This window comes from Plectrocnemia conspersa, unplaced genomic scaffold (genome assembly GCF_051122295.1).
Source record: "Plectrocnemia conspersa isolate PC_06_02 unplaced genomic scaffold, ASM5112229v1 ptg000012l, whole genome shotgun sequence".
Classification (NCBI taxonomy): Eukaryota; Metazoa; Arthropoda; class Insecta; order Trichoptera; family Polycentropodidae; genus Plectrocnemia; species Plectrocnemia conspersa.
The window spans coordinates 17,528,616-17,672,794 of record NW_028277176.1 but is presented as its reverse complement, the minus strand read 5'-3'; the positions used below and the strand labels follow the sequence as shown (position 1 = coordinate 17,672,794).

Below are 144,179 nucleotides of genomic sequence, written 5' to 3'. Positions count from 1 at the left end.
TTTTTTTTCTTGTCTTATATGTCCTGGAAGTGCTCATTACTCTTGCTTGCATAAAGCATACACCGTATTCTGTTGGAACGTAACTTAAAGTAATAACGATTAATTTATTTTTAACAAGATTTTCCTTGGGCGCAGACAGAACTACTATGTGCATATACGTTCAGGGAATTTGAACTAGGACGCCGCAACAAGACAGAGAATTTGTATTAATATTATATAAAGGAAACTAAAATTAGACTTACCATGAGGCTGTATGTGCTCGTTTGTTGTTTGTTAATGAAAATTTCGTATTTATATTTTAGAAAATGTTAAGTATGTGCCTATAATTTTTTAAGATTTTTATTGAATGAAAGCATTTTTAGTATGTCTTAAAATCGAAAATATAACATGAGCAATTTATAAAAATAAATTATTTAACAAATTTTGCTGCGCAGCCAAATATAACTTGAGACTTTTAGAAATAAAATTTTAACTTGATAAAATATACAAAACATAATTATCACAGAATTATATATAATCGGTATTAAATTAGAATACTTTAAATTATGTATTTTAAGAGATTGCATTAAATAATAATAATTTGTATTAAAATTCAACGCGATCTCTTCTGATAATGTTTTCTTAAAGAAAGATTGCAAATATTGCAATGCAGAATTAAAAAATTTCTAAATAAAAAAAGTCGAATTGCCACACAAATCAGTTTATTTCGCTCATTCTGGAGTACCACAAGGATCCAATTTAGGTCCTCCGCTCTTTTTATTTTTTATACTTTGATAACTTGGAATATTTATTATATTCTGATAAGCTTAAAGTGTTACAATTCTGATTCTATCACTTTTTATAGAAACGCCTGTGAAGTTGATTGATCGATAATCAACTACTTTTTAGCATTGCCAAGTGTCACGTTGTCACATTTTCTAGATTCTCTTACCAAGCAGAATTTACTTATAGTTCAAGCGAAGGTGTTTTAAGCGAAAATACTTCCGTTGATTACTTGAGAGTGACGTTCGATAATCGATCGAGATGTTGTAGGCACATCGCCAAAATGTTGGATAAAGCATCAAGGATGCTTGGTTTCGTTATGCGGAGCGCGTGTCACTTTAATAATGTATTGGTCATTCGCGTTCTGTACAATACGCTAGTTCGTAGAGTCCTCGAATATGGGTGCATTATCTAGAATTGAAATAAAGTGAAGTATTTGTTGCGAAGTAGTTATTGTTGGAGAAAATTCAATGAAAATTTCTGAGATATCTATACAAAAGATGGATTCTAGTGATTTTTTTGCTAGGAATATTTGGATAAATTCATTGCATTATTGGCGTAGCGTCTACTCAATAAAGCACTTTTTAAAGTTTCTAAAGGACGGTCACAACTTATCAATACTTTGCGATTTCTGGTTACGAGTATTCGTGTGCCCTATAAAGTCGCGATCGCGTTCCTTATTCTTGCCTGTTGCAGCTAGAACGAGCTTTCCAAACACAATAATGTTTTTGGCAATAGCTATGAGGCGCAAAAAAGTAACGTGTGCTTATCTATTTTAGGTGTATATCGCCATAACTGTTTTTAATGTTTAATTGTTGAATTTATGTATGTATAATGGCCATCATGACGCATTATAAAAACTGTAATAAAAAATAAAGTAATACGATACATAAATGAAATACCTATATTTTTAAGCAAATAAGATACATTTGTAACGATATTTTGATATGTATACCATAAATGCTTAATTAGAACACGACCGTTTACCTTTTTTAAGCTTTTGTATAAATGTATATCCCCTTAATACATGGCACATGTGCATAATTCTAAATAAAATGATCTTATTAAAATTCCTTTCGCATATAATAACATTTCACCGTACCGTTGACCCTTGACTCTTGTGATGTTTCATTAAAACCTTTTTTCGAATTCAAACATATTTTTTTTGTCTCATTTCCTTTTTGGCGTCCGCATTAAGAGATTTACTAGTTTGCATAAAAGCTTGACATTTTACGGAGCCTATTATATCCTTTGGGGATGTATTTGAGTTTATTTTACAACCTCTGTTTTAGTCATTTTCAATGCGAACACGTACGTATATTTTTTTATAAAAAAAACTCTCGCAACATGTTGAGTTTTACGCTCAGAGTAGACACGTTCGTGATCGGAATGTAAGGCCGCTTAATAATCCTGACGCTTGCAAAAAAGGCGCTCTTAGCGAATTTTTAATATAAATTTTAATAATTTTAATTACTTGATTTTAACTTAAGAACGTACAAATCTATTTCTAACCTTCTTAGTAAACAAAATAAATTCTAATATAAGATAATAATTAAACGATTCAAGTAACTTTTTTCTATTAAGCAGACACATATTCGAAATAAAACAATGGTCAAAGTTATACAAAGATAATATTCCTTCTTAAGAAGACGTTGGACATAATCTATAATGAATTTTAAAGCTATTTAATATCGATAATATTTTGGAATTATAAATTCCAATGTACCGTCATTATTTAACTGAGTAAAAATCGATATTTTATATTTAACAACTTAATAATAAGGTAATTTTAAAATATAAGTCTAGCACTCTATCAATACGCTTATGGATTTACAGCTAGATACAAATACAAGCTAACTATATTATAATTAAATAATAAAATAATTAGTGATTCAATTATTTTTATAAATAAAAAAATAATAAAATAAAACATTTAGGAGTTAAAACAGATAATCGATTAAATATTAAATATTACTGTAAATAAAATTGAAACAAGTTTGAGAAAAAATAAATTTACACTTTGAGAGAATTATAGAGAAATAATTGTAAATGTTTTGAAAAAAAATATATATATATATTGTTTAATATTATTTATTATTTAACCATATGTGATAACCTGAAAAATAGAACTAAACTAGAATGAAAGTTGTAATTAGTGACAAAAATAGTAATAGTAACTAAATTTAAACGAACTCTTCTACGATTGAAATTAAAAATTAATAGATTATTTATCGATTTATTTTATTAAAAAAATATATCTAAAGAAGTATGTATATCTATGTCTATGTATGTAATACCATATAAATAAAAATAAAAATCAATAGTAAATATAAAGGGTGGTATCGAAACACAACAGTGTAAATAAGACGCAAATAATATAATTTTATCATTGTTTGTGTTAATGTTTATGTTACGTTTTAACCTATTTTTTAAATAAAGCAATACTTAAGGGTAGTTTGTGGTAAAAATATATATTTTACATGAATAATAAACATAGAAATGTTTCTGTTAATTTATACCATTTTTATATACCCTCCAGTAAACGCGTACGATACTAGTGTTATATAATTGTATTAGTGAGGTTAATGTGGAAAATAAAATAAAATGTATCCTTCAGTCGTGCGAATTGAATCCGGACATAGAGAATTCCCATAACGATGATTAGAAATGTGTTCCTGCCCAATTAAATCGCTCTGCGGGAAATGTTTTAGCAATTTTCACATCCCAAAAGGATTCTTTGACTATGCAATTCAATTAATTTCGTGCTTTTACCGTCGCTTTCTCTCGCCAAAGAAGCTAGAACAAAAGCTTCGAAACTATTGATAGAATTTAATAATTAATTTAGACATACCTTTGAAGCGATTTTTATATTTAAAATATAATATAGACTTTTCATAAAACTTTTATATTGTCTGTGAATATAAAACGAAAGAGCTTCTTCAATAAAGTGTTATAAACAATGAAACAGTGGAGGATGACGGAAATGCGAGCTAGATGAAAGTAAAAGTATATCATCGAAGTAGATAGAAACAGCAACACGATAAACATAAAACTTTCCTTTTGTTGTTTTTTTTTCTTTACACACAATGTACATTAAAGCGTATTCCTCTTTATTAATTATCTTAAACGAAGTGTATAACAAAGAAAACAAAATAATACTGTTAAACTTTGTACATGTTATTTTCTTGAATATGACGTCATGTTATAAAAATGAGTTTATTTTATCTCTAAGACTAATTATACGCAACAATTTGTAAAAAGTGTGAAAACACCCGTCTCGAATGACGTCAAAGCTTTTGACGTCGAAAGTCGTAACTCTTGTTCTGTAATAGAATTTTAACATAACCTTGAAACTTAACGCTGAAACAGGTTTATATTTAACTTTTTGGCGTCGATGACTGACCAAGCTTTTCAACTTGAACTTGTTTTATGATACTTTTAAATGCTTCCGTATCTCGGTAATGGATGGCATAAATTTTTTTATATATATATTTTATGTGAACGAACCTAATCCAGATTAACGTTTCTGAATTCGGTGCGAGTGAAACGTCAAACGGAATTGTATGTTATTATTATTTATTATCGTAAGATCAATGGATTTATATAATCAAAAATGTCAATAAACGTTAATGCTTAATTTAAATATTATCCAAATACTTTTTGTTATATGTACAATATAAGCTTCTATTTTTAAATATAAATATGTCAACTGACTTTGAATGCTTATATTTTGTTATGTTATATTAAATGCATATTTAAAACGCTATGTAGTGTGACACTTATTGCGCATATTTTATGTATTCTAAATTATTTGTAAGCTCGGTATTGAGGGTTGTGTATTTAGAAGCTATTTTACTCGATTGGTAACAATTACAATTTTCATGTCGTCCGAATATCACCCAAAAAAAAATTAGTGATCCAAACAACAATGGACCCAAGTGGAATCCTTACGGTACTCCAGTAAGAGGTACCATATTTTCAAAAAATGAGTTTTCATATTTGACGAACTGATTAAGTAATTGACACCTTCAGAAAATCCAAAATTGATTAAATTTTTTACAAGTAAATCGTGATCGACTTTATTAAACGCTTTTTCAGAATCTATTTATATAACGTACATTGTACGCCAGAGTCTAATGACTTTAAAACAACATTATAAAAAACCATAAGTGTTATTTAATTTTTGCAATATCTTATCATAATATTTCAAGTAAAATTTGTATCAAGTTTTTGTGATCGATCAGTCCTCAAAACGTCCTTCGTGTTTACCATATAAATGTTTTAAAGTAATCATAATTTAATTCCAAAATAAAATGCTTTATAAATATTGTCTGGACTTTGTATCTTTACTTTACGTATATTTACCACGGAACTAAAAAATATTTTTTCATAATTTATCTGAATCTGACTTTAATTATGACTAGGCACAATAAATTCGCTCCAAATCCAACGCAAAATTCTATTTAATCTCCCAATTAATCAACTAGCACATGCGTGCGATATTAACATTTAGATAAAATTAGCGAAACCTTGACTTCGAATATCGCTAATTCAGATTAAGAGCAGAAGCAGTCGCCAACGTTTCACACCCAAACTACAAACGCAATTAATCATAATTTTTTTTATTCCTAGAAACATTAGTAAAATGATCATTTGCAAATTCACACCCTCGCGATTGAGTCTTTCTCCAAAGACGCAATAAAATTGTTACGTTGCGACTTGGACTGTTTCTGATCACGTCTCGCATCTGCTGCTATGACAATGGCCCGATACCGTTTGATGGGGCACGTGTTTATGCGTTTCAGCACGTATACGTTACACGTGTTGAACCGTGCACAAATCGCGCGCGTGGACCACGCAGGAGCGAGCACGCAGGCGCAAAGCTATAAACTACGATTTAACAATAGGTGCTACGATGTTCTGCAACCAGATAGAAAGGTATTTTAGGCGTTTCCGTTATGAAACATTCCCCTAGGAAATAAATATAAAGATACGGTATTTTAGTTATTGTTAAATTTGTGAAAGATCCACCCAGCTGCGCAGTTAATTTTAAACTTATGAAAAGGAAATAACAACGCGTTTTGACAAAAAACTTAATAACAATGTGAATACTCCATACCACAATTGCGTAATTTTTTTAGCAAAAAAGTTTTAGAATAAAGTGTTACGAAATATTGTGAATGCTTGCGGTATATTCACAATAGAGACATACATCGGGATCTAGGTGTAGAAGACGTTGTTTTGCTGCTAAACATGAAGCGAGGCTCCAACAGCACGTCAGCATCGGGGCACCAAACTTCTCAATGTGGACAACTTGAAAAGACAACTGATAAGAACGGCAAGATATACAAAGATAAAGGTGATTTACTATTTAAATATATTGCTAGCAAGACAAAACAGCTATTAAATCATTTGGATAACATTTTAGTCGGCAGTAAAAAAATATCAGGCTCAATATGTGGTTAAAAAAAAATTTAAATATAATACATCTTTATTCAGTTTAATATTTATGCGTATTCAAAGTTATTAGTCATGAAACAATTTTAATACTAGATCAGCAGGTTTAAAATATTGATCAGCTTCAAAATTATATCCATAATCGATAATATGTTTGTGTTTGTATACTAAAATTATAACATAAACAAATATAATGGTATAATGGTTATTTATTATTATTAGGTTTGGGTTTGAACAGCTTGAATTTATAAGTGATTTTTATTGCATTTAAACTACTAGTTCTAACGTGTATTTTTAAGATACTGTAATTTTTTTGCGCGTTTTCCTAGTTTGTGATTTAATTTAACTACATTACAATATTACGGCGCATGTATTATATTTACTTAAAAACGACACAGTAACTCGCATGTAACCGCTACATTGGTACATGCGTGTATACAACAATACAAACAAATGTTAGTTAAAACTGTATGTAACATTTCAAAGTGTTAATGTTTTTCTGCGAATTTAATCGCAACTGATACTATTATATGAATTATTACAATACTTATTTTATTGGCTTATTTTGAAACTTGTTTTAACAGAATTTTATATTGTACATTAAACGCATTTAGTTACCTAAAGCGATGATTTAACCACCGGCTTATCGTCATCGCTTTTTTTCACATAAACGTAAGCGAGTAACGTGTTATTTTTTTCGCACGTGATTAATTAACTCATTTACGCATTTTATTTTTATTTACGACCGACAATATTTTTGGCTCGAAATTATGTAGTCAAAATCGCAAGAAATGTGCGAAACCATTAATCTTCATATTATAAAAACCAGACGAGTCAGCTGTTCGCGCTCGGCGCTCTCGTCCTTTTGATCTTTGACAAATAGTTTCTTCACGGACGCCGGTTCCATTTTTGCGAGAAAAAAATATCTTCTATACACACTAATTGATTCACTGAAGGGCGTTTTTGTGTTCAATTCAGTTGCTTTTCAGGATCGACGGGAAAACTGCGAGAAAAGGGAATAAAAGCTAATAGTATACACTGCCTTTATACATTAATATTAATAATCTTTTGGGTCTCATATATATATTCTAATTTATTATAATTTTATTTTTTCTTAAACAACTTATGGCATATATACATATATAAGTTAACATATTTTGAATAATCTATAAAAAAAAGTCAGACGGTAGGTTATCTAACTTACTTATATTTTTGGTTATTTTATTCTTGTCCTATATAAATATACATATACGTTTATGTACATATTTATAAAGTGGTGTTTTCTATGTGAAAGTGTGGGATCGTTCGAGTGACAAAATCGCCGAAGAAAAGGCAAGTGCGCGTGCATCATCAACGAAGTGGAACACGATAAGAATATTTTAAAGGAAACTGTTATACAAATACCATTTTCGGGTATACAGACTAGAAGATAAGCCAATAGGATGTTTGTGTTTGTATGCGTGTGTATACATGACCAAAAAAACATACTAGGTATATATTTTTGTCACTATATCCAAGAAATAAAATAAACACACTCCATTGATTCCAAATGCACAACAAAATATCCATAATCGAAAATAATAGAGGCGAGACACCGGCAAAAACACAGATTCTGTCAAATAAATCACTCAAACACCCTTTTCAATACTTTATATATATTTACATAATTTATAAGGATATTTTACATTTATTTATAATAAAAAATGTTATTATTTTATATGCGTTTAACAATCGCCGGATAAATAATAAAAAAAAATTGAATACTAGAAATAGAGATATTTTTAGAATAGATAGGTATATGAAAACGAATATGGCCTGGGGAATATTGTACGGAGATGTGAATCTGTTTAATAATATTCTTAGGACAATCCGCAAAAATAAAAATTTAGCCAGTTTCCCCAATGGAACAAAGAACACCTTCCTGCATTAAGATATAAATTATAATATTTATGTAAATATATATAATATTTTACATTTATGTTTTGATTATATTTGTTTAGTATATAAACAATTGGCAATATTATAAATTATAATAATAATTAAAAATCAGTACTTATATATGTAAGCAAAAACGATTCTATCAAAGCAAAAGTGTTGAAACAATTTATCAAAGCTAAATAATAATCTAAATGATACATCTGAAAGTAACGTATTTATATAATGCTGTAAGAAAAAAATGTACATGTGTCATATTGATTCAACGTCAACTTATATAACCTTCCACAGATACCGATGTCTATCCTCTCCCACAGTAACATATTATTTTTCAAGTTATTTTAATAAGATCGTCGTTAATCCGAAACGTCAGACGCGAAAATCTGTTACCGCCATCGAAAAATAAACACCGCAACACAACGTTGCCTCAGCTATGCGAATATCCCGAGAATTTTCGTCCCGTTTGCTTTAATAGTCGCGCGTTATGCGCAAATCCCATCCCTGCTGAGAGTAACCAAGGACATTTGTCATGACACCCGAAACAACAAACGGCCTCGACCAAATGACTCGTTATTCCTCAGCCACAAGATCCGCTAATTGGTTAAGTCGGAATTAGTTACATCACCTGTAATTAGGATTGCCAACCGAACCGAATTGACAAGAATTATTCAGCAATGCGAGTGCCTGTCCAGAACCCCATATGATTCATAATTGAAAAAGTCTTACTATAAATAATTGTTTTGATAAAACATATTTTTCTCCAAATTTTTGATTATCTAAAACAAAAAGTACAAAAGAAAACTATAATATGTGGTTAATAAGTTCATTAAAATTAAGAAATAATAATTTAGTTCCTTGATCTCAATTCTTTTCACATGCAAAATTTTTATCATTTTATTTACGTACATTTTCTCCGCAAAAAAATAATTATTTTTGTGAAATTAAAAGTATTTTTTATAAATGTATATTTAGCAATATTTTTTTAATTAAACGTACTGCTAAAAGTTTAAAGTCAAATGTGGGCATTCATCTTGCAAAAGATGCTAAACTCTGATTTTTCACGCTTGTAAAAATAAGTCATGGTGTACTCATCCCCTGTCTTAGAGATCAAATCACGACCCTCAACACATGAGAAAATAGTATGTATGTATCCTTAGCTACCTGATCCGTTAATAGCTTTCGTCCGAATTAATATCGCCACCTGTAATCCATGATTATCGTCAATTTCGGCGACATGCTGGCGGTCGAAGGCGAAAATTAAGAAGAAATCTCATTAACCCATTTCCTGGGACCGCAGACCCATCCCCCTCAATAAAACCGCCGACACTTCTCTTCCATAGTCTCCTGGAAATAATCTCGGACGATCAGAGTGCGAATGACAATGCGGGTAATTTATTCTCATAATAAATTTTAATTAAAAAGAAAAAATCGTCTCGAATAGCCCTAAAGTGTCATCAATTAACGAAAACTAATTGGCCCAGGGTATATTTTTTGATAAATACCATTCAGCATAATTGCACAAAAATATTTTTAAAAATCTGTAATTGCTAATAATTAAATATATTTTAATATCGTACATACTAACTTAAGACGCAAAATTTATAATATAAAAAACGTGTATATTATTTATATACATAATTACATATATAAGTGCTTCCAATGCTTCCAAAATTTAGCCTAGCGCTTTTTTATATATATATATGTATTGTTCATAAAAATAACGTCTAGTGTCGATTTTCAGATCGGAGAATACCTCACCAGTAATTTTTTGCTATACAGTCTTGGCGATAGTTATGAGGCACCCCTTAAAATTGTGTGTAACTATTTACTAGTGCATAGTCTGACCGAAATATTTTAGCAGGTAATTTTAGCATTAAGTTTTTAAGCGTTGTATATAAAAAGCGGTTTTTATTTGATTATTCCTTTTTTTAACATAGACAGATTTAAATGAACCACTTCGACATGTACTTAAAAATATAGATTAAACAAAATCTAAGTTATGTTACTGACCTAGTATATTATTGTCATAGTGTTAATTTTTACAATATAAAGTAAATGCATATAACTCGTACAGCTTGTTTATTTATTGTTATCTTCTCTGATATTTCTCGAAAAAATTGTAAATTTTATTATTTAGTGCTATTTTTCTTTATTTTTGACACTAAAGCGATTTCGAATACTTGGTTGCCTATTTTAATCCAAAATAAATTAAATTTTAACAAAATTCATACAAATATAAATTCATTAAAACAAAGCAATTTGAAAATGAATGCACTCGATGTTCCCTTAGCAACAAACACACGAAAAAAATACAAAATCTAATCAAAGACGACGTAGCTGAAAAGTCTGTGGCAGCGGAGATTACGCCCAAGTCAAGATTACGCCCTAGATGCTGATCAGTGGTTGAAAAGTCAACAAATGAGATGCGATTAAGAAAAGGCGCAATACGCAACACTTCACATCTTAAAAAGCTAAGTATTTTTTTATTAATATCTAATTTATCTTAGTTTAAAACCGGTAACCAGATATTTGAAAGTGTTTTCGCGTTGTCTCTATTATTTAGTGCCATTTTTATTTTTATTTAGATTTTAATTGCTTCTAAAAAATGCAATTGGGTTTTAATTATGCCTAAAAATTTGATTGTATCAAAGTGTAAAGTTAAGTTTGCTACAGTTGATTTTTCAGCATAGAATTTTATCGCGTTTATCAATTATTTTTTTGTGAAACCCTACGGTTTGTCTGACCGACATTTTCCAAAGGAAATTTTGTATTCTTCTAAATTAGATTTTAACAAAATTCACATAAATATAAATACATTTAAATACACCAATTCAAAAATGAATGCACTTGTTGTTTTCTTAGTAGCGAACAAATATTAAAATTAACAAATTAAAATATCTTTGTAATTTATAATATGATTACCTTGCGACTCTTCATTTTTTTGCACAAGTGCTTTCAATCTGAATATGGCGATCATATTCATGTGCTGAATCAATTAAACTCTTTCTTCTTTTCGTCGCAACAATCCTAGTCCTTCCTTGCAAAAATCGATTGGCCCACGAGGTCCTTCCAAAGGTATATTAGGGTTGAATCGCGGATATTGAAATACTGCTTTAAAAATTATATATAAAAAAATAGTGAATAACAATATTCATTTGATTCATAATTTTGAAATATTCTCTGTATTAAGAGCTAATTATTTTTTATATTATTATCTCTCAGGTATATATTTGATTTTTGTAATTTAAAATACGATTTCCCTGCGGCTATTCATTTTTTTGCACGAGCGCTTTCAATCGCAATATAGCAGTCATTTTTCGTCGCTACAAATATTTCAATTTTTTAAGAGAATGTTTGTTGACATTTATTACGTTGTGCAACAATTAATATCGTCATGTACAGTTTGTATATGTTAGTTACACGTGAAGTTTTCTGTGATTACGTTCGTATGCTTCAGGGGTCTTTACAGCGGGTTGAACTCTGGTATATGAACGTCGAGCTAAACCAGAAAATTCGAAGAGAGAAGCGGCGGCTTCTGCGATCTTCCATGCTCTGCTTTCTCTTGATTGAAGTTTGTACGAACTTAGTAAGTCTAAGTTTTGATACCTTCAACTCTGAAGTGGATGTTAAGAGGGAGTATCAGAGGAAGTTGTTGCCCGCGTTCCTGCATTTACGCATATGGTAAATTCCAAAGTAGATTTTGTTTTCCGCCCATTTCGTTGGAACGGCGAATTTCAAAAGGGTTGCAAGTTGCAATCTTTCCATTTTTAATCGTGTTATCCCTTCTTAATACGTTTGCAATGGATACTTTTAATTTTCCTACATAATAACGGGTACTTTAACTCCTGAAAAAAGGTTTTCTCACGGTGGTGTTCCATTTTAACAAAGAATCATATTTTTGTCTTAGACGTTTAAAATCCGCTTTTGTATAATATAACACATGCATACTGGCTTTTTCTGAATAGCATAATCTATGAATTTTCACGCCTGTATATTTTACTAAAAGTTTTTTTAATGTTTTTAACCTTTTGATTTATTCCTTCTTTTTCTTAATTACTGACATAAAACTTGTATACAACAATTATTAATCAATTTTAACGTTCTTTGCCCATAAAACAATTTATAAATAATAATATGGATTAAATCACTTTATATACAAAAAAAATAATATAAAAAATAGTTATCCATAAATATTATTTAACAAGTAGTAAAAATATTGTATGACACTATTATTTATTTTTAAAAATATTTTTTTTTATTTTTTCACTACGAATAGTATATTTGTAATATATTCGCAAGTATAAAATATCCATACAAAATCTGAATTTTTGAAAAATGTATAACACAAATATTTGTATTTTGCAAAATAGATTTTTAAATTTTGTGTTTTTTAATATCAATTTAAAATAATTTGTCAATATTTTCTGACTTAAATACATATTACGTCACAAAAATAATTGATTTGAATATGAAAAATATGTTTAAACTATTTAAAATATTTTAGTAATATTGAAGATAACAATAATTTATTAAAAGATTCACATACTTTGATTCCGTTTATTCAATAGTTGTTTTTAGCCGAAAAAACAACTAAAAAAATTAAAGATATAATATTATTTGCTTTTTTTAGATTGCTTTTCGTCAGAAAATTAAATATTTTTACAAGAAATCTAATTCCTAGTCATTTATAAAAAAATCTTAATAACTAATTATTTTACACTTAACTAAATATTTAAAGTAAATGAATCACTTTGACTTATTTTATAAAAATATTTCATACATCATCGTAGTATATAATACGAAGTTAAAAAATTGACGAATATAATTATTATATATACATTACTAAAGCAATAAATATCATTGCATAAATCAAGATCTGATTATTATATTACAATACAAATATCATAACTTTTGAAACAGACCGTAATTTAAAATCAATTGTCACTATGAACAATTCAAGTGATTCGCTCAAATTATTCGACGAATCCTTTGTTAGTTTCGCCCTCTGTACTTTTTTCAACGTCGTTCGTGATTTTCTGCTCAGCTGGTCCCCACTCATCCGTGTGCGTGATGAGGGCTTTTCCTCTCTGTTTGGACGTTAAAAAATAAAAATATAACAAAATTTCTTTAAAAAAAAATACTCGAAATAAAACTAAAAAGCGATTACCGTTTTGTGCCTGAAGAGTACCCACGCAAATCCCAATGGCAGTGGCGCCAAAGTTGATAATCCAATCATCCAGCCAATTGCGTCAGCCCACGGTGGAAATATATAGTCTTCATAAGCTGCCACTTTCCAATCGGCCAAAGTGAAAACGAAGACGCCCTACATTGAAAAATATTTTAATAAATTTTTATTAATTCTTTGATAAGTAATTCGAAATAACGAACTTACCAAGCAGGCTAAAGGTGTGAGTACTAGCCAATTAAGCCACCAGTAACCTCTCAAGATTTTGCTTAGTTTCATTCCCATTTCTGAAAGATCGTTTAACGCATTTGTTGCTCCATAACAATAAGAAACTGTAATACACTGTAATATAGAAATATAATTGATTAACATTAATTTGGATGACAAAAATTATGCTAATAAAACAGTTAAAAATTAAAGTAAATTCATATTAAATTATATTAGATAATCCTAAAATACATAACACGCGTTGTTATTTTTTTCATTTAAGTTTAAAGAGTTAGTCACGAGTTAATAATTCTACATAACGACAATGCGCGTTCCCATGTGGCATAATTGCCTCTCGATAAAAACAATAAATTTTACTGGAAGGTTTTATTTCATCCACCTTATTTTCCAGCCCTTGCAACATTGCAACATTTCCTAGACGGAAAAAAACAAAATGTAAATGATGTGAAAATGGGGCTATCGAAATATTTTGAATTAAAGCCCTCAATATTTTATGCTAATTGAATCAGAAAATAACAGAAAGGTGGAAAAAGGTTATATCTTTAAATGTAAAAATCAATAAAATAGGTATATAAAATACTTTTGATTCATTACAAAAACAATAATCATTTCAGTATAACCTAATACTAATTTTTTGTTTCCTTAAAAAAATGTTATACATTTCGGGATTACCTAATACTAGTAAATTTCGATAGTCATTTTCATCATCTGTAACTACTAAATATCACACGTAATCATAATGCTTGTATTTTAAATCAACTTATTAATATATATATGAATACTATTTTTGTGGAAAAAGTACGAATATATATGTAGAATATAATAATTCTCGAATGCGTTATTTTCAATTTGTAAACATACATATTGTATAAATATGCAAAAATTAATGGACGTGTCTGATATAAACCAATTCGTAATCAAAATGTGAATTTAGAATGACTAAATAAAAATACTCGCAATAATGAAAAATACACATTAGTGTTATTCATCTTAAAATAATATTTAAATGTACCGATCCAAATAAAATTTCAGTTAACAATCAGTAAAATAAATGTTAGCATTACATTATAAACTGAAATGTACTATTTTTATGTATTTTTTTAAAACATTCCGTAACAATTTAACACCGGTACAAATCATTTATGATTTACGGTAAATTTGATATATAAACACTATTATGTGTATACATATAAGAACAAAACTAATACAAAAATTAATTTTACATATCATCTATCTAAAAAATATTATTTTCGACTAATTATTCACGCGACAACAATTGAACACTTGAAAGGAAGCGTAACGAAAAACTCATAAAGAATCAGTCGTGTCGAGATGTAGATTCTTCTTTTATTGTTCCCTCGACAAACCTTTTCATTTCCGAGTTTATTGCATTCCGCTTGTTCAAAAGTACGTCCGAAACAAATTGCGTTTAATACAGCAGTAGTACCAAGGTACTTTCAATTTCGCGATCAACCTCGCCGACTTCATTAAAACGCCCCTCGAACGAGACGATGATAAAATACGTACAAATATATAATAATAAAATATGACGATGAATACCTCGGAAACGCCGATCAACAGTATGGCCCATGAAGCAGTATTCCAATCCATTAGCGTAAACAGATAAACGCCACCACTGAAGCACATTGGCAATCCTAAGAGGAACGATCCGAAGCATGTGCCAGCGGTTACCTAAGTTTCATAAAAACATATTATTAATATTTTTTAAATTAAAATCTATTAAAAACATAATAATCAAAACCATGTTTTGGTTTGTATGCAATGTAATTTTTTCAACGAAAAAATTCTCATGAAAAAAATTACCCTTCAAACTTTAATATTGGACATATGCTGTCAAGAGCAGATTCACGAATATAGAAGAGGCAATTGAATGACAGCCTGTCCCATTCGGAATATTGTCTCGTCCAAACATATTACTTTTCTTGCCAAAGTCGAGCGTGACACAACAATATCCCAAACGATGAAGGAAAGGCAAAGGAGTGGAGGCCTATTGGGAACTTTGTTTGCTGGTCACAGTCAATAGACACTTCTACTCGTTATACAAGGTGATTCGTTATATAAGTAAATAAATTAATTAATTTTATTGTCTTCAATATTTAAAATAAAACAATAAAACTTGAGCAAAATATATCATTAATCAAATCAATAATAATTTAAGAAACTACTTGGATAGATATCGTATTTAATCCTACAATTAACTAGTTTTATATAATTTATTATAGTCAATTTTCAAGTAAACTTCAAATTATAAAGCTTTATTATACTGAAAATATTTATAAAATTAATATACAAAGTTAAGAATATATTTTTAAATCAATTAATTTTGCGATTAATTTAATATATCTCTACATTCATTTTTCAACATATTCAATATGGATATGATAAGTTTATGAATAAATTTCTCTCTCTTTAATAACGTAAAAATTTTAAGCCCGCTCTCTTATTTGGCACCTTACGCGCAAATAAGTTTATCGATTTGTAAACGCTTATCAAAACTTTTTTTTTCTTTTTTATAAATTACTTTAATGACAACAAATGGCTTTCTTCTACTTAAAATTTTATCATAAATGCTTATTCTTTTTGTATGTATGTTTATGTTTTTTTTTTGCATAAACAAAAAAGCAATACATTTTACCAACAGTTCAATAAAAAAAAAAATAATCAGCAGAGTTTTTCAAATATATACTGCCAGAAACCTGATAATAAAAATTAGGTTATCAACCAAGAAAAATAATCGCTTTTATTTTTAGTTTCCGAATAGTTCTAAGATATAATATAATATTCGCATATTTTTAGTAATATGCATTGCAGTTGTACCAACTAAATTATTATAAGCCTGATTAAACGTTTTTATCTTGTTTAACCTGACGGTTAATCGCACTATATCCGTTTTATCCAACTTTGCTTGAGAGCAACTTAAAGCTTATAATAATAATAATAATACGACGAAAATATATATTTTAAGCAGCTTATTTTATAGTTTAACAATTTAAATATTATTCACATGATTCAACGCGAAAGTATTCTCTAAAATATAGCATTTATTTTTTTACCTGCTTTGCATATTGGTGTGGTAAAGTTTTTTTTAAATATATGAGCAGTAAAATTCTGCTTGTTGTTAAAAAAATCTATAAAAAAATGTACAGGACGTATCTTTATTTGTACACTAGTTTCTAGTTCCTGTTTTCTAGCAGCTGTATCAATGACTAGACGCTACGTTTTTGACGTAGCGTCTACTCACAGTGTCAACAAGCCGTCACTCGCTGCTCGGCGACTCTCAACTGAGAGATTGCCCAAGAGAATCGTGATCGCGTCCCTAATTCTAGTCCATTGGTGCTTGAGAACACTTTTCTTACGCGAATCATACAGCTTCTCAATGATCTAGCCAAATACTTATTTTCAGCAATAGTTATAAAAATCTAAACAAAATTATGTGCACCATATTTTTTTTTAATATTTAATAGTATTATTATTGTTCGTATAATAATGTATAATAGCTATCGTTACACCTTGAGTCAAATCACAATTGTCAAATTTGTAATAAAAATAAATACATAAAACAATCCATTTACAAAATATTTGCGGAAATATTTTGTTTTCTCAAAAACCTATTATTTAATAATGTAAAATACACCACTCGTGACATTGCAACATAAAATTAAACGTGAAAGACGTATGTATCTCTATCATATTACGCGATTTTCTCCGTGTTTTTTTTTATTTGCGAATTAAAATCGCTTAAATGCAAAAGGTAAACCATAAGAGATCAGTGGAATTCTGAAATAAACACATTCTCATATTTTAATGCAAAATAAAAGCATAAAATAATCACACTCGCATGTGCTCAGTGTCTTCTTAATAAATCAAATTTAATAGAGCTAACCGTGAGGGTTATTTTATTATGTGGTTATCTATAGGAATTCAGCAAATTTAATAACTCAACTGAATATACAGATGCTTCTTTATCCTCTATTAACTCTTCCGTTAAAATGAAAATGCTATGCCTGCCAATATATTTTAAAAATAAAAATAAAATGATTTAATTAACCTATTTATTGATCGATTTTTAAGCTTCTGAATCTCTAAATAATATGAAAAAATATGTATGTACTTTATAATTATGCTGTAAAAATATATATAAAAATAGAACGATCTGTTCCAAATATATATTTTTAAGTAGATACTACTTAAAAATATGTTTTTGAATACTATTTACTTAAAATAGATATTTGTAACAGATCGTTCTGTTTTTTTAAGGATTCATTAATTTTGTATATGAACAGTGAACGCGTATTACCAGTGACGTTATATTTTCACTGCCTTTACAGGAAAATCATTTCATGCTGCGTTTAAATATCTATGAAACTCAATTTGACGGGTATAAAAAAAATTACCCACATGATATATATTATATATCCAACGTGACCTAATCAAAGCTCTAAAACTAACTATAGTATAACTTTCATTGGGTTAATTAATTTTGGTTGAGTTTAGGTTTCCTTTAATTTATTTTAAATATTTTAGTATTTTTTTAAGCGATGTAACGTTTTTTTATCTTAATAATAATGTAGTTCTTAGACGACCAAATCAAAGATAGGACTGATTATATTGTAGTAGTTGAAAAAATCATTTTCAATTTTATGCTATTTAAATACTTCCAACCACTATTAAAAGTCTACAAGTAAATGTATATATTTTTAAGCATCTGGCACGGACCCACTCTTTCTTATTCAACGGTTTAAAAAACGCAGCGGTTATAAAACGTTTAAAAATAGTCGTACAAATTTAATTCTTAAAAAGTAAAAGTTTTATGAAAATTGCCATAATGAGAACTATCGATCTGTCGTTTTTCTCGAGGAGAAATACTAAATCTGACGTCACAATTATGTGAATCTCTGATCATATGGAAATACGCAAACCAAATTATCCGCTTGTATACAAATACAGTTCTACTGATACTGATCAGTGAAATTATAAATCAATTATTTTATATATTTTTTCCTGACTAAATTACTGAAATTATATTTATAGAAGTAAAAATATAAGTTGCCCAGTAATACACTGTAACATATATTTATTTCACTGTAACATATATTGATATTTTCATTAAAAGTCGTACCATAATTAACTATTAAAACAGTTTCCTAGCAAAAATTTTCAAAAATTTTTAATTTTGTATTTTTTTAATATATACTTCACCTTTTATCTTATTACCTTTTCTCTAACAAACAATCAAAAATATTTACCTTCCATTTTTGCTTGCGAAGGCTCGGATAATGATCGATAATGGCAGTGTTCACAGCTTCTATGCCTGCAAATTGACTTCCCATACCCAAGACGAACAACATGAAGAAGAATAATATAGCCCACAATTGGGGAACGGGCATCTGCAATATGGCTTCGGGATAAGCGACGAAAGCCAAACCGGGTCCATCTTTGGCCACCTCTGCAAATAAAACACATTTTTAACATAAAACAGATGCCCACTTTTCAATTTGTGTTTATACAACGATACATTTTCAATTACAAAAATAAACTCACCGTTCACTGAAACGCCCATTTTTTGCGCTTGGAAACCTAGCACGGAGAAGATCGCAAAGCCCGCGTATATGGAAGTGAAAAAATTTGCAAACGACACAATTGTAGCGTCGAAATGGCAGTTGTTTGTGAATTTGTTATACGAAGCCAACGTTATGAGGGAACCGCATCCGACTCCAAAGGAATAAAAAATCTGTAAAAAATTATTTCATTTTTGTTTAACTCGAGTTTATTACGTTTTTGACACGCTGTATGAAAGAAGACTTATAATGCTTAAAAATTTTATTGGAACGTCATAAAAGTAAATCTCTTACATATTTACAGCTATAAAGAGATCAAATTAATCATTTAGTAATAATATACTAGTGTATATTTTACAAGCGTTCTAATAGTAAATATAATTATGATTCAGATCTCATTGAAAAATAATTGATTGATCAACAGAATAATTTTCTTGAATTTAGATTACTTCTAAATATTTTTTTCTGTTTCACAAAAACATTAATACAAATAATCTCTACTAAAGTGATAATTTTGCATTTATTTTGCCTATTTTTATTCTTCATTTTTTACTATTTTTTGTTGATTAAAGTTTAGTTTGGGTCTTAATGTGTATTTGCTTTAAATTTTAATCACGAGAAACGTTAGTTATAAACCGTTAATTAATGTACTACTACAACAATAAGCAAATATATATTATATAAAAAGCAAGGATTATTCTCAGCATATATTTTTACATATAAATCGGGTTATATTATATATGTAGACAATTTTTCTGTATAGTATTCTATATTTTTCTGAATTTATAAAATTGCATTTCAGCTCGATCTTTTAATAATTTTAAAATATTCAAATTGAATCGCGTTAAGTAGTGATCTTTTAGATTTTTACCTGAGATGCTGCGTCTCCCCACACGTTCGCCTCAAGCAAAGATTCCCAATTTGGAGTTATGTAAAAAAGGATTCCATCCAAGGCACCGGGCAAAGTCACACCACGTACGACGAGGGCCGTGAGCATCACGTAAGGAAATAGAGCAGTAAAGTACACGACCTTTCCAGCGCTTTGCACGCCCTAAAAAGTTTCAAAAAATTTCCTTAACTGTCAAGCTCGACTTTGAGTACAACAACAAACAACACGAAAATAATAAAACAAATTATGAAAGTATGTACATTTCCGTTAATTTTCCGAAAAACGGAGTATGGTGGAGCAGAGGCAAAACAAAAGTGTTCGTTGAGTGAAGATAAAGAGGAAACTTTTTAAATAAATCTTCGAGTGGCCCTTGGCTTTTCAAAAGTCTCTTTCCGCCACTGAAGAGCCTGCTTTGCCTCACTGAAGCTGCGATTGTCTGTTAGTGTTCATTTTCGAAATATGATTGACTCTTGGAAACATTGAATAAATTTTTAAAATGCACATATATGTATATATGTATTTATGTACCTTAATAACACAGAAGAATGCTATAAGCCACGCCAGAGCCAAGCATCCTACCAAATGCCATTGAATTTCACCGAAATTATCCCAAGTCGCTCCATTTCTTCCCAAAACTTGTTCACTGAAACACAAACACGTGTAAATAATATGTATTTATACTTATTTTATATTCATAAATATTTCTCCCATTTCTATTTTTCTTAAATAAAACGTTGTTTGAACAAAATCAAACAGCAAGTTTTGTGATTTCTTCTTCAAAGCTCACCGCAATTATACACTATAACGAATCATCATCAGGGTATAATAAACCCAAAATTACTATTATATATAACCTAATATTTCGTAACATTTTTTATATCTAGAATATGTATATTACTATTCAAAAAAATAAATTCATAAGTGAAAAATCTGAACAAAAAAAATTCATAACAATGTGAAAAATCTAAAAAATATTTTATTTCTATTTTTATAGTAGAAAATATTATTTAATTTTCAACTATAAATAATTCTTATGTACTGACAGCTGTATATTTATATTTAATTAAAAAGGAGAAATAGAAAAGTTAGAGGAGGGGAAATTACTGCTTTTTCGTAATACAATAAAACCCGAGCAGTGTGAACTTACTTAAAAAAACTATCGTTAATTTAAATATGTATATAATTTAAAAGTATTTGCTTTTTCATACAGTACTTAATGTTTACTATAAAATTTTGTTGTTTATTAACTAAAATATTTTTTTCAAGTAAAATAAAATAAATAAATAATATTGACTTTTGGAATTTTTTTTTTTAAAAACCAACTTATATTTTATTCAACTAAAATATTTTTGAACATATTATTTATATAGCTATTAACATACCGGTTAAAAATCATCAAAGAGTTCATAAATTAGAGTTGTCCAATCCGCGGCCCGTGTATTAATTAATAAACAAATTTCATTATTTTTAGCATGGCTTCTACATTATCTCCTAATAAAATATGAAAAAAATACTTTTTTTGTAGGAGTTTTCTTGCAATGCAATACAACTTAATTTTTAAAGGCATTATATTTCATTTTTTCAAAATGTATTAAACTGCAAGGAAAATGCCGTATTAAAATAATATAGGTCTGGAAAAAATCTTATGTCATAACAACAACTATTTCGTAAAAAAACTTCTCTAGTAAAAGCAAGCTATATGCTAGCAAATCTAATTTCTAAATAAAGCAAATGCTGACGATAAATTTATTAAAGTTTGAGTATTTTTTAAAAGCGTAGAAGAAAAAAATCTGTCCAAAAAACACACAGATACTTCTTAGTCTTATTACATAAGCTTGAATTAATGCATTGATGTTACATACATGGATACTTCTTTCGAGTATTTTTATGTATATGAATGTACATCAAAAAAAATATAAATTCATTAATCGCTTAATGTTACTAAGCAATGAGTTTGGGCAAATTTTCGCAGTATTTTCAGACCAAACTGCAAATTATAGTTCGGAAAACACAGCAAAATATATTATTGTATATATTTCATAAATAAATACAAAACCTTGTTAATTAAATAAACTTTTAATCAAATAAACGAAACAGAATGCTTCCAACTATTAAACATAACAACATCCTTCAAACGTCTAAACTAATATATTATTTTAATTTTATAATTAAAATGTTTTGTTTGTGAATATAATCAACAAACAGAATTTTCATGTATACCACTAATATTTGGTATAATACATATTATAAACGGTGTTGATTTAAAAATTGTTATTACGTAAAATAATCTAGTGATATTACTTGCAAGGTGACATTAACATAAAGGTAATTAACCAAAAAAATATGTTTATATAACACTCAATATACACTTTAATGTATATCTCCATGTTTCCGCCTTAAAATAATACTTACCAATTTATTAATCCGTGTAAAAGAACCAGACATACAGACAAAAAATTAATTTATCTTGATCTAGTATTATCATACTTTTCTATAAATAGCCTATCAATTTTATATTCCAAAAATTGCTTAAATAGCATATCAAATCATTTCAGCAATCACATCGCAAGATTTAAAATTAAACGATGTCCCTTATCCCCGTCTGTATGCTATGGTACGTCACCTTAGGGACGTTTTTTCATTAATTTGCCAGACGAGGTTATAAACACCGGTACGGTGAATAGTGGTGCATAAAATATGAACTATCGAACGGCCGAATGAAAGAAAGCGTGCGCAACTTTGCTAATTTACATTTTTATAACCGAATCCCGGCGTTTTTCCCCTTTCCGCCTTTTTCCAGTTCCTACTCCATTTTCCTTTTTGCGCAGGCTTTCACATCTTTGACGCCACGTCGGACTAATTTTTTAAATCGCATAATTCAATTTCTCATCTCACGTTTACTGCGACGATAAAAAAATCAACTTGAAAATTAAATTAATTACAGAAGTCTCAAATGTTCGCAGATTATATTTTATCAATTTGACTGCTTTTTATCTTTAAAATGTCAGATTAACCAGTACCAGCATGTAGTAATGTACAAAGAATGCTTAAATACTTATTCTTAGAAAACTAAATTATATCTAATAAATAATATATATTTTAATATATGACTGTCTAAGTGTTTACTTTGAATATCTACGTATATCAGATTTCTGTATATATTAAATTACTCTATAGGACTTAAAACATGGATATCTTTTTACCTCTCTCTGATACAACTGATATATTGTTTCATATATAGAACCCTAAAAATATAGTTAACACTTTTTCCTTTACATATACTCTCTGTCTGGATTTTAAAACGAATATTCTAATATTAAAAAAAGTACATAATTGTTTATTTAAACAAACTTTTCAATATTTTTTTAATATTTGTTTTTGCCATCAACGTCTATATTTATGTACTCTTTCAACAATCCGTTCCTAAAATAATCGCATTCAAACAAACAAACTTTTATCCTTATTTACTTAAAAATAAAATCAATACGTATAAATATGTATTTATAGTACAATTATAATATTTAGAGAAGTCAGATTTGAATAGTGCTTTACAAAAATCTATATATATATTTATTTGATATAATATACAATTTTTTAAAGCAATTAAGTATTTATTTACAGAAAATACTATTTAGCTCAGCTCTGAGATGATTAGATTTATTGTTACGCAATATATTTTTAATTTTTTCAGTAAAATAAATATTTAAAAATGGTAAAAGCTTAAATAAAATCAATACATAATAAACTGTGCAAATTTCATAACACCAGATTTTTTTGCTGTTTTAGTAGATTTCGTACTCTATAGTTTAGATTAGTAATTAATTATTTATATAAAATGATTTTATCTCATGTTTTGCTATTGAAAATGCCTTTAATATCAAATATATAGAAGAACATCGATGTATGTATATCAGTAAATTTAAACATTACTTCTTAAATAAAATAACAACAATATATTTGCTATATAGGTGTATAAAAAAAGCAAATACATATCTAAATATCCAAATACTCTAGACAAGTTTTTCCTAGTAAAAAATATGTATTTCAGTTTTAATCTAATACAATCGATCGAGTTTTATTTCTCATTTTGAGTAGTATGTTAATATAAACATGAATCTATTGAAAAATAACTTATTTTAAATATTACATATATAGAAATTTTAATATATTTTATTAAATTTGCATTGTTATAAAATCTTAAGAATTTGCTTAGGAGTGATTTATTAAAATTTTAGTTAAAATATTTTTTTTAAATAAACTTCATCCAGTTTGAATAGCTCTGTTTCACAATGGTAGAAGTCGTATCATGGGAACGGTAAGAGCAAGTGAATTACTAGAGAGCGGTTGGTTGCATTAATTCCAGCAGGAAACAAAAGTCACGCTCCAGCTGGAGGTAATATATAAAATGCACTATTGAACCCATCTCATCAGATTCGTTATGCACATTCAACCCCTAGGTGAATCCCCCTTTCGAATGCGGATGCGAGTTTAATTGCGTCGAAGTGCACTGAAAATTGTGCTTCAGAATTGTCGCGTTTCCTACTATTGAACGTGAGACGGGGTGGCTAGACACTTTTGTGTGTATTTACTTGAGCGAAAAAAAACATATGTTAAAAATTCTAACGCTGTAAAGTAGAGGGCCATTAAAAATTAAAAGATGGTAAATAAAAAAACTCAAAAAAAAATATATGGATATTTATGCAGATATATTATTTTCGTGTAACACAGAAACATTAAAAAAGAATTTATTAAAGTCATGTGTGCAATATTTTAAAATTTAACTAAACTTAGATAAATAGATACCATTCATACTGACATTAATGGATTTGATTGTTTTCTTGAAGTTACAAATTTCTATCTCGATTTTTGTATATGCTGTTTATATAAAATAAGGTCAATTGAAGTTTGTTTGCTTCTAAGCCATATAAGCAAGACAGTACATTTAAATGTATTGTTTTAGAAAACAAAATGCATTCACCCTTAAATTTATTATTTGAGTATGTTTTAATTTATTGATTTAAATTAAATTAGAAAGGGCGGTGTTTACTACCCAGAAATTAGCGATCGCGTTTCTTGTTCTAGCCGGTGCTTGAGAACGCTCCTTTTGCACGAGCCATCAAGCTTCTCAACGATCTTGCCAAACACAAGAATGTTTTCTGCGATAGCTATGAGGAGCTAAAAAAATATTTGAATTTTGCTCGTCTAATTTAGGTTTATGATTCCTTGTTTAATAGTTATCATGACGCGTTATGGAAACCAAAGATTTAATTTGATATGAAAAATAAAAATAAATATTAGAAAGGTAGGAACATTATAATATTTTTTACTCAAAATTAGAGTCAAAGATTTTAAATATCAATAATATAGTTTACAGACTAGTTTATTTGTATAATGTTAATAAACCCGTATATATGTGACTATTATCGTACAATTATAGCATATTATTTCAAAAATCAAATAATTCATGCAATATTAAAGTTTGCAAACATTTACTTATCCATACCATGATAAATGTCAATGCTCTGAAATATTATGGCACGCTCTGGCAAGCGCTTCTTCTCCGTTCCATACACATAACGATTAATCAACTTCTCCGTCCATTAGCTTGGCTATATTTCACCGTTTTTAAGTATCCTATAAATACTCGTACTTAATATACATATATACTAGCATATAAGTATTCATATGGGAAGCTTTCTAAATCGATATACTCCACAATAATATCCTTAAAATATAATCGTACTTACTTGTAATATTCTTCAGAAGCCAAAACTCTACTAATTATTTTATTTATCGGCACTAATTCACTAATTGATGCATTACAATGAGTGAAATTGAAATAAGTAAAGTCCCTGCTTTCGCATATAGATTCAATAGTGGTACAAGTTTTGTTGAAGTATAATTGGTCGTTAGGAAGTCCAGTGTTGTTCTTGATGCATTCTTCTTCGTACATCCCACTGTAACAATCTAAAAAACATATTTTTTATTATTAAAAATATTTAAGCTATTTGCAAATTCATCGTTTTACTTTTAAAAGTGCTTCAGCCCACGTCGACGACACAGGCGGGCGGAGCAAAGATAATTTAACCAAAGTTGATTGAAATATTGAAAAGTTATTAATCACATTAAATAAGTCCCTATCCAATATTTCAAGTTGATGCTCGGTCTACGCGTATCAAATTATGGGGGCAGACTTTAAATATAATAAGACTCAAATGTACTCAAATATGAATTTGCAATATAAGTAATAATTATTAGAAGACGTGATTAACTACACATTACATTATTTGATTTAACTTATTGATTAATACATTTGTATGTTATCTTAAAGCGATAATTTACCCTTTATACTTTTATATCTATATAGATAAACAATCTCTGTTAAATCAATGATATCCTACGATGTACAAATTAACAATTTTTCATTGATTCGAATGACGTCACTAAAATTTACGATATTTATTAAAATTACTTTGATACTATTGTCTTTTTTGATATGTATAATACATATATTAAAACGTTATAATAAATACAAAAGCGAAGGTAATCAATTAATTGATTACAAAATTAAATAATAATATATCGTACAATAAAAAACCCCTTTTTAAAATTATATTAAATAAGAATATATAAATTAAATAAATAGTAACGTTTATATTTGAAAAAAATACTTGATAATTGGAATTTTACTTAATTTAAGAACGAAGAATATTTTGAATACATCAAATAGTTTTACTCACAAATAAATTCCTTTATTATTTTATTGATTAAGTGTTAAGGGTTTGTAACTAGTAAATGCTGTCCTAATACATAATTGTGTTAAGCATTAAAGAAAATATATATATTGCAATCAAAATAAGCAGTATAATAATTAAAACAATCACAATACCTATGATTTTGGCAAAAAAATGCTTAAGCCAATAGATGTACTCGTTTCTTAGAATAGCGAAATAGTTATACGCCTTTAGAAAGCGACATTCGCTTGATGGGCATTTACCAAGGTTGTCTACTGTATCGGGAATTATGTGGATCCGGTGATTTATTATATCCGTGACCGTTTCGCAACAAAAAATATTTTCTCAATGACGGAGAATATTTACAGTAAAAACAAAACTCGTGTTATTTATGTGATTTTCTGGTCGTAACGAGGGCTTTTGTGTGTGATCCCATCTTTTAAATTATTTTTTCCGTGCTGATAATTTTGGTCACAGTAAATTTGTAAAGTTTGAGAAAAAGACCCTTTCAAATGATCGCCACAATACACATTTAAAAACAGTAGGGTTCCCATGTTCTTAAGGTTTTAATAACCAACTTGATTTTACGTTTTAGTCAACAACAATTCGTAATAATTCGTGTAAATATTTTTACTATTTAATAGAGATATAAAGAAAGCCACTTTAAATTGATAATTTATACTTTTTATAATAACCGAAACGTATTCTAAATAATATATTACAATGAACATTTGTATATGTAATCATTTATCGGCATCGCTAAATGTCACTTAATGCCATATTCAAAGCCTATAACACAACTTTATTTTGATTGTTGAGTAAGTAGTTTCATTCTTCATCGCACTGATTTAGTAACTGATTTCGTGTTTTGTACCAAGAAAATTTAGTATATAAAAAATGCAGTAGGCTTTAGGATGTTAGGATTTGTAATTCGTGCTGTACTTTTACCAAATAATGCATATTTAATATTTCTTTTCTACAAAAATATCTGGAAGGCATATTATGATCCGAATCTCTAGAGTTACAACGTCTTTATTCTTTAAAAATCAGTTATTCATGCTGCTAGCAGTAATTTAACTTTGGCAGATGATTTGTGACCAGCAATTTCGTTTTTAAGCGTTGTTTCATTTATCGTTTCGTATTTTGTTTCACATATATCTGATTTTCTAACCTAGTATCGTATATTGTTGATCTGTTCCTAATCAATCTCTCAATCTTGTGATCGTACTGTGGTCTGTTTATATTTTATTTTATTGGTAAAATCTACCTTACTTTCAAAGTATTTAACTTTAGAGTGTTCCACGCAGATCTAAGTGTTTGTAACGCCTCAGTAAGCAACACACAAAAATGTTAAATTTAAAGCTATAGATACGATATATATAAGTCCTTGTGGAGGTTTTCATTGAAGAAATTTTGAATTTCAAAATACTTCACTACAGTTTGATTACCTTATCCAATATATGTCTATTAAGTTCCATCCCACGTTTATACGATGTGCGTGAGACAAACATTTTCGCCGTTTGCCGAATTTGTATCACAATATATCACGTCGACAAATTTGTTGTATACGCCACGGCACGCTAAACTAATATGAAACTAATACATAATACATGTTGATTACTGACGTTAGCATAGATTGGCAGGTATTCGCACGCGCGACGGTATTTGCAGGTGGGTGTGCGAGGGTCGCCCTGTCAACGCCATACCTCCGGGAATCACATCTCGAGTCTTATCGCATGACAAATGACAAGACCCTCGTCAGTCATCCCGGAGTTTGCTGGAGAATCTTTCGACCGTGAATCTCTTTTTATTAAACTGACGGAGAATCTGGAGGTATGTCGCAGATAGGAACACGTACATGTTCTGAACGTATTGATGAATAATAATAATAATAATTATGCTTTTGAACGATATTTGTCATAAAAATAAATTACTCGGTTTACGTGTGAGATTACACACTGATTTCACCTGTGACGTTTGTTTATTTCAGCAAAGTCTGACTTTGTTGTTGAAAAAATAGAAATTGGATCAAACTTATTTATACCATCCCACGAAAATTCTTTTATACATAAAGAGAATTGTGTTTTATACAAAAATTTACGTAAAAGAGCTTTAAAGAGGAAAAAGCTGCTAGAGTGCTATCTCAAAAGAAGGTTAGCGTTTTTTCAATCCGATGCCCGCATTGGAAGTCCACATAATAGTACATAATTTTCTTGGATTAGTTGAACTGTTAAATAAATGTGGTCTGATATTAGTGCAATATGTTACAGAAATTAGTTTGTTTGTTCAAAAGGCGATCATTGAAAAAGTGAAGAAGGTTAAATGTTTTGCTATTATTGCTGATGCGACTCTCATAAGCAATTTTTCAAAAAAAAAGTATGTGTGTTTATATCATGAGATAGTATCAATATTATTATTTTAATGTCACAATACTCTATTCTGGTTCTATACACATACAACGTTTATAATTTTAACATTGTATTTGAGAGCGAAATTTGCGTAAACACAAAATAGAACCTATTATTTTGCATAACGGTACACAATGTGGGATTAAGTTTTGGTTCGCCCACGCGCTCGCACTTTAAAATGGGCGAAATTAATTTTCACCTCTAAATTTCGCTTCAAAGAAGACGAACACAAGACTGATTACACTCTTGATTCATTCTGAATTTCTTGTGTAAGCATTGATAATCCTTGGCGTGAGTGTAAACAATTAAATTAATGGCATTCTGATGCTGCACGTCTCCTACGCGGAAGGTTTTTGAGAAAGCTTTCGCTCCTCATTTCCACTCGGCCCGGCTTACGTGCGATAACAAATTAATTTAAAAACATTTTAAATTATAATATTGCAGAGCGGCGTTTTCCACAGAGTTAATAATATCGTAGCAGTGAAATGTTTTCTTTGGTGATAAACGATAAGATTCGAAATTGAGATGTTCCCGCTGTGTAACATTTTATGCGAATATCATAAATATGTAAATTAAAAATATCATTATGACTTAACCAAACCAAAATTAAAATATATATTTATATTTCAATCATATAACCAATGAGTCAAAATTATCTTTATGAACAATCAAAGAAGCGCTAGAGCTAATTTTAAAGTTTTGGATGGATATGAATAGAAAAAAAAAACGTTAGCATCTTTACGTTTTATAGTTTCAAATATATTTTGAATTTTTTCATAAACGCAAATTGATCAGAATACGTGTCTCTAATAACAAACTTTACTGTTTTAAGATAACATTTCATCAAACTGGGGTTTAAGCTATTTTTAAAATTTATTGCAAATAATAATCTGTTAAAATTGGGATTGTATGTACTTCATTTTAAAAAAAATGTTGTTTTACATAGGTGCTGCCAAATACAAATATATATTCTCAAGCATGTGATCTTAATTGACCATATTTGTTACCTGAAAGACATGTTTAGAGAATTCTGTTAGTTTAAATATGCTAATTACTCTGCAGAAAAATCACTTTTCGGTTTCTCAAGTATACAGTCGAATGGATTTAAAAAAAAATTTAACTCTTTAATTATGCTAAATATTCGCTACTTCGCAATGTGTAATTGCATTTAGCAGAGGCATTGAGAGTTGAAAAAGTTTGCAAATTACTGAACGAAGCCAAAGAAAATATATCAAAATAATCTACTTTACCATTAATTGGCTATTGATGTTACTCACAATGTGCTCAATACATCTAGCGACTGCTCTCACCGAAAGCCCAATGATTAAAATAAGACTTCAACAGTCATACACGACTTTATTAATTTACCATTAATAAATAGCTTTATTTTATTAATTAATAAATGTACTACTTGTAAACTGACATCAGTTACAGACTTTTTCTTTATTTTATTTTCGTGATAAAATCCATTTCAAACTTTTAAACTTTTTTGATAGTTGCATTTCTACAAGTTGTAAATATCGTGTCACGAACTTATTCTGGTAATGACGAGGTATATACACTTTTTGCATCATTCTTTGTGTTCAATTTATATTCAATTTTTTTCATTGAAGAATTTCTTGATTACTTCATATTTTGCTTTAAAAAATGCTACAAAATACTATTTAATTTAATATTTATGATCTATTGTGAAACAATGTACATAGTAAATTCTATAAGGCTAAAAATTATTAGAAATATGATTAATATTAAAAGATTTTTTATACTAAAAATAAAAATTGTGCTTTGTTCTTATTCAACAGTTTTTAGTAGTTAAAAAGATATCGACATTGTGTAACTTTAAGTCGAACTTTAAGTTTTCTCAAGAAAAACTTTCTTCGTTGTCAAAAGTTATTAATCAAAGATGCACATAGATAAGTTTCATACTACTAATGAAATATCATTCTCGACTTCAACTAAAAGTTTGCTCACATGATTCTTAATAAATACTTCCTACACCTAAATGGGGATCAAAAGTTAAAAAATTATTAAATATTCAGTTTTCATAAAATTACTTCATCACGTGTACCAGAATAATTCAGTGATAATTTACTTTAGGTTGAATTTAATAAATTATTCAGTAATTTTAAATGTAATAATAGCAAATAACATTTTTATCATTATCGGTTATAAAGCACTAAAAAAATATGCTTTATTATGTTAATCTGTAAAGTTTAATTCTGCTTTAATACATTTACTTAATAGTAAATAAATTCGTAAATATTTTTTTATTTAAAAGGTGTTTTAAGTTTTGTCAATGTATTATCAATCTACAGTACTATAAAAATATATTTATATTATTTAATAATTGAATAGGACTTTATAATATATAAAGTATACAAACAGAGAGGGTTTAACCCTAGCAGCCTAACGACCTTTCTGATATATAAATAGACACTAATTTATTTAAATTTTATGTAATACTTATAACTTATGTTGCTATAGATACATTTTATACAACATTTACAAATTTCACATATTTTTTAATTTAATTATATTTGATTGAAAATAATTATACATCCTACGTTAAGCTAACAAAACTCTCATTTGGGGAAGATGTAAAATGTATTATGATACGCGTACATAAGACAGTAAATTTTAATGAAAAATGATAAACATCCGGTTACTTCTAAATTGATATTATGTCTATATTTATGGCAATAATTATATTTATGTGACTAGCAATGCTTTGAAATCTATGATTTAGTTTTATTTTAATTTAATAAAATACGGTAAATTAAATACTTAATTGGAGTAATCCTGAATTCTATATCAAATATTATTTAAAGCGATACATTCCATATTTTTTAAACTTATAGAATACGAAAATCCCATTAAAGCCTAAGAAGGGTTTGATTCGATCCAAATGGAAAATGGTTTTTGTAGGGCAACACATCTCGGCGTTAATTTATGACAAGAATTAGTCTTGGCTGTTGTCACGGTTTGACATTTGTGCGACAATAATGGTGCAGAGGCTGGCTATTAATTCATCACCATGCCGACGATAAAGCCGCTCCATATGGCCGTGTGACACAACTTGCTTGGAATTGCTTATAAATTTAGTCATTTATTAATTTGCGGCTGCAGAAGCGTTTCGGTACCGCCAAATAGGCCAACGAGACTTAACTTTGGCCATATAATATTACATATTATAACAACGCAAATTTACAATCGAAGTATAATTTATATGTTTAGATAGAAACTAGTTCAATTAAATAGGAAAATAATATTGAATTACTTACTCAAACTGTTGAAGTCATGATCGCAATATCCCCAACCGAGTTTCGGATTAAAGGACATGAAGGTGTAATACAGCGTCCATGCCACTATAATCATGTAATATACTATGATCAGCGTTATTACAACTAATGTGCAATATCCCAAGCCGTAAAATGCAGGTGATATTCTATAAAACACATCCACGGGGCCAAGCGATGTATATTGTCCTACGTATAGCTCTAAGAAGAATAAGGGTAGACCTATTACCAGCATCATTAAGAAGTACGGTATTAAAAACGCTCCTGAAATTAACAAAAAAAATAACAATAGAGTTCAAATTATTTTTCCTACTAAAATAATAGCAAGTTTTGGTATATTTAATATATTTTAGTGTGTATGTTGATTAATTCCAAAAGTTTTATTTTCTTTTGTGCATAAGTTATTGACTTTATTAAAATTGTAATGAATTAGGGATTTTATTATCTGTCACACATTATTAGAATATTTAAATACATAATTGTATCAACACAAAAAAAAATATGAAAAATAAAATAATTATATGGAAATTAAAATCAAAAATAAATTCTAGGATAAAATGATTTAGCTTTTAAGATATTTTATATAATTAATTTCACCTCCTCCATTTCTGTAGCACAAATATGGAAATCTCCATACATTTCCCAGTCCGACAGCATATCCCAAGCATGCTAGTACAAATTCCAAGGGGCTTCCCCATCCCCCTCTGTTGGGATCGGTCTTGTTTGAAGAATTTGACACTGTGTCGCACTTTGACGTACCGCCACTCTCCTGCTGCTGCTGCTAAATAACAATAATAACAGCATTAACACGCATACTTATTTATTAAATAAAACTAAATTATATTCAGATCATAATAAATATTCCAAACTTTATCATAAATATGGTTATGACAGCAACAAAGCGGAGTATTCCCTTTTCGTAAAATTTCCTCCCTTTAATTGTGCCAATTATTTACTTGTCTTTGTACAACTTTATAAAATATAAATTAATATCTCGTTAAGCAGCTGGAAGTTGAGAAAACTTCCTTAAATTTTCTGACTGCTAAATTTGTTGTATCGCATAATTGAAAGAGAGAGCGAATTTATCCTGCACGCGCGTATTTATGCGTGTGCGAATATCTCAACCAAATTTGCCTGCCTTTTACTTAATACTTTTAATTTGATTAAAATTTAACTTACATATCGTATATAACATAATTAATTAATAAGCATGATTTAACATATCACGTATAAACTTGTTTAATTAATCAACAGTCAGGCACATAATATTTTATTACGTTTAAAATTATTTTTAAATTACCAGTTAATTGATCTTTAATAGTCATATCTTAAAACTGTGAAATTCTATGCTAATGTAAGTTCCTAGTATTATTGATAATGACTAAATAGTGAAAATTATTGTAGTAATATAAATATGGCAGTACAACTAAAAAGCGTTCTGTTAAAACTTATCAAGAAATAAAAATGCAGGTTGATTACTATTATGCATCGATATCAATATTAAATTTTGAAACAATAAGAGTTCATTGACAAATTCAGGTAATATAAATATTGCTGAATAATAAAATAAGTAAAGATTTGGTCGAATTCACGTGCGTAAATTATTTTATTTTAAGTAAAATATAATATCACGTTTTACGACATGCAGAGGCAAACAAGATTATAGGATTAAACAGACCCAGAATTATATCTATATTATTATTATTTGAAAGCCAATTTGTAGTTAATAACAAGCTACGGTCTATGTGACAGTTCAAGGACTTCCTCGTATTATTCAAAACAATGAATTACCATACATAAAGCTTAGTTTTAGGTTAGCGATAGTAATTAAACAAAAAGTATTTTGAAGTAGTAGTAATGTTTTTTAACAAACTTTATTTGAAATATTTAATTACCAAAATTGTGTAAAAAAGATAGTCGTTTTTAGAAAAGCGGTTAAATAAATTTTGCCTCCTCTTGAAAATTATAAGAAAAATAAATATAATGAATGTTTGTTTTTCAATCATGACGAACGTAAAAAAATAAATAACATTATAATTAACTCCTAGTTCGAGTGGATTTATTGAGTACAAATAAACTGCCATAATTAATAATAACAAATTAAATCTTTGTAGAATTAATTAAATTATTATTATTATTATTTTGCGAGCTTATTTTGTAATACTGTAAAAAATTTTGAAGTTTAAATAAGAAATATTTGTTATTAATTAATATATCTGATAATAAATCAACGTCAGCTGTTTGGTTAACTCTTAGAAAATTATTAATTTTAAATATTTTTTTAACTTACATGTCAGTTAGAACTTAATATGTCGAGTTTATATGAACAATTTCCAAAAATTTTGAAACTTGAAACTCTTTGCTGCAGCTGATTGTTGACACTAACACGGTAGTAGCTTACATTGCTATTAAATCATTATTAATCCACAGATTTTCTTTACAGTTCTTTCAATGTTGATCTGATATTATATTTCGAGGACTTAAATATTTATCAAAACCTACTGTAAGAAGTGTAAACAGAAAATGTTTTTGTTTTTGGTTGAGCTTATCATTTTTTCTCACGTCATTTATCAGCGATTAACGCCTAGAATAAAAATCTTATTGTTTTTTAATTTGTATTGTGTCTGGGAGATTGGAATTAGTGATTATTATATATTTGCTCAAATTATGTCTTCTTAAATGTTCTTAATCTCACGTGTAAATATTTTAATGAATAATTAAAATAAAATCGACCTTGGTTGCCCATACTGACATCTATTGCTTATAAACTGTAATAATAGTTTATAATTAATAAAATAGATCAGAGTTTGACTACTTTCGCATCCATTGCGGGCACCAGTACTTGGGACCTACGAGCCCAACCCTATGGGCGGGCACCCGACTTCTGACGGCCAGATGAGCGGGACCCATCCTTCGTAGTACTACATATTTTATGGAGTTTCACTAGTGTTTATCCCGAGCGAGGGGTCGGCCTTTTGTGCTCTCGTTGGCGACCTGCATTGCTTTGAAATTGCATGTATTTGCAGATCATCTTTGTTACTTCTCGGCCCTCGGTCACCATAAGGGGCCGAGCCCTTTGGCCCTGCTTGCGTTGCTATGCTATGCTTTGTTCGTCATAAGTGCCTCGCGCTTCTACCTCGGACGATCGCCCGAGAGACACTCCCTCAAGGGTTTTGATTTATAAAGTCGCAGCATGACGCTGGACGATCCGCTGACGCGGCACGTCAGCGGATCGTCAGCACCATCACACTTTACGACAGATCACAGCTGACGATAATTTAACTCGACACTCCAGCAAAGACTCTCCGACTTCCAAGACCTGCTATTCCAACCCCACTAACAGATAGCAGCAGCTATATTTTTATATAAATAATTAATATATGCTTAAAAATAAACTTGTATCAGTTTTTCTGGGGTTTATTTTTGGCTTCAAAGTCACACCCTAAGGAATAACTTATTATTTATTTATTAGGAATAACTTTGAGTAGGATAATGACAATATTAAAAAATAAATTAGTTTTTTTTAATAAAAACTAATATTGTCAATATTTTTAATAAATAACTTCGGGTACTGTATTTTTTTATGTTAAATATTATTTTGCTTTCAGACTTTAATCTCATAAGCAATTAACTTTCAAATATAGTACTAACACTATCGATAAAATGCTTAATTTATTTGAGTTTTTAATAGTTTCACTACAATTGCAAATAATTGTCTGCTCTATTCCAGTCGTTAGATTGTTGCTTTTTATTGCGCAGTTGTTAATTTCGTAATTAACCCTAACGATAAACGGCTCCGTCGAGCGGATAATTTCAAGGTAGGAGAAGGACCACGTCATAAAAGTTAATTGTTTTCAAGAGATAATAATAGTTTGCGTGCAAATCCCCCGCCATGACACGACCGCGCGCCGTCGCGTCGGGCGTCTCCTTATTTACACTCGGATAATTTTCCCAGAGGATGCCGAGGGTGGAAAAATTGAGGAAAAAGATGATAACCACGATTCCACTTATACACTATTTTTGTGGGAAGCGTTTTATTATACTGACGGTTATCGCGACGCCCCGGGGCGATCTCCCGGGATCTGCCGCCATGGCCTTCCCCTTTCTATCTCAAACTCTAATGATCTTCTGATAATGACCGAGTAATTTATTAACTTGCAAAATTTGTAATTTATTGACCTTTAATATGAATTAATTACAATTCACACTGCATGAGTTTTTAAATCATTAATAATAAATCATGAAGTGATAAACACAGAGGAAAATTTAAATAAATAATTTGTTCCATAACACGAATTCTTTGTGCATTACGATAATTAAAATTGAGCATCAAATAAATATATCATGTTTAATAAAAAAAAACCTACGAATTGATGAGCATTATAAAAAAATATTTTTCATATTTTTTATATTATTGACGTTCATAAGGTTAGGTTTGGGTTTGAACAGCAAGTGGATAGATACAGTGATATTATATTTTTTTGGATAGTATAAATATTTTACTAACTAATAATGCACAAATTATTCGTTTTAGTGCACACCATAAATAAAATGTAACTAAATTTAATATTTTCAATTGAATATAGATATATTTAATTAACCCTAATTTTTAATTATTGTAATGCACAAACATTTAATTTTATGTATCAAAGTATTTATTTAAATGCACCTATTTAATAAAATTAATCCCTGTTAAATCACACTCATAACATATATTTGAATAAAGATATAATATTAAGAGTATATTGAGCAATATGATTCACGAGGATTTGATAACCTAGATTTCTAGATCAAGATAAACTTGGAAATACTTTAAAGATATAACGATTTTAAACGAATTACATAATAGCATTTGGGGCTTTTAAAAATTACGCCATAAATAAGGAAATATAAATTTGGTAAAGGAAAAAGTTTAACCCAGATATTTTAACTATTTAAATCACACACACTGAATATGTTTTACGTAATATAATAAACATTAAGTCATAAATATAATTAAATCTCCGTAAACGTTTGCTTTCTACTACAGTTATATATAATATAAAACTTGGTGATATGCTTAAACCGTACAGAAAAATACCCACACGAAAAATGTGCAAAAAGAGAAATTTACAGACAAAAGATAGTGATTTGACTGTGATTAAGTAAAATAATCTAATAAAGGGTTAATCTTCTTCATTGAATTGGTAATATTATTATTTTGTATACAGTGATAAAAGTATTACTTTTTTGGGTACGATTAAAAAAGAAAAAACAATTAAGCACAGATTTAAATCCAAGATTAATTTTTAAAAATCTCGAACCCTGCTAATTTTGGAAACTTAAGTAAGAATCTCGTTTCGTGGTATCCTAAAATGTACCTCGATTCAGATTATCTTATCCACTTAGCTCATAATCTCACATTTCACCCTTGTAAACAGAATGAGAATCTTAAAATTGACACCTCTCAATCCGCAATCTCTCTTTCTTCGAATTCATTAAGATTTTTATTATTATTTCTATTACATTTCAGTATAACAAACTTTTTTTAACTAATAACAAATTATGCAAAAGTGCCCATATATTTGGCATACTTTTCTTAGGCGTCATCTCTACAGTTTAAGCCTGTAAATATATTCTTAAAATAAGGTTTATAATTATAAATTTTATTCTTCTGTAATATGTAAATATTTTGGTCTACTAGATGTATATTTTTAGTCACCTAAAAATTTATGACACAAACAAAAATAATATTTAATAACATCTTAAGGATCGTACAATGTACATCAGAACTTTAACATAACTTTTGTTTAATTTTTTTGGCATATTTTTTTCAGATGGCATAAGAGATATGTATAGTAAAAGACCAATTTATTTTCTTAAATAATTATGCATCATTAATTGGCACATAAACAACTTTAAGAAGCAATTCTCGAAAGAAATCGCCATTCAATATCACGCCATATAAGAATCTCCAGAAATAAAAAATCACCAGACTCCTAAAAACGTAAAGAAATTACGTTTACAAATCATATATAAATACAGTGACAATATAGCAAATAATTTGAACTGTAAACAATAATCATTGTGAAGAAAAATTCTCTCTTATTTAAGCGAGAAGTTATGCTCAAAATTATGCGTTCAATGATTTGCCAGCGATACATTATTATCGGACTTGTTATAAATAAAATACAGTAAGCTATAAGCATGCACAGATAGCCGATTTTTGATTCACAAGTAATAAACCGGAAATAACACACAACAAATGGACAATATCTATCACAAAACTAAAAGATTTTAAAACATGAGATATCGCCAAGCCCGTCTTTATTGCATTGTTCGCAAAGCACTCTCAACTTTTCATAAAGAAGCTCTAACTAACCGCCTTTGAAGCAGCAAGATTGTTTGCCAAACTCCGATCGAGATAAAGCCAACTCAGCTCGATCATAATATTAATATAATATATAAACACAATGTCTCTACAAAAAAATGCAAATTCCAATATAAAAATAACAAATTCACTGACAGGTATGAAAGTGTACATAATGGAAGAAAAAATATTTTAGACCTCTCGACATTATTCAAGACATGGACGGTGAAACAGGTTTACGTTGAAAATTTGTCAAACAAACAAGACGTGCTTATGAAGAATATGAAATATACATGAGGAAGTATGTAAACACTACGACCGATGGTCCGCTAACCCTCCGCAGACAATGGACTCCTAGGAAATTGAAATCCCATAGCGTGCGACCCTTGTTTATATTTTCCTTTTGAAAAAATCAGAATAGAATAGGACCCAACGCCGTTTTAAATCTCATTATGGGGAATGCACAACGCACACCAATGCTGTTCTGTGAATGGTATTTTATTTAATAAATTAATTATACTTATATAAAATATCATATAGTAAATAAGGATATTTAATTTAATGAATTAAATTATGTCTATATGTATATGTAATAATACATAATAATGTATGTACATATACACATATTTTAAAAGTAAAGATTCAGGACTAGTAAAAATTAATCACTCAAAACAGGTAGTGATTCAGGCCAGTTTTTTATATTGTATAATCGTTTTTTTTTTGTATTAATTGAATAACATGATTTCTGCATGCTTTTCTAATATATGTCTACTGTTTCTTGTAAGTAGACTATTCAATTATATTTCTTTTATTTATCATGTTAGCTTTCCTTGATGGAAAATTTACAAGATTTTTACGGCATTTTCCTTTCAGCTATACATTTTCCCAGCGGTATAGTACGCTAATTAATATTTTCCGTGTTTGCCGGTGATTATTATTAAAGAATAGCCTTAGCATAAGCAGTTGGCGCCGCTGAGTAGTTAGGGTTAATTTTAATCCAGAGACCGACGGTTATTTCCCGTACCACTCGGGATTGTTGTGGTGTTTTGCGATGGCTTTTCACGTCTCAGCCATATTTGTACACATATTACCGGGGAGCGGTATTTACATTCAGCCAGCGAGCCAGTGGGAGCGGACGCCCAATCTGGGACTACAATCGTGATTACTCTTGGGAAATGCTTTATTTAATAATATCAAACAGGAATGTCCAAGCTTTGTATGTTCTTATACCTTCATACATATCGTATGATATACATATATGCAAATTCCCACCTAATCTGAACGATTATAATGTGATCTAGTGATTTTCTATAACGTATCAATAATGTTTTAAAGCTCTATTAATTGTTGTTGCTTAAAACGTTTATTATAATAATATTGTACAAGGATAATGTTATTAATGTTAACTTACTTACCTAGAGACTTGGAGATACTGACTTTATAATAATGTTAACTTACTTAACTAGAGAATTGGAGCTACTAAAATTTGCATTTAACTCCTGAAAAAGTCTCAAGCCTTCCAAAATTCTTAGAAATTGTTCATATACATATACTCGACAAGTGCCTGAGGCGCAGCTTGTTTTCATAAGAAATGTTAAACTCTAACTGGCGTATTATTTGTATGATTAGAACTCAAATTTTTCCATTAAAGTGGACTATAAATTTAATATTTAGCGATTTATAAACACAACATATATTATAATAAAAAAACAAATTATATAGCAATCTAGTTTTACAAAATAATAATAATAAAGGTATACCTTATTCATTTGTAAAGTTAAAAATATAGAGAAACAATTGCTGGTTTCTTTATATTTTCAGGTGCAAATAAAAAATTGAAAAAATATAAAATAAAAGCAAGAAAAAAAATGTTTCATTTAGAAAAAATATAAGATTTTTTTACAATAGTTAAAAAGGAAAAAATAAAGTTTGAAATTATGTTTGAGATAATCATTTACCAGGCGTCCTTCTTTGTCCTCCTCAAACAAAAATGTCCCAAGTGACATTTTTTAGCTCCCGCAGCAATTTATCTCCTTAGAACAAGAAAATCCGAGATGGGCTTTTTTATTTTTAGTGTCCTTAAAAATACTAAATTTTAAATTTTTGTTTCTAATGCAAAAATGTACCTTTTTTGGCAGTTTATGACTATACTTTAACCTAAGTTTGTATATTTTAGGTTAACTTTGTTAAGTTGTAGATTAGTGGCTTAATATGGTCTCGCATAATATTTTATTAATATTATGGCAGTGTTCTCCAAAAAATCTACTATAGAGTTTTTTAATAATGTAGATAGGTGCTATATATTATTTCTATCGCTTTAATAAAATTTAACAGTTTATATATTACAACTATTGTTTTCTTGATTATGTGCTTATCTTGTTTATTGTCGGTCTTAGAACCGCAATGGCGGCAAGCGCTTCAGACCTGAGTTATACAATATGTTCAATAAACTTAAGCTAAGGTTATTAAAAATGTATATAGTTTATGATTTCCTCTTCAGATATATATTTAAATGTAAAATAGATTTATCACTTTTTAATATTGGTTTTGGAAGTTATAATGCGATTTAATATTTTAATTAGAAAGACAAATATTTAATCAATGCAATCTTCTTTCCAGTATTTTTATCATTAGATTTTTGCACTTTTCTAGATAACGGTGAAATACCCAATTTATAAGCACGCATTTGATTTTTCAGATAACTACCGAAATCAATTGAAATTTATATGTTATCAATATGCTATCTAATCTATCTATTCTAAGTAATTTGTCATTTTTTAAATTTGTTAAATTACTGACGATTTCCAGTGAGTTTGCTTTATTAACTGCTTTATTATCTATCACTGATTCATTCATTTTTTTAATCAAACGTTTTAATTTTAACACATATAAAATTGGATAAACGTTTTTCCTTACTTATGTTAGGTTTAAAATAAAAACGTAGTTTGCAAAAATACGAACTAGATACTTTGCAAAAATCCAGCATTGTTTTCGTAATTAAAGAAAAGAAAAGTTTACGGAGAATCTTCTCCGTAAACTTTTCTTTTCTTTAATTACGAAAACAATGCTGGATTTTTGCAAAGTATCTAGTTCGTATTTTTGCAAACTACGTTTTTATTTTAAACCTAACATAAGTAAGGAAAAACGTTTATCCAATTTTATATGTGTTAAAATTAAAACGTTTGATTAAAAAAATGAATGAATCAGTGAATTAAAATAATTAAAAAAATGAATGAATCAATGAATGAATGAATGAATAAATCTTGGAGATGTTTTACTGGAGGCCAATTATGGACTAAAGATAACACAGCGTTTCTCACACTGCGCATAACTTAAAACAAAGCAATGCTTCAATGTTACCATAATATTCTATCAAACGACATCACTGCTTTGAAACATATTTGTTTTTAATAAAATTTATTTTCTTACAATAAAAAAAATGTAATATCTTTGAATAAAAAAGTGTTCTTAAGTTATAATTATTGACACTATTTTAATGAGTGTAATATCAATTATTAATTAATTTAGCTAAATTAAAAAACTACGTTATTGCTTAATATCATTAAAATAAACTATTGTTTTTTATTTTCCTAGAGGAATTCGCAAATAGCTCGTTAAAAACTTTGAATTTATACCAAACCTTTAACTTTTTATACATATTCGTAATATATAATACATGACTGAGATTAATTAGACTACTTGAACCAACAACAGCAAAAAGAAATTATATCTTCAGTTTTGGAAAATTCATATAAATACGTAAAAATATATAGAACGTATGGATTTAGCTATATTTTAATTAAGAACCATGCCATCATCTATTTTAATTTAATTTTATGGATAAATTGGCTGATGAAAGCAACAAATCACAATAAAAATATGTGAAAATAATTTTATGGCATATCAAGTTTACAATATATCTTAAATATTAAATAGTTTTTAACAACAACATTATGTCCAAACCCCAGCTTTAAATGAAAACTGGTTTAGTGTATAATTTTATATCAAAATTGGTAATGAAAAATATGTATTTTGTCAACAACTGCTATTATTAAAATTAAATATATTTGCACATCTTTAGAAAAGGAATTAATTTAGTTATATATGAAACACATTTTAATAAAGTCATTTTATACGTTTATTTTGCGAAAATCTTATCATACAATATAAAATGTCTAATAGTATTTAATAACATTTTTCAATATAATTCAGATAAAATAGACGTAAACGATATATTTTTACTCATATTGAAATTACATTTCATGACCTCCAATAAACATGTCATATAGATTGATATAGAGCAATTACTGCTCAAATAATATCGCAAACATTTATTATGCATAATAATATACTAATAAAATAATAAATTACAACTGAAATTGCTTTTTTGTACGAAAAAAAATTATTGAAAGCAAACGAATTATGATAAATTTACGATTATTGTAACACAGCAGATATGCTGCGATAGCAGCTTTTAATTTATTACATTCATACAATGTTTATGGTAAAAATAGTCTTTAGGCAGTAAACTTTCGATGAAAAAAATATATTAAATAAAATGTCAAAAAATATTGAAATATAATATTATAATAAATACTTTTTCTAATAAAATGATTGAACCATGACCAAAGTCGTGCTAGGACATTATATTATACAATTAGCGATCAATGTTATATAATAACAATAATGTAAATTTAATTCAATACCATTTTAATTGCATTATATAAAAGCAACAAATCGCAGGCCCATAATCTACTGGACATGTTTTAATATGACACTATCCAAGAAACCCTACAAATTCAGTATTTATTAGCTTTAACAAGTATAAGACAAAAAACTGCCGCTACATATTAATTTGTTTCCTAATAAAACTTATCCTTCTTTCATTTTAAATTTTCAGATTTTTTTTATTGTCGCAGTAAAAGTAGAAGTTTTAACTATTTTATGTCTAATCTACATCCATGGTTGGGCTGGTGTAAAAAAACAGGATTTGATGCAAGTTTTAGACGTCGAAGCTTAAAAATAAGTTTAAATTGTCTGACAAGCGGGCGAAAGCTCCATTGTTCGCCCCAAGTTTTGCCGACTATCGGCTCGTTAATATTCACTTTTCCCAGTGTACCCTCCGACATCCATTCCCGCATTATTGCCGCGGTAGGAGCACCTACCGACCACGAAACTTTTTCCACACCGTCCAATAACAAACTTTTGACGGAATCATTATTCAATAACGGGCGCGCTTGACTCTTTGTCCGAAGTTGCCGGTTCGTGCAATAAAAGTGTCGTAATTCGCCGGCAAACTTGTTTGTGTGCACACATAGTATATAATGTGAGCTTTCATATCTTCGATAAATACCCCTGAAAAAGAGTATGTTTACATATGTTTTGAGAGAAAAACTAATATATCTCCAATAACATATTTAGTACTACGGTGGTGGGGGTACCACTCATCTGGCCATCACAAGCTGGGTGCCCATCCATAGGGTTGGACTCGTAGGGCCTTTTTACCGGAAATATATGCATGGAATGGATTCCATGTAGTTATGCTTCTGCCCATACAGTATATTCTGAGTTGCTCTTTAGAGTACACGCATGTCACTGAATATTTTGCTCGTTTGCTTTTTAAGTTAAAGAAACTTTAATAAATACACGTGAATACTATTTGATCGTTTCATTATTAATTTTATTTTATACTTTGATTTACGTGATATTTTCTGAAACATATCTACCACGTAAATCTTGGAATAAATGTATTTTTAAAATGCACAAAAACCAATATATCAAAAAGTATGATAATATTTCATTTATTTTTAAAAAAGATTTAAGCTAACGAAAAACAATTACAGAAATATTTTTTTCTGATTATGTTTTAAACTATTTTATTATTTTAATATATTATAGAAAAAAAATATATTGTCTAACGGAAAACAATTACAGAAATACATTAACATTATCTTTAAAACTATTTTAATATTTTACTTAAATATTTTTTTTACTTTAAAACATCCTTGAATTTAATTTAGAGCCCTAAACTCAATTGACGTAATAAAATCTATTTTAATAAAACTGTCAAGACCAGTCAATATCGCAGCGTTGCAATTATATGTACAAGAGTCTTTGAAAGGATCGTGTAGAAACTTATGAATTTATAAAGAAATAGAGCGATTTTCCGTCTTTAGCGCAGGAAAATTGAAAACCAATTATGTATATTCTTGGATAAAGCAATTAATATTGTGCAGATGCACAATAACGAAAAACTTTAGTAATTTAATCCGTAGATGTAAATAAATTAAAAAAATAAATTGCTACATAATGTTAAAATGCTCATAAACTAGATTTAAAATAATTTAAATATATTTTTTAAAGAATTTATAAAGTGATTTTGCAAATTGTGTCTTCTACGTTTTATTTAAAAATACTAGACTAAAATATTAGCGACGAGGTTTGGAAAGTCTATTGTGCTATTTGTCTTATTTTTTTATAAATATATGTGCTCCCTTCTAGCAAAATAAGCTATTCCCTATCAGGTCATATATCTAAGGACTCGCATCCCCAGACGAAGATCATTTTCAATATTTTTACGATATTTTTACCCCCATAAGAAAAAAATCTCGTGACATTTTATTCGCAGTTTAACCACAATACACACATAACGGAGGCATAAAAATAAACTATAGTAATATTTTTATTTATTATAATATCTAAATACGTATATGAAAAATTGTGATGAAAACACATTACATAGGATATATTGCATCGCGGACGTTATGTGAAAGCTAGATTTTCTAGATTTTCAGTCTGCATTGGCTGGTGAAACAATGGCGGCATGACAACCTATTACACTTTACATTGGTTTCCACCGGGGAAATTATTCTTTTGCTCTCCCAGACACCGAGAGCTCGCGTCAGACTTATATAAAAAAAAGTTATTTTATTGTTTCATAACTACATATAATAATTTCATAGATGTGATAAATTATATATTAACTATCAAATTACATGTTCGATTAACTACTTTTATATAGAAGTGCAACGCTTGTTTTTAATCTCATCATATATGTATAGAAATACACATTTATAACACAATGTAGTGTACTACCTTATTTTACTAGCGCTCAACTATATTTGTAAATATTTATAAGTTTAAAATAAGCTATCGAATCAACCCACTACTGATTAAGTTTCAAATTACATCATATGGTATTTATGGCACATACCATATTTTTATCAAATCAAGCTTAAAGTCTTTTTATAAAATATTTATTAAGATGAAAAAATCGCGTGAAAATCTGATATTCTGTTCTTAAAGTAACGGTGGGCATACAGAAGATTCAATTTTATCAAATCATAAAAATATTAAACTACAGATGGTTTCATTGATATTTTATAAGACACTAAATTATTTTAATCATATAATTAGTAATATATATTATATTTATAAAATGTAAAAGATAAACATAAAAATTACATATAAAAATATATATTTTAAATATGAGCAAATAAAACCACATTATATAATATATCAATGTAGAAGTCATACAACTATATAATCTCTTAAACAGGTTTGTTAATCATAAGTGCCAAGGAATCAATATTTTGCAATATCACTTTGAAATATTTCCAAAAGTGTGATAACCTACATTTTGTACAATAACAAAATGTTCATTATTAAAATTAATTTATAGTTACTTTTTTATTTACATAATTTAAAAAAAATATATATACATGCAAAAATATGTGCATACATATATAGACTAAATTAAAAATTAAATTATGTAAAAATAAAATATGTTAATTTAATTTAAGAAATAGTATTTTTTTATTATTAAATATGATTATAAATTTAAACAATACAAATATATTAATTTATTAAATAATACCTTTTCAGAGGCCATTCTGTTGATTTCACTGCAAAGTTGACTTCTGTGAAATTACACTATAACCAAGTTTAATATCACAATACACTCAATTAGATCTTTACACATTCGTCACTTAAAGCTTACTGAATACAATTGAACTTTCTCGGTATATAACAGAACATTTTATCTAAAAAAATCTCCAAGATAAAATAATGACATATCTAACTTAGAGTACAGTAGGAATGTTTTACAACACATTGTTGTTTAATTAATTGTTGCTGAAAATAATCTCGTGTGAATTTTTACTCAAATAGTCATTAACACTTTTTTAATGGAATTCTAACTTTTAATCATATTACTGAAAGTTATCGCCATGCCGATATTATTTATTGCCGTAATAAAAGTATTATTACGATAAATATTGAAATTTAAAACTGTAGATAACACAAAATATCGATATTGTATCTCTTCTCAAAATTTAAAAAGAGTATACAGACATGTGCATCTAATCAGATTAAAAGTATAAGCTAAAATTAATCAATTTATCTGATAATAAAAAGATCAGAAATTTTATTAAAATCAGAATGTACCGACTATTTTTTCAATTTAATATTTTATTAAAATCATTTGAGATGTTAAATTTATTATAAACATTTTAATACATATAAAATAATTTGGAACACGATTATTGTAATAATAATTACTTAGCTTTATTATTAATTTTGCCATTAATAATAAAATTAGTAGTAAAATTATTTATTTTAAGAATTGTATTATTTATAAAATGTAATTAATATTCAAATAATAATATATACAACATATTTATATAATCTAATAATTTCATTTTTATCTCTTTTCTAGTACATCTTCAAATCTGTTTTTCAGTTCAATGTTCCATTTTTAATCTTTAAAATAAATTTAAAAATCATTTGACACAAAAAATAAAATATGCACTTAACTTGGATCCAATTCACGCACTCAACATTCCTTGATAAAGAATAAGTACAATTACGTCAACAGATGCTGTCTTCTAGGTTTCCTTTCTAAAAAAATTATATATCTTACATCATTGTTTTTATAATATTTAGCCCCCTCCCTTATATAACTAAGTATTATAATGTGATTTTCAATTATAATTTTTAATAAAAAACTATCTCAATTTTTACAATATGTCTACCTGGCTGAAAAATATGCGATTTTTATCTAAACTAATATTTTTTTATGAAATTTAACTAAATTACATTATTAAATTACATAAGTAATGTCAGTAAAACTATAATATAATAATTTGCTAATAATTTTATATATGTACAACATTTATTTTAAAGTAAAATAATTTGTCATTAAGAATCTTTTAAATTAAATCCAAAGTCGCTAGTTAATTATGTAAAATTTTCTAGAATATGTGTTAATTACTAAGATTATATAACTATTTAATGTATAAATTAAAACTAAGTTCTATAAAATATATTTATTTTTAATATTTTCAATAAAAATAGGTAAATTATTTCAATTATGTGTATGGCTATTTCATTCTTTGCGTTTTTTCTTTATGTGGATTATTCTACATCGGTATTTTTCATTTAAGTTGTTCTGGCCCATGGCGTCATTTCAGATTTTTCAGATTCGTGGTTTTTCCTTTTTTTATATACATGGTATTTCATTAAATGACATGCATTTTCCCCGTCAAAAGCAGTAAAATCGTACCGTCGCTGTTGCAGTGGAAACGCTTGTTACCGAGCATTCTCGCTGCACAACACGATTTTATTGCTTTCGACGTGGATTTTTGTCTTCTGAGAAGTGTTAATTGTTTTTGCACCCTTCTATTGACCAAAATTCGGAGAAGAAGTGGGCATGAGGAACACATGTAATGCAAGCCCTTATCTCTCACTTAATCTCGTCACTTGAATACGAGAGTGAGTGAATGGGAAAGTATCTCACGGTACGCGCCTGACTAGCACTTGATAAATTATTATTATAATTATATATCTACTGGTGTAAATATATTCCGATATAATTTCACTGAAATGACATATTTTATAAAATATTTTCGAGACTGTTTTTTGCCCGAGACCCGAGAATTTTTCACTTAGAATCATGGGCGTACTTTCAGCTTTTTACAGGGGGGAGGGCAAAAGTTGGCCATTCAATGGTCGTTTTTTTAATATTTCGATTTTATTAGGTTATATAGTATTTCATTAAATAATGTGCATTTTTCTAGACAAATTAAGGAGGGGCAAATGCCCCTACCTGCTTATCTCAAATGACGTCCCTGTTCGTTTATTTTATACAAAGGGTTCCATGAGCCCCGCAATATTGACTATGAAGTTTTAATGGAACGCAAGGCCGGCTATGTCTATGTTATTATTTGTTAAGCGAGATCATGCGTATTGTGCACACACAGTGCTTAGTGATAAAATAAGCTTTTGAAAGTCTGTCACGGTCGGCTAATGTGGTAAAGTGGTCAGATTTTAAAAATATCAAAGGGCACAATAAATTAAAAAAAAAACATATAAAATGTTGGTTTAGGGGGGACAGATTGCTGCAAAAGCTAAGAAATTATCATTTCGGAAATATTTGTTCAGGGAGGATAAGGAAAGACAAAAATTTTGAGAAAAGCGTTTGACGACTTCTCTCAGTGGTATATTTGTAAATCATCTTTATTTAAATTACCCTTTTAAAAAACAATTATTAATGACTTTATAAAATATTTTTATTATAAAAATATAAGTTCAAAATGAAATAAACAGCAATTATTTTCCTAGCTGCTTAATATTTAAAAAGGCATTTATAGTTTTTTTTAAAATACGCTAGATTAAAATTTAACTACAAAACATGTTATTACAGCGCTAGGTACATTGCAATGACACAACGGCAGGTGTGACCTCTAAGTATAATTATAATTTTTATTTTAAAAATTAATTACAACAATTTTTAGTTAGCTTATTATGATAAAATGTAATCAATCGCAAAAGCATTGACGCAAGACATTACGCGCGTTATGAAAATAACTTTTCATAGCGCGCATCACAAGAGACGGCGCCGTCGCGTTGGCAGCAGTGGCTGTCACTTTTGCGCTCGCTGCTTGGCAATCTGACAGCTGACTTCGAACAGTAGTCGCTGAGCGGTCGCTAGATGCGTGCGATCCGGCTCGGTACGCGCCCTCGCCTCTCCGCCCCCCGGTGACCCTCGAAACGCGACTCATCGCGCCCCTGCCCGTTTTTTAGGTTATGTCCTCTCACTGCGCAGAGCCATGTCCTCCCGTCCGGTAGAGACGTCCATCAGGGAGAAGCTGACGACGAGGCTGACCGCTGCCTACGTGGAGGTTGTCAATGAGTCCCACATGCACAACGTGCCCGTCGACGCCGAGACACACTTCAAAGTGCTGATTGTGTCTAAGGAGTTCGACGGCCTGCCGCAGCTCAGGGTGAAGAGCTTTTCTAATCCATAAATCATATTCCTGTATCGTAAGACGAGCGGGTGAGTGAGTGCGCCCGTCGGTGCCAATTGAGAGTGAAGCCGTACAACGAAACACGCAATTTTAGCTGCCACCTCTTCGCATTCTTTAAACTGGAGATGTTTTTATAATAATAAGTTATGTAATGTAAATCTCACGTGTAATTGGCTTAGCTGCGACGTTGTATTTTAAGTGAATACGCTGGAAAATAATTACACTATGACTTTCAACAGACGTCTCTTGCTAATCCCTACTTTCAATTTTTCATCCACATCAACAACACTGTTTAATTGCTAAACAGATAGTGTCGTATTTTCACTATGTTGAAAAATAACGTGTAAATGTAAAAATATTTATAACAACTCATATGGTACAAATAATCCCAACTATTCATTTTTATTTCGTTTTAAAATACTTACATACTTGTTTCCTATACAGACTACTAATTTAAGTGACTTATGAATATCAGTATTCGTATCCTAAAAAGTCAGATGTACTTAAATAGTGTCGACAGAGGTCAGTGCCTTTATGTAACTAATGCAGATTGTAGTTCCTTCCTCACTTGTATTCTACATCCTTTTCCTCTTTGAGTTGATTGGCACTAGAAACACTTTCTGCATCAATCATAGATTGAATCCCGATCCAACCACTCGGTGTTTTCTTTATAAGCCTTGCTTGGGTTCATCAGAATCCACCAAATTATTTTATGCATTTTAAAAAATTTTTCAATGCTTAACTTTAATTTGGGTCAAAATTCAAGTAGTCCTCTTTTTTGATAAAAGTTTTAAAAAGAATAATACTGTATTGTTACATCATTGTTGAAATATCTGGTCTATGGGTTTTAATTTAATAAAGATGTAGTTTGAAAGTAAAAATTTTACAAACAAGACAGTTACTTAGTTTTGAATGTGCTTTCACTCGGATGAAAAAGTCCATTATTTAATAACAATACTGCTTTCTGTAGTAACCATTTACCATTTATGGTTTTGAATCAATCTTTAAAAATCTTTCTATCGATACATGCTCCTCTCTGACTAATAATCAAAAGAAAGATTTATAATTATCCATATAATTCTGGAATCAGGCTAGCTAATAAACTTGAATAAATTTTTCAGAAAAGTTAAAAGTCTGATTAAAAGTACACCATTTACTGTCTACATAAACCACCATATATTATATAACATATAAGGTTGTATTAAATAGCTCGTTGAACTAAATAGAAGAACGGGGGTTAGGATTAGTGCTTCTTTTCGGGGAAAAAGCAATCTTTTATTGTTATAATTGAATAAAATTCCCTAAATATCAAAGCTCTGAATCTATATTTTGCTATATTTTTACAAGTAAATAAATAATATAGATGAAACATCAACATTTAAATTTTTTAAGCTGGTTGCCCAAATAGAAATTTGATTCGATCAGACTAGAAAAAATATATTTTTCTTGCAGATTAAGTAAATTTAAATATAATATAAAGCTGAAAGGAATTAAAATCTGGATATAATTGTAATGAAATGTTAGGCTCTAACAAAAAACTTTTATGTATTCAAAACAGCCAGTAATGATAGCAAATTTACGACTTACTTTACGAAACGAGCGGAATATCTCAGTTACAAATTATTTTATTAATAAAAAACGTGCATTATGTATTCTAAAACGTTACTTTAAAATAAATAAATCAGTACTCTTTTAGATTTACTTTAATATCCAAATAAGTAATATTTTAAATACTTAAAATGTAAAATTTTAAGGCAAATTAAATACATCTATATGTATATACATATCTATATTTTTTAATTTTTTTTTTTTATTATTATATTTTATTATTTCTCAACATAATTTACCTTATCCAGCGATGCTCGAATGCCATTATACTGGTGATTAAGTGTGATTTGCCAAGCACTTAAAAAAAAGACTACTTTGGCTATTAATTCCAAGCAAGTAATCTTTTCGGCTGAAGAAAGAGATGTGAGAAGAACCAGCTTTGGTGAATGTGGGTCATGGAAACCCAATTAAAAGCCAAGTTAATGGATTTTGGCAGTCATTTTTATCAGTTTTTTAACAGGAATTTTTGCATCATATTGTGGGTCTATTGAAACCCGTTTGTATATATATACATCTATAGATAAACTTTGGCTGAGTGTGTTTTTTGTGGGATTTTGGGCCTTCTGCAATATGTAGTATTTCCATGGAAGTCTACCTAAAAATACAATAAAAACTATGTGCTTCACACACAACGAAATAATTGAGATGTCCAGAAAATTAATGGTGAACTAATGAGAGAAATATAGTAAAAGATAAATTCCAGAACATAATTAAGAGCTTATAAAATAATACCATTTTACTGGTTATGAAGTGCGTTCAATAAAAAGAACATGATTTTATTTTTCTAAGAATTTATATTATGAATAAACCTTTTTTAAAAGTTGAAAACCATTATATATGTCAATCATAGGTACACTGCATAATTTTTGCCACAAAGATAAAATAATATGTAGAATTACAAACCAAATTAAAATGTCACGTGTTTCTGTCTTCCTTCTTAAACACTTATTTTTTAAAATCGTATTTCCTTTATAGATTATAGTACAAATTATACTGTATAAATTTTAATGTGAGCTATATTTTTTAAGATAGAAAAAGTTGCAAAATATCAAATTAACTATAGTCTATTTATTTTTAAGAGTCAGTGCGAAATAACTTGTTCAAATCGTAATCATAATGTGCTCTTAAATTTCTGTCCTGTGATTGGTTGTCCGCCATGATATCGATTCATTAAGAACGACCAATCACGGCAGAAATTTCAGAGCACATTATGATTACTCGTTAAATGATATTATCGCGCATTGATTCTTGAGAATGAATTAACTATAGCATCAATCAAATAATCTAAAACATTTTTTAATAGCAAAATGCTATCTTACACACTTTAATTATCTTATAAAATTAATTTTATTTTCATTGAAATGTGAAATTTTCAGAAAAACCACCATAATTCCAACAACTATAAATTATCACAATACAAAATACAGAATCTTTTATAGAAACAACTGCTAAAAAAGTCATAATCTAATGATTCTAAAGTAAAAAAAATATGTTTGATATTTTTAGCGATAATTCCAATGAAATTTTCATTACAAAACTGTAAAAAAAGCAAGTTTCGGATATAGTTTAGAGAAATTGCATGAAACATTAAATAATTGAAAAATTCTAAACATACTGAAATTAAAAAAGTTACATAATCCTATTATATTGAATTGAGTTCCTTAATTCAAATAGAGAGGTGGCAGCCCAATGCAAAACTAATATTGCAAATAAGCACTAACACGTGTAATGAATAATAAGTATTTATTGCTTACGTTTGTTATGTTTTTGTACATTTTGAGTTCAACTGATTAACAAGTAGAGAATTATTTTATTGTTTTTAATTGTTCAATACAAAAATATATTATCTCAAATTATACATTAAAGCAACATTTATATGGATACATTAATTTTAATATATAGAAAAACAATTACTTATTTATTTATAAATTGTTTTTTAATTGATGTAAATGTGTACTGTATATTTGAATATTTTTTAAACTTTTAAATATTTTTTAATACTTGAACTACTAATAGTGACATCTATATTTTTAAATCACATAAATTAATACATACAAAACAGATTACAGAGTTAGATTAGTTAACACAGATTAAAACTTGGCATTCTATGCGGAATCAAAATACAAATTGGAATTCCAAAACGTAGCCAATATTTTACTAAAATAGTAAATGCATTGTTTAAACATAAGCAATAACTTAGATACAATTTATGGAAAATATGGTATAATATATACAAAACAATTGTTTGTTTTGTATATATTATAAAACATTCAAATAGTAAAGTTCTATATTCTTATAACACTCATGTTCAATATTATTTTAATACACCTTTTATAAAAATATAAATTTTTATTGAAGTAAAATTGTTTAATACATCTTAAGAAAAGTAAATTAATACATTTTCTTCTCATTCAAGAATTTATCTATTTTTGGGAGAGTTATTTTTATTTAAATTTAATACATTTTGATTATATAACCTTTGGTTCCCGCCACTTGTGTTTTAAATATAACTTTGACATAAGCGAGTCTTTTATAATTAATGTCAACTTATTATCAGCCACCGTATTTGGCTGCTATCCAAGATGATGCGAATGATATATAGAAAAACTCATGTATTAAATTACTATTAATCATATTTAGGCTTTATTTGTATTATATAATAATAATTAATTGATTTTTTCAGAGACATCGTTTAGTTAATGAAGTACTGGAATATGAGTTGAAGCATGGAGTTCACGCATTATCTATAATTACGAAAACACCAGACCAATGGATTAACAACAAACAACCGTTAGAACCTAGTCCAGCGTGTAGAGGTGGTTATGGGAAGTGAATCATCAAAGCATTCCCCCGGAAAATTATTATACTAATCAATATGGATAATTTTATATAATGTAATTTGTAATATATAATAAATTGTAAGACAATATATCATTCAATGTTACCAATTAATATTACAACTTTTTTAATTTAGTTATTTCGAATTAATTTAATAATGCCTATGTTATTATTCAGTACTCATTAGTCAGATTTGACAAAAAATGCCCAATACTCATTGTACTATCTATATATATACAGATTTTCAGGGGTTTGACAACTTTCATCACATTGAAATAAAATGTATACCAATATTATTTAATGAATGCATGAAAATAAATATAAAAAAGTAATGATAACGACATTAAGCATAAGCGGACTTAAGTCATCTTTAGAACGAGACATTTTTTCTAAAATCAGATCAGTGTAAAAATAACAAAATACACAATTACTTAACACTACACTTTTATGAAACACTGTTTATTAAACGTTGTTTTTTAAAAAACTGTCCCTTCAGACAGTTTTACAATTAATCGTACCATCAGGCAAGATTAAAATTCTCCAACTTCAACTTTCCTTCATTCTCGGTCAAATAGAGTACGTCGGCCATTGCTTGTTCACAGATTGCTTCTTCTGCTTTTTCGCACATCTGAAAGTCATATTGAAATTATTTAAATATTCATATTAAAATATTTTAGAATTAATAAAATTATTCTCACTCCTCTATATTTGTGATTGACTAAAGGTGGACATTTGAAATTGGGACCAAAATTAATACTGACGGTGCAGTTTTTATGCAAAGAAACTGCCGGATAATAACAACCACCGTATATATCGATGAAAGCTTCTCCCTGACTAACGCCATTTTTGAAGAATACAATCTTGCTGCCGGACAATGGTTTAAGATTGCTCACTGCTTCTTGAACGTTGTCTTTTTCTTCATAATACAGATGGCTTTTGAATTTGACAAGTGGCTGAAAACATGGTTGTAAATATTACTAAAACATACAACTTAGGTTTGGAACATTGCTAGAATTGAGTATATATTTATTTTATAAAAATATATGAGTTCCAACAATTATTATTATAAATAACTAATGGAAAATCGTATAAATATAATATTTACCTTATCTTTGTATGTATTGGGTATGTGATCGACTTGTTTCGTATCAGGAAGGCAAATCATGAAACCTAAAGTGTCACCTTCGCCATACCCTGTACTGTAATGCTTTCCATGTGATTCGTGAAATCTGAAAATTTATAATATTTTTAAATCCAGTGGAACAAAATTATTATTTAAGATATAATTGTGACGTTGATATTATCATAATTGGGCATTAAATATTTATCTTTATCAAAAATTTTTTTAATGAAACACTACATTGAGAGAAAGAGTTTTACGAGAACATAAATATGGTTCTTAATAGTTATACTAATAATTAATGGTACTTCAAAACAGGTACATCTGTGGAGGTGAACGGCACAGGATGCAAATGAATTATCAGATTTCGCAGATGCCACATATAATATTTTAATTTTATCCTACGAAATATTTCAGAATTCACTGTTAATGCATATACTTAAAAAAACGGAATTTTCGGGATTAAATAAACAGAAAAATAGTTAAATATGTTATTCGTTTTACCTGCCTTACTAAAGTCACAAAGCAAACAGTAAGCGATTCTTTATTCATAATGTTCTATTGAAATTTTTTAGATAAACACAATTTTTTTTAAATAATATTAACCAGTTCATTGCCACAAGAGCACTGGTGCATACATTATTTTCATGTCTTTCAATACATGCTGATATTTACAATTATGTATTAGTTCTTTGATAAAATCATTAAAAATCTTATACATAATTGTTCTAAAGCTAATAAATAAATCCTTCCTTGATTTTTGATTACAATATTCTGGAGGATATCGCACATGTGGCTCTAACCCTAGAGGGATTATTTTTTTATATATCAGACAGAACCGTCACCAAATATGCGCAAAATATAAGTGTTTATTTATTTAATTGGGTGTCACATTTCGACCACATTAAATTATAAATCAATGACTAAAACAGTCTTGAAAAATATTGTATGTTGTTTTCTAAAAAACAATATAATTTCCCGTCATATGTATAATGATAATAGATCTAATTTTTTTTGTAAACAGAGTATAAATAATATTTTTAAAAATATATATATTTAATTTACATTTTGTAAGAATCCTAAATTTTCACAAATATTATGTTTCAATGCAAAAGTAACTGAGCCTGTGGTGATTTATATGCTCAAAACTATGGGCATAAAAAGTTAAAGAGGTATGTTATAACATAAAGTATCTAAAAACCACAATAAAATTAATTCTTCGATTAAAGAAATGATGCCACTTGTGGCATGTATATTTCGCTCAATTGAAATGAAGCTACTAATCATTCATTTGAGTTATTAAATTTTCTTAATCAATGTGGAATAATTACCACAGTATAAACTAATCCTCGATGTTACTGGCTCTATTATGCTATTGCAGAATTTAAATAAACTTAAACTGTAATAGAACGCAATTGATTGTGAAAGCAATGAATACATCATGATTGAAACAGTAATCCTGTCACATTTAACCTTTTGACCGCGGATGACGCCTATAGAAATCATCAAGAAAAACGCCAGTATACATTGGGCACCTAAATGTCATGAACCTTTGAGCCTTGTAACATGTTTTTTTTTGTATAATTTAAGGTTGAAAAACACTTTAATTTATTGAAATAATATTTAAATAACTTATAACATAAATAGGTGCTCCCCCACATATTATTAAATTTCGAGATGCGTGCAAAAATATCAGCGACTGTGAAAGGGTAAAAGGTGAAAAAGAAAATATTGTGCAAAAAAAACTATCATCTTGAAGGCAGTATTGAAGGATAGAATATAACTAAAAATTAGATCTAATATTATTTAATATTATACTAATTTACCTCGTCCCCTTTCTGGATCTCCAAGAATATCCAAACTTATCATAGCCTAATGGAGCCTGAAGATTAGCATAAGCTTGACCCCAGCCCATTCTACTAGCCGATCCTTCTGGCATTTCTTCTATTGTTGCCTCCCAATACCAATTGTTCCTAGTGACACCTGAAAATATATATAATCAATTAAAATATATATTTAATAATTCTTAATAAGAATAAATAGGGATTACCATGAGTAGCTCGGACCATACAATATCCCTTTTCTCCGGTGACAGCGAGACGATCTTCGGAAAGCTTTAGTTGAGGAGCACGATCATGCAGTGCTAACAATGCTCCTCCGCCTCCAACCATAGCTCTATATAGCCAACCGGGTATCGGTTTACCTGACCATTCACTACTCTCATCAAATTCCTGTCAATTTAAAACTTTCAAATAAAATCATATACTGGTGACTCTAAAGTTTCAAGATCAAAAAGGTGTACAACAAGGATGCGCCCTCTCGTAATATCAATATCATTTAACACATGTGTCGAGTAGATAGTCAAGAAAACCATGGATGACTTGAATGACAAGATAAAATAATAAAACAGTTGACAAGCACAGAGCTTTTAAAATACTTTGTCTTTCTTGGAGTATGGTGAATATAATTACGACCCAGGATAACTAAAAATGAAATGTAAAAGCCATCGAAGATTTTAAGAAATTGAAACATTAATGAACTGTATGCTTTATTTTTTTTATATTTTTCAATGTGACGAATAATTTAAAAAGGGGAAGAATGGAAAAAGAACGTTTTGAATATTTAAAGACAGCAAAGAGTACCAACAGCTATTGCCAGACACACAGAAGATAAGATATATAGATACCGTCAAAGGGAAACGAAAAAGAAAATAAGATTTAATTGAGATAATGATTATACTTGTCTGCATGGAGCATGAGGATCAGGCTCAGCTAGTATATATCTATATCCATCTTTATTAAATGGATGTTCAGACGGATAGCCATGAGACGGCAAACGAGGAGCTGTTACGGAGTCGCCTCCTCCGCCACCAGCACCACTGCGCCCCTTTTTACCACCAGCGCCTCCGCCAGATCCCGTCGCGCCTTCTGGACGTCTTTTTGTCGCCCGGCCTTTGATCGAACCTTGAAAGAAAAAACTAGTCAGCAATACGCATACCCTGAAATAAATAAAATTACCCTAATTAAAAATATCGTTCAACATCATCATACCGTCCATGAGAAGGTTTTGTTTTTATAAAATGCGATATTTTTATAAGTCACATTTGACGTCGAACGATAAACCGATTTGCTTATCTACGCGCGTACTAATTCTGTTATCATTTTCACCATAACTATTATCAAAGTGTGTTAGTTGCGAACGTACCGTCAAAAATCAACGGCATTGACATGTGCTCGGACAAAAGCGACATTGCGTTCAAATTATTCATGATAAAATCAAATTTATTATTCATGAAATGGCTACTTTGACTGGGTGGGGTATGGTTACCGCTTGCTAATATCAACGATTTCGTAATGTTTTATTTATGACGCACAAAACATCACTGCACGGGACGCAAGTCAAGACATACGACCTACAATAATATAATAAAGGAGATTATAAATAATGCCAATCTTACCCACTGTTAATGTAGAGGTCAGTAAAGTGCAAAAATTATCAGAAACGAATGAGTAAGTATAAAATAACAAAAACATACATGAATATATTATAAACTGAACCATTATTAAATGATACACATTTATAATAAATATGTTTTATAATGTATATATGTTGTAGATTATAATGTATTAATAAAAGTTATCTTATTTTGAAATAACTAGTAAATTTTAGAATAAATTAAATCAATAAAACTGATAAATGTTATGTAAACATGTAATTTGAAAATTATTAATTGAACCAATAATAATATTAGTCATTTTAATATTTATATGTTAATAATAACACATATATGTTAATAAAAACGCAAGAGTATGAAAAGAAAGCTTGCATTGTTATTTAACTAGTGAAGAAATGTTATGTATTAATTGATAAAGTATTATTTGGTGAGATGTGATTAGTAATATATTATTTCTCCATAGGGTGCTAATATAGGACAATTTAAAATACTACTTTTCGATAACCAAAGACATTCACAGTGTTAAATGCAATTCACCTAATTCTTTACATAACTCAATGTTATATGGTTGATTAAATTAGTTTCAAACTTAACCACTGATAAACAGACGTGAATAACAAGAGGAAAAACCATTTAATACCCAAGATAAAAATAAAACAATACAAACAAAAAAATACAACAACACCGAAATTCTCAAGTTAAAAATGTAAACAAATATACTTTGTATAAGAATAATCTGTTTGCAAATTATTGTGTACGATATGTACTAAACATAAAGAATTACGTGTATGTGTATGTATAAACGTTACCCTGTGCTACACCCATATCAGTAACCTTGAGCTGACCACCTTTAATCATTGCTTCGTAATTTGGCCTTATGTTCGTTATGTCCGATGATACCAGTCCGAACATTTGACCATCTGCGTTGTTCTCTTCGTAGGTGAAGAGCGAATGAATATCCTTTATCAGAGCTCGTTGCACCGTTGCGTACCATGATTGAGTGACTCTAAACAAAACATTGAGTCATATAAGATAATTATTTTAATTTTAACAAACATAATAAATCTAATATTTAAATCTCATCGATGAAGCAAGAGTACTATTAATACTTAAATAAATATCCAATACCCATAAAATTTCTCGATAAGACTTGAATAATGTTCTACTTATACATTTTGAAATAAGCAAATATATGTATATTAGAAAAGAATACAACAAATCAGGTAAAGTATTTATCTTAAAATAAGATAGGTAAAGTTGAAAAGCATTCTCATTAAATATTAAAAACTATAATCTGTAAAATTTTAAATCTTAAAATACAAACCTTCTTGGCATAGTTGTCATAGCCTCCCAATATTGATCAATATAAGGAATGATTTCCCTATCTTTACTAAACAATGTTTTATGTTTGCCTTCTTTAACACTCTCCTGTTGTAAATTCGCAACTGCTGTTATACACATTTGCGGAAATGCTAAAAATATTAACATATTATATCATATACAATAAATATAAGTACAATGGATATTCGAAAAGAAATGATACAGCTAGTGACAGTTTCCGCAGGGGTCTATGTGACTTGGCAGTGTATACAAACTATGCTTGCAGTTTGTGTTTAAAATAGTTGTATCAATTCCTAATAGACCAAAGTGTGAAATTCTTAGTGCAAAAGAAACTGCAGCTGAAATTCATCGCCGTGTTAATGTTTACGGTAATGATGTTATAAACAGACAAAATGATGTGCTTAATTTAAAAAAGGAAGAAGTGACATTCATGATAAAGAAGGGAGAAAAAGTATGATTCATTGCCAGTTATGAATTAGTTTTGATAGGTGTTTTACCATTCAATAGCATGGATTATTAATAGGCTGGTCGCTACCAGACACACTGTAAATAATTATTCCGCAATTATCGAAAAATAAAAAATCTTACACAAATCCAATATTATACATTCTAGTCGAGATATAATATGAAGAGAAAGCAATTATGCACAGAGCTATGCTAGATGCCTTTTCCGCAATGCGTGAGAAGATGACCATTAAAAACAGGAATAAAGTCATTCTATGTAAAAGAGTGTATTTTATTTTAAAAAGACTCATATATAATTCCCTCTTAAAATATGCAAGAGTTATAGAGAATGAAATTGCCTCAAAATACATAAATTACCAACAAAGACATTTTTATCGTCAGCTCATAACCATCTAAAACTATTATTGTGCAATCAACAATGTGTACAGCTGAGCTTTAAATAGTGTCACAGTATTTGAAGAGAATAATGAACTTTGACAAAATGTAAAGAAGTGTTTCTAACTGTTATTTAAGTAACAGTTATGTTTTGTAATTAATGCAACTCTACATGATTTGGGTGATGAAAAACATGTGTGAGAATTCTATGACGGCCTATTAAATATTTTGCGGTCCATGTCGTCACTATTGACATATATTAATAGATAAATAAATTATTTTATAAAGGTAAGTCAATCATAAAATAAAATATTTTCTGAGCTTCGTATCTTTCTATTCGAATATGGCTTGTATGTAATACTAACGTGCTTGATTCTTCTTAAAGCTCTCTAATCCAGTTGGAGAACAGTTTTTGCATATGAACATATAGTTGGTCATAAACGGCACGAGCTTGCCGAGTTGATAACCTATACAAGACTCGTGAAACCATCTCATGCAAGACGCACACAGCAACTCGACGATGTTCAGATTGCGCTCTTTTCCGCTGTGAAGTCGCAATCATGTATAATGTAATGTCCGTCAAATGTCATGATAAAAACATTTTAGGTTATCGAAAAACGTACCAATAGCAGTTTCCAGGTTGCTCCTGATTCCTTGGCGTAGTACTCATCTTAAAAAAGTGATGGGTATCACAATTTTGCCAGATATGACAGCCAATGCAGCGTTTCAACTATCCAGAAATTGACTCTGCTTTTCTGTGGTGAAATTTAACGCAAATATATATTATAACAATATATTTGAATTCTTAACGTTTTATTTATAGATTTGAACATATTCATTTATGATATCGACAGAATGATGGATATAAAATGTAAATTTCAAACCTGCCATATATGTACGCAAAGTGACAGCTACAACCGCCAAAGTACTAACAACAAAAATTTCGGCCATGAACGCATTTCTGACGCTTAACGTTTTAAGACTATTATTAGATGTATTAAAGATATTTTAATCAGAAATTGTAAATTTTATGCGCACCACGCTCAGAAACCAGATTGGTATGAACATTTGTTCTGCTTTATCATGCGTTTGGCCCCAACGTCTGCAAAAATGGCCAACAACGTATTGCTATAACACTATTGCGATAACACTGAATATTACATGACGACACCGATAAACAGTTAATTGCGATTTTTAACCAATATTTGGGAAATCAACACGAGTACGGCGATAAAACTAAGTTTTAAATTTTAAAACGTATTTTTGTAGCAAAAACATAAAAAAATCAGAACAATCTGATTACTGAGCGTGATGCCGATAAAACTGCAAAGTATCTTTTGATAAGATAATAAAAAATATTTACACAAAAAATAATTAAAATTAATACATTTAAAAAAAAAATTATAAATGATACATTTTTGCATTTTATAATAATACAGTTTTATCATAAAAGCAAATAGTGTTTTTTTTACAAACGGATAGCAGTTAGATACAGATTGAGCTACTGCGGTAGTGTTTTATTTAATACGTTTACAATTAAATAAGAGAGATCGGCGGTCGAGGTGCTGCCGGTCGTAGACTTCCCATCGAGATTAAGCAAAGAAGTGTGTTGCCTTACGCTGCCGCTGTCAGTGTTACCAAAGTACCGTCTAGTTTTGGCCACAGTGAATAAATAAGCCCTTCACAATTTAATTATTTAAATCTAAAATTAGATTTATATGTATTTCTGAAGTTCTCGCAACAAATAAGATAATAAATAATTTAATCTAAATTCTTTTATTTCAAAACATCTTATCTGCTTTAATATATACAAGAGAAAATTGAAGTAAGTTGACAAGCAAGATGGTTACTTACATGTAACTTAAATCCAATAAATACTTATTTTTTTTAAATAATGTATTACATATTATAAAAAATACATGGAAACATATCAGTTTTAAAGTTGACTTTTATTTAGTAAAAAATAAATCTAATAGAACAATAAAATCAAAAATTTTAAATTACTAAAAGGAAATAATAAACACGATATTATACAAAATGAAGGAACCGGGTAGTGACTTTATATCGTTTTTAAATAGTATTACCCCTAAAGATGCTTATAAGGCTGATCAAATAAGTATTGTTAGTATTGTTAGTATTGTTGTCAAGGACTCGCGTTAATATGCTTTAGCGACACTCTTTGTGGAGTTTTGGTCATTTTTGTGGAATAGCAACATGGATGTTACAACAGTTTTTTTCAACCTCTTTTGTAAAAACAAATCACACATAATGGTATACATGTTTACATGTTGAGAGGCGTCACTGTATTTCAATACCTATTTTAGATTGTCATACGTTACATTGGCTACCATGGAGCATTGCGAAAAGCTGTGAAGTCATAATGGTTAAATTCGTAATAAAAATAAAATAAATAAGTTACTGTTATCTAAATTCTAGAGGTAATAATTTCGACTGACTCGTTTAAAAGCGTACGCTGCTTAATTTATTTGTTACTTACTTATTGACTTTCTTGATTAATTCTTACGTAGTATGTATCATACATATATGTATATATACCTATAAAAACATGTATTTTATACTTACATAAAGAACAATACACATGACTCTTCACTTGCTTATTATTAGTTTTGTTAAAATAAAGTTATTGAGAGCATCTATTAAGAATCTGACGACGAAACTGGCGACATTTTTAAATTATCAAGTGATTGATAATTCTGAATTGACAATACAAATCGAACAGCCCATTCCAACACCCCCAAGGTTTCATTTTGTGGATGTTTTTGATATAACTTTAGATTCACCTAATGACATGAACATTTTGGCGTTATTCCAGTCGTTTTATAACAATGACTTGATAAATACGTTAGTCAAAGAAACATCCAGTTTTTCACAACAACCGAGAAGTTTGAAATATTATTAAAAGACAGTTTGTTTGATTGTCGAAATATTACAAAGGACGACTTGGTAAGATACAATATACTATGTATGTCTGTGAAGATCTTGTTTTATGATGAGAGTTACATACAAAGAAATGCCATTTTTATCCCAAATAATTTAGACGTTATTGAAATTAGATGCAGCTTTTTTAGTTTATCAAATTAGTACCAAACGAAAAATATTCCGAGCAAGATGCCTCTAAAAATGGTTAATAATCACCCTGCCTAATCAAAAAATAATGTTAATTTTAATTCATGGGCAATATAAATATTATAAAACTTTACGTGGGAAAACTTCCAGAGAGCGTTTCGTTTTGAAAAATAAATACCGGAGCGGCGACCCGGCACGTTCCGACCCCATTACGCCACAAGACAAAATAATTTAAATTTATGGACTTTTATATGTCTTGGTACCAGTTAAATAATTTAAAATAATATCTGTTACCCAGTTTTTATTCTTTGGACTTTAAAAATATCACGATTTTTTTTTAACCACCTAATTTGAAAGTGACTCAATCTTAGATCAAGATGTTTATAATTTAGCAAAAAAACTTTAAAATCCTTCATTTTAGCTATCTATGTAAGGATCTAAATAATCTTATTTTTTAGTAAATATAAATTACTTTTTTCGATGAAACATAAATTAGTATACACTTATTAAGATGTATACAATTCGCTTAAATTTATTATGATTGTTGCATGTATTGAAACAGACAAATGTAAGCAACAAATACCTATTAATACTACCAATCGACATTCTGTTTATGTGTATTAATCGCCAAGCATCAACAATAAACTTCACAAATTTATCATGATATTGAACACATGTATCAACAATTTACAAAAGATTAGATACAATCAAAAAAGAAAAACACATTCACAATTAAATCTAAATTAAAATATAATTTTAAACACATTAAACGTGATAACCTTACCAATAGTTCTTGAATCAAAATATATCATACAAAGAAACCATAAAACACAGTATTTGAGACCGAAAAAGCGTCCTTGATTTTTTTATTAATAATCAATACTAAAAATGGTTAAGCATTTTTTCACTATATAAATATGTATTCTGTACGCTATTATAATAGTATGTAAATAATGACTACCAATTTAAATCATACTTATATTCTTTGTGTTTATTATTTATACATAAATGTCCGTTTGTATGTACATACATGAAAAAAATTCTTAGATAAACCACGCAAAATTGCAAAAATTACCTTTCGTAGAATCTTATCATTAAATTAGTGTTAAATATAAGAAGTGAACTTATTTTAGCATTTCAGAATATTAAGGGTCGACTAAACTCATTAATCTTATCACTATATGCCTAAGTCAGATATTAAATGGTTAGAGCATAGAAGTTCACCAAATCTACTTGGGTGACCAACATATGTGTAAACACTCTATTAATTATCTTTATCTCTCTTATAGCTTGCTGCAATTATTTGTTATAATACTTATTTTCGCCGGAAAATTCTTCTGAAAGTTACCAGGCTGCAGGTTGAAATTTTATCTGAAATAAATCCTTTCAGAAAATTGTTTACGTCACATCGCAAAAACAGCTATTATAACTAAATTTCCAAGTATACATTGAAAATAAAATATTTGTAGTTTAAATATGTATAGTTAAACATTTGACATTATATGAAAAACAACGTATGAATAAGGTTCAGAATTGTTTTTTAGTAATGAATATCATGTAGTTGTGGAAACTCTCGTATAAATGAGCTTATTGTAGTGCTATTTATAGACAATCCATACATTGCAGCAAGTTTTTCTACAATTCCTTTTTAACTGTTCCTTTTCACAAAGCCTCAATTGTGACCAAAATGATGGTTCTAGTTGTTTTCTATTAATTAGATTTTGTGATTTTAAAAACTATATCGTAATTATTTTCTAAATAAAGGCTTACGTGTCAAACATTTGCTGGTTCGATACCATACAATATACGTCTATGTTTAGTCATACCACAAAACGCGGTGACTTTAAGTCAAAATGTTAACTCTTTCGTTAAATAATTAATTAAGTTTTATATATTAATTTTAATGTTTAATTCAAACCCCGACACTAATTGCAGGCTACCTATTCACAAAAGTATTTTTAATAAATTGAATATTGAGCATGGACGGATCCATGATTTTAATATTTCGGTGCTAAATTTCATAAGAAGAAAATCCATCTGTATCAAAATGACGCGAAATTTGACAAAAACCTGCCATTTTTTTAATAAAAAGTCGTAGCTCAATTAGACGCTTGGGAAGATTTTTTTGTATTCAAAGGCTGATAATTACCTTTAAGAATAAAAAACGCTGTAAAAAATAACTTGAAATTGTGAACGAAAATAATAGGAAGAGTGATGTTTATTTGTCTCCAGATTTTATTATTATTTTTTGGTGGTACTTTATCCCTCCTGCTAGACGTCTTACAAATTTTGCTATTGTCCAAATTTCGTGGAAATTAATAAACGTTTAGAACTTCTCAGTAAAATCTTGTAAGCTGAGCATTTTAATATTATAGGAAATTTAAACTTACATGTGAATGGAGCAACTAGATATCTGGATTTCCCCGTACATGTTCTCTTTATAAGAGCCTTCGGAGAGGTCCGGTAGAACTTTTATGATCTACCTGGTATTTCAGCGAGAATACCTATATAATTTTTTAATTTGTGACCCATGTCGTGGTCCGACGAACCGTTTAACATTATTTCGTTAGGTAACATCACTTCTTCACTTGTCATACGTGCGCTCGTTTACACTGTCATAAATATTGAAATCCAAGTTGAAAAATAATATTAAATATTTCGTAATTGATGTTGGTTATCCAGCATACGTAAATAAAAGTTTTTACAGTGGAATTAACGACATTTATGTTTAAAATATATTTTAAACACGATTGCCAAATCTGTTTTTAAACATATACTACAATACATAGTAATTAAGTTGGGAAAGTCTTCTTAACTATCACCCAGAGACCCCAAAACTATAATTTTCAATAGATAAGAAAAAAAATAGAATAATTTTTCAATAAAATGGAAAAATCGCTTCTTTTTTATTTTGCGACAGACTCGATTCCGAATTCTTTGCAGTGCATAAATTAAATCTTCTCTGCTTACTTTTTAAAGAGCAAACACTGCTCAAACCAGTAATCTAAAAGCACAACAATATCAGCTCATGTTGTTAATGTAATGTGTTGATAATGTTGGGCGCTAAATTAGCTAGGGCTGGCCCGGGCTGACTATCAAATAAGTAATAGATCTGCATCGTGAGCAACAGCACGAAGCTACAGAGAGATCTCGTCTGAGAAGGACGAGAAAGATACTGAGAAACCCCTCAATTGAAATGAGATTAGGGATATCTGTAAAATATGGGAAACAGTGCACAATTTTGTGTAAAAGCACCACAGTGCGAACCATGAATCTATTCAATGGCAATGCAATGTCATATTTTAGCCAAATGCTCGAAAGAAAGCAATAGCAAATGTCATTTAATAAGTTCCTAGTTAAGATTCCGCGAAAAGAAAAATGTTAAATTGAACTATCATTGATAGACAGCAGTGATTTCTATATTAATAATTAACAAATTTTATAATAAATTTAAATAATAAAAATAACATACATAAAGAATACGTGAGTTTTGTAGTAATCATTTTTATATTAAATATTTTATTAACTTATTTAGCTAACATTGCTAATTTTAATACTAAACCAATTTTAACTAAACATATCGTTGTTATGTTTTCGATTATTGTGATGCATTGGAGTAACCTGTTAAGTTACGATGGTCCTAATTTATTTTAAATAAAATAATAAATATAATACTAATTGGTATTTTAATAAGATAATTGACGTACTATGACTTCTCTCAAAAAATAAAAATAAAATTAATTCAGTATAAAATATTCTAGAACAAAATTTGATTATATAATATATTATATAAGGTAGATTAAATAAAATACGCATATAAAAGTGGCTTGAATTTTCCAAAATGGTGGCTATTTAAAAAACACAATTCCATTTGAAAAAAGAATATTCATGCTAATATGCATTTGTTTAATATTTTATTTAAAAAATAGCATACCATTGTCGTAGGAGTGACTATATTTGTATCAAATTGTGAGTTGGACAGCCGGAAAAGAGGGTGGAGTCGGAATGGACGATTGCGTATGAAAAAATGTCCCGCGCAAAGATTACAGCAGAATCAGTCAGTAAAACGCATTTTATGTAGTTAAACGCGTAAATAAATAGGGGATCGGGTGGGCCGGCAGGCGAGGCGGGTGGCGGCCGAAGGAAAGCGAAAGCGTATCGACGATCGAATTTTCCTAGACGCTCGATGCGGAGCGTGTGTGCGGCGCTTCGGTGCTTGCGCAGAGCGACCGTCCGCCCGTTACATGGCGACATTCCTCTCGGCTCGGTCGCAGTGTTCGCACCTGTCTCGCGCCGCGCTCGCCGCACTCAGGAGGAGTTCGCTCGGGCCGGAACCGCGGCGCCCACGCGATGCGTTCCACGTGACGCGCGAATAATGCGAACCGAGGTGGCTTCATCGATTTGGCGCGAAAAAAGTCGGGGTGGCCTCTGAGGGCGCGCGCACGCCTTATCGACCGGCGGGCGGAGGGCGGAGGCCGGAGGGCGGAGCGCGAGCGCAGTGGAGCTCGCGCGCGCGGACTGGCCACACGGGCCAAGGGACCCCTCATGGGGTCTGAAGGCGCGGCGCGCGGTGCTTGAATGTCCACCGGGGAATGGCGTCATGCGAGGAAGCGGCCACCGAGCCGACCCCCATAGACGACTGTCTCAAAGTGAGAAAATGGTGGTGTTTCCTCCTCTCGTCCATATTCACCTTCCTCGCCGGCCTCCTCATCGTGCTTCTATGGCGGGCGTGCGCCTACATGTGCTGCCGCAAGGAGCCGGAGTTCTCGCCCAACGACCCCAAGCAGAAGGAGCAGAAGGCCGCGCGCGGCAAGCAGGAGTTCGAGGGCACCTTCATGACCGAGGCCAAGGATTGGGCCGGCGAACTCATCTCCGGACAGACCACCACGGGACGGATTCTGGTACGTTATCGATTTTCAATCTTACCTCCCCTTTGCTCCCGTCCGTTTCAAACTGTAGGCGCGTAGCCTTTACGGCGTAGCCTCTACGGCGAACCGTTATCTCGCCCGCGAGCGAGCACGGCGCTGCCTACGAGATGACGGATCGATACCACCGAAACGAAAAAGCTCGCCCTGACCGAGAAGAGTTTTAGTTTATGTCCTTTATCCCAAATTCTCAAATACCCCTTATATGTAACCATTCTCGGTTGCCATTAGAACCATTCATACAGTCACAAAGAGGGCAGGTCTGCTGAGTAAATTTTAATCTCATGTAAAATACGATTTTCTCTACAAAATACTAATTTGATCCACACCTTAAAAGTATAGCAAAATTTAGGCAGTAATAACTTTTTAAATATAATACATAAAATAATGTATTATACTATTTTTTAAATAGTAATTAAATATTGAATTCGATTATGGCCATCATGACGTATTGTTGAAACCTCTCAAGTCATAATGGTCAGATTTGTAATAAAGCTCATACATTTATATAATAACCATTTAGTGGCAATATTTGTGAAAAAAAATCCCTTAACAAAACGATTAGCGTAAAATAAAATCCTTTCTAAGCACACTTTTAAGCACTTTCGGAATTATTTGGTAATGCATATGCATACAGATCCAACATAAAAAAAATCTTATAAAAAAACATGACTATAAAACTTGTATTAGTTTATATTATATGATAACACAAATCTAATATCATATAATTATTCTGCTTTAAATATTATATAATATACATTATATAATACTTAAAACAAAAAAAGAATAAATAACAATCGACTTGCATGTTTAGTATAGCCGACTATAATACATAATTAATACTATAAAAACATGAATGAAATTCAACTATTTTTTTAATATGTTCTCGCATACTGATATCTAGTTGATTTTTGCAGTCAGTGACGGTATAAAAAAATATTTAAATTCTATGAAATATTAATTTATACAATTATATAATAACCGTTATGTGGCATTTACTACAAAACAAATTTACGATTTGCAATTTAATTATAGCTAGAGAAAAACGATAAATATATAATTCGAATTAAAATTTTCTTTTTTAAACTTGTTTAACCATCTTTTAAAATAAAGGCTATTAGGAGTTCAAAAATGTTCTTATGCATCTGGATATTTACCAGATACTTGTAGTCAGTACTGCAAGTGTTTTTTTGTTTGTATGTACACTGCTTTTTTGTGTCCTGTGGGAAAACAGGTGCAGTAGAAATATATTTTTTTGTAAAAAAGCTTCAAATAAATCAAAATTAAAGTAATAGCGTCATAGTTTTACTATTTATTTATAAATAAATAATATTCGTTTATAAGATTTGCATCACACTAAACTTAAAAATTGAGCTTCTAAATATAAGATCAGTAAATTATTTAGCCAGCTTGATCTTCTATATTGTTTCAAAAGCTCCAGTATTTAAAAAATCAAAAGCTCAAAAATGTTACATTACATATTTATCAACTAAAAAAATAAAATAATGAAATCTATCTGATTCTTGCGGCCGGCTGCGAAAGATTTGTATTATTTATACACTGCTTTTTCTACATTTGTTGCTAAAATATTAATTTGTGTATTTTTCTTTATGAGCTGAAATAGTTCATGATTAGATAATTTTCAATATTAGTTATGTACGACCTGGATAGATTTTAATTAATCATAAGAATATTCATCCGTGAAATTAGAAAATTCTAAGTAGACCTAATCTGTGATGATCGGGCAAAATTATAATTATATAATAATTACTAATTCCAATCACAGTAGAAATTAAAAAAGCACATATATTCATATGGAATTCGAGCACGGGTCTTTCGGGTTAACAGTCAGCGACTAATACCATCGTTTTTTAGTAGTATATAAGCTTGAATTGTTTATTAAAAAATTTTAGAATATGTTCAATTTTTTTTAATATAAACAAAGAATGCATAATAATAGAATTAATAAACCAAGAGTTATCTGTATATTTCAAATAATAAAAATATAATTTATTTATGATTAAATTTAAAATAAGTGACATAATTCTAAATAACTTAGAATTTTATAAAATCAGACTATATATTACATATATATTGTGTTATATTATTTGATTTATTTGCAGACATCTATGAACATAAAGCAATAATTTATAATATACGTATATTTTAACACGAAAAAAAACTTTAAAATTCTATAAAATTCGCTTCTGAATACAATATAAGTTGTATTAAATCACTACAAATAGTATTGTTTAAATTAAGTCCGCATTTTAAAAACTTAAAAATCGATTGATCTTATATAATTATATAACATATAATAGAATAAAACAAATAATTTACATTGAAAGTATTTTTTCATTATAATGTATACATCTCAAGCAGTGAATATCGATTTAAATGCGGAACTGGCAATATGTACAAGCTCGCATATTGGAGCACTAGAGTTTTTCTAAAATTGCCTATCTGCAAAAATGTGACGATTTTATGGAAATTTATGCCAAAATATGCCTTTAACTTAATCGATAATTTCTATAGAAACACTTTTATTCTTGAAATACAAATACGCGATAATTATAATTTAATGTTCAGCATTTAAAACATTACCTGACTAAATCAATATTAAAGCTTAATTTAAATAGATTTCTAATTTTCTTTCTCTTTGTTTGCCAAATTTTCGACTCTATTGTCCTACTTTAAAGCAAATTTTAATCGATTGCTATTGTTATGTCGCTATGCCGACGAAAGTCGGACGGAGGCGAAAAGGTAGCACGGAAACTAAAGCGTTTCATATTTTTTGCCTTAGCTGTGATTTTATTATCGAAAAAATCTCTAGAGAAATGTATCACAATATAAAAATCGATCGAACAATATCGTTAATCATTCGCCGAAATACAAAACCTTTAAAAACCGCAATCAATCAACCGGAGCTTTCGTTCGACGGGCGTTTTGGCTCCTATTCTTCTCTTTTTTCGCTTTGAAGTTAAGACCTGCGCTGGAAAAAGTCTTCCTATTCCATTTAAAAAATATACATGTATGTAAAACACGTGTATGCGTGCGTATCTCGAATATTTTGGCAAAATATCTCTGAAAAGGGCGTAGCCGCTTATTTTCTCTAAGCCCTTTGTCTTACTTCTTCCACGTTATTTTTTCGCCGTTCAAGTGGAAAAATAATTACAGCTTCAAGTTTCTGAACAAAGAAACTACTTTCATACGTTACACATACGTATTTATATAAAAAAGGATATGTAATAATTTATTTAAGCCATATATATTTAAAAACATATTACTATTAAAAATATAATAATATTTTACTCGAGCAAATAAATAATTTACGAAATGCTTATACTATGCAATGTAGCATATATTATTGTACACACATAAATATTTTGTACTGTTTTTATTCCAAATACTTTAAAATAGCTATTACTTATTGTATACGGTAACTCATAACAGATAGCAATTTATATAAAATTTCCAATTTTTATTGAGTCATTTTTTTTTTCACTTTTCTTAAAAAAATATAATATATTTTTAAATATTATACATAATATAGTTTGACACTTATGTTTTAGTTTTTCATTCCCACTTTTGACTACTATTTCTAGATCGATGCAACTCTTCCTAGTTGTAAAAAATCAAAATATAAAGGGCTCTATGAATGTTTTTCATCAAAGTCGCCCAACATGTTATGCTGATAGAATTAAAAAAATTGATTGAAAAAAATTGGGGGTAGAAGTACATTAAAATAAAAAATCATTCAAAAGTAATGAATTTCTCTTATTAAAAAAGTGATATTTTGCGTATTTATTATACAAATTAATTTTTAAAATGGTCATACTTTAAGAAAATATAAAAACATTCCATGAATAAGCCAATCTAAATAGCAAACAAATCTGTCAAGCTGACTAAAAAATTAACTAACAATTATTTTCTCTATATTTAGTCGTAATAGTAAATGTCCATTTTATAAAATATATTTATTATTGAAAAGTATTGTTAAATATGATACATTGCGCATTATATCGTTTAACAAATATAATGTTGCGTAACTAAAAGTGTGAAAGATATTGTAATAGAATTATGGAAGCCTTATTATAGAGTAACGCAAAAGATTACTTGAACATACATTTTTTTTAAATAATAAATATGTTAACATTATTTTTTTTATAATTACATCTAGCTTAATTATGCTGTTTACATGTTTATCTTAAGAGCGATACAGCAGCGTTATACATTTTTAACTTATAATTAATAATTCACAACATGGTTGTACCATATTCCATCATATATGCAACCATCTGCAGTGTATTAAACATTCAATATATTACTCTGTCCTATATTGTAATGGTTTATGTCGTTGGCACGACAATGATCTGAAAATGAACGCTGAATATAAATTGCATTAGTATATATGAAAAATACGCATTTCGCTTGGTGCTAATGATGAATTCTAATTCATTTATAATGTTTGCGAAATCGATACTGATATGAATACAGATTTTATTGTATGAGTACTGCTGTGTTTTAAAGCATATAACTTAGCATGCTCAATACTTTCTTATTTATAAGATATCAAGACTCATGGAAATTATTATTAATATTATTTTACCAGTAATTTTTACTCGTATATAATAATTCTATAAATGAATATGTGCACCTATATATTATATGTAGCACATAAACTCCATAAGTTTATTGTATGCTTGCATTTTATTTTTAGTGTTATAAAGTTAATGGTTGATATTATCATTACATTTTATCTATCGTTCCTCTCATTGTTCTTATTTTCTTATATGAATGTCAAAGAGCTTTTCGAGTACATTTTATAAATATATACTTTCACTAGTTTAATCTCAAATAATTACCACCCAACTTTATAACCTTTTCGATTAACTTCTCTTTACTGTTAATTGAGACATTATAAATCATTACTGCAATATTAAAATTATTAACACTTTATACAACTGGACATTAAAATGGTTTAATCTAAAAGTGTCATTCAGCTAATTCAGCCAATTCAGTGTATTTAAAACGTTTTATTATTATGTGTCATCAGTGCAAGTTAAAACGACCTTTTTAATTAAAATCACAATATATCAAACAATATGTATTTCTTTCGGTTCGTCGAAATTATTAAAGCCATAACTCACCCTGATTTTGAGCCCAGGGGTGTAAAGTGTCCTTAAAAATGTAAAATATAATGATCTTGTTGGCCTTTTTAGGCTCTCGTCGTTAAATCTTTTTCCTCTAATTAAAGTTAACGTTTCACGAACGCAAATGACAAAATAATGACCGTTCCGGGGGAAAACAAGTTAAGCTTTGTCGAAACACAAATTGGTTATTTCGCCGAAAATGTGTATGTGTGCGCTTTTCCCTTTATTTAATAAGTTAAACATATTTACATTTGTACGCACTCGAAAAGAAATAAAACGTGATGCTAAATTTGCATATTGTCACAATACAGGCGATAAAATTTAATCTATGGTATTAGATTGTTGGTTAATGTGCAAAGTTTGTTTTGCTGGGAAATGAGCTTTGATATGAATAAGTCGATTATTAGCTTTACACCATTATACTTTAAATCGCGACTATATTCATATAAATAATATAAAATATTTTAATCTAAAAAGCACATATTTCACGGTTATTATATCGAGAAATTAATTCTGCTATAGCAGTATATCAAATATGTTTAAACCTCAATCTGTTGTAATATGACTATATTGTTTTTATAAAAGTAATGTGAAAAAATTGATAGTAGCAGGGTAAAGCAAATTTATTTAATTATTGGTAAACTGTTGCAACATCACAGGTTTTATCCCTATGCCATTGTAAGTAAAAGTAAAGTCTCTATATCGATTATATTAATTATAAACTTTTATCACACCTCACATTCAATATACTTTATGTATATATTCGTAAGAATAATAAAATCTAGAAAAATCTAAATTATGATGAATAGCTGAAATTAGAATTATATAATAATCACTTATTTAGATCTCCTATACACGATATAAATTGTAAGCAATAGGAACGTATGTGATTCAAGATTAGGTCTTAACATAACGATTTTCTTTTTTCTGCTGTAAAACACTTTTGGAATTATTAGTAACGATACAGATAATTATAGTAACAATTTTCTTGATTTTACTAATACTCAAGTTATTCTACAAAAGCTTTTCTTTAAATATATACCAGTATAGATTTGAACCACCACAAATCGAGCTTGGAGCTACTTTGAACTAAATTTTGCTATCAAGCTCATCACGTTTATTGCTTACCGCAAATTACATAATAAATTATAAACTCAAAGAGCTAATGATTCAACGCCTCAGAATATAAACTTTAATAAACATATTAAAATCTAAAGATTGCGTTGAACAAAAATGTTTATGATCCCGGGAATCGATGATTTATGCTATTTTAAATTTGTTTATTGCCCAAGGCTAAATCGATATCGAAAGCATTCCGCAAATTCTTCGACTGGAGAACAATTGGTTCAGTGACTATTTCATGTATATAATGTAATATGAGAATAGATTGAATTGTCTTTATATATTTAACTTCTAACTCATATTGCAATAAAACTTAAATAAAAATTTACACTAGCTACAATACTTGTATGATATTTTAAAGAATATATTTATTATATTGATTTAACGCTTTAAAATACGATTTACATAAAAAATAATATTAAGATTTTAGCTGAATTACTTTTTTTCCATTTCCAAAAGTCATTTTATTTTTATTTTTTAATTTTTATATTATTATGTATTAGCACAAAAAATTATCGAAAATAACAAAAAAATTCAGGAGATTCGAATTTAGTAGATACCTTCTCGTATTTTTTTATAATCTTTTATAGAATTTTCAGTGCATTCAGTATAAATATATAAAATGTTGAACCATTGAATTAAAGTTTATTAATATACATAAGTAGAAATGAAAATGAAATATATATTTCTTGATATATTTTAATACTTGAAAAATTATAAATCAATAAACTGAAAATAATAGATTATTTTGCTAAATATATTTTTTCAATAAAGTTATAATTTGCTAATATATATATAGAGATTCCTGTGCTTATTCCTTATTGCTGTCATCTGTTTTAGATCGTAGGTGACTTACTGTATAGCAGTTACATAATACGTTTACAAAGTAAAAAGCAAAACTTTTTAAATACCTGTGACATGGGTCACAACTAAGAAGCATACCCTGGAATTCCAGATTACTAACATTTTTTAATATTGTTGAAAATAAATTTTAAAATAAAAAAAAAATGTAATGTATTTTTTTATATTTTATCACTATAAAACAGTATAATTGCCAACTTAAATTGCCTTAAAGATTGATATCCGGTTTTAGTAATTTTAGGTAGACTGTGTAACTTTTTTCACTAACTTTGTTCTAATGAAATCGTTTGAAATACCTTTATATTTCACTTGTAGTTAATCTATTACTCAAAATAATTCCATCGAGTCACTTCCTTATTCCATTTTTTTAATGCTTCTAAACTTGAGTGATTTTTTATTGTGCTTAAACATGAAAGAAATCCTTTTTATGGCCATTTTTACAAAGAAGCACAGAGCTCAACAAGATTAGTAGTGATTAACTAAAAAAACTGAATACGAATAATAAACTATACGTAAAAAAATGGTTTATTGTTAATTTAGCTTTGATGTTATGTTGCTGAGGTTCAAAAGAAATCCTATTTGTCCGTAATCAAGGAAAGAACCAACTGTGTGTCGGATGGTATTTGACTAGCAAATTAGTAAGAGCAAAAGGCTTTTTTATACCTGCATTATCATCAATATTTCGACCAGCAATTAACAATAAAGTTAATTATGAATTAAAATATGCAATATCTAGGACGGGTCGAGGAAAAACTCTAATATTTGATCATGTATTTTATGTGATATTTTAGGATAATGTAGAACCATAGTGTAATGGAAATCATATTTTATATGCTTTCTAATGACAGGACAATACAATTAATCTTTATTACGCAAATATTGTTGTATTTTACATTTTACCAATGTGCGTATTTGTATTGTTATACCACACTTGGTATTATTCATATCGATATTTACCCATGAGATTAGTTAAAGCTAGGAAAAACCTTATCTGAGGGAATCGATCGGAATTTTCATTATTACAATAACTAATTCCGATCTCAGAGATACGATAGATATAAAAACGTAGTGGTTATATGTGAGATTTGAACCCATGACTTTATTACATGGTTAAACTTGACTTATAAACACTTTTTAAATACTTTTATTCAAATAGAAAAAAATATAAAACTGATTTTATCATGTTCTAATCTGCCACATTATTGGATTATTTTTAATAATATTTTATTATTATCACAAATTATTTCACTGTATGTATTGCAGTAGCACGTAATCGGTCATCAGTTTAGTTTATTAAATGGTTTAATTGCTATGTATTGCAGTAGCACGTAATCGTCGCTGTTCAGTTTCTTAAGTGGTTTAATTGCCATGTATTGTAGTAGCATGTAATCGTCTTTAATAAATAATAGTCGAAAATAAACCATTGAATGGCAACTAAACAGTTGACCTAAGAATGGCAACCAAAATGATATGTGTAAAAGTCACGTTTTATGTTATATAGTATAGATTTAAATGCTGCAAACTACAATATTTCATTGTAAAATCATTTTAGAACACATGGTAATTACACATTATTTGTGTGAACAAATAACCAACATTTTAAGCAATACATCTTCTGGTGCTAAGTGTTAAAATCAAAATTATAATCAATAAATCTTAAAATTATCTATATAATCAAAAAAAAGAATTATTTTGCTAAATCCACTCAAAAATACAATCAACAATATTGAAAAACGTGATCTGATAGTAAAAATTATTAAAGAAGTAAATTATCTTGTGATTACAGCTTAATGCTAAATAATTATTGTACAGTTTGTTTAATTTTATTATAACTCATATTAAAATTTCAATGGTATTAAAAAATGTCGAAACTTTACTAATATTTTGTTAATTATTATATTAGCCGTTCATTTTTTTTGTAAATGTTTTACGCAAATAATATAATAATGTATGTAAATATATTATTCGTATTGTATAAATTACATATGTTTTGCGCGAACAATGAAAACTTGTCTAATACAAAAAAATATTTCTAGAACAAAACTATCTGAAAATATAATACAACTTTTGGATCAATTCTCATAGATTGTTTTATTAAGAAACATCCATATGGTGCAGGCTTGCTTACGGACAATCGAACAATGATATTTATTTGTATCCGGGACTGCAGCCAAATATTGTACCAAATTTATTTAATTTCACGCTTGCCAAGCTGTAAGGTCAGGAAATTGTTAACTGTGGCGCCAGAAGTATCGATTCAACTATTACTTTCTCGTTTGAAACATCCTGCTCTAATCTGAGTACAGCTTCTCCTCCAGAGATTGTGATTTGGAAACAATGAATGTAGCATAGCAGATGTAACCAACGTTATTTATACCCTTTAAGAATTTCTAATCTAAGATATAATAAAAACTTAATTTCTTGACTTTTAAGTTCTACAAACAGCTCTTGTGTTGATTTATTCAAATAATTCATAACGACTTTCTTAATAGTAATATTTGTATCCCTGTATTTTCTTAGAAAATATATCAACAAAACGAGGTAAATTACCCCAAATGGTGTAAAAAATAAAATCTCGTGAGTGACGAAAATTCAATAATATTTAGCAAAAAATAATATTCAGTAGACAATCTCTGCACTTTATTAAAAAAACAGCTAATTAAGAACATCTAAGCTACAATTACCTACAACATTTTATTTTAAAAAATAAAAGTTAATTGGCAAAACATCCAAAGTTTACGTGCTGTGCTGCTAAATAAACCTCGCTATTTTCTTTTAAGAAAAAACATTTTATGAGCAAAACATGCCAACCTTTTCTTGCTGCACGCCAATTATTTCTCGCCATTTAAATATAATTAAATAATAATCTAAAAGTAAAATATTTAGTATTTTTACACTGTTTAATTGTATTCAAATATTTTAAGGTATAAAAACAACAAAATCTTCAAAAATGTATTGAAAAAGTGAGTAACAAAATAAGTTGCAAAGAAGCGACATTATTTATTAAAATATGATGAATGACAGAATATTCCAACTTATATATTTATACATATATAAAATATAATATAATAATCATCAAAAGGAATACATTACATAGGTAAATCATTTATCTCAAGCTTATAATAAATAATTTATTTAACTCGTTTTGACGTACGTGGCGGGATACTTTGGTAATATCTTAAATCTAAATTTATAGCGGCAAAAGGGGCACATGTGGCATAAATGTCACCTGGACTTTGACCTATTTTACTCCTGACGTCTACAAAAGGCAGCGAGGAGTTAAAACGTAATGAAGCCTCCGGACTTTTTTACGACTCCATAAAAAGCTTTTAATTAAAATATTCTACGCTCTTAATTTTTTTTCTCTCGCGGTAATGCATTATGTATTTTTGTAATTAAATTTTTAATTAGACATTAAAGAATAATTATCGCGAGGATGTGTTTGCGCTTTGCTCCCAAAACTGTCTAAAGCCTGAGCTTTAATTGCTTTCATTGACTTTTCGCAGACTCAACAGCATAAGTATTTTGTGATATATACTTAAAATGCTATTCAATTCAAGTTATGACAAACAGTCTATCAATAAAATGGGATGCAATTTTTATTTTAAAAAATCCTGAGCTCTTGAATTCCATAAAAATATATCAGTTAATAGCTTAATGAAAAAAACATTATTGTGAAATAAAGTATTTTTAGATGTAAGATATATAAATCTAATTTGGGTTATACATAACTCTCAATCCAGATGTCATTGGATGTTCCTATATTTAATAGTATATTTATAATATATATCATTAGAACTTTAGATAGATAGCCTAGTTCATTTAGTGGTATGTTACACTCTAATTATTAACAGTTCCAACATTTTAACTACCCACTTGCAAGTTGAACTCTTGAATTAATAATCAACATGTGTCGCTACATTAACCTACTATTATTTGTTTTGTGTGACATGTGCAGGGCTCACCAACAAAATAGATAATTTAAAAATTAAAAATTGTGCACATTATTAAGAGCTCCGACTACAAACATATTTGAATAGTAATATGCTATTATTATAGATTTAATGTTCTATAGTGAAATCCATTTTTTATATAATGCATATTGGGTATAATATATCATAATATAATATTATAAAAGTACTTAATATACAAACAGGTTATTATTATTAATAAATGTTAAAAAATGACATTTTTTTTGTACAGCAATGACCGTTTCCCAACTGTCATATTGAGTTTCATAGACATTTTAGAGCATCATATTAGCACCTATTAGTTAAATTATATGTTCGCTAGAAGAAATATATATCTACTAGTGAAAATATATTTAGAGTTTACTAGTGAAAATATAACTTTACCAAAAAATAAGCACTTACTGTAACATTTATACATCGGATGTAAATAAATAATGATAAGTATATAAATATAGTATATATTACTACATATAGAAAAGTTGAAATCATATAATTTTAACATCACCTACCAGATCATTTATATTTTCACGCGTAAAAATATATAACTACTGGTGAGAATGTATTCCGATATAATTTTACTGAAATTACATATTTTAAAAAATATTTGCTATATAGATTCGACTGTTTTTTCTAGATTTTATTCTACGAATAACCACATGAAACTGAATTTATTGCTTATTTATTTTGCTCCAATAAATCCAGTTGTCAGATTACCGATAATATAATCAATAAAAACTTATATAATTCAGCTGATGCTGTTGTTTTTCGTTATTTCTTTGCTTTTTCCTTAGGTATTTGATCTGAATTTTCAGATCGAATACCTAATTTTACTGCTAATTATTTACATTCATTGTATATTTCCTCTCATGTTTAATATTTTTAAACGTTAGGCCTCGTTCTGGACCAAATTTCATGCACATCGTTACTCTCTAGGTTTTGCAACATATTAAAGAAAATGTTTAGGTGTATGAACAAAAAAAATTATACTCTACATACAAGTTTGTTATTCTTTTGCAAAAAACTCTTTTATTAATATTTCTATTGCAAGTATGTATATAGTCACTTTTTAGTTAAATCTAAAAAATGATATATATTGTATGATTCTTTAAATCTACTTCTATGACAGTTTTTTAATGTCAAAAAAAATGGCGTCGTGCTGCACCCGGGCGTCAACAATGAAAATAGCATCTCGGCTTTTTTTAAATCTGAACCGAAGAAAGGTGCGGAAGAGCGAGTTTTAGCAGTCACTCTCATAATCTCACAACCACGTGAAAGAGCATGAGGTCGATTTGTGGAGACGAATTTTCAGAGAAAGAGTATTTAAAGTCACACCGCGCGACAATCTATTTTTGTATCATTCTAGACTGCGACCGGGAGCTTCCTGATACACACGTACATAACTAATGCAATAAATAAATAAAGTGCAATTATATATACATCCATGCTATGTTTATAAATAAACAAACTGCATATGAAATTATTTTACGAGTTGTTTATTTACAACTAACCATTGCATGAAAATCGCTTGATTGCAAGAATAGTTCTGTTTTATGACTATTTTATGATCAATTGAATATAATGTTCTATATGTACAATACAAGCTATAAAAAGCACAATAGTATTTAATTAAATTTCTGCTTTTGTCGGAACTTTGATGTTTAGGAGCTTGAAGTTCGTTGGCTGCATTATTAAACGCCCACGGTTATTAATATATTATTACATAAGAATTTTTTTATTTATGAATGTGTATATATGCCAACTACGATGAATATTTTAAAGTAAATATACTAAGTTAGTAAAAGTAAAAGAGAATATTTTTGAACTCGGTTTATAACACCGCGGTTTTAGATGCAATCCGCATGACGTGGCGGAGTTTATCAGGCCTCACACGCAGCAATGTTTTGCTTGCAGTATTTATAGCAAATCGTACAGACCCGTTGTTACTAATGAACTGATACAAAAAAATGAGTCGTTTTAATAGTTTGTCGATCGGTGCATATTGTAAACAATGTCATGAAATGGTTACTAACATATGAGCATATTTAGTGCTAAGATATCATTTAGGTTCATAATGAATACTTAAAAATATATGTTTTATACTGAATTCCAAAATACATTTTCTAGCCCTTTGGTCGAGTATCTCTTGTATTATGTATGTATTTCCAATGAAAAATATAGGTACTTAATACTACAAGTTCAGTTTAAATAACATTATTATAATATTTTATATTGTATTTATGAACTGCCTAAATTTATTTTTGTATTTATAAAAGACATTAAAAATACATCTCTACATGAGAATAATTGTTCTAAAACTTACTTTAGTTTAAAATCAAGCTTTATTGTAGTTGCTTACAAAAAGCTTTTGTAAACCATTTGACAAGTGCTACTTACTCTAAAAATATAAACCTAATGTCTCAATGCATTAATACAACCAATCTAAATTGATAGAAAGATTGTACCATAAATATTATTCTTTTGATACGCAGCTCACTATGCGATCAATCTGACCTTAACCATAAAAACACATATGCATCCGTTTACCCATCATATTTCACTTACGATACTGTTATTATGTAACACATTTTCTTTGGCCCTTTTTGCCGCAAAAAATATCCTCGCTATACAATACGCTCGACTTTGAAAGCATCAAACACCACCAAGGAGCCATATTCCATATCGATCGAATCGAGTCCCCAGATACGCTTCTTTATTTCTCACCGACGATGTATAGAAAGGTATTGGAAACGAGGAAAAATTGGAATCATTAATTTCTGGGAAACTTATCAGATATCATCACGACTTGCTGGCTTTTATAATGATGATAAAAGCGAATTGCGATTTTGTAATTAATCTTTCGTTGTTATATAACACGTTTAAGCCTAATAGGTTACAACAAGTAGCATATTGTGATAAAAGTGAAGTCAAGAAATTGCTTTTTTTAATTACTTAATTATAACTCCGAAAAATCATTAATATTATTCAATTAAGTTATTCGTAAAAATTTTAGATACTTTTTCTTTTTCGTTTCGGTATGTTTTTTATAGATGCTTATATGTACAAATATAAAACATAATTGTATTTGTTAATAATAGTAGATTTATAAATATTATTAGAAAAATATATTATTTTGACGCTCATTTTAGATAGTCGGCTTTTAATATATACAACAATATTATTGTACAGTTCATAACAAAATAGGATAAATTTTATACTTTTTAAATTGAATTATGTTTTATTATTAATTATATTTTTTTTTAAACAAAATTCAATTAACATAACTATTTTGTTGTGGGGTAAATGTTACTCATATTTATGACGACTAACGTCAAAATTAGGAATGATATTTTCTTCTTTCAAACAAATTATCTGTTTCATTGTGATATGATGTTATAAGCATTAAAATCGACAGTTGAAAAAAAAACATTTTTAAATTCTAAAATTATTTGTATTTGAATCTTAGTCCTCATATCATGTTAACTTCAGTCTTAAAAACACACAAAATCGAGTTGTGTTTTATTTTTAAGACATCAGTAGTCAATCTTTCGTGTACCGCTTCATTATTTACTTCCCAATTGTGCTTTTTTCCGAAATTTATATTCTTATATTTATGTTATTTGTAACAGCCATAGTTATAAGTCGATAAAAAAAATCATGAAGAAAATACACTTTGTAATTGCCGAAATTCCATAAATTACTTGTGTTTTCTAATTAATATTGTGCAGCTGTGGACTTTCTTAATGGCTGGTTTTAATTATTTTGTCTCTTTTGAATCAATACGAATAATGTTAAATTTTATGTAAAAAAAGTATGTTTTAACACCAGATATAATTAATATTAAACGTCTTACTGATTCAAAATATGAAACACTAAATTAAATAAACAGTCCTGATACTTTTTACTGATTTTTTAGAACTTGTATTCAGTATTCAATTTATACAATATTTTATCGTTTACTATTTGATATTCGAAAAGCTGAAATTAATTATATAGAGAAGCTTTAATATATCATTCTGAAAATAAAAAGATACCAAACGACTGGACATATCTTATTTTGATAAAATCAAATTTTTAACAATCCAGTATTATAAAAGAAAGAACTAAGCTTTAATCGATTAGTTATCATTTCTATGTGCAAGTTTGATATAGCTGTTTCTTGTAACAGCATTTGAAGTGAGATAAAAAAATTAAATAATATTTTTTTTAAAAAGAAAAGATGAAATTTTTTTGTTCTCGAATGACTAGCTATCTAGTTTTAAAAATGCTTGTGTTATATATTTATAGTATAAATGTATTAAAAAAGTCACATATTTCTTATTTATTTTGATGATACATTAAGGACACTTAATAAAACTTTATATTATATTATTTAAAAATAGTGAGACATGAGAATTAAGAACTCGGCGCAGCTATTTTCGAACCGAAACGTTGTCATTTAGTTATACTATACAGCGTCAAAGTTATTACGCTAAACTTTTATCACTGCATACCACACGCTCCTAATGGTTTTATATGGAAAGTATACGTCGAAAAGACGGTTTATCCAGCATCCATACCTATGTACGCATACCTATATACATACTTGTCACACGGACCAATGTCGAGTCACGTTCTGCAGCAATGCGGCAAAACTGATTATATCCAAACACACACACATACATAATACTTTTGTTTAAAATTTTCAAAAGCTTTTGTGACGATATGTTTTTTTTCTTATACGGCGAAAGCTCCGACGAAAACTGCTCTGGCCCCGCGTACCCGTGACGTCAACGTGCTCGGCCGGTGTGACGTCACGTGCAAAGGGTCATTACGAAAATAAATAACGGAAAATTCGTTGAACTGAACGACGACGATGTTCGGTAGAAACCCGCGTGGTAATCGTTTTGGATCTGTGCCCATAATGCCCCGGTAGTGGCGAGACGATCTGATCTTCAATTTCAAAACACGAGTCGATGTCCTAATGCTAGACGTGACACATCCTCACGTGCAAGAATATACAGTGGCTTGAAAACCCTAACGAGAATTTAAATGCCGATATCTGGTGATATTTGTTATCACATAAAATGATTATGTGACCTGATCATAGTCAATAATCTTCTAGTTACTAAGAATTTGACTAGCATTCAAATTTGCTCCCTAAGAGTTGTTTATTACAAGTTTATTACAATTTGCTCCCTAAGAGTTGTGATATTTTTCTGTGGCATATGTTTTTTTATCCTCCTGTATATTTGTAAAGAAATCGCAAATGTTGATTATTTTTGAAATATTACATAATAAACATTTCAGACCTCCAGATTAATAAATAATTACATGTTAACTCACACAAACATGGGTTCAAGATATTACTTGTTAACTCACACAAACATGGGTTCAAGATATTTTTTAATTTATCCGTATTCTTACAATAAAATTTATAATTGAAATGGTAAAACTTATATCACATTAATTGGTTGAAAATTGCTTTTTGCTTCTTCTGCGATCTTCTGAAATTTTATTAAATTGCACATTTCTGTTGAAAATTAAATCTTTTTTCTTATAATAAGATCCACTTATTTTGTGAATTCGACTAGATCGCTAATAATATCGTTAACCTTTCACATTTGCATTCTACCCCTATGCTCTTCAATTATATTTTCATATAACAGGTGACGATATTTCGAAAACATTTTTTTAATATATTAAATCAGAATTCTCTGGGCGACGGATATTATAATCTTTTCTGATTTATACCAAGTACTTTCTTATTAAATATGGTAAAAGGTTTCTCACGGTGCTGTCCCATTTAAACAAATAAACACATTTTTTATTAGACAAATAAAACGCTTCATCAACAACCGAACAGTATTTTTTTAATAATTTAATAGCTTGCAAATAAAATAATGGTTGATTGATTAACGCGATGAATTACTATAAACATATACTTCTTATTACGAAATAAATTTTATTCTCTTTTTAACCTGTAATATTTTTATATTTATATTTTTCATGTAAATATTTTTTTGGTTTTAAGGACTGAAATCCAAAGATAAGCACATTGCACAATTTATTTATTGATTTTAATATACAAAATATTTACTTATCAATATTTAACGAAATTTTATTAAAGCCTTAATCTCAAATATTCTTATAATATTTTGATGGAAAAAACATTTTTCTCCTCCTGAAATATTTTTTGATAATACTTAAAAATACAATTGCAGAACTCATTTATGAAAATTATATGTTTGCTTCATAATTTAACACACTCTCGTTATAAATGATATAGCAGTACATATTTGACTTTTATAGAAAATTCTAATTAATTTGTTCCTTATTTCATTTTCCTACATCTTCTAACCATTTTAAAGCAATTCGGAAAACTAAATCTAGTAATTATTATTATTACTTATTTTTGACAAAAATAGTTGTAAATATATGTATCATGGCTTTAAAAATAGTATTATGATTACAAAATTTTATATTTAATATTTAAAGTTTTTTGAGGTTAGCTTCATTATCAAAATTGCAATTAATACTACTTTTAACAAATATGCTTGTATTGAATTAAACCAAAAACCTTCATAAGATGTCCAAAATTATAAAATGATTTCAGATCTATTTAAAAGCTGTTTTGGCTAAATTCTAATTTATTCATCAATCATAACTTAAGATAGTGCTACACTATGTAGAAATTTAGCTCAAATAAGATTTTGGAAGATCAGTCTTTTTAAATTAAACAAATTTTACATTTTAAAGATTCACGTTACATCAAACGCAGACATGTCGCAAGAAAAGTTATATTAAACACAGACATAAAGTCAACCAATTAGAGTCCAACGATAAAAAAAAAATCACTTTTTAACAACGTGTTAGGATTTTTTAATAAATTAATACATATGCCGTAATAACTATAAAAAGTAATCTAAAAGATAAATAATTATTGTATTTATTTATATCAATATGCTTTTTATTCTAGAGGTCAAATATATAATATAATATCTAATTATATTTTATAAAATAATATTAGGTTTTTTATTGCAATTTGAACTTGTTTGAAGTTTTTTTAAAACCTATTATTTGTCTATTGCTCTCTGTTTTATAAAATTTTATATAGATGTATAAACATACAAATTTCCCTATATTGTAAAGGATGCTCTAGTTCAGTTATTTGAATACAAATTATATTATAATCATATAATATATTATGCAGAAAACAATTTGACGAAACTAGTACAAAATCTTGATTCAAGGTCAAAAATAATCGATTGTAGAGAACGTTGATTTTTAACTGACTATATTATACCCACATATATACCTTAGCAAAAAACTTTTACGGTTATTTTCAACGTTAAAAGAAAGCAAATTATAGCTGTTGGCCTTCAAATTTAACATCATTATGTATTGATCCGTATCTATTGATACGTATCATATCGTAAAAAGGTAAAATAACACAGAGTCATGAATATTAAAATAAAAATCTTCCAAGTTAGACTCATCATTTTGCTTCATTTTTTATAAAAATGTACTTTTAACTGATATTAGCTAAATGTGCCTAACTTTTAGTCTAAATAATTTTATTTTTTTATTATTTAGAGCTAGAAATCAATTTGCTATTGTGACAATTCACTCATACCATTTTAGTAGTGCATTATAAAAAAATTTATTATGTTTTAAAATTACAACAATATTTGTGTATAATAGCAGAAGTACGTATAACAATGTTTTACCTTTTTAATTTTTAATAGATAAACACGTGTTAATTGTTGTTTATTATACCTTACAGAAAAACGACACTATTTTAAACATATCATATTATACTTGAAGATATGAAAGTATTGAATGAATGGATTAATTGGACACAAAAAATAATCTATGAATATTTAATATATGATTTTTATAAAATCATACATATGTACAGTGTTGTACTTTAGCAGAAAGTAAATAAAAAATAGTATTGTTAAAATATGACGTTTTTATTTAGTAAAAATAAAAATTATGTTAACCTTAATTATAAAATTCATTTTATATAATTTTTCATGACTTTTTTTCGATAATCTGTCGTGTAGATCTAAGCAGTTTGATAAAAGTAAAGATTAAAATAATTTGTTGTATAACAATATACAAATAAAAACTAACGAGAAAAGTTACGACATTAATTATGATTTATTTTACAAAATTTATTAATACGTGCTACTTTTGATCAGATCAGTATGTAAAATATTTTAAAAGCTATACGATATCGTGTTGTGATGTTAAACAAACAGAGCTTATTTTCGAATCATCTATCTGGTTCATAGTTATAAATATTTATTATTGTTTCATTATAAAACATATTTTTATAACAACGTTATTTTAACCTGGTTATGTTTTAACTTTTGACTTGAGTGCTAACACCAATTTGCATCAACGTTCGCCTACGAATCAATAAACTAATATATTATTTTTACACTTTGAATAAGGAATATATTTTTTTTAATAGATTGAGAATAATAAGAATTTAAGCAACTTAAGTAAAACCTATTTTTATAACATCCATTGTCATTGCTTTTCATTGTCGATTGATAGAAAGGTTAATTGCACCATTGTGGTTATCTATAACCTTTTTGCCTCCTATACGTTTTAGAAGGAGCATTATATTTAACTTATATTCGATATTTTAATAAATATCATTAATCATATTTCTAACTTATTGCTTACTTACATAAATATCAACAACGACATTTAAAACCACTGTATTATAAAATACGAGTAACTAAAATAATCGTATTATAAAGCTCTCGAAATCATTAATTATATTTTAACTTTTTTATTCATTGATTCCAATCACAATTGATATTAGTTATCTGTATGTTAGTTTTATTTTAGCAGACTATAAAGTATGTCATTCTTGATTTAAAACTATCTTATATTTAACCGAAAAATCGATAACTGCCTGAAAATACAGACAAAGCGCTTACCCTCACATTTTTGTCCCCAATGGCAATGACTCAATTCGACTTGCATACAACGAAATAGTATAACGTAGCCTTAACAGGTGATTCAAAAAGGCTTCTGATACAATGCTAACTAAAACACCCATTATAATACTATATAATGTATAGCCCAAAGCGCAACCAATAACCCGGTTATGTCGGCGAACACACGACGCAATTTAATGCACATTTAGCAATTATGTATGCAGCCGAAGGGAACTGCTTTTGTAGTACTTAACGACTCAATTTACGGCAAAATTTACTATTCGGCTAATTAAGTGACTAATTTTATCTTTAAATATGTAAACAACTACTATATCCGGCGTTGATCGCGTTAATGCGTGTTTCTGAAAAATTTACGTTCGTCACGCTTGTATAATGTCTATCCCAACATATATATAACATTCTACGCTAACTTTTGTTAATGATATGTACAAATTGCTTTGGCGTATTACTAAAGATCGTAAATGAAATTATTAGAACTTATATTTAGCAAAAAACATTATTAATGAAGACCCCCCAAGAAAATAAGTCATATAACACCCACTAAACTAACTTTTTTAAACTTCAGATAATACACTAATAATGCATAAAAACATATATATGTATATCAAAAATAAGAACTAGCAAGTGAAAAACATATTAACTGCATTTTTTCATGGGAACCAAATGCATCGTTTACGAATGTGTTAAACCACATTGTTAACATGTTCTAGGTATAAATGTGATATTTTTCACCGTTGGTCCTTCATGTTTTTTTATCAAACATGACAGAAAGAGGAAGATGTTGATAAGTTTAATAAATCACTTAAAGCTTTGGTTAGGACAATAATTTATTTAGTGACATTAAATTTTATTTCATTTATTTTTTCTAATAAAATATAATATTTTCAATTATACATTATATAATTTAATTATATCGTGAAAACGTGATATAAATTATAATTTGATAATGTCTCCATACCTCTTAATTACGTCAATGTATATTAATGGTTTTTTTTTTTTGGTGAAAAACATATCTCAGATTTAATTTTATACATATTTTTATTACAAATACAATGGCATTATAATATCTTACATAAATCTTATAATGTACTACTTAATGTTTTACACGTTTTTTTATAAATTATTTTGCAAATATAACATTTTTTTACAGGGTATCAATTACGATTAGTTCAAGATTTGGATATCTTTAACTACATTCAGAAATCACAGTCAGTAGACACCATTTGACGAAAGCATATTGTTGGTCCACTTTCTCTGAAAAAGTCCATCATTTACTTTTTAAACTAAATCATCGTTTCGTTCAATATATCGCCAAATAAGTTTGTCTTTCTAAAAATATTATTTTGGCTAATTAATGTTTCTGTTTCCATGTGTATTTTAATGCTATGACCTGCTTTATAAAATAAATTGCACTGTAAGAACCTGATTTAATACACCTTAATTTTTGTTTGAATGAAACTGGCAATGACGAATTTGAACTATTAGAAAACTATAAATATTATGTGTACTGATAAGCAGCTAGGTGCATATTTTAAAATAGTAGTGTTTTTTTAGTTATATCATAACAATTACTTGCTTGTTTTAATCATGTAGCGAATACTTTTTGTATTTATATTTCATAAGTTATGGATTTTTAATATAAGATATTTACTTATCTGTACATTTCATAGATATAAATAAAAAAAGTCTCAACTATCATTAGGGTAAAAATATATTTATATTTTAAAAATACAAATACTTTTACCTCAATGATTAAATAGAATCACTATATTAACATTCAAATTATACTAACATTTTTATTTATTATAAATAGTTAAAATACTCATAAAGTATTAATGACGATCATATCGATTGTATATATGTGAAATTAATAATAGGTGTGTAACTCAAATACTTTCTCACTTATGAATATTGGCGAAAAATATCCACTCATGTAATTTTTGAGTCAAGTATGGAAAAAATACTTTGATAAGCATAACTACTCATGTAACTGAAAGTCAATAGTATGTCATAAATTTACAACATTTCGGAATTTCCTACCATATTTATTTAAGTCATAGACATGCATCATCTTCGAGTATATATATTTTTTGAGTCGGGCTATTTTTTGCTTCCAAGTCAGACCAGCAAATTATTATTTAATTCAGAAAATCTTTATTAACAGTCTAGTTAAAAAGCATATATTTTACGTATGCTAAGTATTAATAATAAGTTTACAATTATAGTTACTTTTAATTCGTTTGACTTAGAAAATATCGAGAATTAGCATAGTAGATTTTGTTTAGGAAATGCTTTCAGAATATATCAATTGAATACGCTGTAACTTTTCATTGTCTAGTACATTCTACTGGTCTCTTTGTTTAAGGTTTCATCTCAGAAACAATGGTTGTAAAGACATTGCTTTTGAAACCTTCATAAATATACTTTTAAATGAAATTATTGTGAATAATTTCACTAAGATAAAACCGAAGTTTATGAATCTTATCTAAATGTATATTATAAACATAAAAAGTATTCAGCTTCGTATAAAACATAATTTTAGTTACGTAACATGTAATATTATATTTTTAAATAATTATTCTTACGCATCATAATCAGTTTAACGCAATTTAACCATTTTTTATAAAAAATAGCAATACTATTCTCACGCGTGTACTGATTTTAATGATACTTTTAAAATTTAATTGTTTATTTAATTATTAATTATTATTTATTTCATGAGTAATAAATATGTATTAAGCTATTAGTTAATTTATACTATTTTTTATATTTTTCAATAGGTGCGATAATATTAAATACAATAATTAACCTTTTAAAATGAATGGGCCGAGAACAAAGAAAATCTAGCAATAGCGTTACGTAATTCTTAATTTCGCACCAAAAGTCGAAGATCAGGTTATTTTCTTAATAGAAATTTTCACAAAGGTTTGCATTAGCATATATTTTATATTAGCCTAAACTTTCAATCTATACGTTTATTTCACACAAACGATTCGAAAGAGTATTTGTGCCATGAGTTCTGTCGAACGTGTCGTAGTAAGTCGTCGATCGATAGCGTCGGGTGGTTAACCTACTTATTTGGATTTTGTATTCCCTGTGCGTACCCCAATAGGGTCTTTCAAAAACTTTCATCTTTATTAAGATTCATGATTATTGTAACACGGAACAATTTGATATTGTGTCCATTAATTTTACAACTGCGCCAAACTTCTCGCATATTCGCACATTACCGTTTAATTAATAATTCCTCTACTGCTCTAAAGCGCTGATTTATTGCCGTGCAAACCCTATATGGCACCAAGATCGATAGGACCTATAAATAAAGGGGCAGATTTTGCAGCACGTTTCAGTTGAAAAACACATTTTTATATAGGACGAGCCTTTAACGGGAACGTATCGTTCCATTACCAATCAATAGTCCATACATAAATAAAAACGCTGAAAAAACATTCCATAGCTTTCTCTTCGTGAATAATACAAAATGCAGACCGATCGGTTCTAATTTATTATTTAACTTGTTATTGATTAGTGTAGATTTAGTCAAGAGTATGTAACATGACTATCATGTTAATAATGTAATTTTAAATCACTTATTAACTATTCTTATTATTATCCAATATACATACTATACATTTTTGTATATTATCCAATGTACAACTATACATTTTTATATAAAAATAAATTAAACCGCTTATATTTAAATATACTTATAGTGAATAAAGATCATGGCAAATCTTTTTCGGGTAAATGCTTGGTTCAGCGTTAGATAAATTACTTTAAGTTGCGACCACCGTGACCTAACAGGTTAATCCAATGCATCACTGTGGTCAAAAATTTCATAGTAAGAAAGTAGAAAATCATAAAATATTAAAATTAAATGATAGCAATCGGACCAGCTCCTCGTAGCTAATATTTAACAGATCCATTTGCAATGCCATTGTATTAAGTCGCGCATTTTGGAATCGCAGACGTCGTTTATGTGTAGAGTCTTCACTTGCTCGCAAAAGTGGCTTTGAGGTCTTTAGTGGAAGTTTCTTTAGCCAAACTTTTACACCAAGATCGTAAGAATAATCTGATGGTGAACAGGATTCAGTTATGAGACAGTATGGCACTTTCAAACACAAAAAGGTAGAAAGTTAAATTTAAATCACTCTGTAAAAATGAGTACGCAACAGATCGAATGCAATTAAATAATTTTAAATTATCTGCATTGAAGAATACTTTGATATTTTTTCTATTTGTAACTTCCATATTTATGTTAATAATAAATAACATTAAGAGCACAGGCCTTAGGTTAGACCCTTGAAATACCCCCATAGGGCTGAAATACTCTTACGACAATCGGCTGCTAGAGTGCATTTTTAATAATAACCCTTAACAAACCTTGTCGAAGGCCTTTTCAAAATCCGTATATACGACGTTTACTCGAATTCCCATATCGAGAGATCCTGTCACCATTTTGGTGAAAGACAAAAGGTTAGAAACAGACAAAATCCATGCTGTTGGTCCAACAAAACTTGATTTAGATAAAAACAATTTAGCAAGAGCTAACAACTCTGCAACTGATCTATAGTTCTTTAATAATTTATTTCCGTACAATAATTTATAAAGTTAAAAGTATTTACGAATAAAATACAATATTTATTTGTTGATTAATACTTATGATTGTAATTTTGTGCTCCTGTTGACTTTAACTAAATTACATATTATAGAACGTTCTGATTCAAAAATATAATACTAGTTAGTAAATAGCTACATTACTGAAATTGAATAAAAAAAATTTATGTTTAAATTTAAATACATATAGTAATATTATACTTAACAATCAAATATCAAAACCAAACAATATGTACATTAGTAAATATTATACATAGCTACAGAAAATAAACAATAACATCAATATTAATTGGTTGAATATATTTTATTTTTGTATAGTGTTTATGACACATCAGTATTTAAAAATCGTTTGTTTTTAGCTAGTCCATATATAAAACCCGTCTCCAAATAAAATTAATCGCTTTTTCTCGAGAAAGTATGTAAAATTAAATGAACTTGCTTTGACACAGTCAGTAGTTTTCGTTCCATTACATACTATCTTTAAAAAGGCATTGGTAAATTTTGTACAACCATTAATTTCAAAGTTTAGAATATGGTTATGACATCCCTTCTGTAAAATATGTTTTTAAATGCCTCGGAGTTTACGTAGTGAACGAGTTAGTCCAAATGCTTCCATCGCGATAACAAAGGGAATTTTCATGAAAACTTAAGAATGCTTTCAGCCGAGAAGCCACGCAATATTAAATCGTTTCTTACAGAATGAAAAAATACTTATAAAAGAGAGAATAGTAATACATTTTATATAATATAAATTGCTCAAATATGGAGTTTCGTACGCTTTGCCAATTAGGTTAAACGCGCGAATAGCCCGGAACGGAGAACTGAACGATAATTCATTATCTCGACAAAACTGTGCCAAATTCGTTAGCAGATACCAGTGATTTAATACGTGTTGGTTTCTGGCATCCTCGAATATAAATATGATAATGGAATAGAGTGTGAAAATGTGCACTTTTCAGCATTACGTCAACAGATTCGGAGCAAACAAATTTTCTCGTTCCGAGTCGAAAACAATAGACGGCGGAGGAAAGGGCACTAGATAGTGTAACCGAAAAGTTTTAGTGGAATTCTCCTTGGAAAATGTTGGCGGGACTCCATGAGATGAACGGGCGGGTGGCTCGTAAACACTAGGGGTCCGTGCCACCCCGTGCCTGGCTGGCTTCTCGGAAAACAGAGGGGTGGAAAAAAGTGGGGTTTTTTTTATAACGTAAATGGATCTACCAGGATATAAATTCTGCGCTTTTAAAAAGTTCTTGCTAAGCTATCGCGCTTAATGGAATTCCATCGGTGATACAACTATAAAATATATATTTCACAGATTCGATTTAATCATATAGTTATACTTTAACTACGTTAGATTGAAATAATTACGTCATAATCGCAATTATACTGTATTTAGGTTAGGCGATATTATTAATTATCACGCGTAAGCTTAATGCTTTTGAATGTATTATTAGTTATTACTTTAATAATGATTTAATATTTCATCACAATAAAACTGTTATCTTCAATATAAATATTTATGATTTATTATATATGTATATATATACGGTATTCTTGAAGAAAAACTCATAACTTATAGTATATGTATAACATCAGATTTTTTATCTAAATATATGGTCTGAAATGCCGTAACCAAGATAATAAGAAAATAACTCTCATCCGCAATATAGTTTTCCCATTTGTGTAAAAGAAAAGATTTTTTACTTTATTATAATATAATATTTGAACTCTGGCATGTTTTTATTTCTTTGGCGTCATAAAAGGTGTGACTTTCCATCCAAAATAGCCGCCAGATAAAGTAATCACAGCTTATTTTATTTGCTGGACTATCAGCTAATATGTCTTGTGCTGTGACTCCTCTCTGTGACCAAGTGTCACATATTTTAAGTGGCAAATTACAGATATGTTTGCAGGACAGTCGCATCTTTTCTTCGACACACCCACGAGGTGTGTTTATGCCTTCAAAAGAAACGGTCTAGATGGCCACTAACCAGGGGTAGAATAGCAATAATATTATGCGTTGGGTAGAACGAATTGTTTATTGTGTAATAGTATCTTTTTAGTGATACTTATAAGTGATTACCGCGTCAGCTCAGATATGCTATTAGGTGGTCCCTGAAATATTTCCAATTATTAACGCAACTGTTTAGTCACAAGTTCTTTCTTCAATTATACTGAAAAATACTGTTAGTGGCTTTACTTTCGAGACGTGTTTTCGGTGGTTCTGAAAGGTCGTTAGAATGAACTCTCAATTACAACAAATTGTGAAGGTGGCTTAAACCCTCCTCGAACTTAAATAATTTTACATTACACTATTAATGAGTAATGGTTGATAATTATTTTAAAAACACAAATATTATTACTGCGATTGAAAGATGGCTTAGAAACGTTATTTAAATACAATTGTATTTATATGTATAAGATATTATTTCTTACTAAAAACTTTCACAGATCTAAAAATGAAATGTTTATTTTATATATAAGCTTAAATGTACATTTGTTAAAATAAATAAAAAATGCATTCATATTCATAAAAATTAAAAAATTCTCTTTAACGCGAATTTTTAGTTGTAATTGTATATAATTCTAAACTTTTTCTTTTTCAAATAAATACCACAAAAAAATATTAAAAATTATTTTACGATTAAAAGTATAAAAATATATTAAGCGTATATCAATTGATGTGCAAGGAATAAAATTTTATAAAAAAAAATTATTCCTAAGTTGGTTTCTTAATAAAGTCGATTAGAAGAATATTTTTAGTGATTTCTATATGAACTTTCTTATATTGCATAAACATTTAAATGTTTAAAGCTCTTTATTATATATGCCACCAACCCGTATATATGACTAGATCACTTAATATTCATTTTTATTGTATATTATAGGTTAATAAACAATCAAACTGTAATAATCGTTCGATAAAATGAATATGAAAACGTACTAAACTATCGTGTTTATACATCCAATCGAAGCTCCGATAGGTTATCAACCATCGGGGGTTGATTACCCCTTCTGCACCGAGAAAGCACCGCACAAGGTTATATTGAATGAGCATGAACTTTGCGCACTGCGCATGCTCAGTGTCCGTGGCGAAATTTCCACATTCGGCTATTAAATCCGAAGCAGTGTGCGCAAGAAAACACGCGCAAGCGCTCACGCGCCATAGCCTAACAATCACTGTAGGTGTATACAGGGTGGCCGTAATTCACGTTAATTGTCAACTTAACAAAGGCGGAGGCCACCTGCCGAGACAGTAATCTCCTCGGACGGAGTCGAATCCTTTAATTCTTAATTAAGGCCGAAGCGCTACATGTTGACATAGTTAATCATTCACAAAAACTCATTTTTTGAACCTTGAATGTTTAAAACTTCGATGCGTCAAAACTTTTGCCTAGAAAATATTGTTGGCAAACTGCTAGCAATATTTTTTTATTTTGCAAAACCAATATCCACCGAATATAAAAAGCGCTGTATAAAAAGTTTAAATATATTATCTTAGAAATATGTTATTTATTTTATATATAAAAAGTAACCACTAGAAATTTAGAAAAGCTGACTATTTTTGAAAAATATTTTATATTCCGTTTTTGGATTTTTTAATTTGCTCTAAAAAATATATTATTTATTTATTAATATTAAATTACGATCATTGTGATCATTGTGATCTTATATATCATCTCAATGCGTCACCATGGTCAAATAATAATACATAGTATTGCTAAATATACCCAAAAATATATTACAAATAAGACAAAAAATATTACATGATAATTGTTTTAAGCTTTCCACAGTAGTTTATTCATCAGTGTGTTTCAGTTTTTTTATTAATAATATATGTGTATTCGTGTGGAGTACAGTGCTGTTTTTTTACACGGTTAGTCTACAATTACCTCATAAGGGTTTTTATGGTGCAGTAACATTTAATAATTTAATAATTCTTGCTATACATAAGTTATCATAACATTTCAATAAGCCCTTCATATTATATTTGATTGATACTTCTTAATCTAAGCAAGTTAATAATGTTTTACATAGATACTCTTTTGTATCTGTTCGATTAACACATTTTATTTCTTACTTGTATTTTACCAATGCATATATTATTTTATTAAATAATACTTGCAATAATAATAACATGTATAAAATCCAATAATTTCTCCAATGCTTCTTATACTTATATATTTATATTTTTATTACAAACTTTCCTTATTTCTTTGTTTTGCAACTTTTCGAATATTTTTACATAAACATTGGCTTAAAAGAAAATTGTTGGTTAGTATGAAAATTGAGATCTCGAATTATATATAATTTTCTTCTAATATTATATACATATACCTAACATTTTTCTTATTTTATTTAATACTACAATTTATTAATATCGGTTGTAAATACAAGATTTATTACTCATAATTTCAGCTAAGTATTTAAATATATAAACTATATTTACATCAATAACGGATTTAAATCATTATTACAATAGTCTTTTAAACATTTTACTTTAATTCAATATTCTCAAACAACTTTTCAATGCCTGAAACCTATTAAATTTTATTTAATGTTGAATGAATCGTATAATTATTTATAGGGCTATAATAATTTATATTAATACATTAAATATAGTAATAATAATAAAAATACGATATTAATTTTTAATTATTTATTATTTAGCAGTTTAGATATTATTACTAAATATAAAATAAATCGTAAAATAAAATGTTTTGAAACCAGGTACAAATATATGCCAAACTATAGAAGATATTGTTTAGTAATAGAACAAGCTAGAAAAGCTTGATTATTTAGACCTAGTTTATTTATTTATGCTATGTTGAAGTTGTAATTTAATACTTAAGAAAATTATATTTTAATATATTACATGATATCAATTGAATTATTATATTAAAATATTTTGTATGACACTGGCTTATTTTAAATAATAGTAAATAAACGTCATTACTTTTCTGAAACATATTTATGTTTTTAAATTTATAAAGTAGCCATATTTTTATATTTATTAATTTAATATGTAAAGTAATAGTTTAAACATAATATAAGTTAGTCCAGTGCATTAAAGCAAGTGTTTTCTCTTGAGAAAAATGTCAAATCTAAAATTAACAATGCTCAAGAAATTTGCTGATTTTTCGAGAATTTTAGGCTCGAAATTAAATTTGTACCAAACTGCATAAAAAGGGTAAGTCCGTTCTTAGCATTTCGGTCGGATGTATTTAAATAACAAAAAAATGTCCACAATTTTCTCAGCTACTCTTATTGGCTTTATTGTTTTAAAAAACTAAATTAATATTCAGATAAAAAAAACCGCTCCGCATTGGAATCGGTAGAATGCAAAAAATTATGAGGGCTTTCTACAGAGTTACGCCATAAGCTATCAACAACTGTTTTTGAAAATTTTCTCTACCTTTTTGGTATAAACACAGGAGCCCGAACTTGGCGTCTATATTCAATCGAAATAGATCGACCCGTTCTGGTCCATTATTCTCGTCCATTATAACAAATCATGATCTTATTGAAGTATCAACGATCATCTAGTTCTCTGCTTAGCAATTATATATAAATATCTACAATAATATACTGTATTATTATAATCGCATACTTTATATTTCATATATTTTTTTAATTATCAAAAATTCTTAAAAATTTTTGAGAAAAGCAAGAGATGAAAATGTGAATTCTCGTTTTTTGAGAAATTAAAAATATCGAAAAATCAGAATGCTTAATTATATAATAGTAAATATCAACGCCTACTAAAATAATTTGTATCATTCTCGGACACATCCTGAATCTATATATTTTTTTTCATATCCATGTATTATTGTTTTAATCCAAAAATACCATAAAAATTACGTTAGCTGACTACTTATTAATTTGAAAAAATTGTTGTCTTATAAATTGAATAAATTTATATTTTTATATAATTATTAAATTTTATTTTTACTTGAGGTTTGACAGCAGTATGTTACATGAAATAAAATATGTATTAAAAGAATAGTTTTATAGGTACGCTATTTTTTAATTAATTATAGAATTATATTAAATTTAAAACCAAATTTATAAGAATATAGAAAGTACGTTCATTATAACATTTTACATATGGTAATTTTATAATAATAAAAAAAATATTATATTATTTCATATAATTAAAAATTTTAAAGTAGGCATTAACTTAACTTATTTAATAAGATTATTTAGCTTTATTAATGATATAATGTACTTATGACATAAAAAATAGGATGATTTTTTTAACTAATATTTTGGGCAATGTTTCACACATTACATTAAAGTATTACCTACCGTCTATGTTTTTTTTTTTAATTTTTTAATAATATTTTTTGACAGTAAATTAAATATTTATGTATTATAGGTCTTAATTCAGCCAATACAAAATAGATTATATTTTATCATTCACTAGCCTATCATAAAATAATATATATAATGAATTATATAAATAGATTTATTTTTAATCAATAATATATGAGGTACGTAGTTACTTATCAGAATAGAATTAATCCTTATAGGTCTAAAAAATAATAAAAACAGCTATTTTTACAAATGCAAAAATTCGGTAAAAGTGCTATATTTTCTATCTGCCATATTAACAATTTATAGATTGCAAATATTAAAAATTTAATTTAATATATGCAGTGAAAAATGTTACGATTTCATATTGTCTTATATTTTAAGTTACTAAAAAATTTAAAAAGCTTTATGCAATTTCGAAAGATATTTTTTCAAATCACTATAAATTCCTTTTATAAACTTTATAGATTAAAAATTGTCCAGTATAATAGTAGATATTAATATCGCTTCAGAGAGAATATTTAAATCGAACAGAGTAGGTTGGGGTAAGAAAAAAGGACGACATAAATCTTTATGACTCTCATTTTATGCGTGGGCCCTCGGAAGCTGCGGCGAGCTTACACAATTCAAGACTGCGTAGAGGCTCTACGCCAGTTTCTTTCTCTTTTATGTATCCAGTGTCGCCTCTCTTTTTGTGCGCCACGAACCATGGCGTCTTTTGTTGAAATTAGCATTTTAAATGTGACAGACTACGTCACCCGTATGCGCAGTATGTTGAGAAGCATAGGACGTATTTTTGACACACAAAATAAATGTCACTTTCGTGCTTTGAAATGAAAGAAGATGTGAATACATTCCTAGTTAGCTTTTATATTTATATTTTAGTTATTACATTTATATTTCACCTTAGAAATATAATATTCAAAACGTCACAGGATTTCTCATTTTATTTATTATAAGTAATATCTTACATCCTTATTAAAAAATAGTCAACTTCATACAAGTCAAAATTATTATACATATACAATGAGTCATAATTATCATTTATTATTAATATTTTTTAGCAAATAAAATACTCGAAAGGCAGAACAAATAGATAAATGAACAGGAAAGAATCTAAATATAATATAACTCTTATTGGTAATTTATTTTTAAATTACAGCTTTTAACGGTCATTTATCTGCTTTGCTTTATCGTTAATGAAATATTAAAACTGTAATACAAAATTCACAATCACTGGATTCTGAAATTAAAACCATACGTTAAACTAATCAAATTTTAAAATAAATTAAATTCAACCCAATTTATATTATATACACATACTCCCAATTCATGTAGAACACGAATTGAATAATTAATAATAGAATAATGGTTTAAAGTTTGTCTAAATTTATTTAATAATATTTTTAATATTTTTTGTGCATATATATTTGTGTGTTATATTCTTATATGTAAAAAATAATAATTAAAAAGAAAAACAATATTTTGATTTTACGAGACAATAAATATTTGTAAATATAAAATACATATTAATATTGAACCTTGTAATAAACATTCATATTTATTGCAATCTTAATTAATACTTAAAGTTTTCATTACACATAAAAAAATATCACATACAATTATGTTTTAATACAAAGTTATGTTTCCATATTTTGTTTTTGAAATAGTTAAATATATTTAGAATATTTCTGTAGCTATTGAACTAAATTACTAATACAATGTGATCCAATTTGAATTGTTTATGCTAGCAGCACTGTAAATCAGACAGCTGTCAATAATCGTGCGTGTTCAAAGTGTAAATCGTTAGTTTGTAACAACGCATTTACGAAACAGATCGCTCAACGCATTAAAATTGTTCTACATAAATAACAATTCTGTACGAACTGTGTATCGAAATTGATGGGAAGATTATGGTTAATTTCATCGTCCTACCGAGCAAACAATTCATTGGAGATAGTGTTAGACCTGTGCATAGGGTTGCCAGACGTCTGGATAAAGCAGGACATAGTTAGGCTTTTTTATTGCGTGTCCGGCCAAAATAAACGATGTCCGGCTTTGAGATTTATGGTAATAATCAAAAAAGCTTGATTCTACATATTTTTTTTTCTGTCAACACATTTTAATTACTATTAATTTGAATTATATCGTCTAGTAAAATATATTTTTAGTTGTTAACGGAAAAAAATAACATTGCATTTTTTTCCAATAAAAATGTTTTTTTTTCAAAAAAAAAAACACATTTAACGCAAGTTTTCTAAATATGATTTTTATTTAAATATAATAATTATTAAGAATCACTTATTGCTAATATTTGCCATCCATATTTAGTGAAGCATATTCCGTTTATATTTGGATAAAAATAAGTCTGAATGAAGATAAAAATATACAAATAGTAGAAAAATTTCATGTATACAATACCTGATTTTGTTTTCCTTATCATAAAAAAGGGGCCGGCAGGCCGCAGCAGCGCCGTCATTTCTCTGTTACATAACAGAATTATTGGGAAATGCTAATACCGTTAGATCTGCCTGAGATAAGGCAAATATATTCATTTTATGTTGACACGTCGCGCATATCGTACAAAAATATATATTTAAAAATATTTTAAAAATCAGTACTACCGCTATTTTTACATTTTATAATACCGGTATTGAAATCCCCAGCTGTAAGTGAAAGTGTGGCTGAAGACCCGGAATTGTCAATTCGTCGGCGTTCGCAGCTTTTGGGCTTTTTATATGTTTCCCTTTGGCGTATTTTGCATCTGGACTAACACAATAATTAAAACCCAGAGACCACGGACAGCAAATAATTTACGCAAATTGTTTGTTAAAAAAGTTCAGAAACTGAAATTGGATCATCCTTTATATAACACATTTTAGTGCGTGTGTTATATAATTTCAATTACATGTTTGTGACGTGAAAATAAACATTAAACTTAAAAGATCATACAATAAATGCAGTTATTTCTGCAATAACCTGTTACCGAGTATGTCGTCAAGCCCTCAGATTTGCCCCTAAGGTACACTTGACCCCCGAGTATGCTTGACTTTGAGCTGCACTTAACCTTTCACGAATCAGTGTGTCCATGTTTTTGCTTTTCCGTTTCATGCAAAAAGTTACAGGGTATCTATAAATTTCCATTCTATCTTTTATAGTGACACGTTCATTATATTATAATAAACATCCAAATCCATGTTTAACGCATGAAATAATAACTAAATTTATTAACGTCTTATTTGCCTAGCTTATGTATTCTTTAAGATTAAAACAATATCATACTAAGTATCTAGTCTTCTAAAATAAAATAATATTCAAGCAGATTTTAATTTTTAAATTTAATTAGCCATTATGATTTAATTGTATTTTAATATCTAATAAATATATAAAACTATTTTTAATGGGTAATAAGCAATTAATGGTACACATATTCTACAACAAGCTTAGCAACTGTATTTCTTAGAGTATATTAGGGTTTACCACAAGCATTGTCAAAAATATGTAGAACAATAGCGACTATACATAACAATACAACATTTAAAACGCCTGCATCCTGGAATGTCCTTTATCTTGATTATTGCGCTTCTTACTGCCAATAGACCAAGCAAAACTATTTTTTTTCTACGGTATTGTAGAGTTGATCCCTCGTTGAAGCCAATCGATGCACTCGCTTCTTCTAATCAACGAAATAAGTATACGCCTTTATAAAATAACATTTGCTTGATGGATATCTCCGAGGTCTAAGAATTGTGTATGTGTAACGGGAATATTTGTGTTTACTGATACATTGTTTTCTGAAATATAGAAAGAAATGTTGATTCAATGACGGAGAATATTTACAGAAAGAACACTTATGTGATTTTTTCTGGTTGTAACGAAGGCTTTTGTGTGATCCCATCCTTTACGCTATTGTCTAATTCCTTCTTGATGAATGATCATTTTGGTCATAGTAAATTAACGCGAGTTTTAAGAATAAGAGCTCACATCATTAACTATTATTACAGCTTAAAATCAATATATGTCAACATGTACAACATTGTTAGATTTTATTTTAATTATTTATCCGTAGATTAGAAAAACCATATTCCATTTCCATATCCATTTTCTAATTTTTCACTGCTCTTTAGTTTCAAACATCGTTCTAATTAAAATTTCTATTAATGTTCAATTCAAACCAAAACTTGTTTTTTATACCAAATCAGAATGTTCATATCGTCTTTAATTAATAAAGCTGCAGAAAACTCATTTGAACTACCACTTTAAATACAGAAAATGAATATATAATATGTTTTACTATACTATGTGCGTATGTTATGTCACAAATATGTTCTATAAAACAATTCACCCAAAAAATATCTTACAATAGAAAGAAAATGGGGAAAGACGAGTGACAGCATTTGATTTGTTTACATCGCGGGTCAATAGTGCGGGGTCTCCCTCGTACACAATATTGATGTGCGATTTGTGAACGTTTATACGAAATCTCACATTGTAGTGTCATGGAATCTGTCTCTCTCTCGGCACGGGATGTTACGATCTCTCCACGTCCCACTGGGTCACGCTCGTATTGATCTCCATGGGAGTGGCGGGTGGAACTCCGTGTAGGGAGGCGGAGTACCCCTCTTTCGCTCTCTTTCCCTCTCTTTTTGTCTCTCTCTCTCTTTAGCCTGCTCCAGCGGCGGGTTGTGGGTTACTAGGATAACCGATTCAAGAGTACGACATACTATGCGATTACACGCATACCTAACTTTTGATGTACATTTATATATATATCACATATTCTCTCTAAAATATTAACCTATAAAATATAGCAATAAAAAATATATTACAATAGCATTGTAAGCGTGAAAAAATCAATAAAAAGCTAAACTTCCCGACAAAAATATGTGTAAATAAAAATAGTAAAACAAAATAGTTTACCCAACAATTCTAAAATTATCTAAGAACATAACACTTTTTGGATATCAGCCATCTTTAATAAATAAATAATCGATATATATTTTACTCCAAAACAAAAAATGTAGATGATGGAAAAATGGCTATACAGCGCAAATTTTTGTTTTGTTATTATGCTGATGTTAACTAAAAAAACGTATCTATTTGATCGTTAAGATTTATTTAAGAAAGCGTAAGGCGAACTTTTAAGAAATTTTACTTATGTTATACATTGATAACGTTATACAAACAACGACGAATGACGCTTTTTTGAACAATAATTTTGTGATTAATAAGTGTTATATTATTACAAGTTATCAACAACAATTATATGTATGAAAAACAAGTTTTATTATTCCTTTCTTAAATTTCTCGATTATTTTTTTTAATATAAATGTCGTTTTATTATGTTCATATTAGTATCATTTTAAAGCGCATTTTTTGGTTTATATGCTGGTAAGATCATATTTATCATTGGATCAAATTGGGATATTGAATAAAAATAGATTATTAGTAACTAAGAACTCATCGTTTCATGAGTTTAAAAGGGGTTCAAAAACTTCAGAAACTGCTCCTAAACTAAAGCTTTTGGAATGGATAGTGTTAAGAAACATACGGTGCAATGGTGGTTCCAAATAAAGACTTGATAACGAGCTCTGATTCAACTAAAGGCGTTAGTTGAATCACAGCCACACACAACATTTCGAAAGCTTAAACTAAAGTTAGATGTTAGCAGTCAAACAATTCTGTACCACTTAACTTAGCCTGGGCGAAACGGTGAACGTTAGTCCCCCATTTTAATATTGTTTTGCCATACCTTTTGAATAGCTATTATATTCTATGTAATCGTATTAGAAAAAATTACACTTATGTATTAAAGCATTTAAGTATGTTTTTTAAACTTCTGAGAAAAGCGAGAAATTCTATTTTAGTGTCATACGTCCGACAGAATATTAAAATGGCAAAAAAAATTATGACTGTAATGTAGGTATAAGAAGGCAAAAAAAAATATTTAGCATAACAACAAAATGAGGTTTTAGCACAGGACATAAAATGACCCAAACTTATCAGACATTGCTAAGAGAGTATTACCTATAAGTATATCGAAAACTTCATAAAGTGTAAGGTTTTCAACAACCATGCTGCTTCCAAAAATGTGTTTGTAGCTATCAACTCGTAAACTTGTCACTAAATGGTTTCGATTATAAAAGTGCTTATATATACTTTTTAAAATAAGTATGTCAGGCATGTATTTTTTTAGAAATATAATATAAAATGTAACCTAATATCTAACTTGTTATTGACATTTACACAGTATGTCTTTAATGGTGTTATGACAGTAGTCATTCACAAACTCATAAAAATTACGTTTTACATTTTTTTCTTGCTCGTCTTCAAACATTACTTACTTAGACACCGTCACTATTGATTTAACATTTGCTAAAACAACATATTTATATACGTATATCTTTAATTTATTTTTGGCTGTTCTGTCTAATACAATAAAACGATCAATATCATTAGTTTGCAGCAGTTTTTATGACGATTATTTTTCAATAATAAAATCCACTTAATTATGTTACAAAGTAAATTGTCTATCTTATAATATATAAGATATTATAAATAACATGCCAGGAAAAATAAACTATGTTAAAATACAAAATAGAAAGTTGGATATTAAGCGAAAAATATGTATTATTATATAAATTAGTTTATTAGAAAATAATTTCAGATTATACTGGCGTATTTAATTTGTGAAAATTGCGCAGAATTTTCCAGTGCAAACAATTAATTATACATATATTTATACAAAACAGCGCCGATTCTAATTTAATCTATCTAATCTTTCATATAGTCAAATTAACATCACTGAATTGCTTTATTCAACTAATTTAATTATTTACGGTCAACCTGTTAATGCCGGCGATCGAATTAAATTAATTTTATCAAGCAAGTTCAACAGTTAATCCGCATCCGCTATCGGATGAACGCATAAATCGAGTGGGATTTCAGAATTACTCCAAAGCAATAAATTTATTTAATTTCATCTGCCGGCCCTTTTACTCTAATGTTTTACGAGACTTCTTCCTTTTATTCATTGTGAATTACATCCGTTTTTCTATACCGCGCTGTCAGCATATATCCGCAAGAACTACCTCTTTTATGTTTTAAATAATCTTCCAAACAACGTAGTACTCGAATATATGTACAAGGTTTTTTGAAAATTCGAGCATTTATGAATATATTTTTGGGGCGTCATTCTATCTTGGTATATAAATAATAAAAAACATTTTTTTTACATATTCGTAGTTCTTTTTCTTTTTAACTTTCCATGTATTGAAAAATAATTCCTGGAGAAGAGAAGAGATTTTTATGACATTAATAATTAAAAATCGGTACAAACCTTAACTAAAAATAATACAATATATATATATATATAAATACGACTGTTTTGACTTTAGTATCAGTGTGTTTATTTTTATATTATACCAAATAATTCACTATGAGTGATTATTGTGCAACAATTTTAAGTCAATTTAAATTTATATAATTATTGTAGCCTATCTGCGTTTAAAGAACGCAGTAGTCTTCAAATATCTCCAACGTTGTAGCTGGACAAGGATTGACGTGAATAGGGAAGCGGCTGCATTATCTGTTTTGATTATGTATATTTTTGCATACTCCCATTTACATTCCAAATCAGAGATATCAGGTGGAAGTTATTGATGAAATGTTGATTAGTAAAATTGTATATATAGGTGCTATATATTTATTTTGATACGATCTGCATGGGGAAGGTTTCGTGCTTGCCCACATCTCGCTACAACGGTCAATCTTCAGATTTGAGAGATGAAATTGGATTTGTTATTATCCATCTTTTTTCTTACTGGAAAATTTTATGTTGCATGACTGTTAACAATTCAGCAACTTATCACTATGCATTTCAATGTACTGGCATTACATTTGTATAGGCATCTCCAACGGATGCTTTTAGCTAATCCCTCAAATTTTCCAACCGACACATTTAAGATGCACAATGACACTTGTCGGAAAAAGTCCTCAGCGGGTCATAAAGACTAATGCCATTTGTTTTATAATGTATTTGATGTATAAGATGTGACTAGTATTTTTCTCGTGATCTTTATTTGGTCCTGCTTGGTCCATATTTTCGACAGTAAATATGAAGTTAAATTTTTAGTCGCGTTTCAGTAAAATCATATCTGAATACGCTTTATCCGCTAGCAAAAGTATAATTACACTGATATGCGCTTTAACTGATGCTAGTGAAAGCTTGATATAATTTAATTTGACAGTTGCGAAAAACTCATTTTCTGTTCAAACCCAAACATAACTTGGCCATGGTGATGATTTGAAAACCTTTCATAACGTTTATTTGTTTTGGTTTAGTTTGGGTTAAATATGATATGCAATTCACAGCAACAATATCACATTATACACATTTTTGCAACAATACCAAACTAAACTCTGGTATTCTATGACGAATGTCTACCTAACTTTCTAGATGTTATTGTGCAGCCGATACTGTATTCTCAATTATTAATATTAACTCCTATTTTTTATTATAAATAAAAAACAACCAATGGCGTAGGATTATCAGTTAAGTGTTTATTTACAATATATATTTGGTTTTAAGAAATTAAAATAAGAATACTTAATAATGCCCAATTTAAACCTTGTTTAACGAGGAATAACTACTGTTGAAAAATGAAATATAGACTATGTTCAATTTTTAATTAAGTGCTACAAAAAAAAAAACATTTTTAATGAAACTTTTTCAGACAAAATATTCAGTAGTTTAAAGAAATTAGCGTCATACAACTTTCAGTGAATCATATTCCAACGCTCATTAAAAATGGGGCTGGGATACATGAACGGATAATAACCAAATATCCTCTTATAAAGGTATCTTAAGAACATTTTCTAAGCTTTTACGATTAAGAGGGAGTATTTGGTTATTCGGGGATTCCAAATTATAGATCTTGATTCAATAGTACTGTGAATTAAAGTGTCATAAATGACGGATCATCAAAGTGTATTTTTAAATATTTATTACTAAAAAACTAAATATATATATATTTGTATATTTATATCGATGTTTATATATTTGTTTTTAATTTCAATATATCAAAATATTTGACACTCGTTTTTCATTGAAAAAAATAAGCAAAAATGTAATTACCCATGTGTGTTTATTACACAATACATTGCGTGAGAATTACACATACGTAATCCGCACTTTTGCGAAAAAAAGCAATTAAAGCACACATACGTTATTGCTCCAAATTATATGCCATTCCAAAGCTGTCACGCGATTCCGTCGCTTTTCTACCCCTACTTACTTCCGGAAAAATCTGTAAATTTTGTCACGTGAACAGTCATGTGTATTCTCATCACGGATGGGGATTATCGAGCGTTTCGCGGAAACGTCCATCACGTACTATAGCCTCTTACGGATTATTCGAGCGCCAACTGTCAAAATGTGATAAATAAGCTGTCTGAATGTGATGTATTATTAACAGCTTTTGAGTGTGTGTAATGATGATTTATAGTTGAGTCGGGCAATTAATTGATTCGAATCGATGATGCATGGGCAATACAGCATATGCGAAATTTAGACATGCAATAGTGCGATTATGTAAATTTTTATTACCATCATTATGTAAAATTAGTTTTTAATTTATTCACTAATTGCGAGCAGGTTTCCAATAATGAATTACAGTTTCAAACCGATTTAGAATATTTTCTAAGCATTTCTAATATATCAATATATCGATGGCCATATTATAAATTGGCAGCTCGAAAAAAAGTCAAAAGCTGTGTGGTTTACAGTTCTTTTATACATTTTGTTATTTTTACTTTGAAAAATCATAAGTTTTTAATACTTTCTGTTTTGTAGACATTTTAATAAAAAAAAATATTAGAATGATTATAGAAGTCTCAACAGAGTTTCATAAAAATCTGTATTAGATGTAAATAAATCCAATAGTATTCTTAAATATTTTTTACATTCTCATAAATAAAATCTATGGTTCTTAAAATATTTTCGTAAACCATTTGAAATTCCTTGCCGTCTGCGTAAATATTCAGCTCGCTCTTTTTATAGTGAATTTATTAGACTACATATTTTAGCGTGACGCAATTTTCTCGTTTACATGTCTCCTGGATTAAATATATAGTTAAGCAAAGGACAGGCCTTAAGGCCCCGTAAACTTGTCTTGCCCGACTAAATGGAAGGCATCCGTCAAATGGATCTCCGTTATTTACTGTGAACAAATTTACGTTGTTGCTTAGCTTCGGATGAGACCTTTCAATCACACACACGCATACACCAACCAATATTTATTTCAAAAGAGTAAATTTAACTATACGCATAAATATATAATACCTAAGTATATCACGTTCACCATAAAAATGCTTAACGATGCAAAAGCTCTTACCGCGCTGGAGACCCAGTTGCAAATTTCCTTACGGGTCCTGCATGTTTACGATCATGTTGAATATTAAATATTTATATAAAAAATACTTTCTAAAGTTTAACCTATTTTTACTTTAGAAATTAAAAGACTAATATTAATATGATAACATAGACTCGAAACTTTCGTCTAGCAATAACCGTTATCATCACGCCGGACAGAGAACACCGTAAAATAATAATTGTAATATGAGGTAACCTTACACGCTGTGCCATAATGTCACATTTCCAAAACACGAGCTATTCCGTATTTTCATAAATAATAGTCATGTTGCTGGGTCGGTAAAGACGAGATAACCCTTAGTAATTCGCACACGACGACATCGTATAATTTGGTTTTACCCCAATTAATTTCACACAAACCGTCAAAATTCCTTCCAGGGTTTCACTCTAGTCAATCTTCAACGCTCGTTAGCGTGGTGTCCTTTTAAGTCCTCAAAAGAAGCAATATATATATATGAAAAACATATCGATTACTACTCTAAATATGTTATAAAAATAAATATTTCAATATCTTATATACTACTTTCTTCGATTTGCCAAACTCTAATTATGAACACGCGATGAAAATTTATACTAATATAAAAAATATTTTAACGCAAAATAATATAACTATTACTCGCTTGTAACACGTCTTAATAAGAACCAAAGTTTTAAATGCCCGATTTTTGCAATATAAAGTATAGAACTATCTGTAGTTTTCCGAACATTTTAACAGAAATGGCTCAAGTCACGCCACAGTTTTCCCTCGTTCATATTATTCCAGTGCTCCAATTGTGGGAAAACTTAACGTGCTTTTAAGTTATGAGGTCGTGTTAATAATTCATTGCGATTTTTATTCACGTTTGACGATGATTTATTTTTCATTCCTATAAATAAAAAAATATTGTGAACCATGTTGAACAAAGGTTAATTGTATACTTATTTATTAATTGTGTTTTTTTTATTACAGGTGGTGTTGGTGTTCATTTTAAGTATAGCATCGCTTATAATCTACTTCATAGATGCATCGAGGTAAGCAATTTTTAATAATATTATAAAATATACAAATGTGTAGTTTTGGAACAAAATTTTACTGAAACTATAATTTTAACTAAATTAAAAATCAATTTGTATATGCTATCGGTTTATTTATTGCTGGTACTTGAAACTTCTACATTTTTATTAAATTATATTATTTGAAGCTTCTAAATGACTTATTAAAACAAAATTATTATTGTTATTTATAAAAAAATATGATAAGTAAATTTTATCAATTAATACAGATTTTAAAAATTCCTATGAAAATAATGTCTAGATTAATATTTTTATTTTTTTCAATCAATATATTTTTAGTTACATCTTACGTGTTTACGTTTTCTATTTAATTTTCAGTGAAGAGGTTGAGCGATGTCAGAAATGGAGCAACAACATTACGCAGCAAATCGACCTTGCCTTTAACATATTTTTTATGGTCTACTTTTTTATACGAGTACGTATACTTTAAAATGATACATATATTAATCTTTAATTAATGTCTTGTTTACATACACATTCATAATCGAAATACTTCTCTTTCAGTTTATAGCAGCTAGTGACAAGTTGTGGTTCATGCTCGAAATGTATTCATTCGTAGATTATTTTACGATACCCCCTTCCTTTGTATCAATATATCTTGATAGAACGTGGATTGGTAAGACTTTTTTATTTATAATACTAAAGTAACATATAGTTCATCATATTTTATTTTATTTTAAACGTATAATGCAAAATCTTTAAATACGATTGAAAAATGTTGTCCAGTACTTCTTTATTTTGATAATTTAAAACACGATACATATTCGGAAAGTAAAGATACATCTAAAGCAGTGGTCACCACCCGGTGCTTCATGGACCATTGATTGTATGCGAGAAAATTTAAGTGGTCCGCGCAGAAATCTTAATATATTTACAATTTTCATGTTTAATTAAATGTTTTATTATATTCTTATTCAACTTTTTTTAATTTTCGCCTTATTAAATATAAATAGCATAGCGGTGACATAAGTCAAGTTATTTCTTCAGCTGAAAAATAATTTAATGTTACGAGATCTCAAGATGATTACAGATAGACACTTGGTAATTGTAATTGTTAATTGTTTTTTTAATATAATTGTAGGATCCACAGTAAAGCTTTTATTCAAATTGACGCACTGATCGTAAGAAAAAATCTCTTACGCATTAAGAACGCCATAAATTTATTTATAATTTTTTTATGACAGCTATTGCAGACCGTACGTGACAATAGACGCAATAAACTAAAAGCATCGCAATAGCCATTTAAGATTTTCTGCAGATGTTATAATACTTTGGAATTCAAAACAATTCGTCTCGGAGTTGCCAGATCTCACACTTGTTAAAAATATTGACGACCGTTCCAAATCTTTAAAATTTGTTTAAACTTCAACGTAACGGTCATTAAAGCTTAGTAAGAAAACAAGCTAATTTAATTACACTCCTAGTTCGTCGTAATTAGTCGTGACAGCAAAAAGTAAATGTGCACTACATCTTGCTGAGATTGGCTATGTGTATAAAATCGGATACACAACGCCCAAATAAACAACTATCATCAAGAACTTTCACTTGAACTTCCCAATTTGGACAAATGAGAGTTTGTATGGAGGCAAACTAAGAGAAGCCGCCAATCATCAACAGACGAGATTATGAAAGCAGTCGCTTCTCTCTTCACGTCAACTCTGATCCAGCTCGACGTCCGGAATTCAGAACTCAACCCACTTTGTAGATAACTGGATCCTTCGGATAAGAATACTGCGTATATACAAATATCAATTATAAACTAAAATTATTAATAATGTATGTAAAAATAAGCAAGTACCATTTTATATTAAGAATGTTATTTGTATGAAAAGATCATGGTAGTGATCTTTGGGATACAAAATTTTGAGTGAAGTGCATAATATTGACAACCGCTGATATAGAGCATATATGAAGATTACTTAATTTGTGATGATTGATCGGATTTTTAAGTCTATAATAATTACTAATTTCGACACGATAGAAATTGAAAAATACAGTATGCGAACCCAGGTCTTTAAGGTATTGATCACCATTTGTGGATACTTCTTGAAGATTACCATAAAGTTTACACAGCAATAAAATCCTTTACGATGAGTTCATTATTGAAAAGGAAGACCATTGATTATTTCTGATTTTAATTGAGGTTAAGACTCATGAGGAGTGATTAATAAAATCGCGTCCATTTTTACTATCCTTTATCTTTACTTTCCGAATATTCATAATATATTTATTTCCATGTTATATAATTACAAAAAAAATGTTTATATGATCAAAAGTAATTATTTCATGATCAATAGTTTACATGATAATTTTTAATGTTTCAGGGCTGAGATTTCTTCGAGCTTTACGCTTGATGACTGTGCCTGATATCTTACAATACCTAAACATCTTGAAGACTTCCAGTTCAATCCGCCTCGCTCAGCTAGTCTCCATATTCATATCAGTATGGTTGACGGCAGCTGGAATTATACATTTGGTAAACGAATATAACACACGAATTAGAAACAAAGTTAATAAATCCGTTCTAATCTCGTTAATCTCTTCAGTTGGAGAACTCTGGGGATCCTCTGGAGTTCAGCAATCCCCAACAATTGTCATACTGGACCTGTGTATATTTTCTCATTGTGACTATGTCGACAGTGGGATACGGTGATGTTTACTGCCAAACGGTTCTTGGACGAACATTTTTGGTATTTTTCCTCCTTGTTGGCTTGGTAAGTAACATTTTAATTACATCATAGACAATAAGTTACTAATTTAATATTTGTGGCAATGTTTGTGAAGGTATTGAATGTTGACTTTAGTTTCATTTTATATATTTATATTATTTTCTTATTATTTGTGTAACAAAGTCCTCAAAGTGTTTTTATTTTATTTTATTAAATTACATATAATTTATTGATTTCAATGTTGTTTATTTTTATTTGTGCGTAAATATTATTTCATTGGATATATATATACCTAATTGCAGCTCTGTTTTAAATTGACATTTTTTGTCATTTAGTAAAGTGGATGGAAAACATTCTTGATGTAGCATGATTGATATATTTGGTAGGGAACTCAACTGGAATGATAAATATATTTATATATATTTAAATAAAAAGAGTAATGAACTATTGTATGTGCGAATACCTATATAAGAATCTTATTTATGCTATGCTTTAATCGTTACTTTGATAAATGTTACCTACCTACTGTAAAATCTATTATCTTTACCCTCAATACATGATTAATCTTGTAAATAAATAGATGTGCACAAAATTATGGAGAAGCTTCAAATTTATGATGAATTGTGAAACTCCAAAATTTATACATGTCAATATTGTCTTATTATAAATAATACGCTTTCGTTGTCATACTTTTATTTAGCCATATTTTATTTCATTTATGTTTTTTTTATAAACTATTATTTATATTACATCACAGTGAATCATAACTTTTAAGCTTCTATTATTTATTTATATTTAAATCAAATATAATATAAAAATAAATAGGTTTGAGTTAATATCTAAGCGAAAAGCACATCCCTACAATATGATATTTTATAAGATTAATCTCTTAGTGTTAGTTTTTTATCTATTATTTTATATGAGATTTTATTTTATATTCCCCACTATGATATTTTCATCAGTATAAGAAATGATGAGAGGATATAAACGTACAAGAATGCTTTGTATTCTGCTATTATTATTATTGTTAAGAAAAATATGCGTATAAATGGAGTTACCAGAACGAATGGAGATCTGAAAAAAAGTTATGCATGCCTGCTAACCCCGCAGATTTTTTCAAAATTAAACTATAATGCTTTAATACAATGCCATTGTGTAGGGAATGGAAATAATCAAACTCAATTCTTCATATCTTTAATTGATGAATGCAATTCAACTTTTAATCGATAAATCATATTGCCAAACTATGGTCAACATTCATCCTTGAAGAATACATTACAAATATATAATTTTGTTCGTCATTAAACGTGAAATACGTATTTATTAAATATTATATACGGTGATAAATACGGTGTGCCTTCGGATATATACAAAAAGCTTATTATTGTCGGGTTAGATACAAAAGGGTGTTGGATTTTCGAAATTCACTATTAGTTATTAAGATACGTAATAAGCTTTAAATATAAAGAAATCGATTTTTTTTTTTGAAAGTTTATCATTCCCTATTGAATTTAATACGCTTTTCTTAAAAACATAATTACGCATAAAGTGCCCTACTACTATACGATTTAATATATAATATTAGTATGTACGCCCATAAGAGTGTTTCCTAAAAAATACGATGTGTTCTATGTCATAATTTGTTATAAGTCGAATTGGCAATTTTATATATAAAAAAAATATTGGTCGTGGCTAATCGGTTTATTATAGTTTCGGACATTATTATAAATTATATTATCAAATAGTCGCAAGGCAGGATAGTTCGGAGAGTGAGTCAGATAGGTTCCTCACAAATGTGTTTCTTACATATATAATATATATAAATAACCAAAATCATATACATACTATAACAGACAACATGTCAGGATTTCGTTGTGTACTATAATTCAATTGCATTTTTTTTAATAATTTTAAATATATATAAATAATTACTTATATACATATTATAAATTTTGATTAAATTTTGTCCCTTTTTGATTTTCTATTTATGTTCTATGCATGGTATTTTATTTGTTTTTATTTTTATTTTTTTATGATATATTATTTATTAAATGCCTGGCTGTGTACTCTTGCTTGCTTATGCTCGCAATGTTGAGAAGTATATATTATATTTACTGAATAGAACTTATTCAAACTGTGTATAAATAATCTTATTGACTATATATCTATATTAATATAGAAGGCACTGTTGAACTGTAAAAATGCTTTTAATAAAAAATAATATTGTTTCTTATTATTTTTTTAATTGTGTGTAGTTGGAATATATATTTATAGTGTTCCGTAAATACTATTTGAAAAAACAGTAAACGGTAAACATTTACTATGAAGCCTGCATATTATTAACCCAGATGTCTATTGCAGGCAATGTTTGCCAGTAGCATCCCCGAGATTATAGAGCTGGTAGGGAGTAGGTCCAAGTACAGTGGCGAGCTGAAGCGTGAACACGGAAAGAGGTATTGATGAGTTGATCCGCACATTTTATTTGTAAAATCAAAAAATCAAACAGTTCCAAGCCTCTGATGATATTTTTGGAACTGTTTGATTTTTTGTCAAAATACAAATTGCTTATGTTGCTGATCAACTGTGGTGGCATCAGTGACGTCAGATGTCTTGTGTTCTCTACTCACCCATACCATTCCAATTATGCCAGTGTCGTATGACATCTGGTATAAGTGTGGGTGTTCTATCAGAATCCTCTATTTTCTCTTTATAGTATATAAATACATATAAAAATATAATGCTGCTGATATATTTTATATATTTATTTATATGTAGCAATCTTCTATAAGGGTGGTTCAAAATGTAGTGACCTTTGAGAAGCAATATCTCTGGAACCATAGTAGATAGATATATTTCTAATATTACCCTTACATTGTAATATTATATATTAGTTTCGCAATCTATTCTTAAATGATAAAAAAATAATAAAATAAACAACATAGTTGCTCTCAGAATAAAGTCATTTAAATTAAAATAACATCGATTTACATCATCTCGACGTGAATAAATATTAAAAGAAAAGATTGCAAACTTAATCTCATATTATATTCCACTAGTGTTCAATGATTTTTGCTGGAAATTGTTTTTTCTCAAGATTCCATCTTCAACATTTCCCGAGATATCGCATCTCAAAGATCACTGCTTTGTTTTAGCAATCCTGTATATATGCATTTATTACAATTATTTTAACCTTCTTCTTATATACTCACAATCTAACTACTAACTTAAAACGCATGTTACTGCTTTGTCTAAGTGCTATTAATTTTCTAACTAGTAGATAATAAAATATATTATAATATACAATATGATAAACTCCAGAATTTATGACTCTGGTTATATATTTTATTTTACGTTTATGTTTGTATTATTTAATATGATTTCTTATATAATAATTTCATCCTAATGTTATTATTTTTTTTGGAATGGCGTTAAAATGAGATCTATTAACACATCAAAAAATATATCTATAAACATGTTCAAACGTAAGAACCTACGATGACTCACTACAGCCAAACATATCATGCTCATTGCCACACAGCCTTGTAGAAAATAAAATGCTACGCCAGTTTTCAACTGAAAGCATAGTTATTTATTAATGCTCATAGTCTCACTAAATAGACAATTGAAAAAAAAGTATCAGAGAGAGCGAGTCGTGTAATATTTACAATTGGATATGGTATTCTTTCACATTAGATATCATTATGCTCCAAAAGTTTTTTGCAAGATTTTCTTTATTATTATTTTCGGTCGATCGATTGCCATTGGTTTCAATTACGATGATCATGACGAGGACGAGTAGTGATTAGGCGTACTCGGTAGTAGTCTTTGAGCGCTATTAGTTAGTCGGGCGGAAATATTTAGTAGGAAAAAAAACTCGATAGGCATTGATGGTTCAGTAAGTGCTGGGTGTCGGTAGGCTGTGTTCGCCAGCTGGATCCCAGAAATCACGGAGCTGGCGGCCCAGCGGAACAAGTATGGCGGGAAGTACTCCAAGGACATTCGCCGCAGGTACCGCCCCTTCCGCGATCCTTACACTTAACACAACTAATGCTTGCGCTACCACTGGGCTGGTTGATATGACCCGAAGGTTCGGCACAAACCACCGTCTGACCGTTCCTTTGAGTCGCGTAATGGTACTTTTCTTACGAGCCGAATGCAGTCGATTGTTGGCTGGCAAGAAAAACGGTCGTGATCGTGCGGCTGCGCTGAAAAACAGCGCACATTAAATATCATATAACATACTGATATAGTTTTTGCTTAATATCGCCCTCTTAATAATAATAAAATAATAACACTAGCTTCAATGTATTCTATAATACGTAAATAAACCTAATTTTAATACAGTTCATGTTATATAAATGACGCTTAATTAGTATGTTATTAAGAAGGGGGTTAATTGTAAATTATATCATTATTTATAATATGATATTTCTGAATAATACTTCCGTCAATTAACCTATCAACTGTCACTGCATACGGCTTAAGAGAAAAGTATCCGAAAAACCACCGCCCAATTGCTAAGTCCACTTTAATTTGGTTCTACTCTATTTTTTACATAATAATTATAATAATATAATATATTATATATACATCCATGCATACTTTTGTGCGCTAATCAGGCAAAAACAAAACTAGTCAAGAGTATGTATGCACATGTATGTATAACACGAGTTGATTGAGTTGAATGCAGAGTTTGTTTTTGCAGTTACTTATTACCTTTTTACTAGTGTTGGTTTCTTGGTGCCATGGCGCATGCTCAGTAAGGACTAGTTTATCCTTCATCGGTCCGTATGCCTCCTAGCCCATCCTAATCATCATTATAAATAAAAATCTTCCATCTTCCAAATCAGATATATATACAATAAAAAAGCGACATACAGTCGGATGCTCATTTATATATTATATATATAATACATTGTAATATTATATTATATTGATTCGGTTTTGACGCTTTTGACGAACTTTTTTTCTAAAAATATATTGTTTATATATATACATAGTTACCGATATATATACTCTGAGAACAAGTAATGTTTTATGATTATTATTTTTTTTGTAAATGAGTAGTGTTGTTGCGGTTCTGCCATTCGTTTTTTGATATGTTTTGCTTGCACACGATGCCTTGCTGCCACGCTGTAGCGCTAGTTCCAGCACCACCATGTCCCAAGAAACACACACAGCCAGTGCCGCCGCCCGTACAAATTTCTAAAAAAAATATATCAAGTACGGGGACGCGAGTGTGAAAGATCTCTCTTTTACACAAAAATAATAACACTTTTTTTACTAACAAACAATATGAAAGAGTGTACGAGAGAGTGGAATCCATTTTGTGGAGAAATACAGGTAGTCGAGCGTCGGTGACGATGATGATGATGATGATGATGGCAATACAAAAATATTATACGATGATGATATGTTTATACGTTTTTGTCTAATAACATGATGATCCCCTTAATATCCTTTTGTTGCTTCCACTGAGATGTTTGCCATGGATTATGGTTAACTGTTGGCGAACATCTCGGTACTACTTGTATGTAGGTTTTTCTTGTGTTTCGTGTCTCACACCGTCCCAAGGTGTTAACGACGACGAGTGATCACCAAATGTGTATGTCTTATTTGTCTGTCGGCGTGTAGGCGATATTTGCCAGTTGTATCCCAGAGATTATTGACTTGATCGGGACTAGACCCAAGTATGGCGGCACGCTGAAGAACGAGCGGGGACGCAGGTGAGCGAGACTCCCGGCAACTCTGCTACTCCTGTTTGTGTTTCGTGTTGTGACAAAAAAATACTATACTACTATACTGTAATCCTTTCATCCTCTCTGTTTCTTTGACTTTGACTTTCTCTCTATATATTATATATATACTCTTCCTAGCACGCTTCATTTGTCGACACTTGTTTTACGAAAGAGGAATTAATCCTTTTTGAGCAAATCGACAATAAATGATTATATTATTGAATATAATATACTGTTCGATGTTCGTAAATGGTGTCTAATTGATATATTATTACAAAAAAAAACATAGCTAATCATTGTTCCCATTTAGGCGATAGCGTACATTATATATATATGAGGAATGTTGTATTAAATTAAATTAGATCGGTGTTTTAATTAATTTGGTTAATAATGAAAAACATTCTTCTAGATATTCCGTAGAATTGTTTTTGTTTAATTAATGTTTTTTCGTTGACCATCGATGTTTTTTATTTATTTTTTTATATTTAGTCACGTTTGAGACTGCTGTGACGTGATCGTAGACTGATGTATTGAATGTATTATAAAAGAGACTGTCTGTCAAAACCTGCACGTTGTATTTATATATATTATATCCCCATGTCGTATTTTTATTTTAAATGATGCTGTTGCAAATAAAATAAAATAAATAAACGTTGTTTATATTATTGTTTAGATATATATTTAATAACTATATATGTATACATAATCGAGACAATAGAGCGTGGCAAGGCTGTGTGCATTTAGGACATGATATCATAAAATATAATAGCAGCTAGTGAATTCGGCTGTAGAATATTTATATTTATTATATACTATATATACACTAAATACATACATTATTAGATTAAGTCGTAGGTTCATTGCGTTGTTTAGATTTGGACAAGTATGATGGATCGAGTTTGGTTTTACCGTGTATAAAGCTCCTTTTTGCCGGTATCACCAGACCTCAAGCCATTCCCAATATGATCAACTCAACTTTAGTTATCATCAAGGTTGTTAACAGTTTCATTTTATACAAATAAAAAAAATATTGGTAACAACATGTAAGTGTAGAAAAACATTTCTAGACTTTTATTCCCCTTATTTTTTTCAATACCTATATTATAATTTTTAGTCTGCTGAATAGATTGCATGGCAGCCATTTGCACGCCATATATGAGTTGGTAGAACCAACCCACGGTTTTGAATTAATAAACAATATTTATACTTTAACAATAAATTATATAACTAATGATTAACATGGTTTTTATTTTTATGCTTTCTTTAATCAAAAAAAATATTTTCAGTATCAACATTTACAAACTTAAATATCATTATACTTTAAGCGATTAAACTCACACGCCTTTTAAGTTAATTTAATGCTGATATTGAGAATATATTCACTTGTACGTACATACATGCATTGTGGTAATCAGACTTTTTGGTTTCGTGCAAGAATTTATCAAAATTATAATAAATAAGTATATAATAAAGCTTAAAAGCACACGGGCTATACTGTCTACAAACATATAAGCATGCAGTTTAAGGGAAATTTATGAACATTACAAAAAGAATTACATACATATACATATATACGAAAAAGTTAAAAAGTACAAAAATATTTATATATTTAAATTTCCTGTAAATTCTTGCTACCTTAGTACTACATTAGCTGTTTAGCTATACGTATTTTAGACACTACAGTTCTTGCTCGTTAACCATACTTTTCTATTGGCTATCTAGGTATAAATCCATTGATCCTGCATGAGACCAAAAAATACTGACAATCCTACTATATGCATTATGAGCTATTATATTATTTCAAATAACAATTACTAACATATAAAAAGAGATTAAATACTATAAATTTGGGTTATAAATTATTGCTTAAATCGCTAAATTCCTCTAAAATTAATAGGGAAACAAAGCTTGCTTCTTTTCAGTATTTTATATGCATAACATAATTAAACTTGATTAAATAATTTATTGCAATATTGCTGAGCATATAAAATTCCACCTCGCATCAATAGTTTGGGTAATACTTATTATTACCAATTTTGATTTATTAAATTGTTATTTTTTGTTGATAGCGATTAGAGGTAAAGGGTAATTATTGTAAAACATAATTATAACCCATGTTTTATGCATATTTTTATGAGTATATACACTTGTTATACGTGCCTATATTTACATGATGATATACGCATATGTATCATTGAATATACACATATCACAAATTCGATTTAACAACATCATACAAACTCTTATACGCTATTAATAATGTTTACCAGGCATATTGTGGTGTGTGGACATATCACATATGAGTCGGTCAGTCATTTTTTGAAAGACTTTCTTCACGAGGACAGAGAAGACGTTGACGTAGAGGTGGTGTTTCTACACAGGTATATAATTTATTCTAATATGTTATAGTCTAAAATATATACATTCGATTATAAAACATAGAGTGCAAATTGATACAATATATATAGATTTGCGTATTAGAAACTGCGAAAAAGAAGTTGAGTAATAAGCCATCTTTATTTTCTTGTTCCATTTAAAATGAGCTATTCCATTCATATAACTATAATCTGTGCTTAGATGTATATATGTACGCATATAGATACAGAAAAAATATTTTAATCATCATAAAATGAGATGGCTTAGTGCTCAATCTATCGGTTAATAATATTCTTCGAAAATGCTGTAATGGGATTCCATGATGAAACAGGTGGAGAAAGGAAGTATACTAAAAAGTGTATGCTCTTAAAATTCACATATTTTGACAGCTTTACACACTAGTACTTGTTACAAATATGATGTACCCTTTTTTACACAAATGTGTTTTTTTTATTATAAATCAAATTAAGATTAGGCACTGATAGAGTTGAAATGTTCATATATGGCTCAATTGGAGCATGATATTTCAGGAAAGAGCCGGACTTAGAACTGGAGGGTTTACTGAAGCGCCACTACACCACTGTGGAGTTTTTTCAGGGTACAATGATGAATGCTGTTGATCTTGAACGCGTTAAGGTTAGGCGTTGAACAAAACAAACGGAATAATGAATCTCGCACGGCAGACTTTTAAGACACTTTTTTCTAAATTTTTTAATATTATTACAAATTATTGATATTTATATGTGTATCTTTTACAATTAACTTTTTCGTAGGGTTGAAACTATTTTTCAATACATTTGAAGTTATATTTTTTATTAAATAAGCAAACGTACATACTGGCTTTGTACATTATAAATTTATATACATAGAACTCTAAGAAATGTAATATTAATCAAAATTGAAAAACCTATTTTTTTTTTACATTTGATCAGACTCAACTTCACCATGAATTGGTTTTAACGATATTACATTTCTGACGGATTAAGTATTTAATTTAAATAGAATCGCAAAAATGTCATGTATGCATGGTATATATTTGATATCACACTATTGTTTTGCAAAATCGCCATCGCATTCGAAAGAGATTTTCTTCACCACAATTAAATACAAGCGACCGCTGTAGATTAGTAGAAAACGATAGGGAACGTTTGTAAAAATGGACTGTGAAGGCTGTCTTAAAATCAATTGATCCATCGATCGGCGTCGTCGTCTCCACCAGAAAAAAATATCCATACAATGGCATCAATTTATTTTTGTTCATGAAATGCCTTCAAAATGTTAGTTGATTGCTTTGTAGTGGATGTTAATGGTGATGTGATGGCAGGAAACCGCCAGATTTGGAGCTGGAAGGACTCTTCAAGAGGCACTTTACTACAGTGGAATTCTTCCAAGGCACCATCATGAACCCAATCGACCTGCAGAGGGTAAAGGTTAGTCGCAAACGAGCAGCCTATCATGGATGTAATTGTTATGTAAACATCAGAGTGGTCTTATTTTGAAATACTCATTTGTGTGGTTGTGGTTGGTTATATAATATCATCGCGCTATTCACTTTGCCATCTATACATATATCATACCATAAATCTTAAAGAAATATCTTTCCTAAATATTATAAAATATATATTGTATATTTTTAAATGATAATATTTAACTTGCACTTAAAAGGTTTTTTAATAATAATTATAGCATGCTAAAAATAATAGACAGCTATACAACATATTAATTTTTAACATTCACCAATAATATATACCAATAATGTATAGTTAGTAGAAATGTTTCACACCCCATAACTAAATATATAATAATACAAAGAAGTAAAGAAAAACATATTCATCATACCATCGCCATCTAACGCATAATAAATTATTATTTTATTATTTTTTATATTATATAAATACTGTTCATGGTAATTAATGTATGCTAAATGTTCCTTGCGAAATCATTTACAAATGATATGTTCTTTCGCTTTACGACCATAAAAATATAGCATGATATAATATGCGTGTACGGGGACGTCTGTGTGTGTTTGCATAATTAATATATTTATACATATGTATGTGTTTTACGTTTTGAGACATATACACGAATTAAATATTAATTCCCACCTACAAAAATATAGGTAAGTATGAACTATTTTATCGTTTAAAAGACACTTTCGATCATATGCGAGCTTAATTTCATAATAATAAAAAAATTAATACAAATACTCTTTAATATAATTTTATAGATAATCACACATTTTTATTTATTAATAATATAAAAACAATTTAGATACTTAACTATTATATAATACATACTATTTTTTCTACTGCACTATATTTTTTTCAGTTAGTGAATAGTGTTATTTTAATATTATTTTAATTATTTATATCAAATAAAGTATATACATATGTACATATTCCTGGATTGAGGTAATGATGTAGTAAAATATTTTTCCATACTATATAAAATTGTTTATTAAGACAGAAACAGGTAAGCCTAATTGCATGTTGAATGCTTATTTGCTGTTTAGTTGCACATTTATAAATAGAATTAAAATGTTAATTTAATCCATATATAAATGGTATATTATAGACAATTTTGGCAACTTATTAATGGGTCAGTATTAATTAATAATATTATATACATACATTTTGGCTGACATAAATAACAAAAATACAGTTTTTTTATTCTAAAAGTACAATTAAATGATTCTGTAAAGTCTTCTATTCTTTAATTTTAGATAAAGGCTTGTGATAATTTCATTAATATTATAATATAATATTTCATTATAAATTTCTAATGATATGGATTAAACAAATATATATATAAAAAAATTATACTAATTTCTTTAAAATATGTCAGTTAATTTGTTCTTGCTTTGTGGTATGTATAATATTTACAAATAAAAATTAGTCAGTATTCTTTTAAATATTCTTACATGGTAAACATTGTTAATTTTTTAATATTTATAGTATTATAGCATTTAGTTACATTATTAATCTAAATACTGACCCAATAAATATAGGCCAGCATAGATTAGTAAATACATTTTATTTTGATTCAATATAAAATTTTGCTACAAATTTTACAATTTTCTTATATAATTAAAAATAAGTAATTTTTTTTGCAATATTAATAATTCTCTCAAAACAATTTTAGACTTTAAAACATAATAATACTTTTCTTGTGAAAAATTAGACTAGCTTTGTAATTAATTATTAATATGTATTGAATTATATAAATATATCTAATTTATATTTTAATTCCCATGAAGGTCCATGAAGCAGATGCATGTTTGGTGCTTGCTAACAAATATTGTCAAGATCCGGATGCAGAAGATGCTGCTAATATTATGAGGGTTATATCCATTAAAAATTACTCAGACGACATTAGAGTTATTATACAGTTAATGCAATATCATAATAAAGTAAGGAGACAATTGATTTGTTAATTATCTTAGTAATTTAAAGGTTTTATAAGTACTTATTTATTCTAGGCGTATCTGTTGAATATTCCATCATGGGATTGGAAGCAAGGAGATGATGTAATTTGTTTAGCTGAACTAAAACTAGGATTTATCGCTCAAAGTTGTCTAGCGCCAGGATTTTCAACAATGATGGCGAACTTGTTCGCCATGAGAAGTTTTAAAACAGTTGGTATTTTTATATATTTTAAAATAAATTTAGGTTTAACATCGGATAAGAATGCTGGGGGCCGAAAATTTTAATTATTGTATATAATTGATCTAGGAAAAATCATATAATTAAACCAATGTGTCAAAATTTTATTTTATCTATTTAATATAATTATTTATTTCAATATTCAAAATTTCTGATACATATAATGATAGGATCTATAGCAGTGAAGTTGCTAGTGATCTACTGGTGTCCTTATGAGATAATATATTTTTTTTAATTATTAGTATATTGTAAAAATTACATTGTACATATGTATTTGTCTAGTATGTTTATATTAAAAAATGTAAGTGTGTGTTTATATGCATATATTTGCATACATTTGTGTGTTTGCGTGTGTGTGTATTTTTATTTTATTTATAAATATATTAAATAACATATTGATATCATATCGAAACTAGGAGCAGCCTAATAAACTTATCACGAGAGCACTTCGAGGACTGTGCTTCAATAATGTATGTAACATTTTTCAGTATAATTTTTCATACTGGTGATGGCGCTTGGGTTTTTGAAAAAAAGGAAGAAGCATTCGGAGAATCGTATAAGGGCTTCGAACATAATTATATTTTCTTACAGTTTGTTTCATTGATCATTATTATAATGTGTTTTTGTAAAACGTTCATTTTGTGAAATTGTTCCAAACCCTTTGTTATTCCACATATAACATTATATAATTTGTTAATTAATGTAGTTAAAATATATGCCGTTAAACTATTATTTGATTCATTCATATAAATTATTAAACACATAAATACTACGTTAATTAAAAAATGCTTTTCTAGTACAAATTTATTTATTATACCAGTATAATAAAAAGTAACTAACTTTATTATCAAATATATTCATCTTTTGAATTCTTGCTTTCTAACTTTTTAATTATTTGACATAGTCTTAGTATTTTTTATTATGGTAATAACAAATTAATAAATAATACGATAAACTGGTTAAAGGTATGATTAATAATTTTCTTAATTGTTAGATAGCTATATATTAATATGCTTTTACAGTCTCCGGATATGCAGGTGTGGACCAATGACTATTTGAGAGGCACCGGAATGGAAATGTACACAGAAACACTAAGTCCAACGTTTATTGGCATGCCGTTTGCCAAAGCAACGGAGTAAGTTAAGAATCCAAGTGAAGCCCTATTTTATTTCACTATATTTATATAATATATTATATGAACAAGTGGCAACTTCAATCTACTCTCTATTATATGTAAATCTACATCTTTCACAATACATCTAATAAGACATGTGCGAACAATGATACAATATTGAGATTATTTTATCACTGTTCTATCATATATGACACTCAAATAACTTATACTATCTATATATTTATATATAAATGTTTCTACTTTACTATGCATGGATTAAGTATCCATTTTTTTTCATGAAACCTTTTTTGACTTTGTGTGGTTATATAGTTGTGTGGGAAGTTATATTATGTGTGTGATGTTCAATGATGTTGCCAATGTGTTCATGTTCTCTAAGGGCTTTTGCGATATACGCTTCTCATCAAATACGAGAACTTACATATGTGCTTCTCCTTCAAAAAATATTCATTCGGCCTCAAGTTATATTTAAGAAATTCAGGTGCATTGCGGTATGAATTTTCCGATCATCTTCCATCTTAGGTTGGCTATTATAATGTGTATTACTATTTAATATGAACTTTCAGGGTGTATGGATACAATCAAACTGTACAGTGTGATTGGATTTATAATGATGTTTTTTTGTTAATTTGTCTTGGTGCAAGGTTCAGGGAGATGAATTGTTTGGTTATGTTTTTCCAGTCCCCTGATACACAAGCGTGGCAGAACGATTATCTTCAAGGGACCGGTTGTGAGATGTACACAGAGACCCTTTCTCCTTCTTTTACTGGCATGACATTCCCTCAGGCCAGCGAGTAAGGCGAATCCTATCCGACCTAACTTTATTATAGTTTTTGGAATGATCTATTAACCCTTTGATATATGCATATTTTATTTACTTATAACACTGAATGCACACTATCGATTGGTGTTGGTAAAAATATTTTTTTATTTAAATCGAATTGCTGTAATACACACTTCTAACATACATATTTTCACTAGTATATATATATACATATATTTAAAACAATTTACCAATACTGATATCAGTAAATATAAATAAATAGAAAAGCATGTATTTATAACTAGTTGCACATTTAAATTATCTTACACAATCACACAATATTGCACTCATTTTATTATTACATACTATATCACACATATTCAAAAATAACAATACACACAAATCCTATAGTTAAAAATTCCTAGAAGTAGGTTTAAAACCAAAAGCTTGGATTGGTGCATGAGATTGAATTAACACATATACTATCCTTTTTGTTGTGTACATTTAATTATCTTTATAAATTGAATGATTAATGTTTTCAGTGTATAATTTAATTATTTTCTGCGACTATAATATATAATTAGGACGCATATGTGTGAGTGATTTTATTTAATCATATCTATACATCCTTTAATTACTTCAAATCTTTGAATACATTTTATATACTTAGATAAAGCACACTCTATTTTATTAGCAAAAGTAGCAAAATTATTATTGTTTATAAATATGAATAATATATATATTTAATAAAACTGTACCGCAAAATAATTATTTATAAAAAATTTGGCCCATTGCCTTAATTTTTTCTTTGCAATGATAAAACTGACCCACACATTAAAAAGTTATCACAGTCATTTTCTGCTTGAAAATTAATTTATTTAACTAATGTTATATTATGCAAATATATGTTCTTTATTTTCCATAAGAAAAAAATATTTAATTTATGTAAATATATTTCTTACTTCTTTCGGGGTGAAATATAAAAATCATATTTCCACATCATCATAACGCACATGCTTATTTTGCACTACTAAAATTAAACCAATGTCGAAAATCCGCATTTAAATATACGTAGATTAACATTAAAATAATAAATATTACCGTAAAAATGTCGAATTGTTAAAACACGTTTTAATTTACAGGTTATGTTTTACAAAGTTAAAACTTCTCCTTCTTGCGATTGAGATCAAAGGCGGTGAAGAAGGAAATGATAGCAAAATTTCAATTAATCCCAGAGGCGCTAAAATTCAAGCAAATACTCAAGGTTTCTTCATTGCTCAATCTGCGGATGAAGTTAAAAGGTAAATCTCAATTTAAAAAATGCCATCTTATTTGGTTTGCACGTAATTTATAATACAAAAAATATTGATATCATTAAAAAACGTTCAACAACGCGATAATCTAAAATAAAGTCAATTTTTTTTATTCGCAATGATAAAATCAGTAAACTGTTGATTACGTAAAAATAAAAAAATCATGTTTATAAAAGATTGAGAGCCACTTTAGGGCCAAATATTAGCGCTAAGACTTTGGAAGACAAAATATTGAGTTGATAATTTATATAATGCAATAATTTGAGTCTGTATCCAAAGAATCCAGTCGTCTCCGAAGCAGGTTGAACTCTGAATTCCTGACGTCGAGATGGACCAAAGTTAACATACAGAGAGAAGCGGCTGCTTTCTCGTCTATCGTTGTTCGGTGGCTTCTCTTGGTCCAAGCTCGGTTAAAGTTATTGATGATTTTTTTGAGGGTGACTCTCAAGCATTTATTTTTATTCACATGGCCAGCCAGTGAGGCTTAGTGCTCGCCCACTTTTTGCGATGACGATCTTAGGGTGTGTCATTTGAACAGATTTAGAACGGTCGTTAAATATGTTTAACAATTGATTAAGCGGTAATCTCGCATTCCATGTCCTTTGTTATATTATTACAACACGGCAAAAGTCTAGAATGGCTATTATAATACCTTTCGGAATGCTAATTCCATTTCAACTTGACAGGCGTAAGTTGAATGCGTCACAACGGGACAAACACAGCAATTATTAAATGAGACAACATATCTAAATCAAAATCTATAAATCTGTGACATTTATATTTATAATTATAAATTAATATTATAGTTTATTTTATTTATTTTCCTGTGAGATTAGGAAAATTTATAAAAAAAAAACTAATCTGTGTTGATCGATGTAAATTATAATTATATATAATCAATTCCTATTTTCCAGACAGGATAGAAATTTATAAATTTAGGTCTATATGGGATTCGAACATAGGTCCTTTTTAGGCATTAATCACTGATACCACTGATCTATCGTGCTGGTCAAATATCGCTATATATATAAATGATTTATGACGCTCTTGATGCGTAAGAAGTTTTTGTTGATCACGCTTGGTGCGTCAGTTTCAATAAAAGCTTTTAAAACTGTTTTCGTTGTAGACTTGTATGTGGTTCTCACAACCTAGACACTTAAAGTCAATTTGCTTGCTATTTTATTGAATATAATGTTAGTGTTATCTTTATATTAAAGGCTAAATAAATACGATACAGTACAAACATAGTTTAACATCTGTTTTTATTTGTAAAAATATGAAATGCGGAAACGCATAAATTTTAACACATTGTATATAATTTAACATAGATTTTTTTTAATAAATAATTAAGATATACACGTGCGTTTGATCTTTAAAATTGATTATTGCAAAAAAATAACATTGTTCAAGTTGGCCCTTAATATTCTTACTTCAATTGTCATTTCTCGTCATGAACATCCTTCATTTTATTTTTTTAGGGCGTGGTTTTACTGCAAGGCCTGTCATGAGGATATCAAGGACGAAACTTTGATTAAAAAATGCAAATGCAAAAACTGTGAGTTTAATTCCTATTTTTAATTGATTAACAACAATGAAAAAATATTAATTTATAATAATATTTAAGAAAATATTATTTGTTATTGATTTGAAACGAATAGATACATTTAAGTTTTACAAGTAAGACATGTTTAAGATATTATACATTATACATCAATATATTATTATTTGTTTATTTTTATGAATTTTTGCCATTATTATATATATTTTGTCATGATAATAATAATAAACAAAAATCATTGCGTAATAAACCAATACTTGTCATAATACTTATGTATTGCGGATCATTTTAGTGGCCGCCCAACAAAGGAAACTCGGGGGTGAACTAGGTAACTGACTGCAATGAAAATATTTCAAATGCCTTTGTATTATCAATATAGATATTATATTATATATATTTATTATATATATGTAGTCCTGTATTGTGCAAAATTTTATATTCATTATATACTGACCTTTTCATCACTCGCCTGAACAGCTGCCCGTCTTTTTTCTTTCTATCTATATATAATATTCTTACGACTCTTTTGGCTCACGAATGCAGATTTGAAATATCAGTTTTAATCTTAAAATCAATTTTATTTCATTAACAACATATACGACTTACGTTTAACGCACCTTAACGACATGATAAAAGTTTTTTAGCCACAAGAAAACTTGTAATCTTAAGGTGAAACTTTTATTTCCATCATGAGATTTGAAGATTAAGCATGAACATATATAAAATAGATACTGCTGCTATGGGATTGTATATTTTTATAATATGAAATTGTCGCGGAATGACTTATGGACATTTCAATTATCACATTATGAACTCCTATTTGCACAATCTTTTTCCAAAATGCATGTACTTTTTAATTATTGTTATATTATTAATATTTTTTGATATTCATTTTCATTATCGGTTATTTGGTTTATTTTTTCAGTTCGACAACATACATGTTATTTAATAAATATACAAATAATAACAACTAATGTTTCATAAACGGTTAATGCGATACGTTATTTATAAAGAGGCAGAGTTAGAGTGTATTCACAGTATACAAAAAAATATTCCCTCTTGAACAACTTTACTGTATATTCTATTATTATTTTACACATGGACTTACATAAGTCTGATTTTAAACATATTTATGTATTTATATATATACACATATGTATATTTAATGTTCCCATTTTCCTATTACCCTTGAACGCTCTTTGATTAATCCTTAAAGAAACATTTCTGCGCTGATTGCCCTGGGCTTTAAATAATACTTATGTGCTTTTAATAATCATAAAGACTAACAGGACAGTCTTCTTTAAATATTTTTTCATAATTATAAAAAAAGCTACAAGGGCATGATAAATCCAATATTTCAATATTGAAAAATTATTGGAAACAATACTTTATCCAACGTGTGTGCGTGTGTTTTTTTTCGTTTTTTGGTATTTTGGCTTTTTACAGATGTGGGAATGATCATGATGCAGACAGGAATGGTGAAACAGGGTCTGAACAACTACAGAGGTTGTATGGAGGGTACGATTACACCCAATATAAGCAGACGCTATTGTTTTATATATATATACATAAAAATAACCGCCATAACATTTGTGTGTAATATTATTGAGATTGTATTTAATTACTGCCAGTAATCAGTCCTAAAAGCGCCTTTTGTATTAAAAGTATACGTGTACTAACTATACACTATAATTTAGGGTTACCAATAGTCCTCTGTATAGGTTATCCAAAAAGCACCAATTGCACAAATTATCTCACATTCGGCGGAAAATTTATTAGACAGTTAAATCTATTGAGGTGTGGTAATCCTAGTAAATTATTATTACGCGTATTAATTATTTGTTCGTATTATAAAACCTATGATACTCAAATTTAAGCTACTATAAAAACATTAATATATGTATGCATTAGACTGACTACAAAAAAATGTACATTACAAGTTATTTCTAATCAATTAAATTAAATATCTCATATATTTTTTTATGAATATTTAAATATTTAAATTAAATAATAATAATATAAATTATCTCATTACAGTAAAAACAATAATCTATTCCCTGAGCCAATCTAATGCATATATAATATATAAAAAATACTTTCATAGATTTTATAATATCGTTAGATAAAAAAGCTAATTGTTGTACTTTATGTATGCTAATATTTAGTTATTTGGCAGATCGTTCTGATAATAATGTATATTAAGCCATTAATTTGGCAAGATGCTATTTGTTATTAAATAAATAAAATTTGTTGTTCGCTTTGTTATATTATATATTATACATTTAATACTTTAATTGAAAAAATATGATACTTTACCTTATATTTAATTGAATGCCACAAAATATTACAAAAAATATAGTAATTTTGTCACAAGCTGCTTGTTTTCATAATGAGCTTAAATTCTGTTTTATTTTTATTTAATCTAATATTGATTTACATACTGAAAAGATCTAATGCTTGGCAGATAAACTACCAATTGGCTTTAGCAACAAAAATTCGAACTCGATACATCGTGGTGACCAAAATTTCCCACAAATTGGCGCATAATCTCAATGTTGGTATAATGATCGCCCAGGGCTAAGCTCAGTGCTATTGAAAAAAAATGGTCAGGAAATTTGTTCCCCAAATCCTACCTAATCCTTGACGACATACGATTAACACGACTCAGTAACGATTTGACCTCCTGACCCTATATCCTTTGCATGGTAACTAACGTGGTGACGTTACCTTTGCTTATGATAACAGCTAACGTGTCTGTTTGTTGGTTCAGTGGCAACATTCAGGAAAGGTGTGCGAGCTGTGCAGATGGTTGGCAGGGCAAGTACGTATTTTCAATCATAATGTACACTGTAATTATTAAAAAAATGTCTTTCAGACAACCAGTTTTCAGTGATAAAGCTTGTTAAATTGCATACTTAGATGAAAAAAATGATGTCAAACATACATAATAACGAATATCAGATGACTTATTTATTTTTATCGATAAATAACAAGTTATATACTATGTCATCGTTGATTAGATTTTAAATTGGTGTTTAGATTGAGTAACCCTGATATAGATGTCCGACATATATGTGTTGTTCGTTTTATTTCGATATCATATTATAATTCAATAGTTGTTTATATAAATGTTTTATTATTTTTGAGATGTCGATCTATTTAATGTGTATATTTTTTAAATGTTTAATGTTTATATGTGGTCAGATTAGGTTAACTCATCGCCAGATATCAATCAATATAGAAAACTGGCAATGGGATAGTTTTTGTTTGTTTGATTCAAAGTTCGTCATGTGTTTATTTGATTTATTAAAATAAATTTACATTTTATATACATACACGTAGGATTTATTTTACATACTGGTCATCGTGGACAACTTGAGACAAAATATATTGTAATACTCTTGCTTAAAATTAATTAGAAATCATTTTCCAACTCTTTTGAAATTTATTAGTTCATTTAACAGGTTTAGTTTTTCAACCATAATTTTAGTAAGCACGATCTAAAGCTTATTTCAAAATAATCTCACATGAAAATTGCCTCAAGTTGTTCAGTGGTATGTTTTGTGTGATATGTGTGAGTGAATGTGAACACGACCAAGTTACTTTTACATTCCCAACTGTCTATAGTTTTTGAAAATGCATCTTAACGTCCAGTCTAGGTATTTATATATATATATATATGTAATCAATGTTGTCGTCACATTTTTTTTATTTGTTGTAATCGTGTATATTTTTTAATACAACACAAATGTTATTTCTGTCTGTCTCCCTCCTTTCTTCTGATCTCATTCGTGTAACATCGCACAGGCGACGAGGAGTACATACTTACAAGTAAGGATATATTATCACACGTGATCTTGAAGTTAACAACAACAACAAAAAAAACAATAAAAAATAATACAATACACTCGTATCCACTCTCCTCTGATATGCGTTCAGGAAACGCGTACGAAAAAATGTTGGAAACTACCAGCATATGCTATATATTTTCTATATATATATATACATAGTCTTATTGTTTTATATATTGCTTTTCTTTTTATTTTAAAAAAATAGCGATTTTAATTTATTGTCTTTTTCACATGATGCCTAGAGTTTTCGCGCCCTATATCATCTGTGACTAAAATGAAAGTAAAAATTCATCGACGTAGAAATATGAGATCATTTACTAAAGTATTTATAACATTATGCATGTAATGGTTTACTTTCATTATACATATTATTTGTGGCATTGTGGATTATAAATGTCCGAATACCTTTCTACATAAATACAACAAGGTATTGGATTATTTATAATCCCTCTTAGAGGATTAATATACCTACGCTTGTATTTGCATGAAAATAACGCTTAGCAATTTAACAATAATATGTATTGTATATTTAATATAATGTAAATTTGAATATGTATATACATATGCATTGTATATTTTGTATTTATTATATATGATATAAATTTATAAATATGTATATACATACGTTTGAAAATAAATCTAAAAATATTGATATTTCATTGAAATAATAATAACGAAACCGCTAATATTATTAACAGTTGTTTGAGATTTTATTTTGGAACATTGTCTGGGGTGTTTTGCAGATGATCACCATCCTCCTCCTACATTCACTCCACCAGAGTTGCCAAAGAAGGTCCACGTAAGAGGTACATTATAACGTTCACCTTAAATGGCTGATTTAATTTATTTTTTTTACAAATATTTTTTATTTTATATATTAAATGTTTTTGGAAAATTTCATAAAGCATGGCGATTCTCAAAATTGTTATATAGTCTTTAAACACATACTATCTAACATGTTTAAATATATTCTAGATGCACAGGTAACTAAAAAGTACATATACCAGGAGATTTTTCCATATCAATTTTTAAAAAATATAAGCTAGCCTTACGTAATAGGTTTAGTTAGAACCCACAAAAAAACACTACACTACGTTAACACCTATATAAAATTATTGAGAAACGCAATTATTTCCAGCTTTGCGAAATTAAAAAATTAATGATTATATTTTTTATTTAAATTCACAGTGCATTTAATTTAATTTATATTTTAAGTTTTGGCTACACATGATTTTTGAATAGCAAATAAATTTACAAAATCGTAGAAAAATTAGTGAGCACCAAACTCGTCACCAAATTTAGTACAAACATTTTAAATCAAAACATTTTTATGTAAAAACGCTTTTTGGCTTAAGCTGCGCAAATTTCTCCAATGCCGATTTTTCTCAAATTTATATTAAATTAAAGCTCATATATTCTTGTTCAACAGAATATGGAAATAAATGTTGAATAAGTGACAAACGCGAATATAAAATTAAGGCTTTTAAAGCATAAATATTTAAATATGATAAATAGTTAATAATGGCATAGAAAGCATGAGCTACTATAAAAAAAATAAAAAACTTTTTTCAATAAATGCAATTTTTGCTGTCATTGCTATTTAACAATTTCTTTAACAATTTCGCTTTTTATATATGAATAAAATAGGCTAAATAAATTGGGCTACTAAGCTAAATTTATTAATTTTTTAGGATCAAATTTATAGAAAACTACAATTTCAAACAAAGCTTTATTTAGAAAAAAATAAACTTAATAATACTGCATGCTGCTATTTGTTTCATTACAGATTCAAAATTAATTATTTTAAGAAATATTGTAATTTTATAGCATAAAGAAAGCGGAGAAGATAAATAATTTAAATCTTTATTTTTATATTATAATATAATTTTATGTTAAAATTCTTTAAGGATGGCAACAATCCTGTACCTTAATATTTAAGTAATAATTACAATCGGTAAGGAAATAATATTAACTTGTGTAAAAGTTTTTATTTTTTACTTTATTTCGTTACCAGGTATTTAATTCTTCACTAAAATCATCTGCAACTCTACCCTTAGACTTAAGCACTATTTGGGACTTAACACGACCCTAACTAACTTAAAATACTAACGACATTCGAAAAAGATTTTGCAAAATATGTTCTATACAAACTACGGTACTGAATTATATAAATACATAGTATAAATATTCGTATATAGTATACATACATATATGAGCATTTAGTTTCATATCGTATGTAGATCTTGACGAAATATTTAATGCTGCATTATGTGTATGAAACTATTGGCACATGATGTATATAAAAATTATTTTGCCGCTAATGTCTCATATTATATGTTATGAATGCATAAATGTTACATGTTGTGTAAACTTATAGTACGGTATAAAAATTTACAGGTGACGTGACAAGAGAAAGAGGAGAAGAAATTAGTTGTAAGTATTATTAAATGTAGATACTATCACTATATTCACACATTCTACATTCTTCTTGTTGTAAGGTTCATAATAATCACTGAAAAACTGTTTGTCAAGCACTGCTGGGCAACAACTTCAATTTTTAATTATTATTTTCAAATATTCATATTTTTATTATTATTTTAATTAAATTTCGTAATTATTCATCATCATATTTGTGAGTATAATAATAATTTAAGGCTACCTGAAAAAAAAACAATTTTAGGAGCATTTTTTCCAATTAATATATAATTGGTATACTAAAATATAGATTTTCTTCAATCGAAATAAATAATTTGTAATACACAGAATAAATAAATATTTTAATATAATTTTTTTACAAAATCTATATTTAATGTAATGATTTTAAATTAATAATATGTTTTTTTTAATATTTTAATGAACATTAAAAGCACAATAAATATTTATCATATTTGAGAAGTAGATCTATTCAACAATATTTTTTTAAGTCTAATAAATTCAATATTATGAATACATCTAACTTCTAAAAATACTATTACATTTTTTCCAAATTCTTTGAAAATATTTTATAACAAAATCACTATGATAGAACATAAAAATAAATAAATATATTACGATTTTCAGTAATCAACCGAAATCACAGAAATGCATCTATAACTCCAGCTGCCAATCAATTAATGAATTCTACTACTAAACAAGTAAACAAAGTTAAACCTACTGTTAATAGGACACAAGCTGATGCACTAACATCTCCAGGATACAACAACAGGTATATTTGTATTATTAATATATATTACAAATTTATTATATGTAATAATAATAATAATAAGTGATTACTGGATTAAACGTACATAACCTTATAAAATATTTGTAAGATAGAACTTCTCGGAATATCTATGGTGATATTTTTTCTATTCATATTGAATATTCTAACAGTATGGCATGCAAAAAAATAATACTTTAAAATTAACATTTTTAGGAATAAAGGAAATGTATTACGACCTATAAAAAAACATTGATTTTTTAAAAGCATGCCTGGCTAATTTATAAAATGCTCTACTTAATTATGAATAGCGAAAAATATCATTAAGAAATAATAATCTATATAATTTATTATTTTAAAATATACTCTTATCTCTACTAATAAATTTAAATATTTGCTTATTAAATTATTATTTTTTCACAGTTTTGTATGTATATGTATAAAATATTATTAAGTTTTATAATAATATGAAGAACATATTTGAAAAGCACTTTTCTGTATATATATGTATATATATTATTATAGCATATATAAAAGAAATTAGACACAAATTATTTACTATTGCTACCACATTCACTGACACTGTTATTCGCTTTAATTACACGAAAACTATAAATTATATTAATACGTCACATATATGGTGTTAATTTATTTCAAAATAAAAATAGTATTTAAATACTTTTAAATTCAAAATTTAACTATGCTAAATTTTATATAAAAATTAATTTATATATGTACTATTATTAACGACGGCAATCTTTATTTCATAACAACACTTCTCTTAGTTTTTAGAGCAAATGAATAATAAGATTAATATAAAAAATATTTGGTCAATGTTTTAAAAAGAGTTTTTATGGTAATGATTATTATTTCAACAAATAAACCTAGGCTATGGATTAGTTATTTTTTATTGTTTGTCTGTAAAAAGTGAATACTTTTAACCTATATATTATGTAAATTAGTATATTTTGGGATAAAAATTACCGGCAAAACAAGAGTAGTTGTGATTATGTTCACAGGCCTGCACAGCCGGAGCAGGACACCAATTACCAGGGGTATCATCTCGCCTACGAAGTGAAAAAGCTCATGTATGCCAGATATATACATAATTTCGTATTCATTTCCTCTATTTCAAACGTAGTTTTTAGTTAATTAGTGCTATCTTTTTTTACATCATTAATAATTTTAATATACATACTACATATTATAAAAAAATACAACACTAAAATATAGCTTGGATTAACTGAATGTTTTAAATACATTTTCTATAAATTATCATAGTAAAATAAAATATAATACATGCTTTTTACAATATCGCTTAAATTCCACAATAATATTTTTAATATGTAAGAAACTTTTTCATTCCTTACTTATTTTAAGTTTAAAAAAATGTTGATTGATTGCTATTTTTAAGAAGAAATATGCACGCTTTAAAAATCTAAATTATAGTTTATTTATTTTAATTGAAAATATAAAAATATATTTAAAATAATTTTAATAATGTATTTTTTAACATAAATGCATTTTAAAAATATACACAAAATAAAATAAGCTTATAATAAAGAAAAAAGTTAAACCTTGCGATTCAATACCATTTCCCAGTTTTAATGCATATTTTATACAATCAGACTAAATAAAAGTCATACACTTTTCATATTTAGAATAGCTCCTAATATATTATACATTCACATAGTCAATAATAATTTTCACAAAAAGCTTTCCAGTAAAAAAAAACTCAAGACAAAAACAATTTAACTGACACAAACGTAATTTTAAAACGTTTAGCCATCGCAAATTGGCCTTTATTTTTATAATTTATTACAAAAATAGAAACATTTATTGTATATATTGTATTTAAAAAAGTAGTTTTCTTCTGAATAATTGAAGGTTAAATACAAAAATTTGCAACGATTGCTTAAATTTAAAAATCTATACCATTGAAATATAATATATTTTTATTAGCTGTCAGTACCTTACTGTCGTGAGGTAACGCAGCTAGTAAGTGTACGAGTACCAGACCCTCATATTATATTTTTGCGATATGAATATTATTATTAGTTATAAATTGGAATATTTTATAAATTAATTTGTTTTACTATTACTATTTTTATTAAATATTACTAATTTTCTAATAAGATGTCAGTTAACATGTTTTTGCCTTATACTACCGGATTAAATTATAATACATATAATTATTTTTGTACACGTCATATTTTTTTATTTTTAAATATAATTTTCTTAAATGTTTAGAACGAACAGTATAAAACATTAACTATTATGTAATACTACGATAGTTTATTTTAAAATTAAGGTTTTATTGGAATATAATATTTTTAAGTTATTTTGATAAATATGTCTATTTATTTATAATTTATATACAAACAATATTAATATAATTTATTTTTCAATTTTTAAAATGCATGTAAAACTCTGTGCATTTTGCATGTTGAAAATAACAAACATATTTTTTAATTAAACCTAATAGCAATTTTATATATTAAAAATAATTTAAACATTAAATCAGTTTGTTTGTGTATTTTTTTTTGCCCTTCTACTTTCAATTTTAGATCTCATATATGATTTTTTTAATTTATAATAAAAAACAATTCCTGAAACATTTACTACATCGATTTTCAAATATTTGCATATTTATATGTGAAAATCTGTGATTATGTAAACATATTTTTTTATATATATGTATATTCTTACACGTTATCTAAATGTACAATATTAAATTGCATATTATGTACATACGAAGCATTTTATTTAATTTATATTAAAGCGTGATTCACGCGTATTCTTTCGCGAATCTCTAATCCATTTCCTTATTATGTTTTTAGGCCGACAAGTAGAAGTAGTGGAAATAACCAAAATAATAATGGTGTAAGCCTTCCTGCTGGTTTGGCTGACGACCAATCCAAGGACTTTGATTTTGAAAAGACTGAAATGAAATATGACTCAACAGGTATGTTTCACTGGAGCCCAGCTAGAAACCTTGAAGACTGTATTCTGGTAAGGATCGCATTTTATAATTATTATTTATGTATATTAATAATAATATTAAAACATATATTTTCAGGATCGTAACCAAGCAGCTATGACTGTTTTGAACGGACACGTGGTAGTTTGCCTTTTTGCCGATCCAGACTCACCATTAATTGGTCTTAGAAATTTAGTTATGCCGCTGAGAGCCAGTAATTTTCATTACCATGAGTTAAAACACGTAGTAATTGTAGGTTCAGTCGATTATATTAGGCGAGAATGGAAGATGCTTCAAAATCTACCGAAAATATCAGTTTTAAATGTAAATATTTTTTTTACTTTAAAGAACACTTGAAGACTTTTTAATTTACTTTGTTTGTAACTTTTAGGGTTCACCTTTAAGTAGAGCCGATCTGCGAGCTGTTAACGTCAATCTCTGTGATATGTGTTGTATTCTTTCTGCTAAGGTATTTCCTAAATAGCATCTTAATAACACTTATTGGAAGATATTAATGTTATTTATATGTTTAGGTACCTAGTAATGATGATCCGACATTAGCTGATAAGGAGGCAATTTTGGCTTCGTTAAATATTAAAGCTATGACATTCGACGACACGATAGGTGTTTTGAGTCAGGGTACCACAGAGCAAGATGCCTTAACTCCTGTCGGAAGTCCAATCGTACTGCAAAGGAGAGGATCTGTATATGGTGCTAATGTTCCTATGATAACAGGTATCATCCATACGTATAACATGTACACATATATAAATCATCCGCTTAACAATTTTCTTGAACTTGATTATTTATTTTTTTTAGAATTGGTAAACGACAGCAATGTCCAGTTTTTGGATCAGGACGACGATGACGATCCAGATACAGAGCTTTATCTAACACAGCCTTTTGCCTGCGGTACTGCCTTCGCTGTCAGCGTATTAGATTCTCTTATGTCAACAGTAAGTTGTGTTAAATACAGCTTTCGTACCTTTTAAATAACTGTTCAAATAAATATTCTTTCTTACAAATTTTCGACTTGATTGTTATGATTTTTTTCGAATATAAAGATATTCTTTCAATAAAAAAAATAGTTTCACGTAAAACCATTAATAAATATTTAACATTTCACTCGCAACTAGTTTCATATGCTATGCGCAAATCTAGATGGTTTTTTTTACATGATTACGCCTAAAATATTGTTTATCTAAAACATTGTATCATTTATATTTTTTTTTCTTTTCAGACGTATTTCAACCAAAATGCCTTGACACTTATTAGATCACTCATTACGGGAGGTGCAACACCAGAGTTAGAATTAATCTTAGCAGAAGGTGCAGGTCTCAGAGGTGGTTATTCCACAGCCGACAGTCTATCCAACAGAGACAGGTGTAGAGTCGGGCAAATTTCACTGTACGATGGGCCACTGGCACAGTTTGGCGAAGCTGGAAAGTATGGCGACTTGTTCGTTGCCGCTTTGAAAGCGTATGGAATGTTATGTATTGGACTGTATAGATTTCGAGATACCAGCTCCTCGTGCGACGCGAGTAGTAAAAGATACGTTATAACGAATCCCCCTGACGATTTCTCGTTACTACCAACGGATCAGGTAAGCTTTTTATAAATCCTAGCGTTTCTATGAACTGATCCTACGAGAGACCCATGAGATGATATTCTATGTTTAGTAAACATCATAATCAGTGCCATCCATAACTAGTTTTTTATGTGTAATGTGAAAGGTTTTATTTTTGTGGCTGCTTATTATTTTTTTATAACAATAATACAAATACGTTTTATGCACAGGAAATATAAAAAATTATGTGTAAATGAAATTAGTTATTATAGCATTATTAATTAAACAGCAGGATAGACCAGTGGTTCGAATCCCATATGAACCATTGTGGTTTTCCATTTCTATTGTGTCAAGTAACGGGCACCCAAATATCACATCCCAAATTTACCGTGTTGTTGAGGGGTCCACTGTAGTATTGTTTTTGATGGTGTCTCCCACAAGGATCAATTCATATGAACGATGCTGATTGTTGTGCTGTATCATTATGACTATGAAAATGTTTATTTTTAGGTGTTTGTTTTAATGCAATTCGATCCTGGATTAGAATATAGACCGTCGAAAAAGCCCGGCGGTGTTGCGACAGGAACCGGAGTAGGGGCAGGAACAACGCCAGGAATAACCGGAGGTGGAGGAAACAATAAAGACGACAACTCCTGACTGCTGCTATGCAGCGCCCTCACAGATGGACCATATTCTTACATATAATATCTTATATGTAAGATTACAGCTCGCTACAGCCCAACCAACCGGTGTTTTAAACTTTATTTTCTTTAACGGTTACAATTCGATATACATATATTTTTATCGATAAGGTTTATTTTTATTATTTTACTCCCCTTATATATTATATTATATAAATATTGGTAATTTTTTACATTATTATTATTATTGTCTTTTAAGTCAAATTACCCAAGGTTTAAATGCACATATTAAGCTTTATTTAGCCTCATATATTATATGAAGTATATAATAACCACTTGTTTTATTTTATGAACGTATTTTTTTGCATCTATTATGTTTTCAACTCACGCTTAAGTGTTTTATATATGTGTGTACGTGTACATTATTGCAAATGTGTGATTTGTAAAAGGAAATGATGAATTGAATGGTAACATCAAAAAAAATAGCATTAAACTAAATTAAAAATCAGGGGCATGCCAATAATAAGTCTGGAGCTCATTAAACTAATCCACATTTTAAAAATTAAGCAATAAAAATATTGGTCATGATGCACCCCTGGAAGAATGTATAGATATGATGGAAGCGATAAATTAACAAGTAGCAATAAATTATTTTAGCCATATAAAATGATACACATGCGTTTATTTTGTAGTTTTTCTTTGATTTTTTTATCCGCACTTTGCAAAACTTTTTTTTGTCAATAAGGTATGTATGTTATTTTATTTATCTAAATTTATTTTGCTCATATCTATGTTTACTGCATAATATCCAAACTTATTGTTTTAATATTAAAATCCATTATTATGCACACATTGTCAACGCTATTAAATAATTAATCCACATCAATGTGTGCAACTTTATATTA

At 28.5% G+C, this 144,179-nt stretch overlaps 4 protein-coding genes across 11 annotated transcripts; 2 read left to right on the top strand and 2 right to left on the bottom strand.

Moving 5' to 3' along the window:
- Window positions 1-12,966: 12,966 nt before the first annotated feature.
- On the bottom strand, window positions 12,967-46,816 carry LOC148228463 (sodium- and chloride-dependent glycine transporter 1-like). 3 transcript variants are annotated; one of them, XM_088199811.1, is made up of 12 exons: window positions 46,699-46,816; window positions 33,071-33,251; window positions 32,459-32,737; window positions 25,783-26,002; window positions 20,564-20,678; window positions 20,018-20,197; window positions 19,130-19,319; window positions 18,835-19,034; window positions 15,128-15,259; window positions 13,547-13,681; window positions 13,322-13,477; window positions 12,967-13,241 (listed from the first exon to the last, which is right to left on the bottom strand). In XM_088199811.1, exons 1-12 carry the CDS (start codon window positions 46,711-46,713, stop codon window positions 13,128-13,130), a joined length of 1,917 nt encoding a protein of 638 aa, XP_088055937.1. In that variant the 5' UTR covers window positions 46,714-46,816; the 3' UTR covers window positions 12,967-13,127. The 3 variants fall into 3 exon arrangements, with proteins under 3 accessions (XP_088055937.1, XP_088055936.1, XP_088055938.1); XM_088199810.1 differs by having other exon boundaries at window positions 33,071-33,254; window positions 46,699-46,806; XM_088199812.1 differs by lacking the exon at window positions 46,699-46,816 and adding an exon at window positions 34,764-34,851.
- A 2,862-nt stretch (window positions 46,817-49,678) lies between these two features.
- LOC148228462 (bolA-like protein DDB_G0274169) lies at window positions 49,679-54,688 on the top strand. Of its 3 annotated transcripts, none has more exons than XM_088199703.1 (3): window positions 49,679-49,831; window positions 49,905-50,104; window positions 54,420-54,688. In XM_088199703.1, exons 1-3 carry the CDS (start codon window positions 49,813-49,815, stop codon window positions 54,567-54,569), a joined length of 369 nt encoding a protein of 122 aa, XP_088055829.1. In that variant the 5' UTR covers window positions 49,679-49,812; the 3' UTR covers window positions 54,570-54,688. The 3 variants fall into 3 exon arrangements, with proteins under 3 accessions (XP_088055829.1, XP_088055831.1, XP_088055830.1); XM_088199705.1 differs by having other exon boundaries at window positions 49,905-50,157; window positions 54,420-54,609; XM_088199704.1 differs by lacking the exon at window positions 49,679-49,831 and having other exon boundaries at window positions 49,838-50,104.
- A 169-nt stretch (window positions 54,689-54,857) lies between these two features.
- ash2 (Set1/Ash2 histone methyltransferase complex subunit ash2) lies at window positions 54,858-62,274 on the bottom strand. 4 transcript variants are annotated; one of them, XM_088199700.1, is made up of 11 exons: window positions 62,214-62,274; window positions 61,953-62,084; window positions 61,695-61,873; window positions 60,473-60,620; window positions 59,997-60,154; window positions 58,434-58,657; window positions 57,745-57,925; window positions 57,521-57,677; window positions 55,680-55,803; window positions 55,273-55,527; window positions 54,858-55,202 (listed from the first exon to the last, which is right to left on the bottom strand). In XM_088199700.1, the coding sequence occupies exons 2-11, from the start codon at window positions 61,997-61,999 to the stop codon at window positions 55,095-55,097; spliced, it is 1,581 nt and encodes a 526-aa protein (XP_088055826.1). In that variant the 5' UTR covers window positions 62,000-62,084; window positions 62,214-62,274; the 3' UTR covers window positions 54,858-55,094. The 4 variants fall into 4 exon arrangements, with proteins under 4 accessions (XP_088055826.1, XP_088055825.1, XP_088055827.1 ...); XM_088199699.1 differs by having other exon boundaries at window positions 59,958-60,154; window positions 62,214-62,273; XM_088199701.1 differs by lacking the exons at window positions 59,997-60,154; window positions 60,473-60,620; window positions 61,695-61,873; window positions 61,953-62,084; window positions 62,214-62,274 and adding an exon at window positions 58,899-59,112.
- A 6,391-nt stretch (window positions 62,275-68,665) lies between these two features.
- Window positions 68,666-143,441, top strand: slo (calcium-activated potassium channel slo). The gene is made up of 28 exons (XM_088199328.1): window positions 68,666-69,317; window positions 111,722-111,783; window positions 112,144-112,240; window positions 112,330-112,441; window positions 114,150-114,301; window positions 114,372-114,539; window positions 116,856-116,947; window positions 122,503-122,613; window positions 123,933-124,038; window positions 125,865-126,017; window positions 126,087-126,242; window positions 126,687-126,740; window positions 127,293-127,405; window positions 129,308-129,466; window positions 130,957-131,033; window positions 133,807-133,857; window positions 134,844-134,867; window positions 135,631-135,693; window positions 137,285-137,320; window positions 137,948-138,092; window positions 139,106-139,174; window positions 140,927-141,098; window positions 141,166-141,390; window positions 141,458-141,535; window positions 141,600-141,801; window positions 141,886-142,022; window positions 142,307-142,669; window positions 143,144-143,441. Exons 1-28 carry the CDS (start codon window positions 69,009-69,011, stop codon window positions 143,288-143,290), a joined length of 3,633 nt encoding a protein of 1,210 aa, XP_088055454.1. The 5' UTR covers window positions 68,666-69,008; the 3' UTR covers window positions 143,291-143,441.
- Window positions 143,442-144,179: the final 738 nt, after the last annotated feature.

Bases quoted from the DNA above. Each gene is read 5' to 3' on its own strand.
- LOC148228463 (XM_088199810.1), bottom strand. The intron at 26,003-32,458 runs GTAAGTAATTCA...TATGTTTTTTAG, and splicing joins TCATGACTTCAACAGTTTGA to ATTGTTACAGTGGGATGTAC. The intron at 19,035-19,129 runs GTGAGTTTATTT...TTTTATTTGCAG, and splicing joins AATGGGCGTTTCAGTGAACG to AGGTGGCCAAAGATGGACCC.
- LOC148228462 (XM_088199703.1), top strand. The intron at 50,105-54,419 runs GTGAAGAGCTTT...TGATTTTTTCAG, and splicing joins ACGGCCTGCCGCAGCTCAGG to AGACATCGTTTAGTTAATGA.
- ash2 (XM_088199699.1), bottom strand. From the start codon at position 61,999: ATGAGTACTACGCCAAGGAATCAGGAGCAACCTGGAAACTGCTATTG. The intron at 55,528-55,679 runs GTAAATATTATA...CCATGTTTTCAG, and splicing joins CCAATACATACAAAGATAAG to CCACTTGTCAAATTCAAAAG. The intron at 55,203-55,272 runs GTGAGAATAATT...TATGACTTTCAG, and splicing joins TCAATCACAAATATAGAGGA to ATGTGCGAAAAAGCAGAAGA.
- slo (XM_088199328.1), top strand. From the start codon at position 69,009: ATGGCGTCATGCGAGGAAGCGGCCACCGAGCCGACCCCCATAGACGAC. The intron at 114,540-116,855 runs GTAAGTAACATT...TGTCTATTGCAG, and splicing joins TTTTCCTCCTTGTTGGCTTG to GCAATGTTTGCCAGTAGCAT. The intron at 129,467-130,956 runs GTAAATCTCAAT...TTATTTTTTTAG, and splicing joins TCTGCGGATGAAGTTAAAAG to GGCGTGGTTTTACTGCAAGG.